The following is a 144,179-nucleotide window of genomic DNA, read 5'->3' as shown; positions in this document are numbered from 1 at the left end:
TACATAAATCCATAATTAATAAAATGAAAAAGTAGCTATGCAGTACAATAAAATAACACTACTCAAAACAAGCAATGCTTCTTACAACACATATAAACACTGCAACAAGAATTGCGATAGCACAACTCTGGAAAAATGACCAGACCCCAACGGAAGACTTAATTATAGATAAGATATATACATGCGTGGAGATGGACGAACTCACTAACTCAATCAAGGGAAACAAAATCATGGAATCAAAACGAACATGGCAAAAATGGCATGAATGGGTTCAAAAGAGAATATAGAAATAATATAATATGAAGCAATAGTACAATTGAAACAATCTACAGCTACCTTGTAAAAAGTTTTATTTACCAGTTAGTGAACGTAATAAATATTAGAATATAAAAGTATGAAACATAATGTATATAATGGAATGTAACAGGCAAAAATCTACTATGAATGTTAATAGAGATGGTTTATAATCTGTAAAACAGAATAATGTGTGATTTGAATTATATGTGAAAACTTAATAAAGAAAATATTTTTTAAAAATAATAATAATAAAAAAAACAATGTAGAAAACAAGGGCCTTCTGCCACGTGAGCCCCCAGTCTGGTCCCACAGAGTCAGCCTTCTCCAGGTCATCAACTGGACAGTGTCGCTTGGAGGGGCCAAGGGGAAGAGCCTTCTATGTGGGGGCCCCGGCCCACTGGAATCAGATCCCCCCGGAGATTTGTACTGCCCCCACCCTCTTTGCCTTTCATAATTTGAATTTGAAGACAAACCTGTGCCGATAGACTTGGGGACACTAATATTTACAGCCTCTGCCTATATATGCCTATGAATGGAAAGTATGCTGGTGGACTGAATATGACTGTTTTTTAGATTAAATTGGGGTTTTAGACTGTTTGTTTTAGTTTTATTGGATTTCAGAGCTGTATTTTTTCATGCTGTAAGCTGCTCTGAGTCCTCGGAAAGAGGCGGGATAAAAATCCAATAAATAAATAAATAAATAAATAAATAAATAATGCTGTTTCAGAACTACAGGAGGATAAAGAATCAAATACTCTTAAAGCAGAAACAGTTAGAAAATAAAATAAAAGAAGACCTGTTAGAGTTTTTGGAGAAGGGCAGCATACAAATCTAATCAATCAATCAATCCATCCATCCATCCATCCATCCATCCATCCATACATACATACATACATACATACATACATACATACATACATACATGCACTTCTTTCAGGTTCTAAAGGAAGGAATTAATGTACAGTGATTGGTTGAGACCAACAGGGGGAAGAAAAAAGTCCAAATTGACAGATTTTTTTCATGCATTCTTGAAAATAAATAATAAATAATAAAAAGAAAGAAGAAAGTATAATAATCAAAAAAATGCTAGACTGTGCAGAGATGGATAGGATGTCAAAAAAAATAGAGGGAAAAGAAGACTCAGATTACTATAACATATGGGGAAATTGGTTAAAGAAAAGAACAGTGGAGAGATTAATTAAAATTCAAGCAAAGCAACTTGTCAAATAAAAGAATATTCAATGACAAGTGAAAATTCTCTGATTGAACATTCAAAAAAGAAGTGGGGAAACTTTTGTTTCCCAAATGTTGTATTTATATGTTTTTTTATTACTATATGTGATACTTATTGTATTGTTTCCCATTTTTGTTGTTGTTGTTGTTGTTTGTTTCCTTGTCTACTTGTTATTTGGTTTATTTATGTTAAAATATAATAATAATAAAAAAGAAAATAAATAATAAAAAAAATTTAAAAACTGGTTGCAATTGCTATCTTTAATTTTGTACCTGCTGCCAAAGGATCCCAGCTATGGATAATTTTGCATTTGTAGCTTGCCATGCTGCTTGGATGGTCCATTTATATTTGTTTATGGCCAAGCGATTGTAAATCTCATAGCCGTAGGACATTTGGTCTTGGAGCGGATTTATCCTTGAAATAGGCTTACAACCATTTCCTAAACTTGGTGCTCACAGCTAAAAATATTAAGATACTTAACCATGGTTTAATTATGTCACTTTATTGGTTTACAAATCTATCAGAACTGGGTAGCTAATATACATTTAAATAAATAAATTCAAATAGTTAAGAATCACTAGATCAAACTCGTACAGTTAGAGTGCCACCTACTGGATCTTTAAGTGAAACGAACTGCTGCTTTGAATCCATATTCAGTTGCACGAGCTGTCTTTCTGGATATGCTTTCTGGTGAAGCTGCTTTATTGCACCCATGGTCTCTAAGCTCTTTAAATCATCTTGTCACCACATTCAGTGCCCCAAAAAGGTTGGCTGGACAATACTCTTCTTAGCTTAAAACTAAGCTTAATATCTTAAAACAATGGGGCAGGATGATTGACAAGGATTCAGGATGAAGAGGAGAAGAAAAAGGAGATGAGAAGAGACGGAGGGGAGGGGAGGGAGGGGGGGAGGGGAGGGGCGGCTGTGCTCATTGTACAGGTATATGAAATGATTCTGCTTAGCTTCACCTGCTGCTTCCTGTTTGTTAGGAAGCTTATGATCCCCTTACAAATGTACTGTGTTCAGTTCTGGAGACCTCACCTACAAAAGGATATTGACAAAATTGAACGGGTCCAAAGACGGGCTACAAGAATGGTGGAAGGTCTTAAGCATAAAACGTATCAGGAAAGACTTAATGAACTCAATCTGTATAGTCTGGAGGACAGAAGGAAAAGGGGGGACATGATCGAAACATTTAAATATGTTAGAGGGTTAAATAAGGTTCAGGAGGGAAGTGTTTTTAATAGGAAAGTGAACACAAGAACAAGGGGGCACAATCTGAAGTTAGTTGGGGAAAAGATCAAAAGCAACGTGAGAAAATATTATTTCACTGAAAGAGTAGTAGATCCTTGGAACAAACTTCCAGCAGACGTGGTTGATAAATCCACAGTAACTGAATTTAAACATGCCTGGGATAAACACATATCCCTTGTAAGATAAAATACAGGAAACAGTATAAGGGCAGACTAGATGGACCATGAGGTCTTTTTCTGCCGTCGGTCTTCTATGTTTCTATGATCAGAAAAGACTTTAATGAACTCAATCTGTATAGTCTGGAGGACAGAAGGAAAAGGGGGGACATGATCGAAACATTTAAATATATTAAAGGGTTAAATAAGGTTCAGGAGGGAAGTGTTTTGAATAGGAAACTGAACCCAAGAACAAGGGGCTACCATTTGAGGTTAGTTGGGGGAAAGATCAGAAGCAACCTGAGAAAATAGTATTTGACTGAAAGAGTAGTAGATGCTTGGAACAAACTTCCAGCACACATGGTTGGTCAATCCACAGGAAATGAGTTTTAAACATGCCTGGGATAAACATAGATCCATCCTAAGATAAAATACAGGAAATAGTATAAGGGCAGACTAGATGGACCAGGAGGTCTTTTTCTGCCGTCAATCTTCTATGTTTCTATGAATCCATTCAGGTACTGCTAGCTGCTTCAGCTTAGTTAGAAGAGTGTCTGGAACGATGGTATTGAATGCTGAATTTAAGTCTACAAAGAGTTTAGTTCAGCATTGAATCTCCTTGTGTAGATCTTTGCAGAGTCAAAATGTTGTAGGATGTAGCGCAGAGCCATATTAATAGCATCATTTGCTGATCTGTTTGCTCGGTATGCAAATTTCAGGGGATCTAATAGTGGATATGTGATGGTTTTCGTTTTAAAATGTTTTTTAATTTACATTTTTGCATAATGACGGTAAAAAAGGTAAAACAAACATAAAATATAAAAAGGGGGTTCAATATATCCCCTCTCTTTGTCAGAAGTTGTTTTCAGAACTTTAAATCCTATATCCTATACATTTACAATATTTCCAAGACATTCTTTGCATACGATACTTATCTATTATTTGTATTATTCACTTTATTGCTTCAATTTACTTTATTGCTTCAATTTTAGATTATTCTTTCTATTTGCATATAATTTAGTTTCATATATTATTTCTTTTTTTCTAACCAGTTGTAGAATTTGTCCCATATTATGTCATACTCTGATTCTTCCTGTCCTTTTAACCTTCTTGTCATCATGTCTATCTCTGAACATTCAATAAATTTTCCAATTAGCACTTCTTCTTTGGGAATTACTTCACTGTGCAAAGGTTATTCTCACTGCCTTTAATATATGTATGATGTCCCGTTTTAATTTCTGCACTTCCAACATTGTGGTTATACATTTGGGTACATTTTTGATAATCCATGTGGCGATAGGTGCCAACGATAAAACATTTTAAATTGGTTTTCCTTATATGTCACTGCTTAGGTAATCTGCCAATTGTAGGTCCAAATTTTCTCCAAATTTAGGATGCCCAAAATTTTTCACTCAACTAAACTATCTCTTCTTCTTTTCTGTATTTTAATAGAAATTTTCAGAGTAGCTTCATTTATTGCTCTGATCTTCCTTGTAGTACGTTTCTGGCCTGATTGTACAGCATTTTATTACCTTGTCTATAGGCTTCCTATAGGAATGACATAGCTAATTAAGTTTAGCTGTGAACTAAAGTTTGTTGTTGCTGTATATTCTTAAGTTCCTGGTTGGTACACATAGGTCTTCACAGAAGCTGACACATGATGTTACAATATCTGAGAGTTCATCCAGGTCTGCAGAGGTATTTTCAAAAATATTCCAATCAAGTGCAGTCAAAGCAAGCCCATAGCTTTAACTTTGACTCCTCAGTCTACGTCTTCACTGATTTAATTGTTAGTTTAGTAGTTTTAAGTCTTTGCCTGTAAGCAGGTACAAGGTGAACCATGCGATTATCAGAATGTTCCAGAGCTGTTCGTGGTAAAGACTGATAAGCATCTTTTAGTGTTGTGTAGCAATGGTCTAAACTTAAAGTATTCTTGCCTCTAGTGGGGCAATTAACATGCTGAAAGTATTTTGGTAGCTCTTTCCTTAAGTTTGCCTCGCATAAAACTCCCAAAATAATGGCCAGTGAATCAGGATATTTAGCTTCACACTCCATAATCTGATCAGCTAGAGTTCTTAATGCCTTGTTTACACAGGATTACGGTTGAATATACACTGCAATTAGTAAAAAATTAAGTAAACTCTCAAGAAGAATAAAAGGGTTTGCAGTAGATAAGTAAGATTGACGGCAGAAAAAGACCTCATGATCCATCTAGTCTGCTCTTATACTATTTCCTGTATTTTATCTTAGGATGGATATATGTTTATCCCAGGCATGTTTCATTCAGTTACTGTGGATTTACCAACCACGTCTTCGGGAAGTTTGTTCCAAGCATCTACTACTCTTTCAGTAAAATAATATTTTCTCATGTTGCTTCTGATCTTTCTCCCAACTAGGCACCATTGGCCGTCTTCAGGCCAGCGGCGTTTGCAGTCGTGGCGGGAGCACAGAGGATGCTGGCAGCAGTTGCCTTGGGAGGGGGATGTAGGCGCATGCGCACAATGCACAATGCCCCCTCCCCAGAATGCCCCGTGCTCATCGCGGGGCATAACGTATCTGGACCAGAATATCTCTGAGACCGCCTTCTGCCGCACGAATCCCAGCGACCGATTAGGTCCCACAGAGTGGGCCTTCTCCGGGTCCCGTCAACTAAACAATGTCAGTTGGCGGGCCCCAGGGGAAGAGCCTTCTCTGTGGCGGCCCCGACCCTCTGGAACCAACTCCCCCCGGAGATTAGAACTGCCCCTACTCTCCCTGCCTTCCGTAAACTCCTTAAAACCCACCTTTGTCGTCAGGCATGGGGGAACTGAAACACCTCCCCCGGGCATGTACAATTTATGTATGGTATGTTTGAGTGTGTGTCTGTTAGCAAAATGGGGTTCTTTTAAATATTTTAAATTATATTTAGATTCGTTATAAATTGTTGTGCTATGCTGTGAGCCGCCCCGAGTCTGCGGAGAGGGGCGGCATACAAATCTAAGTAATAAATAAATAAATAAATAATAAAATCTCCGCAAGGTGACTGGCAACCCCCAGTACAAAAGGGGACGGAGCGCTGCAGGCTCACAGGCCGGCGGAGAGCAAAGCGGAGCCCATGTGGCTGGGCTTCATGGCTTGGATCACCGGCCTGGCTCGTAGGCCAGCGAGGATGTAAGCAGAGCCCATGCGACCAGTGCATTGGCCGGCAAGGATGGAGGCGGAGACATACGGCCGGACTCCGTGCCTGCCCGACACCCCATGGTGGCTTCCCCCCTTTGGGGGGGTTGGAGGTTGGAGCGGAGCCCACATGGAGGGGCTCCACTACCCGGCGACCGCCTTTTCAGCCGAGACGGAGCAACGGGGCGAGACTCCCCTTTCCCTGCAGCAATTTTTTGGGCTCATAGGGGGAGGAGATCCCACTGGGCCGAGGCCCCATGGCATGGGTGGATGGGCGGCTCTCCCCTCCCACAGCAGTTACGGCTGGGCTCCACAGCCTGGGGGTCCTGGATGGCGTGTTTCCCCATGGGGGCCGGTTTTCCCCATACCGGGGAAATCAGTGATCATGTCACATAGATAGAGGGCAGCAGGTAGGACCATAAAGAATAGGAGATAGAGCTTTTATCCAGACATGAATCTGATTTTGGACCAACGGAGTAACATGTGTAAGCATCTCAATCAGTACCTCCTTAATTCATGAAAGGAAAAAGGGTGGGAAGCCCATTCAGACTTGTAAGATCCGGTTAATTCTGGTGCCTTGGCACGTATCATTCATTTGCCCGGGGTGTACGAGAGCTACCAAAAAGAATAGTACCAAAAGTTTCCCCGTAAGGAATATCGTAGTAAGTCATTTAGGCAATTGACACTAACAGGTTTTAGCATTGTGTACCAAACAATAAGTACCAGGATGAGCTTTTCTTTCAAACTACATGGAGTATCTCTTGGAGTGTACTTTGGGACGTTGAGTAGCGAGTTGTATAGGTTGCTAGGCAGAAACTTTATGTATCCATAACTCTTGAGTTAGAAATCTGGAAGTAGGATTTAAATCTTGACAAATGTATATTTTATTTTATGTACGTTGAGAGCATATGCACCAAGACAAATTCCTTGTGTGTCCAATCACACTTGGCCAATAAAAATTCTATTCTATTCCATTCTATTCTAAATTGAAGGAACAACTTTAGCTTTCAAGGCTTTAACATATTTTTCTATCCAACACCAGTAGAGGTCACTCCTTGAGCAACTGTGAGCCAACAGGAGACCCAAGTTCTGATATTACTACATTTCAAGAGTTTCTCTAAACAGGAGTACAACGATGTGATATGCCCAGTTTGAACAGTCAATTTAATGAATAATGTCTCTGAAACATTTTGCATGATTTTCCTTATGGACTCTTAGAATAGAATAGGATCATTACATTATAGAGAGTATGTCCTCCCTTATAAATTGGTGGGAAAAAAGAAAGAAACCAAGGACACAAATCTCTAAGGACTTTTCTTGAACTGATAGAAAACTATGCTAGCAGAGTCATCTCATTTTGGATTCCTAAAAGTCTTCTTTTATAATTCCTTATGAGTAGTGGTATTCTGCAACATCAGGGTAGGGAGCCTTTCCCCTTTGAACATCACCAGTAAGTGGGAAAGCCTCCATCAGACATTACGATGAAATCGGAAACTTTGAGCTTCTGCGCCTTTTCTATTGATAAATAAAGAATAAATACTTCTACCTACATACACGCTGGAAGAGCCCTCCCCCCTCCCCTCCAACAGAATACCCTATGCAACTAGACTTACAATCTGTTGTGGTTAGCTCTGGTCCAGCTCCTGCCCCAAGGACTGTGGATGTGGGGGAGACATCCACATGCTGCAGGCCTGTTTTGCCCCCCTGGTGGAATCTGATGATGAAGGCTCCTCTGACCAAGAAGACATGAGTGACAGGGAGGAGGAGAGTGTGGCAGACAGCTCAGAAGGAGATCAATTCTCTAGCTCCTCCTTGGATTCAGAACAAGAGTTAATGATACAGCCACGCATGCGGAGAGCCATGCATAGGCAACAACAACTGAGAGATTATTATCAAAGAAAATGAGGCCACCTGTGGTTGGGTGGGGCTGTGATAATTAGTGAGGCTGCTATAAATAGCATAGCTTGTGGGTTTGGCCATTGTGAAAGATTATCTGATCATTGTGTTTCGTGACTGCTTTACTGACTTTGACCTTTGTGTGCTGATTTTTCCCCGCTTTGAAACTAAACCAGAGCAAAGTGTGTTTCACTTTGTGAAAGAAGAAGGACTCTGAATTGCCTCACAGATGCAAGCTAAGTATCACAGAACTGATAAGGGACTTGTACAAATTACCAGTTTGTTTGGAGACAAAGTGCTCTTTGCTATACCAAAAGAGGGCTTGGTTTAAGTAAATTTTCATTATAAAGAACATTGTTTTGAATTTTCAAACGTGTGTGTGTGTCTGAAATTTGTACCTGTGAATTTTTGGAAGAAGTCTACCAGAGAGCCCGACAGAACACAATCCTAGGTTTAGAAAGCTTAGAACTACATCGTCTTAAACACAACCTAAGCACAGCCCATAAAATCATCTGCTACAACGTCCTTCCTGTCAATGACTCCTTCATCTTCAACCACAGCAACAGACAAGCACACAACAGATACATACTTAAAGTAAACCACTCTAAACCTGACTGCAGGAAATATGACAAGTAACCGAGTAGTTGATGCATGGAACTCACTACCAGACTCTGTAGTATCATCACCTAACCCCTAAAACTTTACCCTTAGATTATCCACTGTTGACCTCTCCCGATTCCTAAGTCAACACCTGGAATGCTCTACCCGACCCTGTTGTTATGTCTTCAAACCCTCACAGCTTCAACTTTAAACAGTCACCCATTCCTAAGAGGTCCATAAAGGGGGCATGCATAAGCACACCAACGTGCCTACCATCGCTGTCCTATTGTCCTCGTTTATTTGTGTTCATTTCCTTTGTTCAAATCCATGTTCATATTCACACCTGATATCTTGTACATGTTTGACAAACTAATAAATAAAAATAAAATTAAAAAATAGAATAAAATGGTGTTGGAGGAAGAGAGTGAGAATGTTCTTGGCAACTTAATATGGCCAGTAAGTTCATCATCTGATTTCATCACCAGTGGAATGGGAAGCAAAGTAGATCAAATACATACAGTGGAACCCCGACATAAGAGCTGCTCTACTTAAGAGCAACTCGAGATAAGAGCTGGGAGGGGAGAGATATTTTTGTTCTACTTACAAGCCCAAATTCGAGATACAAGCGCCAAGGAGCTGTCTCCTGAAGCCAAACGCTAACTTCCGCGTTCGGCTTCAGGAGACAGCTGCGAAGCGGCGCGCGTGTTTTAAAAGGTTGCAGCCGGCCTGGGGGGCTCAGGGGGGTGCTTGCAGCTTTCTTTCTTGCTCTTTTTCTTTCTCTCTTTTACCTTCCCTTCCTCTATTTCTTCTTTTCTTTCTCCTTCCCACCTTCTTCCCTCCCTCCATCCCTTCACTCATTCCTCTCTTACTCTCCCCTTTCATAAGTTTCCTTGCTTCCTTCCTCTGTTCCTGTCCCTTCCCCCTTTCTTTCTTTCTTTCTTTCTTTCTTGCTCTTTTTCTTTCTCTCTTTTACCTTCCCTTCCTCTATTTCTTCTTTTCTTTCTCCTTCCCACCTTCTTCCCTCCCTCCCTCCCTTCACTCATTCCTCTCTTACTCTCCCCTTTCATAAGTTTCCTTGCTTCCTTCCTCTGTCCCTGTCCCTTCCCTCTTTCCTTCCTTCCTTCCCACCCTCCGTCCATTCATTCACCCATTCCTCTCTTGATCGCTTAAAGCCGGTCCCTGGTGCAAAAAGGGTTGGGGACCTCTGTCCTACAGGATTGGGTGGCAGAGAAGTTGAACATATGTAAATTTAAAAGTTTAAGAAAGTTTACAAGTTAAGTGAAAGAAACTTCATTATTCATTTATATGTACATGTACATTTCTTCATTAAAAACATGTCTTTCTGCATAATTTAGACTAACTTTGTGAGTTTTTTGAGGGCTGGAACCAATTAAAATTATTTACATTAATTCCTATGGGGAAAAGTCGTTCGAGATAAGAGCTGCTCGACTTAAGAGCCCAGGTCCGGAACGAATTAAACTCGTATCTCGAGGTACCACTGTATTACCATTTGTGAGGAAAGCAGAACTGTGGTTGCTTGTTAGAAGATATGAAGATGGGCATGTATAGAGAGAAAGGAAAGGAAAAATAGAAAGAAAAATTGGAGCCAGAAAAAAAACGGAACATTATAAATGTGAAGTCAATGGGATGGCGTAGGTGGACAACAAAAACAGAATGAGGAAAGGTGTGAAAACCATAAACTGTAACCAGCTTGTTGGAAATGGACGTAGTGAAGTACTGTGTGTATGATGGAAAGGAATTGTAGCAAATTATTGACTACAGTAATCTACCTTTGCTAATTATTGACAGAAGTTTTCTACTGATACAGTGAAGGACATCAATTGTTTGACACAGACTGTGAAGAAAGAGGTGAACAGGTCTAGGAAGGACATAATAAAATCCTGAAGTTATGGACTTCTGGTTATGACTTCTGGTCATGAAGAACATTATCTGTACCATTCAAAGAACTGAAGAGAGACATGAGGGGGGAATTTGGTTCTTGGGTTTCTGTAGGTGATTATTTCTTGGTGTATGGAAGACATTAAAGAAGGTACTTTTTTTAGTAGTGGCTGTGCAATTGGGTAAATTAAATTTTCTTTGCATCTTTTGCTGGTAGTTGCAGCAAAGAGCTGTGTGGCATCCCAAAAAAGTTTTATTTGTTGGATCTGGTCTGCTTATTTAAGTAGAACAGTGTTTTTCAACCGGGGTTCTGCGGAACCCAAGGTTTCTTCAAGGGTCATCCAGGGGTTCCACAACTTTTTTTCCCAGGTAAATTTATTATTATTTTAATAGGAAAGTGAACACAAGAACAAGGGGACACAATCTGAAGTTAGTTGCGGGAAGGATCAAAAGCAACATGAGAAAATATTATTTTTCTGAAAGAGTAGTAGATCCTTGGAACAAACTTCCAGCAGACATGGTAGATAAATCCACAGTAACTGAATTTAAACATGCCTGGGATAAACATATATCCATTCTGTTGTGATTCCGTCTGAGGCCCCTCAGGGAACAGCTGATCCTCTGCCGGCTTCCTGCTCAGAGGGGGAGGATGAGGAACAGGAGGTTCAGGCAGACGGGGAGGAGGAATCTCAGGCTGAGGGAGAGGGAGGACAGCCAGAGTCCCCCGAGAGGGAGCTCTCCCCAGCAAGCAGCCTGGATTCCTTAGATGAAAATGCACAAGCAATAATCGATCTCCGGCAGAGAAGAACAACACAACGAAGGGGACAATTAGCCAGGTACTTTCAGCACTAAAGAGGCAACAGCTGGGTTTGGGTGTGGTGCTCTCTGGAAAGGCTGAAAAGGCAGAACCACCCTTCCTGGCTTGTGGAGTATTATCTTTGGGAGTCCTGGGACCTGGCTGTGATCTTTGGCGTCTTGGAATTCTGGTTTGTGACTTTGAATACTGAAATCTTGGGGGGAAAAGGTGTGGGTCTTATTCTCTACAGTGGTGGGTGTGCCAGCAAGAAGTCTGCTGTATTGTCTGGCCATCAGGACTCTGCTGTGAAGTCTCATAGCCTGCCTGTTGGGAAGAACAGGTTTTTCTCTGTGTTTATTTTTCAAACTATAAAGTTGGGAAGAACAGGTTCTTCTCTGTGTTTATTTTTCAAACTATAAAGTGCTTTTGCTTTTACCAGCGTGTCTGGCTGCTTTTTCCAGTTGGTGTTGAAGTCTGGGGGCACCCAGACAGAATACATCCTAAGATAAAATAGAGAAAATAGTATAATGGCAGACTAGATGGACCATGAGGTCTTTTTCTGCCGTCAGACTTCTAAGTTTCTATGTTTTCTTTTCTAATCACGTGTACAGAAAAAAAGACAACATTAATTTTAAATTACATTACAATATATCGTTTTTGCAATTTTTGTATACATAGATTATATGATAAGAAATTTTTAAAAACCTGTTAACCAATATACATTTTAGGCTGTTACTATTATTAATCACATCAAATTAATTAGATCATAATGTTTCAATTTTCTCAATTTTCCTCCATATCAATTTTCATGTATGCCTTAAACCCTCTCCCATAATAAATGCCCTTTAAAATAAATGAGAAAAAGAAAAAGGACATTAAGGGAAAAGAAAAGGAGTAAAGATTTCCAATTACCTCCAACATAGTATTTAAATTAAAACTAACCATTGCTAAAAAAAAAAAAAAGTTAATATATATATAAAGGGGGCAGGAAAGGAGAACACACCAAACAGTATATCCCAAATACTGTATCACCAGATTAATAAAACAAATTAAAAAAGAACCTAATTAAAAATAATTCCATTTAATGAATAAAAATACAAAATAAAAATAGAGATTAAAGATGATTAAAAAATAGCAGGGGAAAAAATAAGAAAGAAGATAAGAAAGAAGATTTTAAAAGGGAAAATAAAAACAAAACTAAATGCACCATACATTCATCAAACCCTACTCTGATTACAAGGCTTTCAATCCGTAACACTTTCAATCCACTAGAGTCATCCTACCCTATTCTAAAAGAAAAAAAAGTCACTGTAGTTCCAGTGAAATCATCTTCCCTACTCTAATTATAACACTTTCAGACTATCATCACCTCGAGGTTCGACTACTGTAACGCTCTCTACATGGGGCTACCTTTGAAAAGTGTTCGGAAACTTCAGATCGTGCAGAATGCAACTGCGAGAGCAATCATGGGCTTCCCAAGGCATGCTCATGTTACACCAACACTCCGCAGTCTGCATTGGTTGCCGATCAATTTCCGGTCACAATTCAAAGTGTTGTTTATGACCTATAAAGCCCTTCATGGCATTAGGCCAGAATATCTCCGAGACCGCCTTCTGCCGCACGAATCCCAGTGACCGATTAGGTCCCACAGAGTGGGCCTTCTCCGGGTCCCGTCAACTAAACAATGTCAGTTGGCGGGACCCAGGGGAAGAGCCTTCTCTGTGTGGCCCCGACTCTCTGGAACCAGCTTCCCCCAGAGATTAGAACTGCCCCTACCCTCCTTGCCTTTCGTAAACTCCTTAAAACCCACCTTTGTCGTCAGGCATGGGGGAACTGAGATATCTCCCCCGGGCCTATACAATTTATGTATGGTATGCTTGTATGTATGTTTGCTTAATAATGGGTTTTTAAAAATATTTTAAATTGTAAATTATTAGATTTGTCATGAACTGTTTTTATTGTGTTGTGAGCCGCCCCGAGTCTACGGAAAGGGGCAGCATACAAATCTAATAAATAATAATAATAATAATAATAATCATACCTTATTCCTAAAAAATAAAAATAAAATCATTGTATACGCAGTAGAATCATCTTCCTTGCTCTAATTAAAACACCTTGAGGGGATGAGGGGAGCAATGACTCCCTGTCCAAATAGGGTCGCAACTGATGCACCAGGCAAACCTGGGCAAACGCCCCCCTCGCCAGAGCTGAAAGATGGTGCTCTAATATTAGCTGTGGATCGAGGAGGACACCCAAGTTGCGAACCCTCTCCGAGGGGGTCAATAACTCCCCCACCCCCAGGGTAATGGATGGAGAGATGGAATTGCTCTTGGGAGGCAGAACCCACAGCCACTCCATCTTGTCAGAGTTGAGTTTGAGCCTGTTGACACCCATCCAGACCCCAACAGCCTCCAGGCACTGACACATCACTTCTACCGCTTCAATGACTGGACTGGTGGAGATATACAACTGGGTATCATCAGGGTACTGATGATACCTCACCCCATGCCCTTGGATGATCTCCCCCAGCAGCTTCATGTAGATATTGAATAGCAGAGGGGGAGAGGACCGACCCCTGAGGCACTCCACAAGGGAGAGACCTAGAGGTCAACCTCTGACACCCCCCACTAACACCGACTGCATCCGACCGGAGAGGTAGGAGGAGAACCACTGGAGAACAGTGCCTCCCACTCCAAACCCCTCCAGTCAGTGCAGAAGGATACCATGGTTGATAGTATCGAAAGCCACTGAGAAGTCAAGAAGCACCAGGACAGAGGACAAGCCCCTGTCCTGGGCCCGCCAGAAATCATCCATCAGTGTGACTAAAGCAGTTTCCGTGCTGTAGCCGGGTCTGAATCCTGACTGTTGAGGGCCTAGATCAGTGTTTCCCAACCTTGGCAACTTGAAGGTATCTGGACTTCAACTCCCAGAATTCCCCAGCCAGCATTCGCTGGCTGGGGAATTCTGGGAGTTGAAGTCCAGATATCTCCAAGTTGCCAAGGTTGGGAAACACTGGCCTACATAATGGATGCCCTTGAAGAAATTCCAGAAATCCAAGATATAGTAGCCAAGGTTCCAAGCTTCAATTATATGTACAGTAATACCTCATGATACGAACATAATTGGTTCCAGGACGAAGTTCGTAAGGTGAAAAGTTCGTAAGATGAAACAATGTATCCCATAGGAATCAATGGGAAAGCGAATAATGCGTGCAAGCATTATGCGTGGAGAGGGGGAGAAGTTTTCGCTGACGGCAAAGGAGAATCCCGGTGCTTCAGCTTCAGACAAGGCTCCCTTGACTAGATGCTCCCTTCCTTATCGTCCTCTGGAGCCCGTGGGGACAGTCACATGCTCCCCTTTTTCTCCCCGGACAAGGAAGTGGCGCCCAATTGAAGTAACGATCCGGAGTCCTAATCCGGCTGCTGCTTCTCCTCCCTCTAATCCTGAGCAGCCCCGTCTAGGAGAAACCGCTCTGAGTCCTCTTCGCCCTTGGGGGGGAAGACGGGAATTTCACCTAGGCAGCTTCCGCTATCATTGCAAAGGAGAGGCAGCCCAGCTGTCGAAGATCAAACTGTTTCTATTCCGTTCTAAGGCAAGGCTCAGGATTCCTTAAAGGGGCAGCGCTGGCAACTTTTCTTTTTAGCACTGGGGAGAAGCAGAAGGGCCGCCTTGCCTCCCTCCCCAGTGCTTTGCTCAGGGAGACAGAAACAGCGAAGGGGCGGGGGGGGAGAGAGAGAGAACGGGAGGCTCAGGATTCCTTAAAGCGGCAGCGCTGGCGACTTTTCTTTTTAGCGCTGGGGAGAAGCAGAAGGACCTTTGCCTCCCTCCCCAGCGCTTCGCCCAGGGAGACAGGGACGGCAAAGGGGTGGGGGTGGGGGCGGTGCCCAGCGGAGTGCCATTTTGCGATCTCCGGTGGGTTCGTAAGGTGAAAGAAGTTCGTAAAAAGAGGCAAATTTTTTCTGAACCTCGGGTTCGTATCTCGAAGTGTTCGTATCATGAGGGGTTCGGATCATAAGGTACTACTGTATTCTTATTAGGAGCCATGGCTCAGCTTGGCTAAGCTACATTGGCTCTCAATAGTTTTTTGGATCAAATTCAAAGTCATTGTTATAATACATATTTCCATAATAGGCTATCAAGTTCTTTGGCATCTGGTAAAAAACGAAAGTACTTTTAAACCTAATGTTCATGGAGTTTCTGGCAAGATTTACTAAAAGTGATATTGCAACATTTGTGATAACTATAGTTCTTTTCTAACCTCTTAACTTAAAGAAAAAGGCTTTCTTCATTTTCTTTTGTTTTATTTTTATTTTTGTAAAAAGGTATACGGGCGGATCTCTTCACCAATAGCAAAGATAATTGTAAATAGTTATTTATACACCATCTTCTGAATCTTTCACTCTGTGAACTGACCATTGTAAACAAATATCTGTAGAACATATTAGCTGTAAAGTACATCTTTGAATATTTTTTTTCACATGTGCCACTTGAGATGAAAATTATCTAGAATACCAAGGCAAACTGTGGACACGTTTCATATTGTTTCAGGATGCTGCAATCGGAAATGCCCACTTTTGGCTGATCCATACACAGTGTGACTGTGCTTGGTAACCCAGTAGGTTTGGGTGGTGGAATTCTTCTTCATGCGTTATTTTGCAATGAAGTTACAAAATACTAATTGAGAAACACAAAATAAACAGTCTGTGGACAGCTTCTCTAATTACAAAGATTAGGGCTGGGCAAAGGCTTAGATCGAATAGATTATTTTAAGGGCTAGTGAAGAAAAGTAGACGTGCCTGCGAAATGATTTTGTGCTAACCCATTTGCTCTTTCAGGTTTCTGGTACTGAATATTTGAGTTTTTATTCAAAAATAATATATAAAGTGTTCGGAAACTTCAGATCGTGCAGAACGCGGCCGCGAGAGCCATCATGGGGCTTCCTAGATTCGCCCACGTTTCTGCAACACTCCGCGGCCTGCACTGGCTGCCGATCGGTTTCCGGTCACAATTCAAAGTGTTGGTAATGACCTTTAAAGCCCTACATGGCATTGGGCCAGAATACATCCGGAACCGCCTTCTACCGCACGAATCCCAGCGGCCGATAAGGTCCCACAGAGTTGGCCTTCTCCGGGTCCTGTTGACCAAACAATGTCGGTTGGCGGGCCCCAGGGGAAGAGCCTTCTCTGTGGCGGCCCCGGCCCTCTGGAACCAACTCCCCCCAGAGATTAGAACGGCCCCCACCCTCCTTGTCTTTCGCAAATTACTTAAGACCCACCTTTGTCGCCAGGCATGGGGGAGTTAAGTTATCCTTTCCCCCAGGCTTCTACAAATTATGCATGGTATGTTTGTGTGTATGTTTTTTTTTTAATAATAAGGGTTTTTTAGTTGTTTTTATTAATTGGATTGTTCATGTTGTTTTATCACTGTTGTTAGCCGCCCCGAGTCTGCGGAGAGGGACGGCATACAAATCCAATAAATAATAATAAATAATAATAATAAATACTGGACAAGACAAGGCAAAAAAACCTTCCAAATATAAACAAAAGAAATATTTAACTTGTATTCAATCTGGTTGTTGATTGAAATGAGCTTCAACTCAAATGGCAAGCAATTTTGATTCTATGTCATTGTCTTCTGAATGTATAATATTTTCTTGAGTCATTTCCTCATTAGCTACCTAAATATATTCCTTGATCATATAAGACACCAGGGTGGAAACCAAGACACATTGAGTTCTAGTCACGTTTAAGGCATGAAAAGCAGCTGGGTGAATATGGGCCAGGCACTCTTTCTCAACTCACCTTACGTTACAAAAATGTTATTGTGGCAGAAATTGGAAGAGGAATGAGTACAGTGGTACCTCTACTTAAGAACTTAATTTTGACCAGGTTCTTAAGTAGAAAAGTTTGTAAGTAGAAGCTATTTTCCCCATAGGAAGCCATGTAAAAGCAAATAATGCGTGCAAACCCATTAGGAAAGAAATAAAAGCTTGGAATTTGGGTGGGAGCAGGAGGAGGAAAAAGAGGAGGAGCACAATTACTGCCGAAGGAAGAAGGTGAGAGGAGGGGAATAAAAAAAATCCAAAACATTAAGGCTTAAAATAAAAGAGGGACTCTGAGGCTGCGAGGAGGAGCACATGCCTCCCATACACCCGGCGCAAGGCTGCCTTCCATACACTGCACGAGAGAAAGAAACCCAGGCAGGCGAGAGGGGAAGCACCACCAAAAGGCTCCATTGGCAGCCCAGAAAAGCCTGAGATGGCTGGGCCTTCGTGCCGCTCTCAAATTTCCTGGGAAATTTTTCCAGGCTCGGGTTCTTAAGTAGAAAATGGTTCCTGTAATTGTCTAATATAGATAAGCATGGTTCTCGGGAAGAAGGAAGAGGTGGACGCTCCTTTGATTGCCCAGGCAGCAAACTGGTGATTCTTCTGTAGGAGCTGATCGACCTTTCGGTCTTCTGCCTTTAGGAGTTCCTCTTCCTTTCCGGGAAGAAAATGGTTCTTAAGAAGAGGCAAAAAAAATCTTGAACACCCGGTTCTTATCTAGAAAAGTTCTTAAGTAGAGGCGTTCTTAAGTAGAAGCACCACTGTAATTAGGAAAATATGCTTCACGGGGTTCATAAGTAACAGACTGCCTTTAGGACAGAAAAAAGCTAGAACGGGACGAGGGGAGACATGATAGCAGTGTTCCAATATCTCAGGGGTTGCCACAAAGAAGAGGGAGTCAGGATATTCTCCAAAGCACCTGAGCAGGGGTCCCCAAACTTTTTACACAGGGGGCCAGTTCACTGTCCCTCAGACTGTTGGAGGGCCGGACTATAAAAAAAACCCCCTATGAACAAATCCCTATGCACACTGCACAAATTTTATTTAAAGTAAAAAACAGATCAGCTGTTGGGCGGCCGAAGGAACCTTCCCCGGTCTTCCCGCTGCCCAGGCAAAGGGGAAACCCCAAGATCGCTTGCCGCTTGCCCGTCACCCGCTCGCCCGGCCGCTCGCTTGCCGCTTGCCCGTTCGCCCGCCCGCCTGCTCGCTTGCTGCTTGCCCGTTCGCCCGCCCGCCTGCTCGCTTGCCGCTTGCCTGTTCGCCCGTTCACCCGCCCGCCTGCTCGCTTGCCCGTTCGCCCGCCCGCCTGCTCGCTTGCTGCTTGCCCGTTCGCCCGCCCGCCTGCTCGCTTGCCGCTTGCCACTTGCCCGTTCGCCCGCCCGCCTTGCCTTTCGTAAGCTCCTTACGAAAGGCCTCTGTCTTAATTAGATATTTAATGGGTTTCTTTCGGTTTCCTCACCTCAGATTTCATAAAGATGCTCCTTCTGTGGTTCCATCTGTCGTCAGGCACGGGGGAACTGAGATATTCTTTCCCCCTAGGCCTTTACAATTCATGTATGGTATGTTTATATGTATGGATGTTTGGTTTTACAATAAGGGTTTTTAGTTGTTTTAGTATTGGATTTACATGCTGTTTTTTGTTACTGTTGTTAGCCGCCCCGAGTCTACGGAGAGGGGCGGCATACAAATCCAATCAATCAATCAACCAATCAACCAATCAACCAATCAACCAATCAACCAATCAACCAATCAACCAATCAACCAATCAACCAATCAACCAATAAACAAATAAATAAATTAATTAATTAATTAATTAATTTCAGGCTTGATGTGTCTTTTATATTATAAAAATCAATAAAAATATTAAAAAAACAAAACAAAATCTTTCACCTTGCACATCTCCGCACCAGCAGTGGGTTGCACCTTGTTTGGACCAGCTCTTAGAACCGGTAGCACTGGCAACGGGACGCTCTGTCCATCTGCTCAGGACAATCCAGTGCATGCGCAAGCGAGTACATGCACCAGTGGCAAAATATTTTACAACCCACTACTGCTCAACACCTCTAAAAATCCTCGACACAGACCTTCTATACACAAAGTTTCCCATTCAAAACAACCTCACCACTTCAGTCTCACTGACTAAGAGATGTTCCACCCAGCCTCCATCCGCAAGAATGATTCCACTACTTACTCTGATCTTCAATCGGTATCCACAGTATTTGATGGAACCACAGAAGTAGCATCTTTATGAAATCTGAGGCGAGGAAACCGAAAGAAACCCATTAAATATCTAATTAAACATCTCAAAAACAAGGCGTTGCTCAAATATTTTCAAAGCCTAATAAGGAGAACAAAGATATGGAATCTTTTAACCGAAAGGAAATACATCAGCGTAAATCTTTTTGTCTCCTTTTGTCTAATAACCATAATCAGGAAAAAGATATGAAATCACAACAATGGAAGGAATGCTGCATGTATTGATGTAAATTACCGCTTCTTCTAGCCACAAGACAAGATATGTTGGTCCGATATGAGTAGATTTAAGGCTCCACCTTTTTTTCTGAGGGTGATGAAATTACAGAGCAATTAAGAGTTACTTCTAAAGCTGAAATAATCCAATTTAAATGTAGTACGAATTTAAACAGAATCCCAGGGCAAGGTTTGTTATCCAAAGTCAAACATCGAAATAAGCAGTTTGTACATAAGCTGATCGTTATCAGAATAAACAACCATTTCTACTTCAACACTCTGTACTAAGCAATTTCACACTTTCTCACAGATAATCTGAGATAATCCAAAACCAAGTAAGAATTCTCCCCCCCCTCTAGATTTCTGTTTTTTCTCAACATTTTATGATCCTAAGAGGTCAGTAAGGGGCGAGTACAAGTGCACTAGAGTGCCTTCCGTCCCCTGTCCTATTGCTTTCCTATATCTCCTATACTTTTCTTCTATTCCTATATCTCTTCTTCTATTCTTTCATTGACATATTCTATTCCTATATCTTCTTTTCTATTATTTCTTAGATATATTTTACTATGAGTATCTCCTCTATAACCTTCATCATGTATTTTAATATGTGTATATTGATATATACCCACTAAAACCCTCATTGTGTATTGGACAAAATAAATAAATAAATAAATAATTAAACAAACAAACAAATAAATAAATAATTCCGGGGCAGGAAATGGATTAAGTAAACTGATGGTGAACTGACAGCATAGAGACCTGTCCACTACCATAGAAGTCATTGGCTTTATTTTTATTTTATTTATTTATTTGTTTGTTTGTTTTGTCAAGTTCTTATTGGAGGTATGTAAAGATATAATAATATTCATATACATGATACTAGTAACAAGAAAAAAAATAAGAAGAAACATTAGATATAATATTCATACACATGATACTAGTAAAAAAAATCAAAGAAACATTAGGACAGGGGACGGAAGGCACTCTGGTGCACTTATGCACGCCCTTTACTGACCTCTTAGGAATTGGGAAAGGTCAACAGTGGATAGTCTAAGGATAACGTTTTGGGGGTTAGGAGATGATACTACAGAGTCTGGTAGTGAGTTCCATGCATCAACTACTCGGTTACTCAAATCGTATTTCCTGCAGTCGAGTTTGGAGCGGTTTACATTAAGCTTGTATGTCTTATGTGCTGGTGTATAGTTGTGGTTGAAGCTGAAGTAGTCATTGACAGGAAGGACGTTGTAGCATATGATTTTATGGGCTATTATTATTATTATTATTATTATTTATTTATTTATTAAATTTGTATGCTTAGATCGTGTTTAAGGCAACATAGTTCTAAACTTAAGATTAAACTCAAACTAGGTCACATCACCACAAGACAACAAGCTTCCACAATCAATGGGCTTTGTCCCACTCATTCGCAAACAGAAGAGACAATAGTAGGTGACTGGTTGGTTACTTTTCTGGTAAATCTTTACTTTCTACCATTTTAACTCTAGTTGGACCTTGTTCCTTCCTTCTTTAGCACTCTTCTTCACAGAGGATACTCTTGAATGTTTCACCAAGTATGCCATAAGTCCTAGTTAGTGATAACTTCTGATCAACATAAGATGATACAATTCCAATCCCAAAAGGACAAGGTGTCCTTTTAATCATTATGGCATCTCCAGCTGCCAGTCAATTTTTCCCATCGCTCAGCTTCTTCTCTCCCAAATCTTCTTGAGGTGTCCTCCTAAAAGTTTTAAGACTTCCCTCCTTGATGTTAACTCTGTCTTTATCCTTCCTTGTGGGGTGTATGGAGGTGTTCAGGGAGTGATAGCACCCCTGTTGTAGGGACATGTTGTGTTTTAGGGCAGCTCGTCCACTGTTGGTCCCCACCTGTCACTCAGTTCTCACCTGTGGCTCCTGGTAGCTGTAGCAGGCACAGTGGACACAAACCGGGCAACAGCTTTGATAGGCTGGCCAAACCAGGTTGATATTAGCTGATTGGGTCATTGTTCTTCGGTGAGAAAGGGATTTGTATATCCTGAGAATGTGAAGACAGATTCTAGTGAACTGAGCAGATGAAACCTACTAGAATAGATCTTGACTTTGTTTCCGATTGGTCAAACACCTGGCAACTTCAAATCTCAACTAGCAAATGCTCTGTTCTCCACATTGGCCAGGGGGTCTAAATCCAATTGCCCCAAGCCTGGCAACCTAAGTGAGTCTTAAGACTCTTGCGGAAGGCGAAAAATGGTGGGGGTAGTGCGAATCTCTGGGGAGAGCTGATTGCAGAGGGCCGGCCCCCCCACAGAGAAGGCTCTTCACCTTGGCCCCACCAAGCAACATTGTCTGGTTGATGTGACCTGGAGAAAGCCAACTCTGTGGCACCTTTATACGGCAGAAGGCGGTCCCGCAAGTAATCTGGCCCAATGCCATGTAGTTATTATTATTATTATCATTATTTATTATATTTGTATGCCGCCCATCTTCAACTCGGTTCATATTCAAGTAAAGGCAAACATTTTTTTTCTGCTTCTTCCAGGTTGAATCTAAGTGCTATTGCTAGTGCTAATTTAAATGTGAAATGTAATCAGCCAAATAGAGGGATGTTGAGAGTTGTAGTCCCCAATACCAAAAGTTAGCAATTCACTTTTACTACTTTGATTATATTAAATAAAAGTGAGAATAAGGAAGCAGTTTTGAGAGAAGAAAATTGTTTAGAGAAAATATTAAAAGAAAAGAGTAATGATTCAAAAGCACAGGCAAGTAATATATACAGAATGTTATTGCAAGCAGAAGAGGGAGTGATAAAAGGCCTGACAAGATGTTGGCAAAATGAATTACAAATTGATGAAAGAGAGATGAAAGATATAGTAGAAAGCATACAAAAAATAAAGAATACAAGAGTTAGAGAGATAAGAAGGAAAATCTTATATAAATGGTATTACACACCATCACAACTTGCACACTTCCAGAGGAAAGGGAAAGGGAAGGGAAAGGTAATTGTTGGCATTAAAAACACTTCCCTCCTGGACCTTATTTAACCCTTTAATATATTTAAATGTTTCGATCATGTCCCCCCTTTTCCTTCTGTCCTCCAGACTATACAGATTGAGTTCATTAAGTCTTTCCTGATACGTTTTATGCTTAAAACCTTCCACCATTCTTGTAGCCCGTCTTTGGACCCGTTCAATTTTGTCAATATCTTTTTGTAGGTGAGGTCTCCAGAACTGAACACAGTACTCCAAATGTGGTCTCACCAGCATTCTATATAGCGGGATCATAATCTCCCTCTTCCTGCTTGTTATACCTCTAGCTATGCAGCCAAGCATCCTACTTGCTTTCCCTACCGCCTTACTGCACTGTTCACCCATTTTTAGACTGTCAGAAATCACTACCCCTAAATCCTTTTCTTCTGAAGTATTTGCTAATACAGAACTGCCAATACAATACTCAGATTGAGGATTCCTTTTCCCCAAGTGCATTATTTTACATTTGGAAACATTAAACTACAGTTTCCATTGCTTTGACCATTTATCTAGTAAAGCTAAATCATTTACCATATTACAGACGCCTCCAGGAATATCAACCCTATTGCACACTTTAGAGTCATCGGCAAATAGGCAAACCTTCCCTACCAGACCTTCCCCTATGTCACTCACAAACATATTAAAAAGAATAGGACCCAGAACAGACCCTTGTGGCACACCGCTTATAACCTGACCCTGCTCAGAATACTCACCGTTAACAATAACTCTATGATGTCTACGCTTCAGCCAGCTGCAAATCCATTGAACTATCCAGGGATTAAGTCCAATCTTCACTAATTTATCTATCAGCTCTTTATGTGGAACCGTATCAAAGGCTTTGCTGAAGTCCAGGTAGGCAATATCCACGGCACCACCTTCATCCAACACCTTTGTGACATAGTCAAAGAAATCAATGAGATTAGTCTGACATGATTTGCCTTCAGTAAAGCCATGCTGATTTGGGTCCAATAAGTTATTGTTTTTTAGGTGCTGATTTATCCTCTTTTTGAGTAGAGTCTCCATCGTGTTGTATGTTGTTTGTATTGTGCTATGTATGTGCAAAAACCAATACATTTTTTTTTAAAAAAATCCCGTACTTTGGTTAACATTTAACATAAAACAAAATGTAAGACAATCAAGAGACAGAAAAAAGGGGGGGAAAGAAAGCTGTGCAATATATTATTTTATGTGAACAATGGCCTTCTCTTCCCCTTTGCATGTTTCCTGCTATTTTTAATGCTTAAGCTATCGTTTTCCTAAAGCACCTGAATGGGCATCAAAGGACAAAGGTATCACTCTGAAGGGCATTGTTGATTGCAGGGAAGTTTCTGTGGGATCTTTATTCTGTTGATTCAGTATCTTTTCAGATCAAATGAATGATAAGAGGTAAATCTGTCAGCAGTTTTGAAACTTCATCTTGATTACCCTTTGCCTCATGGCAAAACAATTAAGTCCAGTAGATTGTCTGTCTTTTGACCAATGAAATATTTTGCCCTCTCCTACTGGAGAAAAGCAGTTCGTGATGCTGCTTAAATCCACTGCAACCCAACAAGACCGACACAGACTTCAGACGATAATCAGAACTGCAGGAAAAAAAACCCACCAATTGCTGCCAACCTGCCTTCCATTGAGGACCTGTATACTGCACGAATCAAAAACAGGGCTATAAACTTCCTACTCTCAAAACATCGCTACAGAGTACTGTACTGCACACCAAGACAACTAGACACAAGAACAGGTTTTCCTTGAATGCCATCACTCTGCTAAACAAATAATTCCTTCAACACTGTCAAACTATTTACTAAGTCTGCACTACTATTACTACTGTTTTTCCCCCTCATCATTCCTATTACCCATTTCCCCACTTATGAGTGTATGACTGCAACTTGTTGCTTGTATCCTTAAGATTTTTTATTAATATTGATTGTTTCTTCATTGTTTACTTGATCCCTATGACAATCATTAAGTGTTGTACTTCACGATTCTTGACAAATGTATTTTTTTTTTAATGTACACTATGAGCATATGCACCAAAGACAAATTCCTCGTGTGTCCAACACTTGGCCAATAAAGAATTCTATTCTATTCTATTCTATTCTATTCTATTCCATTCCATTCCATTCAAAGTGGGCAGACTAAGGTTCAAGTTTATTCTCAGCTATAGAAATCTATATTCTATACATATAGAAATTTATACTCCAGGTCCCATTGCTAAAATAAAGACATCTTAGGGATGGACCAGATTACCTCCGGAACCGCCTGTTACCGCACGAATCCCAGCGACCGATAAGGTCCCACAGAGTTGGCCTTCTCCGGGTCCCGTCGACCAAACAATGTCGTTTGGCGGGCCCCAGGGGAAGAGCCTTCTCTGTGGCAGCCCCGGCCCTCTGGAATCAACTCCCCCCAGAGATTAGAACTGCCCCCACGCTCCTTGTCTTTTGTAAATTACTCAAGACCCATCTATACCGCCAGGCAAGGGGGAGTTGAGACACCTTTCCCCCAGGCTTTTTTTTTATATTTATGTTTGGGTATGTATATGTTATTTGCTTTTTTAAAATATGATAGGGTTTTATGTGCTTTTTTATATTAGATTTGTTTTCGCTGGAATATTGTTTTTATTATTGTTGTGAGCTGCCCCGAGTCTTCAGAGAGGGGCGGCATACAAATCTAATAAATTGAATTGAATTGAATTGATGTGCCTTTTCGTTAGCTGCCTTTTGGAGTAGCATCTGCCTATGAGATCCATGTTACCCCAACATTGCATTTAGGAAAGCCTAGGAAGGTGGGGGGGGGTTTCACCGGACCCCAGAGCAAGGTGATTTGTATTCCACAGCTATTGGAATATTATTTTAATATTTTTATGGTGCTTTCCATTTTCAATATGTTAACTGAATGCCTACAAGGTATATATAATTTTCATTTGCTGCTGATAGTGGTCTTTTCAATTTAGGTATCTAGTTTAAAGATCCCTGGGCAATTAACAATTGATAACCAGCTCAAATGGCACACCTGATATCTGTTTCTCTTAGAGGAAAATTCCTATATTGCCAGCATCTATGGTTTCTCTTTACAGTCTCAGATCCAGGGAAGACTAACTCTAAATCAAAAGCAGAGGCAGAAATATCAGCAACGGGAATGTGGAGCAGAAAAAAATCTGGATAATTTTTAAAAAGAAAAAAAATGTATTTTACTGTGGATATTTCAGTACTTGAATCCTCTTATAAAGACTTTGTTCTGTCGGGCTCTCTGGTAGACTCCTCCCGAAAATTCACAGGTACAAATTTCAGACATACACACGTTTGAAAATTCAAAACAATGTTCTTTATAATGAAAATTGAATTGAATTGAATGTAAAATGTAATGAAAATTCACTTAAACTAAGCCCTCTTTTGGTATAGCAAAGAGCACTCGTCTCCCAACAAACTGGTAATTTGTACAAGTCCCTTATCAGTTCTGTGATACTTAGCTTGCAGCTGTGAGGCAATTCATAGTCCCTTCTTCTTCCACAAAGTGAAACACACTTTGCCCTGGTTTAGTTTCAAAGCAGGGAAAAATCAGCACACAAAAGGTCAAAGTCAGTAAAGCAGTCACGAAAACACAACAATCAGATAATCCTCCACAATGGCCAAACTCACTAATTACCACAGCCCCCACCCAACCACAGGTGACCTCATTTTCTTTGATAATAATCTCTCAGTTGTTGTTGCCTATGCATCACTCTCCGCATGCGTGGCTGTATCATTAACTCTTGTTCTGAATCCAAGGAAGAGCTAGATAATTGATCTCCTTCTGAGCTGTCTGCCACATTCTCCTCCTCCCTGTCACTCATGTCTTCTTGGTCAGAGGAGCCTTCATCAGCAGATTCCGGGGGGGGGCAAAACAGGCCTGCAGCATGTGGATGTCTCCCCCACATCCACAGTCCTTGGGGCAGGAGCTGGGCCAGAGCTAACCACAACAGACTTTGGATTTCGATCACTTCTAAACAGTTCTTATAGTAATTATGCTTGAATTAGTTTTTAATTCTCTGAAAATGTTCACAGACCCCCTCACATCCTGGACATAAAATGTTTCAACTCCTACCCTTAAAATGATGCTATAGAGCAGTGGTTCTCAACCTTGGGGTCGGGACCCCTTTTGAGGTCGAATGACCATTTCACAGGGGTCGCCTAAGACTACGGGAAAAGACAAATTTCCAATGGTGTTAGCAATTAAAGCTTCTATTCTGGCATCTCGGAACATATTTTTACAATCCAACCAATCAGGCGTTTAAGGGGGGTGTCCCCTCTGACCTCTTGCCAATCAGTTTAAAGATCTGTTGGAAGAATTGGCGCTAAACTTATAGTTGGGGGTCACCACAAGATGAGGAACTGTATTAAGGGGTCGCGGCATTAGAAAGGTTGAGTACCACTGCTATAGAGGACTGCACACAAGAACAACTAGATACAAAAACAGTATTTTCCCGAATATCATCACTCTGCTAAACAAAATAATTCCCTCAATGCTGTCAAACTGTTTACTAAGTCAGCATTACTATTAATCTTCTAAATCATTACCATCACTCATCTCCTCCTACAAATGACTGCATGACTGTAACTTTGTTGTTTTATATCCTTACAATTTATATTGACAGGTTCCTAATACGATTTGATTGCTTATTTGTACCCAGACTATCATTAAGTGTTGTACCTTATGATTTTTGATGAACCTGTCTTTTCTTTTATGTACACTGAGAACATATGCACCAAGACAAATTCCTTGTGTGTCCAATCACACTTGGCCAACAAATTATATTCATTCATTCAATTCATTCATTCATTCATTCAAAAACGGTTGCAAGGAATAGGTATGCCTAGTTTAATGAAAAGAAGGACTGGGGAGACATGACAGCAGTATTCCTAGGAGAGGGGTACCTGTTGTGATTCAGCCTGAGGCTCCTCAGGGACCGGCTGGAGCTCTGCCGGATCCATGCCCAGAGGAGGAGGACAGTGACCAGGAGGGGGAGGACCAGGCAGACGGGGGAGAGGAACGTCAGGAGGAGGAGGAGGGAGAGCAGCCTGAGACCCCCGGGGGGGGGGGGGGCCTCTCCCCAGCTAGTAGCCTGGATTCATTGGATGACGACGCACAGGCTATAATAGACATGAGGCAGAGACGGGCAGCTCAAAGAAGGGGCCAATTAGAAAGGTATTTCCATCCCTGAATTGGCAACAGCTGGGGTTTGGGTGTGGTTCTCCTCAGCAGGGTTGAAAAGGCAGGCCCCGCCCTTACAATCTTGTGGAGAGGTTATCAACTGGGAGTCCTGTGACCTTGCCTTCGATTCTTGGCGTCTCTGATCTTGGCTTGTGGCCTAGAAGCCTGGAAGACTTGGGGGAGGCGTGGGTTTTTATTATCTCCAGAGTTGTTTTTGCCAGCAAGAATCCTGTTTTATTGCCTGGCCTTCGTGAAACCTCTGTGAAGCTTCATAGTGTTTCCTGTCTGTAAGAACAGTTTTTGTTACCTGTGTTTGCTTTCAAGTATATAAACTGCCTTTGCTTTTTACCAGTGTGTCTGCCTACTCTTTTTGGTTGGTGTTGGCGTCTGGGGGGACCCAGACAGAACAGGTACCATACAAATCTAATAAATAGAATAGAATAGAATTTTCAGGGGGTTCGAATAAAGAAGTGGAAGTTAAACTATTCTCCAAAGCACCTGAGGGTAGAACAAGAAAACAATGGGGGTAAACTAATCAAGGAGAGAAACAACTTAGAACTAATGAGAAATTTCCTGGCAGTTAGAACAATTAATCCGTGGAACAACTTGCCTCCAGAAGTTGTGAATGCTCCCACACTAGGACGTTTTTAAGAAGATGTTGGATAACCATTTGTCTGAAGTAATAAAGGGTTTCCTGCCTAAGCAAGGGGTTGGACTAGAAGACCTCCAAGGTCCCTTTCAACTGTTATTCTATTCTATCTGCTGTCGCCAGGCGGTTTGGGGTGGGAATGATTATTATGTTAGATTACATTACATTAATTTGATTATTTTTATTGGTTTTATAGTTTTAAATGGTATTATATACTGTAAGCCGACTTGAATCACCATGGGCGAATAGGTGGCAACATAAATTGAACAAACAAATAAATACCAGGCTCACTTATAGTTGTAGTTCATGAACTGTTGGTATATTTGTTTGAAGCTGGACACGCATTTGAAAATCTGGGCATATATTATTTAATAATTCATATATTACTAGCTGCAAGAATAGCATTCGCACAAAAATGGAAAGAAAAGGAAACTCCAAAAGACGAAGAGATTTTTAGGAAGATTATGGAATGTGCAGAATTGGATATGATGACGAGAAGGTTAAATAACCAAGTGGAATCTGAATTTTATAAAACTTGGGAAAAAGTGTATAAATTGGTGGAATTCAAAAAAAAATAAAAAACAAAGATTATTGAAGATAATAAAAATAAAGTATGGAATAGCAAATGTATAATGTTGAATATAACACATTTGATGAATAACTTCATTGTTATTAATTGAGTTTAATTATTCTAACCATAATTGTATAATTAATAGAAAATATTTGAAATAGCATATTTTTACATTAGTATTGAATACAAATAGATATTTTATTGATAAGTTAACTTTTCTGTATTGATATAAATAGAATTAGTTTCTTCATTTTTGTATTAAGAAGACTTTTATAATAAGAGGAGCCATGGTAGCTCCTATATATGTTAAACGTTGTTTGTTTTGTTTGTCTTATATTTTAAAAAATCAATTAAAAAAAATGAAAATCTGGGCAAGTCAGTTCTTAAAGGCTGCACATGTCCTAATCAATTAACTTTTAACATATATAAGTGATATCTACATGTCATAGATTTTTCTGAAGACAACTGTCAAAAGTGTAAATCACTTTATTTGGCAAAAATTTGCAGTATGAGCCGATCATTATGAGTAGTAGCGATATTTTATTATCGGAGTTTTTCCAGATCTTGCAGGGATAAAGATACAGTGCATTATACGGTCATATAATATTTTTTGTTTCTCTATATCAGTGTTTTTCAACCAGTGTGCCGTGGCACACTAGTGTGCCGCGAGACATGGTCAGGTGTGCCGCGAAGCTCAGCAAGAGAGAGAGAAAGAGAGAGAGAGAAAGAAAGCAAGACACGGAGAGAAAGAAAGCAAGAGAGAGAGAAAGAGAGAGAGAGAAAGAAAGCAAGAGAAAGAAAGTGAGAGAGAAAGAAAGCGAGAAAGAGAGAGAAAGAAAGAGAGAGAGAAAGAGAGGCAGGGAAGGAGGGAGAGATAGAAAGAGAGCAAAAAAGAGAGGAAGGAAGGAAGAAAGAAAGAGGGATGGACAGAGAAGGGAAGGAAGGAAGAGAGAGAAAGAGGGAGAGAAATAGAGCGAAAAGGGAGGAAGAGAGAGATAGTTTTTTTTGTCCAAACTTTTTTTAGCCCCCCCCCCCACTGCCCCCCCCCTCCCTGCTCAATGTGCCCCATAATTTTGTATATGTAAAAAAATGTGCCGCAGCTCAAAAAAGGTTGAAAATCACTGCTCTATATAAATGTCAGAAAAAGAAGATAAGGGAGGAAAGATTACATAGCCTAAAACCAAGTTTTTATTCTTCTTTGTAAAGAGGAATTAAATCCAATCAAGAATTTGTTTTCTTCACCTAAACACTTGAGCAACTTCATACTTTCCAAGTGAGGATCAGAGATTAACCACATGGTTTAGGACTGGAACATTCCCTCCCCACCAGGTACATTTAATCCATGATTAATACCCAAATTAGTGTTTGGCAACACTTACAAGAAGCACTGAAGCTGCAGAGAAGGACAACCAAATAAATTGAAAATTTGCTGAAATTGAAATCCAACCAACCAAATAAATAAATAAAATTAATAATCTATGCCTAAAGTTGCTCAATTTTGCTTTCAAATTCCCAATGATGACAGAGAAAGTACCTTACCTTATACAGTATTTTCTTTCTTTCATATATCCTCTCCTCTAAGTTCAGTTTTACCCTGATATATATTACTACATGTCTATTTTTCTTCCTATGTATTTGTGTATTGGACAAATGAATAAATAAATTTATAAAAAATAAAAAATAGATTAGCCACGAATTATACTCTATGCTGCACTTATTTACCTTTTACTTTTTTCAAAATATCCTACACAACAGCAGTGCTTATATACTGTTTATATGCTTTTTTAATGTATGTGTAATATAATCCTGTTTTTAGAATGACAATTTTTATTTGTCTACACTGAAGGTCGAGGCGAGCATGCGACCAGGCACTGGTAGCCGGCATTATCACAATGCACTTTATTCAAACATTTCTACCAAAGAAAATAAATAATAGAACTCATTGTTTCCACACTCCCTGGCCTTGCTATAACAATTGTCCCCTTTCTTCCTAAAGAGTTTTAGTTGCTCTATTATATTGGCCATTAATAAAGACATTATCCAGGTTTGACCAGATTATAAGCACCTTTGATATTAAATATATCATAGCCTTCTTGGCATACTTTGAATTTGAATTTTTGGCAAAATTAGAACCCTGCTAAAATAAAGTACAAGGAACTAATGCAGATACTCGAATGTACTTAATACGCCTCCGACCAATGAAATATTCACATTTTTAAAGTTGAATAATCAAGTAAACTGAGAAAGAGAGAAGAATTTGTAGCATGGGTGGAAAGGTTCTCCCCCTAGTTTGGCAAGAATTTCTACATAATAGAAATTTCTACATAATAAAGTTTTATTTCTTTCCAGACAGACACTACCACTACCACTACCTCTACAAATAATAATAATAATAATAATAATAATAATAATAATAATAATAATAAAATTATTTAGTTATTATTTATTCATTCATTCATTCATTCCTTCATTCATTTATTTATTTATTAGATTTGTATAGGCCCGGGGGAGATGTCTCAATTCCCCCATGCCTGATGGCAGAGGTGGGTTTTAAGGAGTTTACGAAAGGCAAGGAGAGTGGGGGCAGTTCTAATCTCAGGGGAGAGCTGGTTCCAGAGGGTCGGGGCCGCCACAGAGAAGGTTCTTCCCCTGGGACCCGCCAAATGACATTGTTTAGTCGACGGGACCCGGAGAAGGCCAACTCTGTGGGACCTAACTGGTCGCTGGGATTCATGCGGCAGAAGACGGTCCCGGAGATACTACATAATAATACATAATAATAATACCAATGTATTTAGATTTGTATAGCTATCAATGTCCTAATTTTGACTGTGAGGGCAACAAAAGCAAAAATTACGGTAGTAACCACCATCCCTACAGGAAAACATAGCATATACATGTGAAAAAAGAACTGAGTTCAAGTTCTGATTTTTCTATTTCAGCATTTCTATTCAAAGGTCTCTTATTCTGGAATGTTTTGTAATCGTATTGTTTTATCCCTAATGGAGATAAAATCTAAGATAGCATCATGTGTACCTCCTGGATCTTTAAAAGAGAAAATGGGGACATGTATACAATTCAATTCAGTCTTTGCAAATAGCAATGGCTCATGCCCCACATTCCCTAGTCATATTACAACTAATTGCAATGATCTGTTACATATCAGCTTTACAGAAGATAATGTTGAAAAGGCACTACACAACTTAAAACCATCTCTATCTATTGGCCCTGATGGATTTCCACTGCCATAGCAGAACCTCTAAGCATGAGATATCTTTCAGAACCAGCTCCTTACCCCATCTATGGTCATTAGCCATGGTCATCTTCAAAAAGGGAGAGCCTGGCCTTGCTGAAAATTATAGACCAATCTCACCATGTTGTGTCACCTGCAAATGGAATCAATCTTTTTTTTTTAAGCCTTAAAGTTTTGGATTTTTTGATTCCCTTCACCTCACCTTCTTTCTCAGCAGCGACTGTCCTCCTCTTCCTCCTCCTCTTCCTACTCCCAACCAAATTCTGAGCTTTTATTTCTTTCCTAATGGGTTTGCATGCATTATTTGCTTTTACATTGATTCCTATGGGAAAAATTGCTTCTACTTACAAACTTTTCTACTTAAGAACCTGGTCACGGAACAAATTAAGTTCTTAAGTAGAGGTACCACTGTATTTTGATGGTTCTGTCTTGAATGATTTGACTCTGTTAAAGCCAACATACCTGGAATTTGTTGAATTAACATTCAACAAATAAATGTTGCAAAATTACTTAGCTGTTTATGTATTACCTGAATTATAAAAACTGAAAAAATTCAAATTTTATGCCATGATTCTCAACTAGCTATGGCAGCTCAAAATAACTAAAACAAAGAAATGCAATAACCAACCAACTAAAAAACAAAATAAACAAACAAGACCAGAGGTCTTCAAACTTGGCAACTTTAAGATTTGTGGACTTTAACTTCAACATCCACAAGTCTTAAAGTTGCCAAGTTTGGGGACCCTTGCCTTAGATAATACTGGATAGCTTATTTATATACAGTGTTTCCTCACTTTTCGTGAGGGATGCGTTCCGAGACCACCCGCAAAAGTCGAATTTCCGCGAAGTACAGATGCGGAAGTAAATACACTATTTTTGGCTGTGAGCAGTGTCACAAGCCTCCCCTTAACACTTTAAACCCCTAAATTGCAATTTTTCATTCCCTTAGCAACCATTCAGATTATTACTCACCATGTTTATTTATTAAAGTTTATTTAAAAAAATATTTATTAAAGGCAGATGAAAGTTTGGCGATGACATATGACGTCATCGGGCGGGAAAAACCATGGTATAGGGGAAAAAACCCGTGAAGTATTTTTTAATTAATATATTTGAAAAACCGTGGTATAGACTTTTCGTGAAGTTCGAACCCGCGAAAATCGAGGGAACACTGTATTTTATTTATTTATTGTAGGAGTTGGAAGGGACCTTGCAGCTCAAGCAGGAATCACCACCACAGTCAGATGGCAGTTCAATCTCTTTTTGAATGGTTCAAGTGTTTGGGGCATTCACGACCTCCGCTGGCAAGACGTTCCGCTGGTTGATCGCTCTCACTGTCAGAAAGTTCTTCCTTATTTCTAGGTTGAATCTCTCCTTCGTTAGTGTTCTGTCTGGGTCACTCCAGAAGCCAATACCAACCCAAAAAGAGAAACCAGACACACTGGTAAAAGGCAAAGGCAGTTTATATAATTCAAGGAAAACACAGGTAACAGAAAATGTCCTTACAAACAGGAAAAACGCTGGAACTTCAAATATATACACAAAGGCAATAGTCCATGAAGCAATACCAGATTCTTGCTGCCAAGACGAAGATAGCAAACATACGCCTCCCATGAGTCTTCCAGACTGCTAGGCCACAAGCCAAGATCAAAGACGTGAGAATCAAAGCAGGTCACCGCAACTCCAATTGATAACACTCCACATGACTTCAAGGCCTTGCCTGCCTTTTAAACCCTGCTGATGAGGACCACGCCCAAACCCAGCTGTTTCTAATTCAATGGTGATAATATTTCTTTAACTGCTCCTTTCGTTGCTCTGAACGTCTCTGTCTCATGTCAATGACAGCTTGTGCGTCATCACCTAATGACTCCAAGCTACTGGCTGGGGAGAGCTCCCCCCGGGGGGCTCTCATGCTGTTCTCCTTCATCCCATTCCTGACTCTCCTCTCCCCCGTCCGACTGTTCAGCCCCCTCCTCTGCGCTTTCATCCTCCTCCGGGCATGGAGCCAGCAGAGACGCAGCCGGTCCCTGAGCAGCCTCAGGCTGAACCACAACAGTTAGATTACATCCATTGCTCCTGGTTTGGACCTCTGGAGCCCTTAGTTGTGATAAGTCTTCAGAGTCTCACGGAACCAGCACTTTGGGGAAGATAAACTATATTTCTTTAGATAAGTTTTTGGAATGAGTTTCCTTTTTTGTGGCAGAATTTGTGAAATTACTTTTGGGCTTACTTTATATTGGACTTAACTAAAATTACATTGTCCCTTTTGTTGTTTTCAACTATGTATTTTCCACTCACAATAATGCCTCTTTGGCTGCCCACTGAAAAAAGCCCATTAATAAAAGTTTCTTCATGAGGTTTTCTCTGGGGTTTTAATAGAAGATTGGGGAATCAGGGTAAGTGGACAAATAATTGTACAACAAAAGGTAAGACATTCACATTTATTTCTCTTTTTTTATAAATAATTTCTAAAAGAAATTATCTTTTATGACCTGGATAACTACTAAGAAAAAAAAGGAATATACAGGAAACTTTTTCAACATGCTACTAATCATTAAGTTTGTTCTTGCAATTAAAAAATGGTGTGAGTCAAAGTTTGAATGACATTTCTTGCTAACATGAATTCCAGCCATTTCATTCTAATTGCCCAATAAGCAGCATACAAGAGGAACATTAAGGGATTTCTAAATCAAAGGAAAAATGATTGATTAATGAAATAAAAAACACATCAAAGCTAAGTCAATAGTTTGTCAAGCAAAAGGAACATGCACAGGAAATCCAAATAGGTCAATATTAGAGGGAGCCAATCCAGTTACATACATACAACATCAGAAAAAATTATTCACAACAGAGCTATTAATGTGGTTTGCATCACTAAGGATTACAAACTGCTATTCCAGTTCCCATTCATCTGAGAACTGATCTGAATGAAGATTGTATGAAGTATAGCGCCAAATTACAATAGCCAAATTATTAATTATTACAATTATTCACACTTCCTTCAGGCTTAGCCAAGGAGTACAACCCAACCCAACCTAACCCAATTTCCTTAAGGACCAAATAATATGTGGCTTAGTTACAATATATCCATCCATATATCTCAATATTTTCAAAAGGACTTTGGTAGGAACTTTTTTCAAATACAGTGATACCTCATCTTACAAACGCCTCATCATACAAACTTTTCGAGATACAAACCCGGGGTTTAAGAATTTTTTGCCTCTTCTTACAAACTATTTTCACCTTACAAACCCACTGCCGCCACTGGGATGCCCCACCTCCGGACTTCCGTTGCCAGCGAAGCACCTATTTTTGCACTGCTGGGATTTCCCTGAGGCTCCCCTCCATGGGAAACCCCACCTCCGGACTTCTGTGTTTTTGTGATGTTACAGGGGAATCCCAGCAGCACAAAAACAGGCGCTTCACTGGCAATGGAAGTCCGGAGGAGGAGTTTCGAGGACTTCATTATTTTTGCGATGCTGCAATTTCACTGATGCTCCCTTCAGTGGGAAACCCCACCTCCAGACTTCCGTTACCAGCGAATCACTCGTTTTTGCAATGCTGGGATTCCCCTGCTGGGATTCCCCTGCAGCATTGCAAAAACACAGAAGTTGGAAGTTGGGTTTTCCCATGAAGGGGAGCCTCAGGGGAATCCCAGCAGTGCAAAAACGGGCGCTTCGGCTGGCAAAAGGGGTGAATTTTGGGCTTGCACACATTAATCGCTTTCCCATTGATTCCTATGGGAAACATTTTTTCGTCTTACAAACTTTTCACCTTAAGAACCTCGTCCCGGAACCAATTAAGTTTGCAAGACAAGGTATCACTGTATATACATTCTATTTATACTTCAAAAAGGCACCGATAATTACGAATGAAGAATTAACAAGATACCAAAAATGACAAGAATATCCCTTGTCACCATTACTACTTAGCGTTAAGTTCTTAAAATGCTTAAAATATTTACTTTAACACTAGAAATATCGAACAGAGATATAAGATTAGTTGGGGGAAAGATCAAAAGCAACATGAGAAAATATTATTTTACTGAAAGAGTAGTAGATCCTTGGAACAAACTTCCAGCAGACATGGTTGATAAATCCACAGTAACTGAATTTAAACATGCCTGGGATAAACATATATCTATCCTAAGATAAAATACAGAAAATAGTATAAGGGCAGACTAGATGGATCATGAGGTCTTTTTCTGCCGTCAGTCTTCTATGTTTCTATGATATCAAGGTGTAGCCCATCCCACTAAGTGAAATTTCAATATCTTCCATTATTTAGCAGTCAAGCTCAAAATCAGCAATTCAAATGAATCTAAAAGATCTCAAGAGCCCTATAAATGAGATAGAACACTGAAACCTGTTTACAAAAAATGAAATTAAAGGAGAGATTTCAGCAGGATGTTTTTAAAAAATGCTTCACAACTGATTGATAAGCTATTGAAACAATGTATAAATTTAACAATTAGCTTTCTTCACGAATTATGATTACTATTACTTAAATGACAAAGCACAATTGCACTAACGGTGACACGTAATAAAATAATTCTGTACTACAAGGTAACTCTCTGCTTCTGTCTTCAGGAACTCATTGCCCTGATTAATTGGATTTGGCTTGGTAGCTCATTAAATTCCCTCTGCAGTTTCACATTTCTATCGGGAGGTCACGTTCACAAATGAGAGATGCCCTCTAGATAAGCTTATAAAGGGCTTTGAATGTCAACAAAAGGACCTTATGTAGGATTCTGTTAAATGGAAACACACATTGAAGATAGCAGCATTTAGGTTTGTCCATAGTGACATGGCTATTAAGCAGATGTAGTAACTTTTGTTTATGATGTAGCGTTGTCCTGGACTTATTCTTAAACCGAGTTTTATTATGCATGCCCCATTGTGAGTTTATCCTAGGTTTGACTGAAACACTTTTACTTTGCATCAAAAATTACATGTAAGGGGATACCTAGGATCAGCTGAGTTTTGGTATCTATCCAAATTAGTAATGGCGAGGAAAACTTTACAGCTTGAAAGTTCCCTTCACGTGCATTTGATGCATACTTCCAAATATGTCACAGAATAATCTTTCCTGTATATTTATTAGAAATAACTAATTTAGGTTAGTTGGCTACTGTTAAAGGATGCTGAAAAGAGAATTAAATTTGGAAAATAATTAGAAGGGACAAAGGATATCTCTGCCCTTGATAAGTCTAAATTCTCCAAATGGATAGAATATTGGCCAAGTGTGATTGGACACACAAGGAATTTGTCTTGGTGCTTATGCTCTCAGTGTACATAAAAGAAAATATAGATTCGTCAAGAAACACGTGGTACAACACTTAATGATTGTCATAGGGGTCAAATAAGCAATGAAGAAACAATCAATATTAATAAAAATCTTAGGATACATAAATTCTCAAAATGTCCAGATATTATTTAAAAGCCTACGTTTGGACCTTAGAAAACATAAGAGAAAGCAAGGTAACCCATTTTTTTTGGTCATTTATTTCCTGCACTGAAAATGAAGATGGGGAAAAGGAATCCTCAATCTGAGTATTGCACTGGCAGTTCTGTGTTAGCAAAAACTTCAGAAGAGAAGGATTTAGGGGTCGTGATTTCTGACAGTCTCAAAATGGGTGAGCAGTGTGGTCGGGCGGTAGGAAAGGCAAGTAGGATGCTTGGCTGCATAGCTAGAGGTATAACAAGCAGGAAGAGGGAGATTATGATCCCCTTATATAGAGCGCTGGTGAGACCACATTTGGAGTACTGTGTTCAGTTCTGGAGACCTCACCTACAAAAAGATATTGACAAAATTGAACGGGTCCAAAGACGGGCTACAAGAATGGTGGAAGGTCTTAAGTATAAAACGTATCAGAAAAGACTTAATGAACTCAATCTGTATAGTCTGGAGGACAGAAGGAAAAGGGGGGACATGATCGAAACATTTAAATATATTAAAGGGTTAAATAAGGTCCAGGAGGGAAGTGTTTTTAATAGGAAAGTGAACACAAGAACAAGGGGGCACAATCAAGTTAGTTGGGGGAAAGATCAAAGGCAACATGAGAAAATATTATTTTACTGAAAGAGTAGTAGATGCTTGGAACAAACTTCCAGCAGACGTGGTTGGTAAATCCACAGTAACCGAATGTAAACATGCCTGGGATAAACATATATCCATCCTAAGATAAAATACAGAAAACAGTATAAGGGCAGACTAGATGGACCATGAGGTCTTTTTCTGCCGTCAGTCTTCTGTGTTTCTATGTTTCTAAGCATACTTTGCAGAGTATTTTTGTTTTTAGAGAACAAATAGCTACATCTTTAAGGGAATTTGGACTACCTAGGAAATTGATGCCCTTGCCTGTTCTCCAGTTACTTTCCTATTTGATTTGCCTTCAACCTTTCTGTAACAATAGACAAGTGTATGGAAATATCCGGCTCTTAGTAATAGAAATTGTAAATATTCTTTATTTAGATCAATTTATCAGAATATTTACATTAAAACAGGATTTTCGTTGTTATACTAGTTTCATATTCTGATAAATGACTGAAGTACAATAATAACTTTAGCTTTTGAAAACCACACCTTCTCAAATCACACATTATGCCACTCCTACTTTTCAGCTTTATTTATTTTATTTATTTATTCTTTAGATTTGTATGCCGCCCCTCTCCGAAGACTCGGGGCGGCTCACAACAAGATATAACAAATCATAAATAATCCAAATAACTTTAAAATATTTAAAGATTTAAAAGAACCCCATATACTAACAGACACACACACAAGCATACCATGTATAAAATTGAACAAGCCCGGGGGAGGTGTTTCAATTCCCCCATGCCTGATGGCAAAGGTGGGTTTTAAGGAGTTTACGGAAGGCAGGAAGAGTAGGGGCAGTTCTAATCTCTGGGGGGAGTTGGTTCCAGAGAGCCGGTGCCGCCACAGAGAAGGCTCTTCCCCTGGGGCCCGCCAACCGACATTGTTTAGTTGACGGGACCCGGAGAAGGCCCACTCTGTGGGACCTAATCGGTCGCTGGGATTCGTGCGGCAGGAGGCGGTCCCGGAGATATTCTGGCCCAGTGCCATGAAGGGCTTTAAAGTTCATAACCAACACCTTTAAGCTTTAAGCCATATTTCATATCTTGTGCAAAGCTGTTACATGTCTCCACTTTTTCTCCATTAACAAATGATGGGCTTAATTTTCATCACTTTATCCCCTTCAACTATTTTTGTTAAGTCTGTAAAAAGAAATTCTGTAAAATACTGTCTCTGTAAATTTTAAAATTTATTTATTGGATGTATATGCCCCAAGTCACGAATTATTGAAAAGGCAAATTATGAGTTCACTAGAAGTAATATTATAGTCTGGCATATAGTCTAGGCATTTATTTTATGGGGTAAATATGTGGCCCTGTATATTTATCCCTGTAAAGCAAATACCTGTGGATGAGAGAAACCAAGAACCCTGAACTGGAACAATTCGTATAAGCAAAAATATTTGACCCTCCCTGTAAGAGAGCAATGATTCAAATCCCCCAGCTTCCTTTTATTTATTTTATTTATTTATTTATTATTTAGATTTGTATGCCGCCCCTCTCCGCAGACTTTTAAATGAGTAAAGGACACTTCAGTGATTTCATCAGCTTTACCTTTACAAAGAGCCAAACTTTTACTGTAGATTTACAAGCTAGTGAAGTACAGTACACTGAAATAATTCATTTTAACTTTGGTTTTATAGAGTTTGCATAATTGTTTGTTTGAGAAAGAGAAGGTTGAAGGATCATTTATAGCCAGTACATCCTTTCATTTAATTAAGTATGAGTACTGTGTTGCTAGGGAAACTAAACTGTTCGTGGCTGTATAAAAGAACATTTTGAATATTCTGAAATTTTGGAAGATAATGTATGGGTAGCTAGAAATGTTTTAATCTTAAAGCTGTATGTGAAAGGAATAAAAATGAAGCTTCGTTTTTGAGTCCGGAAGAAGACTTCTGCCTCATGTATGCCAGTGGCCAGTTAGGTCCCACAGAGCTGGCCTTCTCCAGTTCCCGTCGACGAGACAATGTCGACTGGCGGGGCCTAGGGGAAGAGTCTTTTTTGTGGCGGCCCCGGCCCTCTGGAACGAATTCCTTCCAAAGATACGTACCACCCCCTCCCTCCTGGTCTTTCGTAAAGTTTTAAAAACCTACCTTTGCCGGCGGGCATGGGAGCCGTGAGTGATAAGATTGTCTTTTAAAATGTTTTTGTAAATTTTCATATTTTATAGTTATTAGATTTCTTATGTATATTGTTATATTTAATGTTGTACGCCGCCCTGAATCGCCTCAAGAAGGGCGGCATAGAAATCTAATAAAGAAAGAAAGAAAGAAAGAAAGAAAGAAAGAAAGAAAGAAAGAAAGTAAGTAAGTAAGTAAGTAAGTAAGTAAGTAAGTAAGTAAAGTATTTTTGGATATAACATGGGTATAGTAGGTTAGAATGCTCCTTTGAATGTCTTAAATACACCTCTAATCAATATGCTTTGAAACAAAAGCCGCTTCCCAACTGTCCCCTGAAGCCGAACGCCAAAGCCGAACTTCCGCGTTCGGCTTCAGGAGACAGCTGGGAAGCGGCGCGGCTGTTTTAAAAGGTCGCAGCCGGCCTGGGGGGCTTTCCAGCACCCCCCGAACCCCAAACCCGGGTTCGGGGGGGTGCTGGGAAGCCCCCCATGCCGGCTGCGACCTTTTAAAACAGCCGCGCCGCTTCCCAGCTGTCTCCTGAAGCCGAACGCCAAAGCCGAACTTCCGCGTTCGGCTTCGGGAGACAGCTGGGAAGCAGCACGGCTGTTTTAAAAGGTGACAGCCGGGCTGGGGGGCTTCCCAGCAACCTCCCGAACCGAACCCGGGGTTCAGAAAAATTTTGCCTCTTCTTACGAACTTTGTTCGAGTTACGAACCGGCGTTCGGGAGGCTTCTGGGAAGCCCCGCCGCCCGGCTGTCACCTTTTAAAACAGCCGCGCGGCTTCCCAGCAGTCTGCGAATGCCGGTTCGTAACTCGAAAAAAGTTCGTAAGAAGAGGCAAAATTTTTCTGAACCCCGGGTTCGTATCATGAGTTGTTCGTAAGAAGAGGGGTTCGTATCTTGAGGTACCACTGTACCATCAAATATAACTACTTTTTCAAACCTGTCTTATAACCACTGAGCTCCTGAAATTTCTTTTAATTTACAGATATTATCTTGAAGGAAAGGACGAAGAGAAATACAAAGTTTAGCCCATTTTTTTTATAGCAGTTTTTTTCAATATCCAGGATTGGAAGTAGGAATACTCCTGAAATACAATGATGGCTTTTTTTTTAACTCTTTGTGATATGAAATGCTTAAACAAAAGGCTGTGTTATAACAAAATGGTCATTTGACCAAATTCTGCTTTGTGGTGCATCAATGCTTCTTTGTTAGGGTGACATCTCTAAAATATGCCTTTGTCCTGAATGGAATGTTTCTAGAGGCGTTCTACATAAGTAGCTTGGTAGGCAGTTGGTAATCTCGGGATGAAGTATGCAATCAAATAATTTAAAATCTAATTTTAAAACTGTATACAGTATTTTCTATATCACATCCAGGTTTTTTTTAACCTTACTGAAACTTAATCTTGAAAAAGTACAGGCTAAACTCTCTAGATCCAAAATATTTTATTCATAACGTATTGTATCGCAAAGAATGAAATAAAAGAGTATCTTTCCTTTTTTAGTATAACTAGTTGTTTGTTCAGTTCCTTTTGGACTTTGTTTAGACTGATGTCCCTGTTCACATATTAAAGTATTGTGAGAAATATACCTAGGAACTAAATATGGAATCATGTAAGATTTGTCTTGTCCTTTGATGAAATTGGGCAACTGCTTTCTCCAACAGATATTTGAAGAATATTGAAATACAATAAATTGTTATATATAGAAACATGGAAACATAGAAGACTGACGGCAGAAAAAGACCTCATGCCCTTATACTATTTTCTGTATTTTATCTTACAATGGATATATGTTTATCCCAGGCATGTTTAAATTCAGTTACTGTGGATTTACCAACCACGTCTGCTGGAAGTTTGTTCCAAGGATCTACTACTCTTTCAGTAAAATAATATTTTCTCATGTTGCCTTTGATCTTTCCCCCAACTAACTTCAGATTATGTCCCCTTGTTCTTGTGTTCACTTTCCTATTAAAAACACTTCCCTCCTGAACCTTATTTAACCCTTTAACATATTTAAATGTTGCGATCATGTCCCCCCTTTTCCTTCTGTCCTCCAGACTATACAGATTGAGTTCATTAAGTCTTTCCTGATACGTTTTATGCTTAAGACCTTCCACCATTCTTGTAGCCCGTCTTTGGACCCGTTCAATTTTGTCAATATCCTTTTGTAGGTGAGGTCTCCAGAACTGAACACAGTATTCCAAATGTGGTCTCACCAGCGCTCTATATAAGGGGATCACAATCTCCCTCTTCCTGCTTGTTATATGGCTTTATATATATTATTTAATCATAGCAATAGGAGAGAGGGATAATTTGGCTCAGATACCAAAATATGTTTAGTAAATTGCTACTTAACTATTACACTTTAAGATATATGAAGAATTAATCACCGATATTTCATATGTCCCACTCTCCACATGTGACCAGATGATAGAATGGAAAAAGAACCAGATCTGCCAATAACCTTGAGGCAATAGCAGATCTCTGCAATTGATAGATGAAAATTATCTCATATCTCACTGCATATTGAAAGCATATCCACTAGCCTCATAACATGGAACAATTAGGGCTATTTTGCTATATGTTGTTGTGGTTGGCTCTGGCCCAGCTCCTGCCCCAGGGAATGGGGAGGTGGATGCAGGGGAAACTTCAACATGTCACAGGCCTGTGTTATTGCCGACAGAGTCAGTTCAGAGTTTGGTTTCCTCGGACGAAGAAGAAGGTGGGAGTGACTCTGCAGAGGAGGGCTTGGCACACAGCCAAGGCAGTCAATCTCCCTTATCTTCCATTGATTCAGATGATGATGTTTTGGACCCACGCAAGCACAGAATTATGCAAGCGTAGAATTATGCATAGAAGAGACCAAGTAAGAACATATTACAGGAAATAAGGGAGGCCACCTGTGTTTGGGTGGGGTTCCAGTAATTAGGACTGCTGCTATAAATAGCAGCATGTGGGTTTGGCCATTGTGGAAGAATATCTGATCGGAGTTCGTCAGGAATCTTGTGTTGCTGGACTTCGTTGCTTTTTCACACCTTTGAAACCAAAGCAGAGCAACGTGTGTGTGTGTGTCTCACTTCGTTGGAAGAAGAAGGGGTGTGAAGTTTCTTCACAGCTGCTAGCTAAGTACTTAAAGACTGATTAAGGGAAATTGTACAGACTATCCGGTTGTTTTGGGACGAGTGCTCTTTGCAATACAAAAAGAGTGCTTTAGTTTACCCATATTATAAATCATCCACAGGTGTTTTTTTTTTTAAAAAGGAACAGTTTAATATTGCTGCTCTTATTTTGAAGAAAATGCACTCGCATAGATCTTCAATATAGATTCACCAAACTGAAAAAAATCTTCCTACACATATTTTCCTAGATAGGGCCTGTTTTAAATGAATTGAGAATTTACTGAAATTGGAATAGAAAATAAGTTTAGAAATGATCTAAACTGGTTTCTGGGTTATAATCACAATGACCCAAAATTCATTTTTTTCCTTTGAGAAATTCTAAAGCAAAACGCCCTTCGCTAAATTGAAGGAGAATCCTGACGAAAAACTGTGCCTGACATCATTATTAACACTGACATGTGTACAGAGATAACAATCATAGAATGTACACCGTTGTTGGTTGTCCAAAATAAATAGGAAAGTCTCACTTATTTTGTACATGTCATGCAGGGGAATTCACTGGAGAAAGCAATTATGACTAGAAGTCATAATTGCTGCAACAATATAGCCAAGAAGGCTTCAAGAGTTGTAAACCTAATCCTACATAGCTTCTGCTCTGGCAATCTCACACTACTTACCAGAGCTTACAAAACTTTTGCCAGACCCATCCTCGAATACAGCTCATCTGTTTGGAACCCATATCGCATCTCAGACATTAACACCCTTGAAAATGTCCAAAGATATTTCACCAGAAGAGCCCTTCACTCCTCCACTCGAAACAGAACACCCTACGAGACTAGACTTTCAATCCTGGGCCTAGAAAGTTTAGAACTAAGACGCCTTAAATAAGATCTAAGTATTGCCCACAAGACCATATGCTGCAACGTCCTGCCTGTCGGCGACTACAGTGATCCCCCGAGTTTCGCGATCTCGATCTTTGCGAAATGCTATATCGTGATTTTTTCACCCGATGACGTCACTCCCTTCCTTTCTCACCTTTCTTTCTCTCTCTCTTTCTCTATCTTGCTTCTTCCTCTCTCACACTCTCTTCCTTCCTCTCTCATCTCTTTCTTTCCTTCTCTCTCTTTCTCTATCTCTCCCCCTCTTGCTCTCGAGTGGCGGGCGGCACCCAGGGAAGGTTCCTTCGGCCGCCCAGCAGCTGATCTGCTCGGCAGCGCAGTAGCAGCGAGGAGCCGAAGATGGGGTTTCCCCTTTGCGTGGGCAACGGGGAAACCCCATCTTCGGCTCCTCGCTGCTACTGCGCTGCCGAGCAGATCAGCTGCTGGGCGGCCGAAGGAACCTTCCCTGGGTCTTCAACTCCCAGAGCGGCGGAAAAGCGGCGGGCGGACAAGAAAAGCGGCGGGCGGACAAGCGGAAAAGCGGCGGACAAGCGGACAAGCGGCGGACAAGCTGAAAAGCGGCGGACAAGCGGGCAGGCAGGCGGCTCCTCAGCTGCTGGGTCTTCCCAGGTGCGGAAGTAAAAACACCATCTGCGCATGCGCGGCCATGGAAAAAGGGGCGCGCATGAGCAGATGGTGTTTTTACTTCCGCACCACTACATCCCGAAAAATCGATTATTGCGAGGGGTCTTGGAACGGAACCCTCGCGATAATTGGGGGATCATTGTACTTCAGCTTCAACCACAACAACACAAGAGCACACAACAGATTTAAACTTAATATTAACCGCTCCAAACTTGACTGTAAAAAATATGACTTCAGTAACCGAGTTGTCAAAGCGTGGAACTCATTACTGGACTCCATAGTGTCATCCCCAAACCCCCCAACACTTTACCCTTAGATTATCTACGGTTGACCTATCCAGATTCCTAAGAGGTCAGTAAGGGGCGAGTACAAGTGCACTAGAGGGCCTTCCGTCCCCTGTCCTATTGCTCTCCTATATCTCCTATACCTTTCTCCTATTCCTATATCTCTTCTTCTATTCTTTCATTGATATGTTCTATTACTATACCTTCTTTTCTATTCTTTCTTAGATATATTTTACTATGAGTATCTCCTCTATTACCTTCATCATGTATTTTACGATGTGTATATAGATATATACCCACTAAAACCCTCATTGTGTATTGCAGTGATTTTCAACCATTTTTTACATTTACGAAACCCTGGGGCACATTGAGCGGGGGGGAGGGGGCTAAAAAAAGTTTCGACAAAAAAATTATCTCTCTCTCTTCCTCCCCTTTGCTCTATTTCTTTCTCCCTCCCTCTTTCTCTCTCACCCTCTTTCTTTCTCTTTTTCCCTTCCTCTCTTTTTTGCTCTTTCTCTCTCCCTCCCTACCTCCCTCTATGTCTTTTTCTCTCTCCTTCCTTCCCTCTCTTTCTTTCTCTTGTTATCTTTCTCTCTCTCTCTTGCTTTCTTTCTCTCTCTCTTGTTCTCTTTCTTGCTCACTCTTTCTCTCTTTTGCTTTCTCTCTCTCTCTCTCTCTTTCTTGCTTTCTTACTCTCTTGCTTTCTTTCTTTCTGAGCTTCGCGGCACACCTGACCATGTTTCGCGGCACACTAGTGTGCCACGGCACACTGGTTGAAAAACACTGGTGTATTGGACAAAATAAATAAATAAAAATAAATAAGTGTTGGCAGTAAAAGGAAACCAGGCGGTTAAAGAACAAGGTAGCTGGACACTATCAAAGCTGATACCAGCCAGAGCATAGAAAAACTCAAAGAAGGAGTGCAAGATCAAAGATGTGGAAAAACCTGGTCCATAGAATCATCAAGAATTGGACTTGACCGAACCGATAACATCACCATCCCTAATTGAACACAAAAACACCAGCATGCATGTTAATCATGGTGTGAATAAACTACATAAAGTCAGACTGATTGCTGATTAAGTAGGAACCCAACTAATTGATTGGCAACTGGGATCCTCTGGGTACATTATGCAAACTTTCAAGCAGGCAGCTACATCTTAGCTATATTTTTTTCTAAGGTTACTGGCTATTTCTTCAGGTCTATGGCAAAAGAAATAATGTGATCAACTTCCTCACCATTGCTGTAATATTGTAGTGGACAACAAATAGTCCCAGTTGTTTATTTATTTATTTTATTAGTTTGTCAAACATATACAAAATAGCAGGTATAAATATGACCGTGGACATGAATGAAGGAAATGAATACTTTATTTATTTGTTATTTATTTATTAAATTTGTATGCTGCCCCTCTCCGAGGACTCGGAGCGGCTCCCAACAAAAAATACAGTCTAAAAATCCAATTTTAAGAAGCAGAACAATTAAGAAACCCTTATTAAGAAGAATCACACAACTCAACATGCCATACACAAAGCGGGGCAGTTGAGGGAATCAGTTTCCCTATGCCTGGCGATATAGGTGGGTTTTCAGTGTTTACGGAAGGCAAGGAGGGTGGGGGCAGTCCTAATCTCTGGGGGGGAGTTGGTTCCAGAAGGCCGGGGCCACCACAGAGAAGGCTCTTCCCCTGGGTCCCTCCAAACGACATTGTTTTGTCGACGGAACCCAGAGAAAGCCAACTCTGTGGGACCTAATTGGTCACTGGGATTTGTGCGGCAGAAGGCGGTCTTGAAGGTATTCTGGTCCGATGCCATGTAGGGCTTTATAGGTGATAACCAGCCCTTTGAAAAGTGACTGGAAACTGATCGGCAGCCAGTGCAAGTTGCGGGGTGTTGACGTAATATGGGCATATCGGGGGGGTGCCCATAATTGCTCTTGCAGCCGCATTTTGTATGATCTGGAGTTTCCAAACACTTTTCAAAGGTAGCCCCATGTAGAGAGCGTTACAGTAGTCGAACCTCAAGGTGCATGAGTGACTGTGCATGAGTGACTGTGAACAGTGACTCCCGGTCCAAATAGGGCCACAACTGGTGCACCAGGTGAACCTGGGCGAATGCCCCCCTCGCCACAGCCAAAAGGTGGTGTTCTAATGTCAGCTGTGGATCGAGGAAGACACCCAAGTTACAAACCCTCTCCGAGGGGGTTAATAATTCCCCCCTACCAGGGTAATGGGACTTTTTAAAATGGGGACTTTTAAACTTAAATATTTAAAATTTGCAGGATCTTATTTTCTTTGGAAAAATAAACAAGTGGACTTGTGATAAGGCAAAGAAATATTGGGTAAAATTCACATTTTAATAAAGAAGATCTTAAAATGAATGTAAAAATTAAACCAGAGACCTTTTTTAGGCTTAATGAACAGACTTTATTTTTAAAAGAAATCTGGAATCTTGGTGTTACATACAGTGTTCCCTCGATTTTTGCGGGGGATGCGTTCTGAGACCGCCCACGAAAGTCGAATTTCCGCAAAGTAGAGATGCGGAAGTAAATACACCATTTTTGGCTATGAATGGTATCACAAGCCATCCCTTAACACTCTAAACCCCTAAAGTGCAATTTCCCATTCCCTTAAGAACCATTTACTCATCATTATTACTGATACTCACCGTTGAATAAGACACTTATTGATCCTGATATTTATAAACATAATTATTTATTAACAATAATTATTTTTTTTGTTATTTATTTGCAAAAATAATTAGTTTGGCGATGACGTATGATGTCATCAGGCAGGAAAAAACCGTGGTATATAAAAAAACCCGCGAAGTATTTTTTAATTAATATTTTTTGAAAAACCGTAGTATAGGCTATTCGCAAAGTTCGAACCCGCTAAAATCGAGGGAACACTGTACCTTATTTTTGGACTATAAAAATGCACTGGACTATAAGACGCACATACATTTACAGAAGGAAAACAAGAAAAGTTGTTTTTTGCTTCTCTGTCCCCTAGAAGCACTCTGCGGTGCTCTGCACGGCCCATTTTAGCCAAAAGTGGGCCTGTTTTCACCAAAAACGTTCCTGTTTTTGGCCTGCAGAGTGCTTCTGGGGACTTGGGAAGGTAAAAACTCGATACGCAGAGCCCCAAAACAGGCTCATTTTGGAGTCCCAAAACAGGCCCCTTTTGGAGCTCAAAAACAGGCCCATTTTGGAGCCACAAAACAGGCCCATTTCTGGAAAAAATGAGCTGTGCAGAGAAGTGCAGGGGCCTGGCAGGACAAAAATACAACACAAAGAGGGCTTGGGAGCACAATGGGCCTATTTTTGCCAAAAACAGGACATGCAGAGCAATGCAAAGTGCTTCTGGCGACCGGGGAGGGCAAAAACATGACACCCAGGGAGTTCGGAAGACCAAAACCATCCATATTCGGTCTATAAGATGCACCTAAATTTTAACCCACTTTTTTTGGGGGTGTGGGGTGTGGTAAGATGCGTCTCATACTCCGCAAATTACAAGTAATGTAGATTGTAAGCAGCAAGAATGTTTTAATGCACAATAATGGAAAGATACTGTACTTTGATTCCCACAATATAGAAATGGCTGGAAAAAGTGATAGAACTATCCAGAGACAGCTAAATTAACAGCTTCAGTTGAAAAAAAGAACACATCCAACCAGTGTTCCCTCTAATTTTTTGGGGGGGTGGGCGGAAAAGTATAGTGTCTGAGCGGCAGTCCCTTCGGGACTGGGCGGCACAGAAAAAACAAATAAACAAACAAACAAACAAACAACCCTGTTTTGCCTCAGAGAATTTCAAAATAAAATACTGTGCTGTGTGTCTATAACAGTGAGCTCATAATAGGGCAACTCTATCAATATCAAAATGCCACTTAAATAGTTGAGCTAGTTTCAAACTAGATTTTGATTTTCTTTCTCTCTTCCTTACTCCCATTCTTTTTCTTTTTCTTTTCCTTCCTCTCTTTTTTCTATCTGTTTCTCTCTCTTCCTCTCTCTCTCCTTCCCTCTCACTCTTTCCCTATCGGCTTCTGGGCAGGTTTGGAAAACTCTGAGTTGATGATGATTTTTAAGTGAGCGATTGCTCACTGCTCAGCTTAGAGGGAACTATGCATCCAACTTGTTTCTACTTGGGAACCACTCCTAGATTTTGTGAGAGAGATGGAGGAAAGATGGAGGAAAGAAATGAAATATTGACTTTGTGTTTTGCTGATTAGATATGTTTGTTGTTATAGAAGTGGCTAGTACTTGTTAAGTATGTAAAAGGACAGAGTTGAGGCTGTAATGTTATAATGTTATTTTCTTGCTCAAAAAAAAGAGTCATGAGGTAATGATTTCTTTTCTTTTCTCCTTTACTGTACGCTTCTTCCTTTCCCCCTTTTCCTCCCTCATTTTTTTCACTATTATCATTTTCATTGCTATTTTCTTTGACAGGTTTAATAAAAACAATCTTAAAAAATAAAAAAAAATTATGTCAGAGAACATAGAAACATAGAAACATAGAAGATTGACGGCAGAAAAAGACCTCATGGTCCATCTAGTGTGCCCTTATACTATTTCCTGTATTTTTATCTTAGGATGGATATATGTTTATCCCAGGCATGTTTTAATTCAGTTACTGTGGATTAACCAACGACGTCTGCTGGAAGTTTGTTCCAAGGATCTACTACTCTTTCAGTAAAATAATATTTTCTCATGTTGCTTTTGATCTTTCCCCCAACTAACTTCAGATTGTGTCCCCTTGTTCTTGTGTTCACTTTCACGTTCACAGAAACAGTCTTGGAATTTTTGTTTCTCTTTTTAAATGTAAATATTTTACTAAATTATAATTGATTATAATAAGATCATTTAGCAATTTCAATTTAAGGAAACTACTACAAACTAAAAGATAGAATTGGCTAAAAAACAAATAGAAAAATATGAATACTGTATAGTAAAGAGATAAAAAAGAAGAAATATGTTTTAAAAGCTACTTCTGCCTTCATCAGCAGTATAAACAATTTAGTAACTTATCGGCTTCTCTTAAAATATAATTAAGGAGCTCTTTTTTCTATATCTCTCTTATCTATAAATCAATCTTTAAAGCCTTGGTATTCAGCCCTGAGAGCAAAAGCCCATTAAGAGTTGGGCTTTTAGCATCTATTTGAACTTTAGGCAAGTAAATTAATTTTAATTATTTTCCTTTCCTTTTAACATCTTAATTTTTAATCCCTTCAAATAATGTCTTGAAACTTGTTTTTATCCCGCTCACTCTTTTGTTTTGCAACTTGTATATCCTCTTTAATGATTATTAGTTGGGGGAAAGATCAAAAGCAACATGAGAAAATATTATTTTACTGAAAGAGTAGTAGATCCTTGGAACAAACTTCCAGCAGACGTGGTAGGTAAATCCACAGTAACTGAATTTAAACATGCTTGGGATAAACATATATCTATCCTAAGATAAAATACAGAAAATAGTATAAGGGCAGACTAGATGGACCATGAGGTCTTTTTCTGCCGTCAGACTTCTCTGTTTCTATTATGATATCACTTGGCTTTTTCTATATCATTCTTGTTGCCCATCATTTTAAATCCATCTACAACGGATTTAAAAAACAAACAAGCGTCCTCCTCGATCCACAGGTAACATTAGAGAACCATCTTTCGGCTGTGGCGAGGGGGGCGTTTGCCCAGGTTCGCCTGGTGCACCAGTTGCGGCCCTATCTGGACCGGGTGTCACTGCTCACAGTCACTCATGCCCTCATTACCTCGAGGTTCGACTACTGCAATGCTCTCTACATGGGGCTACCTTTGAAGAGTGTTCGGAAACTTCAGATCATGCAGAATGCAGCTGCGAGAGCAATCATGGGCTTTCCCAGATATGCCCATGTCACACCAACACTCCACAGTCTGCCTTGGTTGCCAGTTTCCGGTCACAATTCAAAGTGTTGGCTATGACCTATAAAGCCCTTCATGGCATCGGACCAGAATATCTCTGAGACCGCCTTCTGCCGCGCGAATCCCAGCGACTGATTAGATCCCACAGAGTTGGCCTTTTCCGGGTCCCGTCGATGAAACAATGTCATCTGGCGGGGCCCAGGGGAAGACCCTTCTCTGTGGCGGCCCCGACCCTCTGGAACCAACTTCCTCCGGAGATCAGAACTGCCCCCACCCTCCTTGCCTTTCGCAAACTCCTAAAAACCCACCTCTGCAGTCAGGCTTGGGGAAATTGATTCCCCCGGGCCGTTTCATGTATGGTTTGTTTGGGATGCATGACTGTTTTTTATAATAAGGGTGGGTTTTTTTGTTTTTGTTTAAAATATACTTTATTAATTTATACAAAAAGGAATAAAACAGGGGGAAAGGGGGATGGGAGTACAGAAAAGAAAAGTGAGAGGGGAGTGGGGTAAACAATATCGTTATATCAACAGCTTATATATATTATTGTATATACATTTCGGGTAGTTGTCCATATATAAATATTTCGTATTCAGAGTTCTTATTTAAATATCTTATAGCTGTAATATTTGATAATCCAACAGTAATGTGGGAAAAGAAACGATAGAAAGGGAGAAAAGGGAGAAAAAAGAGAGAGAAAAGAGAAAGAAGAGAGAGATAGCAAGATGAGAGGTAGTACCTGCAAGCAAGCAGGCGTTTGGGTTGTGACGACTTAGATGGATTATATTTATTGTTTTTCTTGGTAAAATTTAATCATAGGTTGTAATATTAGTAGATTTCTAAGAGTTATCAAATGGATTGAACTCAGACAGGGATTGAGTTATTTTTGATCCGATGTTTGGTTATACATATCTTTATTTTGGTTCATATTAAGCAATTTTGGTTATTTTTCGCTTTGTCATCTTTAGAGTTGGATAGCCATCTGAACCATTTCTCCCAGGCCTTGTAATTTATAATAAGGGTTTTAAACTGTCCTTTTAACAATTAGATTTGTATTATGCATTGTTGTTGTAATCTGCTCCGAGTCTCCGGAGAGGGGCAGCATACAAATCTAATAAATAAATAAATGAATGAATGAATGAATGAATGAATGAATGAATAAATACATACATAAATACATACATAAATACACAAATAAATAAATAAATAAAGTCTTCCAGATGGACATATGAAACTGTTGCATATCACAGCCCAACAAATTTCACCATAATATCTCAAACCAGATGACTCATATGAAACCAACTTCTTGAGCCTTTGATTACTAGGAATGTACTCTTTGTTGTATTATTAGTGTCATTCTTAGAATGAAAAAGAGCTTGCCACCTTGTGCCCGTGTGTTTACAGTCACCTTATCTTACCTCATTATTTTCCCTGCCCTACTTTTAAAAAAAGGAAGTTAGCAGTTAGCAAATTGAAACAGCGTCTTTAGCATCACTGTTTACCAGAATAACTTTATAGAAAGTTCATTTCTAGAAAATGGACATTTGTAATCTTCAATTTTGTTTAGAAATTTGTCTAGCTACCTGAAAAAAATAAATAAAAGAGTTTGTTGGGGTTTGAGAGATTAGAAGATAGGGATTAGAAGATACGGTAGGCATTTCTCTAATAAATATGCATTGTATTTATTAAGCACCATTTTTATGATGCCTAACTGATATATGTTGTTGCGAGCCGCCCCGAGTCCGCGGGGAGGGGCGGCATACAAATCTAAATAATAAATAAATAAATAAATATATGAAGACTCTCTGTGGCATATATCAATAATCAGCCACAATTAAAAATACCCAACTCTGTCTCTCCACCCTGCAGCAGCAATAGACACAATAAAACAAACCCCTCTGTTCCAACCCAAGGTCACCAAACCTGCTGACTAAACCATGTCTTCAGGGCATTTCAGAAAAAATTAACGTGAGAACCAATCTTATACCTTAGTGAATTATGTTTTTCAGGGAAGGAGCCACTACGGAGAAGGTCCTCTGTAAGAATTGGTGTGACCATTCTCTCTCTCAAGAAAGAATTAATCATTAATTAAAGCCCTGTATGGCAGTGGACCAGAATACCTCTGGAACCGCCTTCTACCACACGAATCCCAGCGGCCGATAAGATCCCACAGAGTCGGCCTCCTCCGGGTCCCTTCGACCAAACAATGTCGCTTGGCGGGCCCCAGGGAAAGAGGCTTCTCTGTGGCGGCCCTGGCCCTCTGGAATCAACTCCCCCCGGAGATTAGAACAGCCCCCACCCTCCTTGTCTTTAGCAAATTACTCAAGACCCACCTATATCGCCAGGCATGGGGGAACTAAGTCATCTCCCCCAGGCTTTTATATTTTATGTATGGTATGTATGTATTGTATGGTTTTAATTGTTGGGGTTTTATATATTTTTTCTTTTAATATTAGATTTGTTCCACTGTTTTATTGCTTTTATTATTGTTGTGAGCCGCCCCGAGTCTTCAGAGAGGGGCGGCATACAAATAACAATAATAATAATAATAATAATAATAATAATAATAATAATAATTTATTAGATTTGTATGCCGCCCCTCTCCGAAAACTTGGGACAGCTCACAACAATGATAAAAACAATATTATAATGGCACAAATCTAATATTAAAAAACTAAAAACCCTATCATAATTTAAAAACAAACAGCACATACATACCAAACATAAATTATAATAAGCCTGGGGGAAAGATGTCTCAAATCCCCCATGCCTGGCGGTATAGGTGGGTCTTAAGTAGTTTACAGAAGACAAGGAGGGTGGGAGCAGTTCTAATCTCCGGGGGGAGTTGATTCCAGACGGCCGGGGCCGCCACAGAGAAGGCTCTTCTCCTGGGGCCCGCCAGACGACATTGTTTAGTCGACGGGACCCGGAGAAGGCCAATTCTGTGGGACCTTATCGGCCGCTGGGATTTGTTATTATTATTGCTCACACATCCTTTTCCCCCTCCCATGAGGCTTCAATCAGCCAAGAAGGGCAAGAATAAAACAGACACTTGGCCAAACTAGCAGCTCACTTAAGTTCCAGTGTGCACTATGGGGAACTCTGGGAATCATGGGGAAGATTGGGCACAGAGAGGCCACTCAGACATGATCCAATTTAAAGCTGTTGCCAGTTACTATTCCATGCAGCAACCAAGGCTTCAACCAGAGTTGAAGTAGGCTTTTCAGAATAACGTCAAGTTCCCTCTGGAACTACAGTAATCAGACCCATTAATTGCTTGGGCAGACTGGTCCAATCTGCCTGCAGAGAGGCGTGGCATTCGAAAAATTGAGGCTCACTAGTTACCAGTCTGTCCATTGCAGGGGAGAAATCTAAATCTTCCCTAATTCCAGGACAGTCTGCTTTTGTTCCAACAGAAAAAAAGAGCACAAGTTTGTTTGTTTGTTTGTTTGTTTATTTATTAGATTTCTTTGCCACCCCTCTCTGTAGACTCGGGGCGGCTAACAACTATAATAAAAACAACATATAACAAATCTAATATTTAAAATAACTAAAAAAAAACCTTATTAAAAACCAAACATGCACACAAACATACCATGCATAAATTGTATAGGCCTGGGGGGAAAGGAATATCTCAATTCCCCCGTGCCTGATGACAGAGGTGGGTTTTAAGAAGCTTACGAAAGGCGAGGAGGGTGGGGGCAATTCTGATCTCTGGGGGGAGCTGGTTCCAGAGAGGGTCGGGGCTGCCACAGAGAAGGCTCTTCCCCTGGATCCCGCCAGACGACATTGTTTAGTTGACGGGGCCCGGAGAAGGCCGACTCTGTGGGACCTAACTGGTCGCTAGGATTCGTGCGGCAGAAGGCGGTCCCGGAGGACCGCCTTCTATTGCTACCATGAGTTGATCCCTGAATGTCTTTAGCTATATAAATAAGACATTTCAGTCTTTTCCTCAAAGGGGAGTTGTATTCTTCTCTGAGGTACATACAGTAGAGGCAGTAATGGGCAGCCAATTTTTTTACCACCACACTGTGGGTGTGGCTTAATGGTCATGTGACTGTGTAGGAGTGGCTTGCCGGCCACGCGACCAGATGGGAGTGGCTTGAACGATAATCATACATCATACTGTTAAGTCCTCAACTTACAACCTTACCAGTGTCGCTTGCTGGGGTGACAATTTGCTTCGCGTTTCCCGCGCTCTCCTTCCTGGGTCGCTCTCCTGCCTCAGGCTGGGTAGCTAGGCTAACGGGTGCTGCCAGAAGCATAAATGCTGCCAGCGCTGCTTCCACCCACACCTTCTGCTTGCACCTCAGGCGGGAGGTGACCGCGCGAGGCTGGAGGGGAGCCGGGCAGGAGAGAGGGAAGCTCGTCCAAGGCCAGGAAGAAGGAAAGAGGAAAAAAGCAAGGACCGCAGATGCAACAGCAGGGGGGAAAAAGGAGAGCCGAGCTGAGACCAGTAATTCAGGAAGTGACAGCCGCCAATCAGTTGGAGCTGCGCATGCATCTTCATTTCTGCTGGTGGAACTGTGTTCCACCCCATCCTGCCTGCTGCCCACCCCTGAGTATAGGTATGAATATCTGCTGTTCATAACATCCACTGCATATTCTGTAAATTCTCATTATTTGTTTATTTAACTAGGAAGAAAATAGGTAGATTAATGGCTTTTATTATTATTATTATTATTATTATTATTATTATTATTATTATTATTTATTGGATTTGTATGCTGCCCCTCTCCGCAGACTCGGGGAGGCTAACAACAATGATAAAAAACAACATGTAACAATCCAATTTAATAAAACAACTAAAAACCCTTATTATAAAAACCAAACATACACACAAACATACCAGACAAAACTTGTAATGGCCTAGGGGAAGGGATATCCTAACTCCCCCATGCCTGGCGACAAAGGTGGGTCTTGAGTAATTTGCGAAAGACAAGGAGGGTGGGGGCCGTTCTAATCTCTGGGGGGAGTTGATTCCAGAGGGCCAGGGCCGCCACAGAGAAGGCTCTTCCCCTGGGGCTCGCCAAACGACATTTTACCACTACAATAAGCAGGAATTTCTACGGTTTTCTTTCTTCTAGTGTCAATGGTATCTCAGCGATGGCGCTTGTATAGGTTATATAATTTCGAAAAAGACTATACCTTTTAAGAGCATTTGCCAACAGCTTAAACAGTTTTATTAAGAATAGTTGTATTTGATTCTGCGTGTTGCTTTGGACTTTTCCTTTACAATACAGCATTATTGTTGACACAGGTGGGTTTCACTTAGAGTTCTGATAAGCTGTCAGAAACAATCCCTAATTGTAAACCTTAACAGCTTCTGACCTTATTTTAAAAAAACAGGTTGAGTGACGTTAGAAAATCTTGAGTTTACTTAGGCTACTCCCTGGGACTTGGAGACTGAGAAGTTTTACTAATAAGTTCAGTAAAAGGCTCAGGCATTTGCTGTACTAAGAGCATTTAGTCTTCCTGCTTTGTTAAGTCTAAAACATAATACAGATAATCCCCAAATTTCTGTTGCTAAGAGAGACATTTGTTAAATGAGCTTTGCCCCATTTTACGACTGGCTTGCCACAGTTGTTAAGTGAATCATTGCAGTTGTCCAGTTAGTTGTCCAGTTAGATCCTCCATGTGGAGATGATCCCCATTAGAAATGCCACCTTGTAGGTAAGGCGGCAAAGTGAAGTAGTCCTCAAGGGCTCGTAGGGGGCACCCGTCAGCGATAGAGCAACTTTTCAGAGGTCTCATGTTGGGTACCGATGGATGATGGAAGGATACAAATTTATAGTCCTTTTCAAGAAGCTGTGCAATAGGGAATAGTGAGATAAGGACTCCAGAGAACCACATGACAAAACAGAAGAGAGTGGCACCACGAAATGACACGAAAATTTATTTATTTATTTATTTATTTATTTATTTATTTATTATTCAGATTTGTATGCCGCCCCTCTCCGCAAACTCGGGGCGGCTCACAACATGGCATAAACAATCATAACAAATCCAAATAGTTTAAATATTTAAAAAGAAAAAGTTTAAAAGAACCCCAATATACTAACAGACACACACACAAACATACCATACATAAATTGTACATGCCCGGGGGGAGATGTTTCAGTTCCCCCATGCCTGACGGCAAAGGTGGGTTTTAAGAGCTTACGGAAGGCAGGGAGGGTAGGGGCAGTTCTAATCTCCGGGGGGGAGTTGATTCCAGAGAGTCAGGGCCACCACAGAGAAGGCTCTTCCCCTGGGGCCCGCCAACCGACATTGTTTAGTTGACGGGACCCGGAGAAGGCCCACTCTGTGGGACCTAATCAAACCAACCAAAATGTTGATAAGATGATTGGAATTAAAACTGTATATAAAAAATTAACAACAGCAGCTAAGATGACTCATGCTAGTTATAATATTTACTCTTCACTACCTCAGACCTAGTTTTGGGATAGGTGTTTGCATACTTCCTAGCACCTTTTACAACCACCATGTGAAAGGCTGAGGTTGTCCTTCTCAGGATGAAATATTGGATTAATGTGGCACAAACATTGTATATTTAGGTGGAGTTATGCCTTTTGACCCAGTGCAGCTCAGTTGTGAAAAAGCTGGAACAGCTTTAGCAGATTCTCACAAAGAATAATCGCTTGGGTTTTTATGTGTGGCTTTGATTCTTCCCTTTAGACTACAAGTAAACCCCCTCTGTGAAGAAAAAGTAATAAAGCACAAACCATCCCACTCTCCTGCTCCTCACTATTTGTCATAACTTTCTGATCATGTTTTTTTCCTCTCTTTTTTGGCTGTTATGGATCAAAACAGATTCCAGATCCTATCAGTTATAGGTAGAAGGCTGTCTAGCTCAAGAGTCTTTCAATCAAAAATAGGAGGCAATGAACTGTTCACCATGAAAACCATAATAATGATAATAATAATAACAACAACAACAACAACAACAACAACAACAGAGAGATAACCATATGAAAAAAGTCCAGAATGTTTCCTATTAGGGATTATACGTCAATAACTTAACCAATATCATATTTATTTGATTATTCACATCACTACCGCAGCAAGATTAGCTTTTGCTCAAATGTGGAAAAAAGCAGAAATCCCTCAAGACGAATTGGCATTAGAAAAAACCAAAAATTTCTAAATCCTACACGGGAAGAAACTCGAATATACCAAGACCGTCATACCTGTACCCGTGAAAATCTATATCCCTGATGAAAACAAAAAGAGCAAGTAAGATAATGTTATGATTTACCAAATGAGCTAAATGTTTAAAAAAATCAAACTGTCTTTTTTTTTTCTTTTTCGATAAAAACTGTTACTGAATCTAAAGAAAGTTTACATAGTTTCGGAAGAATATAGATACTGATCCTATACACGCCTTTATTTTAATATGTAGGTTTCTTCTTTCGTTTTTTTTCTGTTTTGTTTTTTGTTTTCTGTGTTTCTTATTTCTCTTACTGGATGTAATGTAATGTAATGTTTTATGTATTCTATGTACCATGTGTTCGGAAACTTCAGATCGTGCAGAATGCAGCTGCGAGAGCAGTCATGGGCTTACCTAGGTATGCCCATGTTTCACCAACACTCCGCAGTTTGCATTGGCTGCCGATCAGTTTCCGGTCACAATTCAAAGTGTTGGTTATGACCTTTAAAGCCCTTCATGGCACTGGACCAGAATATCTCCAAGACCGCCTTCTGCCGCACGAATCCCAGCGACCGATTAGGTCCCACAGAGTGGGCCTTCTCTGGGTCCCGTCAACTAAACAATGTCAGTTGGCGGGCCCCAGGGGAAGAGCCTTCTCTGTGGCAGCCCCGACTCTCTGGAACCAACTCCCGCCAGAGATTAGAACTGCCCCTACTCTCCTTGCCTTTTGTAAGCTCCTTAAAACCCACCTTTGTCGTCAGGCATGGGGGAACTGAGACATCTCCCCCGGGCATGGTATGTTTGTATGTATGTTTGTTTAGTAAATGGGTTTTTTTAAATCAAACCGGGGTTCTTTAAATATCTTAAATTATATTTGGATTTGTTATAAATTGTTTTATTCTGTTGTGAGTCGCCCTGAGTCTGCGGAGAGGGGTGGCATACAAATCTAAATAATAAATAAATAAATAAAATGTATTATATTTGGAAAAAAAAATTCCAAAAAAAAATAATAATAACAACAACAACAATAATAATCCCCACTGACGGATACGCCTTGTTGTGGCGGTGGGGCTTACATGCTTCAATGAAGCTGAGAGCAAACTACTGGTAGGTCTAACCTTGCCGGAGTGGTCAAAGCAGAGAAGCCAGACTAAATGTACCTAACCCATTTAAACTAATGGAGAGACAAAACAAAAAGAAGTCATCGCCCAGGATAAAAAGGACCGCGGTGGCTGCTGAGGAACCTGGGCAGTTATCGACAAATGAGCTAGAGCAGGGGTGCCCAACCGCCGGTCCGCGGACCAGTATCAGGCCGCAAGGCATGTTGTACCGGTCCGTGGAGTCAGCAGCTGCTGTGGAGCCGGCGAGTGCCAAGCTGTTTCCTGTCTCTTTCCCCTCGCGTTCACTCAGGACCGCCGTTTCCCTCGGGCTGAGAAAACCTTTACTTGCTTGCTTGCTTTCTTCCTTTCCTGTCTTTCTTCTCTTGTTGAAAGTGGTCTATTTCCTCCTTGCGAAGCCCTCGGAAAGCCCTTGCTCTGCCTGCAGCTCAAACGGAAAGGCTTTGGCATTGTGCAGCTCTTTTTTTGCTAGGCTCCCCCACCCTATTCCCAGGGTCCTGGGTGGGAGCGAAGCCAGTGGTGTGCGTGTGACCATGAAACCCCCACCACCAGCTCCAGTAATTTTCTTTTGGAAGGATTCCTTGCTGCAAGAAAATTACCGGATCTGGTGGTGGGCACTCCAAGCAGGCAGCGATCACAAAAAAAGGTGACTGTGTCCATGGAGGCACCTCCCCCTCCTCTGGGATTCCTTGCTGGAATCCCAGCCGGAGCGGGCGGTGGCGGGGGGTGTCCTCTGAATCTGCTTAAAGGCAAACGGCGGTCCCGAGTGAATGTGAGGGGAAAGAGACAGGAAACCGCCCCTTCCTACACTTCCTCCCTCTGTCACCTCGGTTCCCCCGCAAAATTAAAAAGGGGAGGAGGGAAGAGAGACAATGGAATGATAAGCTATACCCTCATGCTTAATCCCGCCCAAAACCACACCCCTTTCCGCCCCCACCGGGCCATAGAAAAATTGTCTTGCTGAAACTGGTCCCTGGTGGAAAAAAGGTTGGGGACCACTGAGCTAGAGGAACAAAACAAGCAAAACTTACAAATCAAAAAGCGGCAGAAATTCTCAATGTCAGAGAATCGCACAATCATGAAGTGTTACTACAGCTCGGAGTCTTTAAAAAATGGATATCAAAGATGCATGTACCAATTATGGAAACAAGAACGTGCAAACTCAAAAATAACGGAACTTCGACTGGACAATCAGCGACGATTCATAATCAGGAACCAAATGTAAAGTCGAATGAGAAGAAATACGGAAAACTTGCAAAATAGAAACACCAAAGTATGATCTGGCACCAGTAGAAGCTCCAATAAGATTTGGAGTCATTGCACAGCTGGAACCTGATGAAAATTTGGAAAGACAGTAAGAAGCTGCAGATGAAACACCTGGCACTATAACTCAAAGGCAGCAAGAACTGAAGGACCAAATACTTGCTCGTGCAGGGTCCAATGTAGAGCGAGAGAGACCACCAGCCTTAAAAACTATAAGGAAGAAACGACTTGTCCCACTGATGGAAGATATTAATTCTGCACTTGCAACAGTCAATGTAACATCAATTGAAGAATTGAATCAGCTTGCCTACAGTACATCTGTGATAGTAAATGAAGAACCAGGATTACTGCAACAGAAGCCAATCAGAAAACCAACTGGAAAACCAAAATGGAAAATCTGACTAGAATTGAAAATCAAAAGCTTGAGATAATAAGACATCCTTCCTTGGTAATCTAGAAATTCTCTGATATTTCTAAACTGATTTATGCTTGTTTATCCACGGTATACAAGTAGCCCTCTTGAAAACTATAATTCAGAGGAATCAAATTTTCTTTTGTCAGCTTTTTGTTGTCTAGCTTTAACAACTGTAGTTGCTTAAAGAGAAAACAATAGCTTTTACAATTACTGTATTTATTTATTTATTTATTTATTTTATTTTGTCCAGTACACAATGAGGTTTTTAGTGGGTATATATCTTAGTAAAATATATGATGAAGAAAGGCACTCTAGTGCACTTGTACTCACCCCTTATTGACCTCTTAGGAATCTGGATAGGTCAACCGTAGATAACCTAAGGGTAAAGTATACTCTTGATATTTGCATTTTTCAAAGAATATAAATTAAATAATGTGACCATATACAAACTTAGTTCATTTTGTTTCCACCGTTAACTATTTTGTAGCCACATAACTTTGTTTTCAATTTCCAGCAGATCAGAGGTGGGGGATTGATGCAGCCTTGATTTTAACAGCTATCATTATTTGTTGTAGTCACATAATTAAACGTTTTAGTGGAATAGCATTATCAATAGCACTTAGACTTTTACAGTGCTTTACAGTCCTCTCTAAGTGGTTTACAGAGTCAGCATATTTCTCCCAGCAATTTGACTCCTCGTTTTACCCACCTCGGAAAGATGGAAGGCTAAGTCAACCTTGAGGCTGGTGAGATTTGAACTGCCAAATTGCAGGCAGCTGGCAGGCAGCAGAAGTAGCCTGCAGTATTGTGCTCTAACCACTGCGCCACCATAAAGCTAAAATTTATTTATTTATTTATTGGATTTGTATGCCGCCCCTCTCCGGAGACTCGGGGCGGCTAACAGCAATAATAAAACAGCATATACTAACAATCCAATACTAAAAACAGTTAAAAACCCATTATTATAAAAAACCAAACATACATACAGACATGCCATGCATAAAATTGTAGAGGCCTAGGGGGAAAGAGTATCTCAATTCCCCCATGCCTGGCGGCAGAGGTGGGTTTTAAGCAGCTTACGAAAGGCAAGGAGGGTGGGGGCAATTCTAATATCTGCGGGGAGTTGGTTCCAGAGGGTCGGGGCTGCCACAGAGAAGGTTCTTCCCCTGGGTCCCACCAAGCGCCAATGTAGCGTTTTTCATTATCCATCTCATCTGACTCCATCTACCAGTTCTTATTCTGTGTATGGTTAAGATGTTGCTTGCAAAATTGTGTACTATTTTACTAGCATAGGACTTAAGTGCAACTCTTAGTAGTTTAAGGTGTCTTTAGAATGTATCCCATTCCCCTTATTCTGCATTAGAACATACTGTACATTATTATCCGTTGCTATCCCTCGGCTATTACTGCATTTTCTGTATCTGCTCACCAACCTCAAATATAACTTTAACTCATGACCTCAATTTCTTTAGGCTTCAGGGATATGGTAATTGAAAAGAAAGTAAGGAGAGTTCACTAGGCTATTTTTAAAATAAATAAATAAAAGATCTTAATCTTTAACTTGACTTTCTTCTTCAGACAACTCATTACCAGGTGCAGCCTGGTAGTAAACCTGACAATTCAACCATAAGCTACAAATATTTTTGAGAGTTGAGACTTTCATTTCATGCAATCCTGTTGAATCAAATTCCTCCTCAGGGCAGGAGCACCTCCCTGGATCTCTGAGAATGAATTTCAGTTAATATATAAACATAAATGAGCTTATTTTGTAAATAGTTTGCACTTCCTAATCAAGGTCCGTGCATTTGGGATTGAATCATAGCTGTTTCCTTCCATTCCAGTATTTAAAGGTTGATCCCCAACTCACAATTCTTTGGCAACCTAACACTGTTTTAAAAAATGAAGTTTCTATCTGGTAGAAAGAAAAGAAATTGCATTTATTTATTTTTATTTATTTATTTTGTCCAATACACAATGAGGGTTTTAGTGGGTATATATCTATATACACATAGTAAAATACATGATGAAGGTTATAGAGGAGATACTCAGAGTAAAATATATCTAAGAAATAATAGAAAAGAAGGTATAGTAATAGAACATATCAATGAAAGAATAGAAGAAGAGATATAGGAATAGAAGAAAGGTACAGGAGATATAGGAGAGCAATAGGACAGGGGGCGGAAGGCACTCTAGTGCACTTGTACTCGCCCCTTACTGACCTCTTAGGAATCTGGATAGGTCAACCATAGATACTGTAATCTAAGGGTAAAGTGTTGGGGGTTTGGGGATGACACTAGAGAGTCCGGTAATGAGTTCCACGCTTCAACAACTCGGTTACTGAAGTCATATTTTTTGCAGTCAAGTTTGGGGCGGTTAATATTAAGTTTAAATCTGTTGTGTGCTCTTGTGTTGTTGTGGTTTAAGCTGAAGTAGTCGCCGACAGGCAGGGCGTTGCAGCATATGATCTTGTGGGCAATACTTAGATATTGTTTAAGGCGTCTTAGTTCTAAACTTTCTAGGCCCAGGATTGAAAGTCTAGTCTCGTAGGGTATTCTATTTCGAGTGGAGGAGTGAAGGGCTCTTCTGTTAATATCATTTTTAAAAAAGGAAGAACACCCTGTTCTTTTTTCTCCTGGTTGGGTAGCCTTTAAAGATCTTTTAAAAGCTAAAGAATTATATTTATACAAAATATTCCAAATCTCAAAATCAGCCAGCAACATATGAACAAAATATTTGTAAAATGTTTTGCAGATGGCACCTATCTCTGCAAAGGTTGGCAAAAATATCCCCAAATATACCAGCAAACTATTGAAAGTGTAAACATGACCAAGGGATGTTCTACCACATGTCGTAGACATGCAAAGAGGCAAAGAAATATTGAAAAAAAATTAAAAGATGATTGGAGGAAATCATAGGGGGGAAAAATTAGACATAAAACTAGAGTTATTTTTTGCTGGGAATAATAAGAGGAAATATAAATAAAAATAATATATCATACTCCATATAACAGCACAGCTAGGGTCATCTTTGCCCAAAATTGGAAATTAGAAACAGTTCCTTCAAGCACAATGATAATTTAAAAAGTGTTAGAATGTACAGAGATGGACAAAGTAACAATGGAATTATATGAGAGAGAGGATATAGATTACTATAAGATATAGAACAAAAGGTATAATTGGTTTGAATATAAAAGTAAAATTAATGCATTCATAAAATATGTTAAATGTGGATTAGAACTTGTGTTGTGTGTGTGTATCTCTCTCGCTCTATCTATCTATATCTATATCGAAGTGTTGATATTTCTTTATAGCTATACAGTGTTCCCTCGATTTTCGCGGGTTTGAACTTCGTGAAAAGTCTATACCACGGTTTTTCAAAAATATTAATTAAAAAATACTTTGTGGGTCTTTTCCCTATACCATGGTTTTTCCCACCCAATGACGTCATATGTCATCACCAAACTTTCGTCTGCCTTTAATAAATATTTTTTTTAATAAACTTTAATAAATAAGCATGGTGAGTAATAATCTGAATGGTTGCTAAAGGAATGGAAAATTGCAATTTAGGGGTTTAAAGTGTTAAGGGAAGGCTTGTGATACTGTTCATAGCCAAAAATAGTGTATTTACTTCCGCATCTCTACTTCGCGGAAATTCGACTTTCGCGGGCGGCCTCAGAATGCATCCCCCGCGAAAAGCAAGGGAACACTGTATTGATCTCTATAGATGCAATAGTTGAAGGTATATTTGGATAGATGTTGATAGGTAAAAGTAAGCAAAATGATAAATTGTATGAAAATCATAGCTTAAATCTAGAAAAATGAAATAAGGATTGACTCCAATAATGGACCTGATCCCTTCTAGCTAATTCTCTGCCTTACAAGGCAGAGGCTACCAGATCGAATCCCAGTAAGGAAGGGTGTGGCTAGCTGATGAGGCCAGAACAAGGCCGAAATGGGACCATCCTAGTCTCCCTTAATTTTAAAATTCCAGCTAAAAAACATTTGATACATACAGAATATAGTTGTCGGCTATAAATAAACTAACTGCCTTGAAATGGTCCTGGGTTGGGCCTAGAGGCAAAAAGGAGTTGTGACGTTTCTTCAATATACCAGGGTGATCCGACATAAAAAAACATATATATATATATATACACCCACTAAAACTCTCATTGCATATTGGACTAACTAACTAACTAACTAACTAACTAACTAACTAACTAACTAACTAACTAAATGTGGGTTGCCTTGCTATGAGTTTTTATCAGGATTTTAGAATTTTATTTTCTTTCTTGACTTCTTTTTATTGCTATTTGTAATTTTATAATTGTATACTGTTGTAAGCCACCCCGAGTCCCTCGGGATTGGGCGGTATAGAAGTATAAACAAACAAACAAACAAACAAAATAAGAAAGAAAGAAAGAAAGAAAGAAAGAAAGAAAGAAAGAAAGAAAGACAGACAGCAAGGTATCAGACTGCCATTCCACATACTGGAATTCTGAAAATAGTTTCATATAGAAATCTTAAACTACAGTAGTACCTCTACTTACGAACTTAATTTGTTCCGTGACCAGGTTCTTAAGTAGAAAAGTTTGTAAGAAGAAACAGGTTTCTCCCTGCCTTTTCCGGTTACAGTTTTGGAGTCTCGGGTTTGTAAGTGGAAAATGGTTCCTGAGAAGAGGCAAAAAAAAAAATCTTGAACACCTGGTTCTTATCTAGAAAAGTTTGTAAGCAGAGTTGTTTTTAGGTAGAGGTACCACTGTAATTGTACCCACAACTGATCCTGGTTAGAAACGAATACATTAGAATAGAATAAAAGAGTTGGAAGGGATCTTAGAAACATAGAAACATAGAAGACTGATGGCAGAAAAAGACCTCATGGTCCATCTAGTCTGCCCTTATACTATTTCCTGTATTTTATCTTACAGTGGATATATGTTTATCCCAGGCATGTTTAAATTCAGTTACTGTGGATTTACCAACCATATCCAAGCATCTACTACTCTTTCATTAAAATAATATTTTCTCATGTTCCTTTTGATCTTTCCCCCAACTAACTTCAGATTGTGTCCCCTTGTTCTTGTGTTCACTTTCCTATTAAAAACACTTCCCTCCTGAACCTTATTTAACCCTTTAACATATTTAAATGTTACGATCATGTCCCCCCTTTTCCTTCTGTCCTCCAGACTATACAGATTGTCCAGATCTTGGAGATCTTTTGTTGTTTATGATAAATTTGTTTCTTTAAAACTCTTTTTCAGTTAGCTAGTACAGTATCAGAATCAATTATGTTTCCACTACTATTATCTCAGACTTAATGCTTAGTCACACACACAAAACAAAATACAAGCCTCTGAAATAGGGAAGTTAGAATAAATGAGGGACATTAGAATTCATGAAAGCTGTGAGATGGAGATATCTTGTGCTGTGCTTTATTTCCCTGGTAATCAATACAAAAGTGTAGGCATTTGCATACCTAAGTATGCATGACAGATAAATTTACTGATTTGTCAAAATTATACAGCCACCCATGTCATGTAGGGTGACCACTCTACAGACCCCTAATTGTTTGCTTTAAGGCAACACGGTGCACCACAGTCAACGTGCTGGAGTGTTTGCGTGGTTTCTATGCTCAGCCGCTGTTGGTAGGATGTCGGGGTCTGCTCCAGCGCGAGGATGAAAGAGCTCACCGTGTCTGCCGGGACTCCTCCGGTTCCTGCTTTCCTCATGATTCATCAGGAAAGCAGGAACCGGAGGAGTCCCGGCAGACACGGTGAGCTCTTTCATCCTCGCACTGGAGCAGACCCCGACCTCCGCAGACCGGTCACAGATAGCGGTCGGGCCAGTCATACGCAGTGGGCGGGCTGCATGCGGCCCACGGGCTGCACTTTTCCCAGGTCTGCTTTAGAAGATGCATATATCACCTGCCTCACATGTATTCCATCCTCCTGTCATCAGAACTGATGAAGCTTATTAGATGAGAAGCAAAACGTTTTCTTCTTCTTAAGAAAAAAGTCCAGTTGTCTTTTGAAGAAGGAAAGATGCACCTTTGAGAACTTGATAAAGCTGTTTTAAGAGGTTCCAGATGCGTACTTCAAGTATAAAGTGTTTTGTTCAAATTAAATCCAAATTCTGACAGCTCTCATAGTATACAAGTCTGTAGGACAATGGTTCTCAACCTGGGGGTTGGGACTCCTTTGGGAGTAGAAAGACTGTCTCCCAGGGGTTGCCTAAGACCAGGGGAAAAGACAAATTTCCCAAGGTGTTAGGAACTATAGCTTCTCTTCTGGTGCCTTGGAACATATTTTTACAATCCAACCAATCAGGCGTTGGATCTGATCTTCCTGCCAATTAGCTTAAAACTCTGTTGGGAGAATTGGCACTGAACTTATGGTTGGGGGTCACCACAACATGAGGAACGGTATTAAGAGGTCACAGCATTAGAAAGGTTGAGAACCACTGCTGTATGATATCAATTAAAGACATTCTAGATTCCTTGCCAGGAAAGAAAGCATAGCAAGCATAAAAGCAATGTGAACATGCATGATATAGGAGTGTTAAGTATCCAAAATACAAAAATATGATCCCTTGTTTACTTGCCAAGTAAACCCTACAAAGTTCAATTGCGACAGATTTAATTATTAAAAATTGATTCATAACAAGTGTGTAAACCGCCTGAGTATTTGCCTGCTTTGAGTACAGGTTTCAAATTTCACAGGTTACCCAGATTGCCTAACAGTGCTTCTGACAAATTAATCCTGGTACTTACTATGCATATTACCCATTCTTATGAGAAGAGCCATAAATTTGTTTTAGATTACCCAAACAGAAATACAGTACGCATATCGGAAATAGGAAAAGAAGCTTGGCAAAATACACAAACCAAGTTGAATACCAAGTATAATAGTTTCTTTCTTTCTTTCTTTCTTTCTTTCTTTCTTTCTATCTATCTATCTATCTATCTATCTATCTATCTATCTATCTATCTATCTATCTATCTATCTATCTATTAGATTTGTATGCCGCCCCTCTCCGTAGACTCGGGGTGGCTCACAGCAATAATAAACAACATATAACAAATCTAATAATTTAAGAGAAACACTAAAAAACCCATTATTAAAAACAAACATATACACAAACGTACCATACATAAACTGTATAGGCCCAGGGGAGATGTTTCAATTCCCCCATGCCTGACGGCAGAAATGGGTTTTAAGGAGTTTACAAAAGGCGAGGAGGGTGGGGGCAGTTCTAATCTCTGGGGGGAGCTGGTTCCAGAGGGTCGGGGCCACCACAGAGAAGGCTCTTCCCCTGGGTCCCGCCAAATGGCATTGTTTAGTTGACGGGACCTGGAGAAGGCCAACTCTGTGGGACCTAATCAGTCGCTGTGATTCGTGCAGCAGAAGGCGGTCCGGGAGATATTCTGGCCCGATGACATGAAGGGCTTTATAGGTCATAACCAATACTTTGAATTGTGACCGGAAACTGATTGGCAACCAATGCAGACTGCGGAGTGTTGGTGTAACATGGGCATACCTAGGGAAGCCCATGATTGCTCTCGCAGCTGCATTCTATGCTAATAGATTCTAAGCCAAGTTGGGAAAGTGGAATTAAAAGCAAACATAAATAAAGTGGTTATTATAGAAAGATATACAAAAATGACCAGAATGGGTGATGTTATTTTACATGATAATGAAACAACAAAATCAGTATTGAAGATAATATCAAGTCCCTAAATGAATTAAGAATTTTATTTTTTTCCCCTCTTGAGATTGCTTACCTGATTTTATTTTCACTTTGATCCAAATTGATTCTATATTCTTATTGTCACTCTCCATATATATTTCCTATATTTTTATTCAATTCAATTCAATTTATTACATTTGTATGCCGCCCCTCTCCAAAGACTCGGGGCAGCTCACAACAGTAAACTGCCCTCATTATTCTGGCTGATTCCAGCAGTGTCAAGACCAAGCCATGATGACATCAAAATAAATGCATATCTTGTGTTTATCTCACAACAGCATGTTTAACATAAACCAAGCATATATAGGGCAGAAGGCCAAGCCTTGAGGGTAAATAGTATAGTACATTAGCACATCACTCCAACCATAATTGAAGTGGAGCTTCAAGAAGAAGATATAGCCTTGGTGTTAAAGAATAAATTGTCATTACATATATATTATTTGCATATCATAGATGTCTAATTGGTGCCACCTACGGTTGTTCGTAATTCATAAAAACATCGGTTGAATATTAACAGTGACCCTAAAATTCCAGAACGCTGTTCCATAAGATTCTAATTAAAAATAGCATTAAAATTATAAATAATAATTAATTATATGTGATGCTGGACATCAGATTCAGCAAGGCGAAAGCAATTTATAAAGCTAATATAAAAGAAAGTTTCTTGACTGAGCAATCCTGCAATAAGAAAAACAGTAATTACAAACCAGGTCTAGGAAATATAGTCTTGATAACATAAAAATCTGTCTGAAATCTATACTGCTCAAAAAAAAATAAAGGGGACACTTAAACAACACAATATAACTACAAGTAAATCAAACTTCTGTGAAATCAAACTGTCCACTTAGGAAGCAACACTGAGTGGCAATAAATTTCACCTGCTGTCAGCACATTCAACTTTGTACAGAACAAAGTATTCAATGAGAATATTTCATTCATTCAGATCCAGGATGTGTTCTTTGAATGCTCCCTTTATTTTTTTTGAGCAGTGTATACGAGGGTTGCTTGCCTCTGGCTCTGGGAGTGGATATTTTGTCTCAAAGATGCTTTCTCAAGAGGCAGCTAAACCTTCCGGTTTACTTTGAAGAATATAACCAGAGGTCCAGTCTCATCTCTCATCTCATCCTGCCTCTATCCCACTATGTTTCTAGTATAATTCTTAAAATTCCCCAGTTGGGGAAACAACAGCTGCCCTAGTTTAGGGAAGGCAAATCAATGGTGAATTGGTGGTGGGAGAGACTGCTGGTCTCCAAGACAGGCTTCTACTAAGCTTTTAAAGGGAAGATAAAGACCAACTTGTATACTTCAAACATCTGTCTGGAACCCACACCACATTTCAGACATCAACACTATCGAAAACATCCAAAGATATTTCACCAGAAGAGCCCTTCACTCCTCCACTCGAAACTGAATACCTTACGAAAACAGACTAACTATCCTAGGTCTTGAAAGCTTAGAATTGCAGCGCCTAAAACACGATTTAAGTATTGCCCACAAGATCATATGCTGCAATGTCCTTCCAGTCAACGACTACTTCACCTTCAACCGCAACAACACAAGAGCATGCAACAGATTCAAACTTAATATTAACCGCTCCAAACTTGACTGTAAAAAATGTGACTTTAACAATCGAGTCGTCGACGTGTGGAACTCATTACCGGACTCTATAGTGTCTACTCCCAACCCCCAACATTTCTCCCTTAGACTCTCCACGATTGACCTCTCCAGGTTCCTAAGAGGCCAGTAAGGGGCGTACATAAGTGCACTGATGTGCCTAACGTCCCCTGTCCAATTACCTTTCCTTTTCTCATATATCCTATATATTCTCTCCCTCTCATCCATTCCTCTTGTTTTTTACTTACTATCCCTATATATACTACTTAATGCCTATTTCATTCCATATGTATTGTATATTGGACAAAGAATAAATAAATAAAAATAAATAAAATTGATGTTTAAAAGGAGCTCCACAAATGACGATGAATGGAAGAACCAACAGGACTCAGTCCGTGATAAAGAACCAGCTTCCCAAAAGTTCATACCTCAGCTTATAATCAGTGAGGGACAGACACCGTTAACTTCATCTCAGGCTGGCCAGGTAGGGTTGGGTTACAGAAAGTGAGCATCCATTAACTGTGAGATAGCTTGGGACAGGGCGGAGCTGGGAGGAGATCAATGACAGTGCATACAGCTGGAAGAATGTCACACTTGCAGGCAGTGTTCCCTCTAGTTTTTTTGGGGGGGGGGGCGGAAAAGTATAGTGTCTGAGTGGCAGTCCCTTCGGGACTGGGCGGCACAGAAATAATAAATAAATAAACAAACAAAAAAACAAAACAAAACAAAACCCCACCCTGTTGTGCCCCAGAGAATTTAAAAATAAAATACTGTACTGTGTGTCTCTAACAGGGAGCTCATAATAGGGCAACTCTATCAATATCAAAATGCCACTTAAATAGTTGAGCTAGTTTCAAACTAGATTTTGATTTTCTTTCTCTCTTCCTTACTCCCATTCTTTTTCTTTCTCTTTTCCTTCCTCTCTTTTTTCTATCTGTTTCTCTCTCTTCCTCTCTCTCTCCTTCCCTCTCACTCTTTCCCTCTCGGCTTCTGGGCAGGTTTGGAAAACTCTGAGTTGATGATGATTTTTAAGTGAGCGATTGCTCACTGCTCAGCTTAGAAGGAACTATGACTGCAGGCCCCTTTCACCAGAGAAACCTCAAAGACCTAATCATGACCAAACTACAAGAGTGGCAGCGAACTGTATATTTATATTTCCACCCCCACAAAGGGTACAGCCTTCATCAATAATATGACAAAAGCATCCCAGACCCATACATGAAGAAAAGGAGGGTTGCTTGAAGCAAAATTTGTTTAACAATTCTTCCTTTACTGCACTCCAAGTATTGAGGAATGCATAACAAATATTTTCCAACTTAATGTTCTGTTGATAAGTTGATCTTCACCATCTGTAGCCAAGAAAGAAAGAAGACAAACTTCTAGATGTGGCAGGCAGTTTTCTAAAGTCCAGAAAAGGGGATCTGACTGAAAAAGCATAAATTTAATAAACCCCTTTGGAATTGTCTAATGGCTTCCATCCATTCCCAGGAACATCAGAGAATAAAAACTTTAGGATCATGGAGCATGAAGTTCAAGATCTGGACAAGATGTTGGGGAAATGCTACATTAATTAATTTCTGTATTTTGCATACTTGCATTTTGATCTCATAATTTGAAAGTAACTTATTGTTTCCTCTTATCAGAAATGTTTATAGAGAAAGGTTATACAAGGATGTCACATCAGTTTTATGTGGGTGGTTCAAAATGACTTTGTTTTCATTGTCATTAACCCTTGTGTAATTAATCCTTTCTCTCTCATATACAGTGATACCTCATCTTACAAACGCCTCATCATACAAACTTTTTGAGATACAAACCAGGGGTTTAAGATTTTTTTGCCTCTTCTTACAAACTATTTTTACCTTACAAACCCAACGCCGCTGCTGGGTTGCCCCACCTCTGGACTTCCGTTGCCACTGAAGCACCCGTTTTTCCACTGCTGGGATTTCCCTGAGGCTCCCCTCCATGGTAAACCCCACCTCTGGACGTGTTTTTGTGATGCTGCAGGGGAATCCCAGCAGTGGAGTCCCAGCAGTGCAAAAACAGGCACTTTGCTGGCAACGGAAGTCCGGAGGTGGGGTTTCCCAGCGAGGGGTGCCTCAGGGAAATCGCAGCATCACAAAAACACAGCGGTCTGGAGCTGGGGTTTCGAGGACTTTGGTGTTTTTGCGATGCTGTGATTTCACTGATGTTCCCCTCGCTGGGAAACCCCACCTCCAGACTTCCGTTGCCAGCGAAGCGCTCATTTTTGCGATGCTGGGATTTCCCTGCTGGGATTCCCCTGCAGCATCGCAAAAACACAGAAGTCCAGAGGTGGGATATCCCATGGAGGGGAGCCTCAGGAGAATCCCAGCAGTGCAAAAACAGACGCTTTGGCTGGCAAAAGGGGTGGATTTTGGGCTTGCACGCATTAATCGCTTTTCCATTGATTCCTATGGGAAACATTGTTTCGTCTTACAAACTTTTCACCTTAAGAACCTCGTCCCGGAACCCCCCCCATGGAACAATGTTTATAAATGGATAGATAAGAAAAAATAAGATATACACATTTATTTCTAGTTAACTTTTTGTATTTGTTTTTAGCTAGGTGATAACAATATTAATACTAGTTTAAATGCATTTTTTGATGATTATGACATAGTAGTTTATGTATAAGTATAAGTATAAGCAACATATTAAGAACTTTGGTCTATATATGTATAATAGTTGAAATTAGTTTAAATGTTTTGTTTGATGAATATGGTATTTTACTATAGTAATTAAGATTACATTAAAGGTTGTTTTTTTTTGATGACTATGTTATACTAATTTTACCTAATATTCATATTGTATTCAAGATTTGTAAAACTTTAACTCAAATTTACTAAACCTTTTAACATTTAACATATATTCAATTATGTATTCTTTTTCTGTACTTGAATGTACACTTTCAAAAGAAGCGGGGGAAATACACCCCCACTTTATGTTTAGTGTTTGTATGTGTGTTTGTTTATTTTATGAAAAATTAATAAAAAAATTGGAAGAAAAAAAAAGAACCTCGTCCCGGAACCAATTAAGTTTGTAAGACAAGGTATCACTGTAGTTTATTATGTACATTTGAGTAAATATATATGGACACACACAAGATGGTTACCCTCCTGAAACTGAGCATTGCTCAGCATATGCTGTTCCCAACCAGAATTAGCAGCCATTTATTAACATAACACTATATTTTGTCTGGTCTGTTTTGATACAGAACATAAATCATATAACTTCAGTGAAACTTTTTGTGAGCAAACATTCTTTGCTTCCCAGTATGTGGAGAGAGTCTATAATATGAGCTCAAAGAAGACTTACTCAGCCCAGAGGGTGCAATTAAGAATGATTGCCAAGGAGGGTTCCCTTCTTTTGATCTTTAATTGCACATCCAAAGTCTTTTATGCTGTTTTGTAATACAGTAGTCCCTCGCTATATCACGCTTCACCTACCGCGGCTTCACGTCATCGCGGGTTTTGAAGTCAGCGTTGGCACAGATACGGCGCTTAGAAGTTTGGAAGGGCAGGACAAGCGCTCAGCTCATGCTCAGAGAGAAGCTTCATTTGAATCATTACACCACACAAACAAGCACTAGAATAATTCCAGCGGGACTCCCGAATGATGAGCGGGGCAGGGACTGAGCTCCGGCGGAGGCCCGTCCCCTCGTTCAACCCGCCTCGCCAGTGCCGAGAAGGCAGTCTTTGGAGGCGCGCTTAGTGGTTGGCGGCGGTGGTGGTGTGCTTGGGGGTTGTAGAAAGAGCTCCTGGCAGCGCGCGAACGAGCGAGCGCAAGCAAAGAACGGAACGCGACGCGGTGGGGATTTCCAGACTGGGCTCGAGGGCGGAAGAGAAAGTGCTAGGCGGGTGGAGGGGGGGGAAAAAAGAAAAGAGAGAGAGAGAAAAAAAGAACCAGCCGGGGCAGCTCACCAGGGACTTTCCAGCCGGGGCAAGGCAAAAAAGACAACGTTTGGCCGAACTGCTGCAAAGAACAGCAGTGGGTCGGGAACACTCGGGGGCCGTGATTCTTTTGCCCCCCTCCCCTTCTTTTCCTCAGGCGGAGAGTAAGTAGTAGTGAGGGGGAAAGGTTAGCCGTTGCTCGCCTCCAGGCATCTGGAGCTGGTGGGAAGGAGGATAAATTCCCCATCGCGGATTTCACCTATCGCGGCCGGGTCTGGAACGTAACACCCGCGATAGGTGAGGTCTTACTGTAGATATAAACCCCAAATATCTCCAAAATCCAAGTATTCCTTTGACAGGTATATTTTGGTACATTTCTGGGCATCTTCCAAAATGTATTCAATTTGATCTAGAATATTCACAGTCTTATAAGATAAATAAATAGCTGAAGTACTGATAAAGGATATCCAATAGGACTAAAGATGGATCCTAGACTGGTGTGATAAAAAAAATAGATTGTATTTTACGGTGTTACCAAATTCCTGCCATGATATACAGAGAGAGCCATTTAGATGACTTGAGAGCTGAAGGCTTTATGGCTTCCTCCATCATCAGTTTTCTAGGAAAACATGAGACTAGAGAGGTTTGCTGGCTGGGGAATTCTGGGAGTTGAAGTCCACCAGGCTTAAAGTTGCCAAGGTTGCAGAACCCTGTACTACACTACAGTACAGTAGTCCCTCACTATACCGTGCTTCACCTACTGCGGCTTCACTTCATCGTGGGTTTCTGAGGAAGTCGATGGGCAGATTTAAACAGCCCGCCGAACTCGATCGGCAGGTTTTTTTTTTAAAAAAAATATATCTAAAATTGTAAATACTGTATTTAAATACTGTATCTAAAATAAATACTGTGTGGGAAGGGTTTATAAACACTTAAAACAATGAAAACTTACCAAACAATTACAATATAAATACTTAAATAAGTACTATCAGTCGATAAATTCCCCATCGCGGATTTCACCTATCGCGGCCAGGTCTGGAACGTAACACCAGCGATAGGTGAGGGACTACTGTATATGGAGATATACTACAGTATGTACTTCTCAAGCCTGAAATAAGACATGTACATTCATGTAGGGTCTCCTGCTTGAGTAATACTAGAAGACCTCAAGGGTTCCTTCCAGTTCTATTCTGATTGATTGACAGTAGAATGAAGTCAAATTTGACATGGTCAAAGTATGAACTAGCATGCTTTTTCAGACCGATAACAGTTTGCCAAAAGTCTCATGTAGGCTCTTCTTATAATCAGAGAAAATCGGGGATTGAAATTGGCAACTCGCTCCATTGATGTCCGCCAGAGAATGCTAAAGGGACTTACTGGTTTGAATAAGGAAGTGGATAACAGCTCTTTGCTCAGTCGCCTCTTGAAAAAGCATTCTCAATCATCTGGGTCATGGTTGTCCCAAGGATCTCCATAGACATTAGAAACATAGAAGACTGACGGCAGAAAAAGACCTAATGGTCCATCTAGTCTGCCCTTATACTATTTCCTGTATTTTATCTTACAATGGATATGTTTATCCCAGGCATGTTTAAATTCAGTTACTGTGGATTTACCAACCACGTCTGCTGGAAGTTTGTTCCAAGGATCTACTACTCTTTCAGTAAAATAATATTTTCTCACATTGCTTTTGATCTTTCCCCCAACTAACTTCAGATTGTGCTCCCTTGTTCTTGTGTTCACTTTCCTATTAAAAACACTTCACTCCTGAACCTTATTTAACCCTTTAACACATTTAAATGTTTCGATCATGTCCCCTCTTTCCCTTCTGTCCTCCAGACTATACAGATTGAGTTCATTAAGTCTTTCCTGATACGTTTTATGCTTAAGACCTTCCACCATTCTTGTAGCCCGTCTTTAGACCCGTTCAATTTTGTCAATATCTTTTTGTAGGTGAGCTCTCCAGAACTGAACACAAGATACATTAAGTAGACATTTTCTTATAAAATCAGGGATTTTCATAGAAAGTACCAAAAGTGCCAACTGAATAATTGCCTATATGAATGAAAACTATTGATGCGGGATAGAAAGCAATCTTGCAATCAAACGTATTTGTTCAATTGATTTTCCAGATATCTCAGGCTTTACTGAACTATTAGTGTGGTACATAGTTTGTATGAACAGGAGCTTGACTTTGGACACTAGAGAGGAAAGTGGCAGCAATTTTTTGCTTGGATGGCCGGTGTTCAGGAATGTTATAGAAACGACAATCAGTTTCACAAAGTACCAGAGCCAACCCGCCGCCATCATCTTCCCCTTCTTTTGCTCTTCAAGGTACTATACTGGTAAATCTCCTCTCCGTTGTCATGGTGTTGGGAGTCCTGGACGCCATCCAGGGCGCGCCCCCCGCCCATTGGCAGCCACGTGCCGTTTTCGGTTAACCTTTTTCGTTTTCTTTTTCCTCCCTTCCCCCTGAAGGCCGCTTGTGTGTCACAGTCGCAACTCGCCTCTCAGATGACCCCTCCCTCCCCCCCCCCCTCGCCTGAGAGAATCTCTCTAAGTGGCCAAACGGCTTGAAGGGAGGGAGGCTCAGTCCCGCCTGCCGGGAGGTGGAGATGGGGATCGCCCCACGGAATGATCTAGGCAGCCCGGCCAGCGCTATCGGTCAGAAGGCGTCCGGGGGGGCTTCTGGGAACGGCTTTCGGCCCGGGAGGTTGGAAGGAAAACGGTTTTTCTCCGCCGCCTGATCTCCTCAGCTCTCGCTCTCTCTGAGGGGACTTTTGCTATCGCGGCGGCGGCAGCGCGCGAGCTGAGGCGAACATCTCCACAACTCTCAATGTCATAGCGGTCCAACGGGCGGCAGAGCCGATATGCCAAGAAGCCGATTCTGAAGCCAAGCGGACGGCGTCAGGGAGAAAAAAGAGAGAGAAGAAGTCCCGAAAAGTTGAAAGAACCCACCTACCCCCCTCATTATTTGCAGAACCCCCTCATTTGACCTCGAAGGCGCTTGGGGAAAAAAATTCTCATAGCAGGTGCAGCGGCTAAAAGAGAAGATCTCCCCTCCACGCGCAGCTCCCGCCGCCGCAGCGGACTCGAAAGATACAAACGGGAACGCGCGCCGAGCTCACCCGCTTCGTTTTTTTTAAAAAAAAGGACGAGAAAAATCCCCCTCATCCCCGCGGGAACAGAAGAAAATAATAGCAATAATAATATAATAATACTCCTAGCTGCAGAAAAGCACACCCAGACGCTCGGAAAGCAAAATTGGACCCTAGGTAAGCCAGCGCAGCCCAATAGAGAAAGCGGAGAGCAATAGTAGTAGTCTACCTTTGGCTCTGAGGTGAATGCGCGCGAGAAAGAGAGGAGGAGTGGGGGTGGGGGTCGCTGAAGGTGAAGTTGGCGCCCAAAGCGAGGATGGGCGGGGGAGGTGGGGCGAGCGAGAAAGTTGGGAGAGGGTGCGCGCGCCTGTGCGAGAGGTGCGAAAAGAAAAAAACGGGGGGGGGGAGGTGGTTGGAGCTACGCGCGCGCCGGGGGGGGCGAGGAGGGTCCATTTATTAAGAAAAGGCGGCTGGGCAGAAACTTGACTTTGTGGGTGCGCCAACCTTATAGGGCGAAGGTGGGAATTGGCTTGATAGGCGCGGGGAGTGGCGAATGGGAGAGAAGGGGGGGTGGAATGTGTGGTGCGAAGGATGCCGGAGGTTCTCAATGGGGAGGGTTGGATAGAGAGTTGTTGTTACGGAGGGGCTCGGGTCCGCGCGAGCGCATCTGCTCGCTCCTTTCCTTAAATTGCAGACCGGACGGACCTGGCCCGTCGCTGCGGCTCGGCCTCCGCCGCTGGAGCCAGAAGTGCTCTGAATTGAGCCTCGGGGCGCGGCCTCTTTCTCCCTCACAACCTTCCTCCCGGAGCTGCGTCCCCAATTTACCTGCCTTCGCCGAGTCCCGAGCGCCCGGTCCTTTTCGCGGCCTTTTGCTGCCTGTAGGGGGCAGCATCGTTTCCTTCGAGGGGTGAGGAAGGCTGCAGCCGAGCGCTGAGGGGACTGAGGGCTGACAACCTGAGGGGCGGGTGAGGGGCTTCTGGTCAGGAAAAACGGGCGGGGAGTGGAGAAAATCCTGTTCTGGGGTTGAGTACTGAGGCGAAACTTAGCTTCTTCGGGGGGTGGGCAGGAAAAAATGGATGGGGATGCTGGAGGACAAGGTTATTCAGGGTAATAGAATAGAATTATTTTATTGGCCAAGCGTGATTGGACTCACGAGGGATTTGTCTTGGTGCAGATGCTCTCAGCGTACATAAAAGAAAATATACATTTGTCAAGAATCATGAGGGACAACATTTAATGATTGCCATGGGGGTCAAATAATCAATGAAGGAACAATCAGTATTAATAAAAATCTTAGGATACAAGCAACAAGGTACCGTCATAAGTGGGAGGAAATGGGTGATAGGAACGATGAGAAAAAAATAGTAGTGATAGTAGTGCAGACTTAGTAAATACCGTGTTTCCCCGAAAGTAAGACAGTGTCTTACTTTCTTTTTATCCCCAAAAGCCCCACTATGTCTTACTTTCGGGGTATGTCTTATATTGTTAAAGAGGCACTGACAGCTAAAAAAACTGTGTAAAATGTGTTTTTTTTAGTGTATATGCATTTTACCTTCTGTGATGGGCGGGGGTGGGAGGTTTCTTTGGAGTAGGGACGTGCCTGAGTAAATTTGCAGAGGCGGCAGTGACAAGTGCAGGGGAAGGCTCGGCGACGTATGGAGAGGGGGACGGTGCGGACGTGGGTAGGAGGCGGCGCGCAGCTAGATGAGAGGGAGGCGGCAATACCCCCCCGTGTTTCCCCGAAAGTAAGACATATGTCTTACTTTCGGGGTACGGCTTATATTAGCCGACCCCCCTGAAACCCCCAATACGTCTTACAATCGGGGGTGTCTTACTATCGGGGAAACAGGGTAGTTTGACAGTGTTGAGGGAATTATTTGTTTAGTAGAAACCTGTTCTTGTGTCTAGTTGTCTTGGTGTGCAATGCTTTGAAGGTAGGAGTTGAAACAGGATGCGAGAGGTCAGTAAATATTTTCACTGCCCTCTTTTTGACTCCTGCAGTATACAGGTCCTCAATGGAAGGCTAAGTTGGCAGCAATTGTTTTTTCTGCAGTTCTGCAGTAAATAGTATAATAACACACCGGCCTGTTTGAAAGTGGGGGGTGGCTTCAGAAAGAGGGTACAGTATTGTGCTTTGGCGTTTCAAGCGCAGGTTGGAGGTTATTTCAGCAAGAAATGAAACCCCATCTTTGAACTTCAGGGAAGTAAGGACCGGAAAATTGGCGATTCTTCAAAAGTCTAAAGTAAACCAAGGTCGCTAAAGGAAAAATGAGAAGAGGTGCCCAGCTGTGTAACAGTGGATCAGATGGGGAGCTGAAAGAAAAATAGTTTTAGGCAGGGAGCACCCAAAGTTTTGGTTTTTTAAAAGCCAGGTAAAAATCTGAAAATCTTGTGTGAAATTTACAAGGGCTTGAAAGATCATTAGAAACATAGAAGTCTGACGGCAGAAAAAGACCTCATGGTCCATCTAGTCTGCCCTTATACTATTTTCTGTATTTTATCTTAGGATGGATATATGTTTATCCCAGGCATGTTTAAATTCAGTTACTGTGGATTTACCAACCACGTCTGCTGGAAGTTTGTTCCAAGGATCTACTACTCTTTCAGTAAAATAATATTTTCTCATGTTGCTTTTGATCTTTCCCCCAACTAACTTCAGATTGTGTCCCCTCATATTGAGAGGTATTGGTTTTTCCCTCTGAAGCAGCAGAAAAGGCAACGGAATATGAAAGGTATTATGGCCAGAAGGCTAAACATAAGTGAAAAATAGGGGCTGTCTTTGGTGCTTGTTAATGCAGGATTTGGTTCTGGTCCTTGGACAAAATGATAATGGAAGGGCATATATTTGTGTACGTACTGAAATGGATCAGGCACTATAACCAAGGCCTGGTGATTTTAGGAAGATGAAATGTCATGTGCAATTTGATTTTGCTGACATTCTTCAACTGCAGTAATCACCTCCTTGCTATCTGTTTCCTCTTATTGCTTTTGAGTCTTACCATCATTTGTGCTTCTCAGAATACTTGTCATGTAAGGCAGTGATTTTCAACCTTTTTTGAGCCGCGGCACATTTTTTACATTTACAAAACCATGGGGCACATGGGGGGGGGGTTGGCTAAAAAAATATTGGACAAAAAAATTCTCTCTCTTCCTCCCTTTCGCTCTATTTCTCTCTCCCTCTTTCTCTCCCTTCCTTTTTTTCTCTCTCTCCATCCCTCTTTCTTTCTCTCTTCCTTCTTTCCTCTTTTTTGCTCTCTTTCTCTCTCCCTCCCTACCTCCCTCTATGTCTTTCTCTCTCCCACATTCGCTCCCTCTCTTTCTCTCTCTCTCTTGCTTTCTTCCTCTCTTGTTCTCTTGCTCTCTCTCTCTCTTTCTTTCTTTCTCTCTCTCTTTCTTTCTTTCTCTCTTGCTTGCTTTCTCTTTCTCTCTCTTTCTTTCTTTCTCTCTCTCTTGTTTTCTTTCTCTGAGCTTCGCGGCACACCTGACCATGTCTCGCAGCACACTGGTTGAACAGCACTGATGTAAGGTATTTATTATTTCCTAATAGATTTTCAGGCTAAGATAACCAATGGTAACTCTGCCTTGCCTTTTTAATCACAGTTTTAAACAAGTTGTATGGAGAGAGATTAGCGACAATTACTAACATTAAAAGTGAAGTGCGAATATCTAGTACGTGCTAATTGCTAAGTAGTGCTTCATATACAATACATCAGATAACAAAACAAACATAAGTGAATTGTATGTACATAGTCTGCTTAGGCAAACATTTGGGCGTGTTAAAACATTTTCCTGTAACAAAGTTGTCATTTCAAATTTAGTTTAAAGAGGCTGAAATGATTCATGAGCACACATGAAATATTGAGAACATGGTATCAAAATGTTCATAAAAGGCAGCCATGGAAAATGTTACCAATTCACAAAATAGTTTACCAGAAATAACACAATATTTGCCTTATGTCATCATATTATTCACTTTGCTTTGAAATATGTGCATCAAACAGTCCCTAGAAATAAATGAATCCTCGCTATGGCCAGTATTGCCAATTGAACATTAGCCTATATACATTCAGGCTAATATTCAATTGGCAATAGTCACAATGTTGCAATTGTTTTGTATGTGAATTATGTTTATTTCCAAGTTTTCTTCACTTTCCATTTTCATAAATGATTTAGCTGAGAAAAAACCTGCAATCTGTACTTAATACATGCTTAGCAGATACAATCTCTGCTCCTAATTCTGAAATACTGTACTAAAATATTATAGAGTTTGGTTGACCAAAGCAAGGAAGTCTGGTGAAAGAGAGGAATTTGGTTTAAATAACAAATAGGAAGCATAACAAATAGGATTAAAGCTAGCTGTGCAGTGGAGGAGCAACATGGTGTACAGTACTGTCATTTATTTATTTATTGGATTTGTATGCCGCCCCTCTCCGGAGACTCAGGGCGGCTAACAGCGATAATAAGACAGTGTACAGTAATAATCCAATACTAAAAATGATTAAAAACCCATTAATATAAAAAACCAAACATACATACATACATACCATGCATAAAATAGTAAAGGCCTAGGGGGAAAGAGCATCTCAATTCCCCCATGCCTGGCGGCAGAGGTGGGTTTTAAGTAGCTTACGAAAGGCAAGGAGGGTGGGGGCAATTGTACTGTAATCTCTGGGGGGAGTTGGTTCCAGAGGGCTGGGGCCGCCACAGAGAAGGCCCTTCCCCTGGGTCCCACTAAGCGGCATTGTTTAGTTGACGGGACCCGGAGAAGACCCACTCTGTGGGACCTAACTGGTCGCTGGGATTCGTGGTCTTGTTGGGTTAAGAAAAATGTCCCTTAGTAGGGGGGAAATAGTTGCCCGTACCTGTTCTGTCGGGTTCTTTGGTAGAATCCTCCCAAAAATTCACAGGGACAAATTTCAGACACACACACACGTTTGAAAATTCAAAACAATGTTCTTTATAATGAAAATTCCCTTAAACTAAGCCCTCTTTTGGTATAGCAAAGAGCACTCGTCTCCAAACAAACTGGTAATTTATACAAGTCCCTTATCAGTTCTGTGATACTTAGCTTGCAGCTGTGAGGTAATTCACAGTCCTTCTTCCACAAAGTGAAACACACTTTGCTCTGGTTTAGTTTCAAAGCAGGGAAAAATCAGCACACAAAAAGTCAAAGTCAGTAAAGCAGTCACGAAACACAACAAACGATCAGATAATCCTCCACAATGGCCAAACCCACAGGCTGCTATTTATAGCAGCCTCACTAATTACCACAGTCCCACCCAACCACAGGTGGCCTCATTTTCTTTGATAATAATCTCTCAGTTGTTGTTGCCTATGCATCGCTCTCCGCATGCATGGCTGTATCATTAACTCTTGTTCTGAATCCAAGGAGGAGCTAGATAATTGATCTCCTTCTGAGTTGTCTGCCACACTCTCCTCCTCCCTGTCACTCGTGTCTTCTTGGTCAGAGGAGCCTTCATCAGCAGATTCCACCGGGGGCAAAACAGGCCTGCAGCATGTGGATGCCTCCCCCACATCCACAGTCCTTGGGGCAGGAGCTGGGCCAGAGCTAACCACAACACATTCCTTAAAGAGGTGTTGGATCGTATCCTCTTTAAGGAGTCCTGTGTAGACTTGGATATCTTAAATAAGTGTCTAATACCTACCTTTCTCTTCTTAGCAAAGATTATTGGAATAGTGGTTTACTATTATCTCAACCCTCAGAACTGGGTATGAGACAAAGATGGTGTCAGTTGATTGATGATGTAAATCAAGACCATTGCAGAGCTAGGGTGCCTGTCTTGATCTCTTTGGATCTATCAGCAGTCTTCACTACACCAAACATGGAATTTTTCTGCATTGACTGATGATTTTGGAACTTACTTTATTTATTTATTTATTTATTGAGGGTTTTAGTGGTATATATCTATAAACACATAGTAAAATACATGATGAAGGTTATAGAGGAGATACTCATAGTAAAATATATCTAAGAAAGAATAGAAAAGAAGGTATAGTAATAGAACATATCAATGAAAGAATAGAAGAAGAGATATAGCAATGGAAGAAAGGTATAGGAGATTTAGGAGGGCAATAGGACAGGGGATGGAAGGCACTCTAGTGCACTTGTACTCGCCCCTTACTGACCTCTTAGGAATCTGGATAGGTCAACCATAGATAATCTAAGGGTAAAGTGTTGGGGGTTTGGGGATGACACTATGGAGTCCGGTAATGAGTTCCACGCTTCGACAACTCGGTTACTGAAGTCATATTTTTTTACAGTCAAGTTTGGAGCGGTTAATATTAAGTTTAAATCTGTGGTGTGCTCTTGTGTTGTTGTGGTTGAAGCTGAAGTATTCGCCGGCAGGCAGGACGTTGCAGGATATGATCTTGTGGGCAATACTTAGATCTTGTTTAAGGCGTCTTAGTTCTAAACTTTCTAGGCCCAGGATTGAAAGATTGTTTTATAGTAGTCCTTCCTCACAGGCTGGTTCAAGTCAGTGGTGATTTGGTGTAGGGTTTGGTCCAGCGGTTGCTCTAATTGTTGGATGCCAGCAGGATCTGTCCCACATTCTGCCCAGTTATTGAACATTCACATGAAGCCACCACTATGGGAGCTCATCTTTCAATATGAGATTATTATTATTATTATTATTTATTTATTTATTATTAAATTTGTATGCCGCCCCTCTCTGAAGATTCGGAGATTGGTATCATATTATTTATTTGTTTGTTTGTTTGTTTATCTATCTATCTATCTATCTATCTAGTTATTTATTTATTCATTGATTCATTCGATTTGATTTGATTTGATTTGATTTGATTTGATTGGGAATGCCGCCCCTCTCCGCAGACTTGGGGTGGCTAACAACAGCAATAAAACATTAAATAACAAAATCCAATACTAAAAACAGTTAAAAACCCATTATATAAAAACCAATCATACATACAGACATACCATGCATAAAATTGTAAAGGCCTAGGGGGAAGTGTATCTCAGTTCCCCCATGCCTGGCGGCAGAGGTGGGTTTTAAGCAGCTTTCGAAAGGCAAGGAGGGTGGGGGCAATTCTAATCTCTGGAGGGAGCTGATTCCAGAGGGCCGGGGCCGCCACAGAGCAGACTCTTCCTCTGGGTCCCGCCAAGCGACATTGTTTGGTTGAAGGGACCTGGAGAAGACCCACTCTGTGGGACCTAACTGGTCGCTGGGATTCGTGCAGCAGAATTGTGACCGGTTGTACATTGGAAATGTTATTAAAAGTCTTTTTTCCAATGTCTGGAGATTAAGAAGATCTGGATGGGAGAGAACAGGGTAAATTGTATCCTAGCAAAGCGGAGCTATTTTTTTGTACGTGAATTCCTTTATGTTCCCTGTTTTGTCTTAGATGGGATTGTACACAAAAGCATATCTCTGATGTAGGGATTGTCTTGGACTCCAGGGTGAGGGCTTTGCCCAGTTTTGGTTGGTATAGTAGGATCTGACTATTTACGTCTTGTCTATCTAATTGGAGTTCTGGATCATACTATACCTGCCTGGGAATTTTAATTGGTAAAGAAATATTTACTCTGGGCACATATTATGTCTGCCTTGTGGCCTTTGTACTGACTTTCTATCAGCATCCAGGTGCAATTTAAAGTGCTAGTTTTAACCTATAAAGCCTTTGATGGCTATGTGCTGGGTTTTCTGCACAACCACATTTTCCCAAAAGAATTGTCTTACCACTTTAATCATGCCAAGAAAAACAGTTAGTTAACTTTTTATTTTGGGGAGATTAGGATAAAGCCCAGGTTTTCTTTTTTTCTTTTTAGATTTTTTAATCCCATTTTTTTTTTATTATTTTACAACACTTATAAATAACTTAAGGTGACAATAATACCTAATACTCCTTCCTCCTCCTATTTTCTCCATAACAACAAGCCTGTGAGGTGAGTTGGGCTGAAAATGAGTGCCCCAAACAGGATTACATCTCAAATCTCCTTGTTTATATCTTAGTGCTTTACCCACTACACTAAATTTTTACAACCATTTGCACTTTTTACAAACTTCAAACTTGTCCCTTTTAAGACTTGTGGACTTCTTCTATTCCCAGAATTCCTCCTTCAGTCATGCTAGCTCAGGAATGGGAGTTGAAGTCCACAAGTCTTAAACTTGCCAGGTTTGAATACCCTTGCACCCCTAATTCAGGGATCTTGACAGCTTTAAGACTAGTGGACTTCAATTGCCAGAATTTCTCCTCCAATCATGCTAGATGAGGTAATTAGAAGGCAAAAACAGACCAGGGTTTTTTTTTGCAAAAAAAGGGCCATTTTATTGCCAATTTTTTCGCAACAATTGGATGGGCAAAGAGTCTGGGAAGCCTGCAGGGAGCTCCTGGGTGCTGGGGGATAGCAAAAATGTCTCAATTTCTGTGAAAAAATGGGCGAAGATTTTGCCAGGACCCAGGAGCTTCCTGCAGGTTTCCCAGACCCTCCATCCAAAAATGGGATGCAGCTTTAAGACTAGTGTCGGGCTTCGGGACAGCAAAAATGGCTGTATTCGTTGTATAAGATGCACCAACATTTCCACCTTCTTTTTGGAGGGTGGGTACGTCTTATTTTCCAAAAAATATGGTAGTTGGAAAAGCTGCCAAACTTTTTAAAAATTCTTTAGCCATCATAGACTAACATAGCTGTCCCCCTACTTTGTCTAAGAAGCAAATGTTTCCTTATCAGCATTTGGTTTGGAAATATAATTGCTTATATTGTTTATGATCACCCTGACACCCTGTTTTTGTCTCTGCCCTTACATGCTAATGCAGTGGTTTTAAAAATTGCAAAATCTCTTTGTCCCAGAGACAAAGAGTAGGGCAAATAAGTGCTTGTTTCTGCATTAATGAGACATAGGTTGCTGATTAGGACAGAGAAGGACTGATTTTGAACAAGGTCACAGTTTTAGTCTTTGGCGTCTTCAATTGAAATAATCTCTTGTATCAGGACTAGAAAGACCTCTGCTGGAGTCCTTGGATAATATATAACCACCAATTCAATACATATGATACGCTATGCTGAATTCCTCTAAAGGGGTATTTAGCCAAGGTATTTAACCAATAAATTCTAGCAGATGCTTCTTATTTTTTATTTTTTATTTATTTATTTTATTCATTTGTCCAATACACAAATACATAGGAAGAAAAATAGACATGTGATAATATAAATGAGGGTGAAAGTGAACTTAGAGGGGAGAATATATGAAAGGCAGAGAATATATAAGATAGGTGAAAGAAAGGAAAGACAATTGGACAGGGGACGAAGGGCCCACCAGTGCACTTATGTACGCCCCTTACTGGCCTCTTAGGAACCTGGAGAGGTCAATCGTGGAGAGCATAGTTCCCTCTAAGCTGAGCAGTGAGCAATCACTCACTTAAAAATCATCATCAACTCAGAGTTTTCCAAACCTGCCCAGAAGCCGAGAGGGAAAGAGTGAGAGGGAAGGAGAGAGAGAGGAAGGGAGGAAGAGAGAGAAACAGATAGAAAAAAGAGAGGAAGGAAAAGAGAAAGAAAAAGAATGGGAGTAAGGAAGAAAGAAAATCAAAATCTAGTTTGAAACTAGCTCAACTATTTAAGTGGCATTTTGATATTGATAGAGTTGCCCTATTATGAGCTCACTGTTATAGACACACAGTACAGTATTTTATTTTGAAATTCTCTGAGGCAAAACAGGGTGGGTTTCTTGTTTGTTTGTTTGTTTGTTTATTATTTCTGTGCCGCCCAGTCCTGAAGGGACTGCCGCTCAGACACTATACTTTTCCACCCACCCACCCAAAAAATTAGAGGGAACACTGGTGGAGAGTCTAAGGGAGAAGTGTTGGGGGTTAGGGGTTGACACAATTGAGTCCGGTAATGAATTCCACGCTTCGATAACTCAATTGTTGAAATCATATTTTTTACAGTCAAGTTTGGAGCGGTTCAATTAAGTTTGAATCTGTTGCGTGCTCTTGTGTTGTTGCGGTTGAAGCTGAAGTAGTCATTGACCGGTAGGACGTTGCAGCATATGATCTTGTGGGCAATACTCAAATCGTGTTTTAGGCGCCGTAGTTCTAGGCTTTCTAGGCCCAGGATTGTTAGTCTTATTCAGTGTGTTATTAACTATGTAGCGTTTTTAAAATTGATAATAATTCTCCATGTGAGATTATATTTTTAATTCTATGGCACTTTGGCAGAAGTATATGTTTATGCAAAGTTGGTGTCAGAATATACAGCACTAGGGAAATTCAAATTCATGTCCACCTCAGGCATAGAAGCTCATTGGTTATTTTTTTGTCCTGTGATTCATGTCAATTGCTATCTGCCAGGATTGTTGCTGGGAAAAAATTGAGATAAAATGATTGCATGCCCTCTGAAGCTGCAAAGGAAATAGGAGATATAAAATAAAGATTACATGAAAATAAAGATTAAGCTGATTGACTACATTGATTGATTGTCTGGACTATCAAAATTGATTCTTAGCAACTACACAGATTTTCTCCAAGATTGCTTGTCTCCATAATCTGGTCCTTCAATTTTCCAACAATGAACTCATCACTGTTTTCACTGACCAATTTATTTTGTGGCTGATCATTCTCTTCCCTTTCTTTTTACCTGTTCCAACATCATAAACTTCTCCAGACAGTTAGGTCTTTGCATAATCTGTCCCAGGTGTGATAATTTGAACCTGAATATTTATGTGAGAACTTTGTTGAATTATCCAGAGATCCATTGTTTTCTTGGCCAGGAGTCAACATCAAAGTGTCAGCATTTTTATCATGCTGAGGTCCAAATATCTTCAAGTTGCCAAGGTTGGGAAACACTGTACTAGAACACTCCAAAGGCAATTAAACTAGATCATTGTACCTTTATATCAGGTATGTCGAACTCATGGCCCATAGGCTGCATACCTCCCTGGATAGTTATAGTAATACTGTATGGGCCTACAAGATTGTAAATTTTTGACATTATTATATCGTTTATATAATTATATTCCTCTTCACTCAGTGTGATCTTAGTATGCCTTGTAACCTTTGGTTGAACTACAAGTAGTCCTCAAATTATGACCATAATTGAGCCCAAAATTTTTGTTAGATGAAGTCCAGACATCTTCAAATTGCCAGGTTTGGGAAACACTGCAAAGTTAGCTCTTCTATGACTTGTGGACTTCAACTCCCAGAATTCCTGAGTCAATCATACTGTTGTGGTTAGCTCTGGCCCTGTTCCTGCCCCCAAGGACTGTGGATGTGGGGGAGACATCCACATGCTGCAGGCCTGTTTTGCCCCCGGTTGAATCTGATGATGAAGGCTCCTCTGACCAAGAAGACATGAGTGACAGGGAGGAGGAGAGTGGGGCAGACAGCTCAGAAGGAGATCAATTATCTAGCTCCTCCTTGGATTCAGAACAAGAGTTAATGATACAGCCACGCATGCGGAGAGCGATGCATAGGCAACAACAACTGAGAGATTATTATCAAAGAAAATGAGGCCACCTGTGGTTGGGTGGGGCTGTGGTAATTAGTGAGGCTGCTATAAATAGCAGCCTGTGGGTTTGGCCATTGTGGAGGATTATCTGATCGTTGTGTTTCGTGACTGCTTTACTGACTTTGACCTTTTGTGTGCTTATTTTTCCCCGCTTTGAAACTAAACCAGAGCAAAGTATGTTTCACTTTGTGAAAGAGGAAGGACTGTGAATTGCCTCACAGCTGCAAGCTAAGTATCACAGAACTGATAAGGGACTTGTACAAATTACCAGTTTGTTTGGAGACAAGTGGGCTTGGTTTAAGTGAATTTTCATTATAAAGAACATTGTTTTGAATTTTCAAACGTGTGTGTCTGAAATTTGTACCTGTGAATTTTTGGGAGGATTCTACCAGAGAGCCCAACATAACACATACTAGCTAAGGAATTCTGGGAGGTGAAGTCCAGATGTCATAGGAGAACCAACTTTGCCTACCCCTGCTCTGAACCAATAATCAAAATCAAGATTTGGTCTACCTTTCACTAATAATAGTAACCTACAGGTAGTCCTCAACTTTTAACAATTCATTTAGTGACTGTTTGGCAACTGACTCATATTTATCGGGTTTGCAATGTCCTGGGATCATCATGTGATCCTCTTTTGTGATCTTTTGACAAGCAAAGTCATTGGGGAAGCCAGATTTACTTAATAACCGTGTTATTAACTTAACAAGCTGCATTGATTCATTTCACAACTGTGGCAAGAATGGTCATAAAATGGGGCAAAATTCATCTAACAAAAATTTTGGGCTCAATTATGGTCATAATTTGAGGACTACTTGTAGTTCAAGCAAAGGTTACAAGGCATACTAAGATCACACTGAGTGAAGAGGAATATAATTATATAAACGATATAATAATGTCAAAAAATTACAATCTTGTAGGCCCATATTACTATAACTATCCAGGGAGGTATGCAGCCTATGGGCCATGAGTTGGACATACCTGATATAAAGGTACAATGATCTAGTTTAATTGCCTTTGGAGTGTTCTAGTACAGTGTTTCCCAACCTTGGCAACTTGAAGATATTTGGACCTCAACGCCCAGAATTCCCCAGCCAGCATTTGCTGGCTGGGGAATTCTGGGAGTTGAAGTCCAAATATCTTCAAGTTGCCAAGGTTGGGAAACACTGCTCTAGTAAACATAAGTACAGTACAGTGATCCCTCGATTTTCGCGATCTCGAGCTTCGCGAAACGCTATATCGCGATTTTTCCCACCCGATGACGTCACTCTCTTCCTTCCTTTCTCATCTTTCTTTCTCTCTCTCTTTCTCTATCTCTTTCTCTATCTTGCTTCTTCCTCTCTCACACTCTCTTCCTCCCTCTCTCATCTCTTTCTTTCCTTCTCTCTCTTTCTCTATCTCTCCCCCTCTTGCTGGCGGGCGGCGGGCGGGCGGGTGGGCGGGCGGGCGAGCGGGGGCATCAACGAGGAGCCGGGGTTTCCCCTTTGCGAGCAGATCAGCTGCTGGGCGGCCGCAGCAGCAGCAGCGAGCAGACTAAGATCGGGGTTTCCCCGCCGCCCACGCAAAGGGGAAAGCCCGATTCGGCTCCTCGCTGCAGCCGCGCTGCCGAGCAGATCAGCTGCTGGGCGGCCGAAGGAACCTTCCCTGGGTCTTCCCCTTTGCGTGGGCGGCGGGGAAGACCCAGGGAAGGTTCCTTCGGCCGCCCAGCAGCTGATCTGCTCGGCAGCGCGGCAGCAGCGAGGAGCCGAATCGGGCTTTCCCCTTTGCGTGGGCGGCGGGGAAACCCCGATCTTCGTCTGCTCGCTGCTGCTGCGCTGCCGAGCAGATCAGCTGCTGGGCGGCCGCAGCAGCAGCGAGCAGACGAAGATCGGGGTTTCCCCGCCGCCCATGCAAACTCCACCATCTGCGCATGCGCGGCCATGGAAAAAGGGCGCACATGCGCAGATGGTGTTTTTACTTCCGCAACCCTACATCGCGAAAAATCGATTATCGCGAGGGGTCTTGGAACGGAACCCTTGCAATAATCGAGGGATCACTGTACATTAAAACTAAAGTGTGAACTTCAGTAGTCACACACATCATTTATAGGGGGAGGACAAAAATCCCTAATGGGATTACTTAATCTACCCAACCACTTCTCCCAACCATTTAATTTTTTCTGGAGGGACTGTTGGAAAAATGGGCTTGTTATTCAATGCAATTTTCAATTCAATTTATTAGATTTGTATGCTGCCCCTCTCCGAAGACTCGGGGTGGCTCACAACAATAATAAAAACAATATTCCAGCGAAAACAAATCTAATATTAAAAAGCACATAAAACCCTATCATATTTTTAAAAAGCAAACAACATATACATACCCAAACATAAATATAAAAAAGCCTGGGGGAAAGGTATCTCAACTCCCCCATGCCTGGCGGTATAGATGGGTCTTGAGTAATTTACGAAAGACAAGGAGTGTGGGGGCAGTTGTAATCTCTGGGGGGGAGTTGGTTCCAGAGGGCCGGGGCTGCCACAGAGAAGGCTCTTCCCCTGGGGCCTGCCAAACAACATTGTTTGGTCAACTGGACCCGGAGAAGGCCAACTCTCTGGGACCTTATCGGTCGCTGGGATTCGTGCGGTAGCAGGCGGTTCCGGAGGTACTCTGGTCCAATGCCATGCATTGCTTTAAAGGTCATAACCAACACTTTGAATTGTGACCAGAAACTGATCGTCAGCCAATGCAGGCCACGGAATGTTGCAGAAATGTGGGCGAATTTCGGAAGCCCAACGATGGCTCTTGCGGCCGCATTCTGCACGATCTGAAGTTATTAACCTCTCAAGGTTGTGCTAACTTCAATTTCATTTTTTCTGTTTAAATAAAAACAACATTATGCATTTTAACTCCAAAAAACCCCTTTAATGCTCTTTTAATTTTTCAATAACTTTCCAAAATCAAAATTTATAAAGCTGGGAAGAAATTGGCACAAGAGTTTATCCAGGACATAGATTCAGTACTTGTTCAGCCAAAAAATTGTTGGGGGGGGAAATCAGATAGACCATTAGTCAATGTAGGCTCAATCGAACATTGCTCTATTGTTTGTTCTCTTTTTTTAAAAAAAACTTGTGCCATGTTGAGGGACACACAAAATCCAACAAGCTTCTCTTCATAGCCTTTTAAAGTCTAAAAGGATCTTCCAGTGTTTGGCTATTGAACTGTATATTGTATTAGTTCCAGCTGCTATGAAAAGACCCCACTCCTTCCACAGCATCCTATTCACATACAAAAGACTAAAAGTATGCTGAAAATCAGTATAAACATTCAAAGGCAAAATATGGAAGTTGTAATATGAGGGCTGAGGTTCGGTATGTGTATTTAATGGTTAAGTTTTGCAATCCTTTTTTAAAAAAAATATTTTTCAAAAACAAGACAAAACATTAACCTACATACATAGAAAAAAACAACAGAACATACAACAGCAAAAAAGGAGCTCTAGTTGCTCCGCTCTTAGTAGAAGTCTCTAAAGAAAATTCTTTGTTAATCAGATCATACTAAAAGGAAAAAAGAGAATATGCTTATATTTTTCTATTATTTACAAATATTCCTATTATTTACAATTTTATAGTAGTACGCTATGTAGTCTTAAATCTTTTAGGTATTTCTTCTGTTCAACCAATTATAGACTGTCAGGAAATTCTTCCTTAGTTCTAAGTTACTTCTCTCCTTATTTAGTTTTCATCCATTGCTTCTTGTTCTACCCTCAGGTGCTTTGGAGAATAGGTTGACTCCTTCTTCTTTGTGGCAACCCTGAGATATTTTGAGAGGGGCGGCATAGAAATATTTTTGCTGAAACCCACATAATCCATTGCTGAAAGATAACGTTTTAGCCTTTTTCTGTGTTTTCAATTTATTATCAAAAGTGTTTTCAATTTATTATCAAAAAAACCAAAGCTTGAAGGGTGGAAACAGAAATTGTTTTGCCCACCCTCTTCTTTTTCCTGCCTTTCCGGTTTAAAATCATTTACAGCCATTTGCTATCAACGGGGATTTCTCTCTCTCCTCTCTTCCCTTCAAAATATGTTTGCTGGCTTTCCTTGTCATTGTTTCTCTTTTAAGATTTCTTTTTTCTAAATTCTGCCTCTAACATCAGGAATTCAGCCCCATAAATAGCAACCTAATAATTTTTTTAATTATTGTCCTTCCTTTGCATTCTACATAACATTTTCTTTAGGAATATGAAATATTTATCACAGTCATTACAATTAGGTTGGCAAGTTTTAAAAGTGAAGAAAAATTAAATTGTCCTACCTAAGACATCTATACCAGAAGGGGCACCTGTCTTAAAAGTGCATACCCAAATACTCTGCTATGCTGATGCCAAAGGAGAGGAAGCGAGAAGGCACTATTATCCAATTGTTTGCCCCATTGTGCACATTCAACTTTGTACAGAACAAAGTATTCAGTGAGAATATTTCATTCATTCAGATCTAGGATGTGTTCTTTGAGTGTTCCCTTTATTTTCTTGAGCAGTGTATATAAGATAAGTGGAAAAAGAATAAGACTTTTATCTGTAAGTAAAAGGTTACCCATGACCAAGCTCCAGAAGTGAAGCCCCTTTTATATAATTTTGAAAAAGTGTGCATTGCCGTGAACCAGTCATAGGAACATACGTCACTCTAAATCAATAATGAAAATCAAAATCTAGCCTACGTTTCAGTAGTCATAGTAACATAGCTCAACCAAAAGTTACAAGGCGTGCCAAGACCTTTATCTTATCAATAGCATTCCTACACTGAAAGCATTATTAAGTAACCTGGTACTGGGATCTTGTCTATCACCTTAATGGACAGACATTCTGGAATAGATAATCTGGCCTCCATCTTATTCCCAGCATAAGGAAGCAGGCCAAACAGTGAATAACCATACCAACAGATGCAAAGCGCCATCCCCTCAAACTATTACTATATGCTAAACAATAATTAAAATATATGTTAAAATAGGCCGTCCTGACACTAATCTTTGCTTTCAATCAGGAATGACAGCAGTAAAGTTCATTTAAAAATATTCATTTAGATTATTCTAACGAAAATATAATTGAGAAAATTTTCTTAATGTTTCTATTGTTTGCATTGCATTCTTACTGAAATAGTTTTGTCTTCTTTCCTATAAATTATTAGTTAAGTCTTGGATAAACTTGAACATGGCTTCTGTAAAGCCCTCGGCCTTGTATGCATTTTGAGAAATGTATTACAAATAATAATAATATGAAGAATGATCGCAGGAAGTGGGTATGTCTAGCTTAATGAAAAGAAGGACCAGAGGAGATATGATAGCAGTTTTTCCAATATTTATTATTATTAATTGGATTTCTATGCCGCCCCTCTCCAAATATCTCAGGGGTTGCCACAAAGAAGAAGGAGTCAACCTATTCTCCAAAGCACCTGAGGGTAGAACAAGAAGCAATGGATGGAAACTAAATAAGGAAAGAAGTAACTTGGAACTAAGGAAGAATTTCCTGACAGTCAGAACAATTAACCTGTGGAACAGCTTGCCCCCAGAAGTGTGAATACTCCAACATTAGACGTTTTTAAGAAGATGTTGGATAACCATTTGTCTGAAAGTAGTGTAGGGTTTCCTGCCTACGCAGGGGTTGGACTAGATTTACAGGGGTAGGCAAAGTTGGCTCTTCTATGACTTGTGGACTTCAACTCCCAGAATTCCTGAGCCAATCATACTAGCACAGGAATTCTGGGAGTTGAAGTCCACATGTCATAGAAGAGCCAACTTTGCCTACCCTTGGACTAGAAGACCTCCAAGGTCCCTTTCAACTCTGTTGTTGTTGTTGTTGTTGTTGTTGTTGTTGTTGTTGTTGTTGTTGTTGTTGTTGTTTGATAAAGCATTGTAATACAGTACAGACAAGCAGACTCTTTTACTTTGAATTAAAATTTGGGCCATCTGTCCTCCTGCCCTCCAGAGGGAGACAAAACCTGTTTGATTTTTTTGAGCCTTTTTTTCTCCTTCCAATATGGCCTCTTGATGCTCTCTTCTAGATGAAGGTTTCATATTTAAGGCCTTCTGGTAGTCTTGATCTCTGCAGTAACAATATCCTTATTTATACCTTTGATCTTCTCGAAACCCCAGCTCAAGTAGATGATTAGGTTTCGTTTCTCTCATAATTTTGCCGGAATGATTGCTGATAGTCTCTAGTTAGATGATTCCACTGCCTGCTTCTTCCCTATACCAATTTTTTCTTTTGGAGGGATTTCATATTAGGAAGTACTTCCATTTTGTTATTGCTGCATTATTAATAGCACACTACAGGCCTCAGCAGGTAAAAATATGGTTATGCTCTTATGTGCTTTTTTCTTCTTCTTATATTGTAATATTTCCTTTGCTCTTAACAAACGATGGTAATGAACTAAATAGTTTATTTAGAAGAAATGGCAATGTAACCCTGTTTTGGATGGGGATGATTGTGATTAAGAGGAAGGTTTGACAGTGGCTGGCTCTGTAATTTTTTTGAAATCATGTATATAAAATACTGTTACGCTGAGTTCTGATATCATAGAATCATAGAGTTGGAAGAGCCCAGTCAGGCCCTCAAGTCAAGCCAGTGCAGAATTTATTTCATATTTCTACTTTGCAAAAGAAGTATTTTAAAAATATATTTCTCTCTTCATACACACACCGCCCCTCTGAAATTTGTGAAACAGATTAATGGATATATTGTGGAATAAGTTGTAATAATGAACAGCTATTTAATGAAGGTGATAGATAGGTGTATGTAATTTTGCTGTACAATTCTCTTTCTCTTCTTTGGAGAAATATGTAAAGATTTGTCTTTTGAACTAATGAAATGGCTTTTCATAATTTTAACTTATTGTGGTTTTATGCAATTGATTTTTGCACTAAGCTCCGTTTGCTTATCTACCCTTTGTTGAATAAACTAGAGTTGGCTGAGTTCATATATCATTATAAGTCAAAATTACATTTTCATTTAACATGATATGGGAACCTGTCATTAATTATTCAATATTTTTATACTCTGTTATTTCTAATAGTTAAATATATATTGCTTATATTTTATTTTGTAATCCGTGACTAGCAATACAGTACTTGTTCTATATGGAATGATATAAATGGAAAAGGCACTTTAATCTCAATTTATGTTATCAAACAACTTAACCATTGTGAATATTTATTAATATAATGAACATGAAAATTAAATTAAATTTAAATTTAAATTAAAAATCCATCAATTTGGCTCTCAATTTTCTGTCTTTTTCATACACAATATAACAAGCACAGACAGGTTTCTTTTACCAGAATCTTAACTATTATTTAATTGTCCTATACAATATATTTAAATTGTCCTATACAATATATTTAAAATGGTGCTTCCTATTATAGGAGAATGTCTATTTCAAAAAATTAAATAGATTCAGTCTTTTCATTGCCCTAAGATTTCTTGTCAAGCAAAAGTTTGCTAAACATAATTCTTTCAGGAAGTTTCTCAAATTTCTATTTAGCGATTGGAGGAAGGCATAATGGTGCAGCTATCCTAGACATAAGCATTTAGATATGATTTTTTTTAAAAATTAATTCCACCTTTATTATTTTTATAAAAAACTCCTGTTTTTCCTGAAACAACAAACATGTGATTTGGGCTGAGAAAGACTGACTAAACCACTCAGCTTTCCTGCACGAGGCTGGGTTATATTTCACCATCTCCTGGTTTCTAATCTGGCGCCTTAACCATTAGTGTGAAGTGGTTCCCTAGTCAAAAATCAGAATCTGTCAAGATTTTGAAATAATTTAAGATGTTCAGTCAAGATTTTAATCAAGGATTAAAACCATACATAAAAACCAGCTATTTATTTCTTTTCTTAGGGTCCTAGATGAACTATAATAACTACTGTATTTTTTGGAGTATAAAACGCACTGGAGTATGACAGTATGACACATCTTAGTTTTGGGGCGCAAGAAAACAAGGAAAAAAGACCTCTGCCTCCCATCAATTTGTCAAACACCAAATAGCACAGATGATATACACTGTTTCCTGTGTATTTCTGTTCATATGTGCCTGACCCATAGATATAGCAAAGGATTGGAGAAATGTACACTATGGCAGTATATTAATCCCAGAAAGTTTTCTTAAATGTAATCAAACTTAGCTGCCTTATCTTAATACTAAAACAGGACATTGTTACATTTCAGATTATATTTTTTACAGATCTTTAAAATTGATGTGGCTTTCTGGAAGTATTCTCTGCTATTTAAAAGAAGATTCAATAGCACTGGGCCTCTTCAGATCAAGCATTTATTTTAAAAAGCTTCTTCATTTCGTTGAGTTGTCTAGAATAATAAAAAAGCAGTCTTTAAAAAATAATAATAATTTGAACATTCTATAGACATTTATAGTTATTGACTTACCTCCTTGCAGGAAAAAAAAAGAAGCAAGCAGTCAGTTTCAGCATAATCTGATCCCTCCAGCAATTTGCCCATGTGTAGCTTTAATTTCACTTTCATTGTAGCACCTGGGCTTGCAGGCAACTTCAATCAATCAGCTGAGTGTCAAGAGGCTAATAATCAGTGACTTGTGCAAAGCAGGCTCTGCTGCTGTTTGCTGCAAGGAGGTAAATTGCTGGCAGGCAGAAAGCAAAGAGTGCGGGTGATTGGATTGCCTACATTCAGTGTGTAAGACACACCCAAGTTTTCACCCACTTTTGGGGGGTAAAAAGATGCATCTTATATTCTGAAAAATACAGTAATTCTAATATATACATGCGTGTGTGTGTATACACACACACACACACACACACAATGCCTATATAATTTATTTTTTATTTTGTCCACATATTTATCTTCAGACTGAACCTAAAATATAAATGTCACCAACATAAGTGTCACCTTTTTTGGAAGATTGTTCTGTTCTCCATTCCTAAATAAAGAATTCGGAAGAAGTTTTCCTAATAAAACATTTTTATTTGTTTGAAATTAATAAAAGTATATATTAATTGTAGAATTTGAATTTGGGATTACAATATGTGAAAATAGGAACATGCCCTGTGCTGAGTCGGATTATTGCTGAGTTGTGTCTGTTTTGTCTACCTCCTTAACTGATGATACATATACAGTGATACCTTGTCTTACAAACTTAATTGGTTCCGGGACGAGGTTCTTAAGGTGAAAAGTTTGTAAGATGAAACAATGTTTCCCATAGGAATCAATGGAAAAGCGATTAATGCGTGCAAGCCCAAAATTCATCCCTTTTGCCAGCCGAAGCGCCTGTTTTTGCGCTGCTGGGATTCCCCTGAGGCTCCCATCCATGGGAAACCCCACCTCCGGACTTCTGTGTTTTTACAATGCTGCAGGGAAATCCCAGCATCGCAAAAACGAGTGCTTCGCTGGCAACGGAAGTTCGGAGGTGGGGTTTCCCATGGAGGGGAGCCTCAGGGAAATCCCAGCAGCGCAAAAACGGGTGCTTCGCTGACAACGGAAGTCCGGAGGCGGGGCATCCCAGCGGCGGTGGTGGGTTTGTAAGGTGAAAATAGTTTGTAAGAAGAGGCAAAAAAATCTTAAACCCCGTGTTTGTATCTCGAAAAGTTTGTATGACGAGGCGTTTGTAAGATGAGGTATCACTGTATCTGAGTTGGGATTCAAAAAATAATGAGGGTAAGAGGCATTTAATATAATCTTTTAGTCAGATCTTAAAAATTAACACCAAATTATTAATAAATATCTGAATACCTGTAAATGTATTTAGGTTTCTTCTTGAAGAAGTGGGGGTCCCCCTGCCCGCCAATAACAATGATGCCAGGTGTTTTGATAGGTCCTACCGGTCACTCTATGAAAGTTGATATTTATTTATGGTAGTGAGAAGCGATCTGTGACATTCTTTGCTTCACGATTAATATATGAATTCTTAAATTATTCTTAAATTGTGAACTTTTTTCCTTACCCAAACTTAGGGTGAGCTAGTTTTGTGTAGTGGTTAAAGTGCCAGGCTAGAAACTGCCTTAATCCTAGTCCATCTTTAGGCGGTGACCTTTGACTAGTCATTCATTCTCAACCCTTGAAAGGAGGCAATGGGAAACCATTTTTAAAATCTTGCCAAGAAAACTGCATATACTTGTCCAAGAAGTTGAGGTATTGTCCAAAAATCTACACCAACTCAAAGGTGCATGTATAAACACACATACACACACACATCCAAACGTTCATAATACAATGCTTTTACAAAGGGTACTTGTATTCCAAAATGTATTGTCCTACTTATTTATTTAAATGATTTCAGCGGCTTTTTATATTACAGTAATAACTCTGGGCAACATTTATTTATTTATTTATTTATTGATTGATTGATTGATTGGATTTGTATGTCGCCCCTCTCTGGAGACTCGGGGCGGCTAACAGCAATAATAAGACAGCGTACAATAATAATCCAATAATAATCCAATAATAAAAACGATTAAAAACCCATTAATATAAAAACCATACATACATACATACCATGCATAGAATTGTAAAGGCCTAGGGGGAAAGAGTATCTCAATTCCCCCATGTCTGGCGGCAGAGGTGGGTTTTAAGTAGCTTACGAAAGGCAAGGAGGGTGGAGGCAATTCTAATCTCTGGGGGGAGTTGGTTCCAGAGGGCCGGGGCCGCCACAGAGAAGGCTCTTCCCCTGGGTCCCGCCAAGCGGCATTGTTTAGTTGACGGGACCTGGAGAAGACCCACTCTGTGCGACCTAACTGGTCGCTGGGATTCGTGCAGCAGAAGGCAGTCCCTGAGATAATCTGGTCCGGGGTCATGAAGGGCTTTATAGGTCATAACCAACATACAGAGTTAAAACAGCAACAATCTCACAATACAAATCCACGTTGTCTAAGATTCAAATAAAAGACCTGTTTCTTTAAAAAAAAAAAAAAACAGCTAGTCCAATTGGCTGAACCAAGTGTTTGGAGGAATCTTCAATTTGTTTACAAAAGATTAACAGATTTGGGACTATCTGGACGATGAGATGCTGTTGTACAGAGATGGCACTGCCTGATTCCTCCTGAGTTCAAAAAGATGTCACTGCTTGATGGAAAGGTCCAGAATCCTGTTGTCCCTACTTGATCAGTTGGGATGAGCAGACCCTCTTGAAGGCAAGGCAGTTGTGGCGCAACCATATATTTCATTAGCTATATTTGAAATTCTTTCCTGAGATCATAAAGACTCTTGAGCATCATAGGTGACATATTTGCCCTAATAATCTTCCCTGCCTCTGACCTAATTGAACAAGAGAAGCCTATTGGCTGGAACTCTTCAGACATCTTTTTTCTGATTTCAAACTACCGCATTCTAACTGAAACTCCACCATATACATAAAGGAATAGCCTGCTAACTGAAGGGACCTGGATAAGCGGAAGGAAAGTAAAAGGAGACTAAGAGAAAATAAATTTATTGTTGTGTCACAGGGATAGGCAGAATAGTTTCTATAATTTTGCAGGTCCTATCTCTGACAAACTAGATTTCTTAGGAAATTATATTTCAACTGTACAATCTTAATTTATTACGATACAGAGTCACTAGACTTAAGTGCTCATTAAGTGCTCATTAGTAAATGAATATATGGTTTCAGGAGTGTTAGGTAAACACGGTGCTGCGATTTCTGCCCTGTTTTATTATCTCTTAATAGTGTTAACAACTAAGCAATTTAAAACCTCCTGGTAACATGAGCAGTACAAACTGAAGCTGCAAAGATTGCTCAACAGGTGACCCTGTAATGCTGTTCACTAGCTAGAAAGGCATATCTGTAGCCATGGATATCTTCTTGATGGAGATTTAGGGTGATCAGAAAGAGTGCAGTGAACTGAACAAAGAAATGGGAAGATGTGAGGTAACATCAGTCTATTTACTTCGTTTTCAATTATCTATGAGAAATAACTGCCATCTTTCCCTTTTCCAATTTAATACGTGTCTTGAACATATATAGTGGTAGGGATGATCACAAGTGTATATCTGGGTGTGTTTATAGAGAAATATATTTCAGAGGGAAGCTTATGGCCAATGAAGTGTGCAAATAGTTAACTTCGTTAGTCCAATTCTAAGTAGTCCACACGATCTACCAAGTATTTGGCTAACTAAATTTGTACCAAATCCTGCACAGTCCAGAAACAGTGGGTGAAGAATTATTTTGGAAGTCTTGTATTTGGCCTGTAAATAATGTAGGACTAATATTAATTTATCCTTTCTTCCTCCAACATGTTAACCGTTTTCCCTTGCTTCATCTCTATTTAGATTAGATTAGTTCCTAGATTAGATATATTGGATTTATATGCCGCCCCTCTCCGCAAATTCGGGCGGCTCACAACAATAGTAAAAACAGTAAATAGTAACAAATCCAATGCCCACCAATCTAATTACAATTTAAGTTAAGAAATTCATAAGACAGTCCCAATATATATAAAAAACAGGCACACAGTCAATCAATCAAATGGCATAACAACATGGGCAAGGGGGACATGTTTTAGTTCTCCCATGCCTGACAGCAGAGGTGGGTTTTCAGGAGTTTACGAAAGGCAGGGAGGGTGGGGGCAATCCTAATCTCAGGGGGGAGCTGGTTCCAGAGGGTCGGAGCCACCACAGAAAAGGCTCTTCCCCTGGGTCCCGCCAGACGACATTGTTTTATTTAGGCTGTTCTGCAGAAATCTCTTTTTACAATAAATCTTGGACTCAAAAGTTATAGAAATTATTGATACCGATCCTCTCTAGTTAGAATGTTTTTTTAAAAAGTATTTTTGATGTAATTTTGGGGGAAATGTTTATACTTATGTTAAGGATACTGCAAGTTCCAAATATTCCAAAGAGAAAGTTAGGAAATAATGTGATAGTAGCACTGCTTCTAGGATACGAAAAACGTTGAAAGGGCGTAAAACTGTGTCTTATGCAATTTGATTAATAATGCTTGGATTTGTTTTAAAAAAACTTTCATTCAAAACAACATCCATTCTAATTTTATTTAAAAATGGAATTATTCAAATCAATATTAAACTTACTACTAAAAGCAAATGGGCAGAGTTTAGGACACTTCTCTTTTACTGAATAATGGAGTTAGTTGCAGTAGCTACAGGGTTGTATGTATTTTCTTCATTACAAATAGATCATAGTTGTACAGTTGTCAATAAGATATGATTTATATAGCCACTCCATTGAATTAATTTAACCATTTATTTAGTCAATAGTCAGCACTAAACTGGCTCTAGACAAAAATAAATAGAATTAAAAGGGGTGGGGATGGAATTTCTTGTGCCAATATAACAAATCCAGGCAGATTCCTCTCTTGGTTTTGCCCCCAGACTCTGCCTCTTCTTTCCCTACAACAAAGATGTTAATTTTAAAAGGGCAAAACTTTAAAATTTTGGTTTTGAGACCTATTTACCTACTTACATGCCTTCAAACATAATTAAGTATTTGATAAAGAAAAAATAGAAAGGCATTAAACAAACATATATTATGTATCCCTATAATTTTCTGTCTTAATCATCTTTGCTTGCCTCTATCATATCTGTACAGCTCAATATGTTGCCTTTTAAAAAAAACTTCCTTCTCTCTCATTGAGGGTTGTGTCAAATCAATTCATATCAAAGTTTCCCTAGGATTTTTCTTCCTTTCAATCTTTTCATATATTTGCTTGGATATTTAATCCATATAATTATCTCAATGACCAAAGTACTTTTTCATTGGTCACTTTTGAATTTTACATTCATTCAGGACTTAGTATTTTTGATATTTATATCTTCTTCTTTTACCATGACATTTTAAAATCTTGCATCCAGTTTACCTTTATTTTTCCTGACATACCTAATTGTCGTTTCCAAATAATAAGGCATTTCACACATATTTTTTTTTGCTTTTTCTGACATGCTGTGATCTTTTTTGTTTTCCTGCAGATGTTTTAATTCAGGCTAGCTAACATCATCATTACAGGAGAAATTGATTTTTGCTGCTAATATATTGTACTCTGCTCAAAAAAATAAAGGGAATACTTAACACAATATAACTCCAAGGAAATCAAACTTCTGTGAAATCAAACTGTCCACTTAGGAAGCAACACTGATTGACAATCAATTTCACATGCTGTTGTGCACATTCAACTTTGTACAGAACAAAGCATTCAATGAGAATATTTCTTCCATTCAGATCTGGGATATGTTATTTGAGTGTTCCCTTTATTTTTTTTGAACAGTATATATATAATCTTGAATGCAGTGTCATTATAGAAATCGTGGCTGAATTTGTAAATGTGTTGTGAAATACAGAATTTTCATAATTTCCTTCTGATTGCCAGTTGATATCTATGGATATATTCAACAGTCTTGAGTCTGGCTTATGTAGTGACTGTTACAGTCCTTATGTTGGATATTGTGGGTGATCCCTGTTTTTCCTGTTGGTGAGTCTTTCAGTATGCTTAAGTTGTTTTGGAGAACTTTCACCACTTTTTGTGCTTCAATGATGCCAAGAGGTTGTAGTAGGCTGGGGTTGTCTCGGAGATACTCTTAACGTATAAGAAAGTTTAATTTATTTGATTTATTTAATTTAATTTAATTGATTTATAATCCACCCATCTCCTGATGGACTCAGTGCAGCATACAACAATAAAACAGTATACAATAGTTAAAAACCCCAGTATTAAAAGACATTCATCCATCTATCATTCATCACTTCTGGCCGGAGCGGAGTGCTGTTGCTCAGCGGCCCCAGGCCTGCCAGCAGAGCCATGTTTTTAAGGCCAGGAAAGTGGGGGAAATGTGACTCTCTGGGGGGAAGTTGGTTCCAGAGAGTTGGAGCCACCACAGAGAAGGCCCTTCCCGCGGTCCTGCCAGTCGGCATTGCTTGGCTGACGGGACCCAGAGGAGGCCAACTCTGTGGGCTCTAATCGGTCGCTGGGAAGTGTGAAATGCTATCCTTTTTGTAGGATGTGTTGGTTGTGATTGGGATAACGTCTATAACTGGGCACATTTTCATGATTATATGTGGGTGTGGGTGTGCTGGGCGGTGTTGTAAAGATAGCTTATCTCTCTTTTTGGAATTCTGGGATATGGCAGTGTGCTTTTTGCTTGTCTGAATAATGTTTTTGTGCAGTTCTTCTCGGACATTAGGTTGTTGCCTGGTATGTTTTCAATTTGCCATTCTTTTCTCTGCTGATATATAGGCAGGGTAACTTATTTTCTCTAGTACATCTTCCCTAAGAGTGTTGTCTGTGTCATGTTCATTCTGTAATTGTTCCTTTCTTGTAGAATTATATTATATAATTATATATTAATTCTATGGCATGGCAATTCTATGGCACATACCTATGGCATGTGTTACAGGTGACACACAGAGCCCTCTGCAGGCACGCGAGCTATCGCCCTAGCTGAGCTCCACCATGCTTGTGCCTCCCACTGGCCAGCTAGTTTTGGGTCTCTGCCGTTCATGCACAGGGGTGGGGCACATGCAGGAGAAACACACATATGCACAAGGGGATATACGCACATACGTGGGTTTGGGGGCACACATGGGGTTGTTTGCATGCCTGGGAGCATATAGATGTGTGAGTGGGGGATACCTGTATGTATGCCCAGGGGCAAGGCACGCAGGGGCCTTGCATGCACATGCCTAGGAGGGGTGGGGGTGGGTTCATGCATGCATGCGCTGCTGGCACCTGGTGAGGAAAAGGTTTGCCATCGCTGTATTAATTCATGCATAATGGATTAATGATTGGGATTTTGTGTGGGTGAAAACCATTGCTTCTCAGCTCCGAATAAGAGCCGGGGTGGCGCAGCAGGTAGAGTGCAGTACTGCAGGCCACCGAAGCTGACTGTAGATCTGTAGGTCAGCAGTTCAAATCTCATCACCGGCTCAAGGTTGACTCAGCCTTCCATCCTTCCGAGGTGGGTAAAATGAGGACCCGGATTGTGGGGGCAATAGGCTGGCTCTGTTAAAAAGTGCTATTGCTAACATGTTGTAAGCCACCCTGAGTCTAAGGAGAAGGGCAGCATAAAAATCTAATAAGTAAGTAAGTAAGTAAGTAAGTAAGTAAGTAAGTAAGTAAGTAAGTAAGTAAGTAAGTAAGTAAGATGGGTAATCTCAGAGTTGTTCCTCAGACTTGTTTGAACATTTATCTATAGAGTTAAAAATAAAAGTGAGACAAAGACGGTAAGTTCCATGGGTATGAGAAATTTAATTTTTGTATGTTCTGTTATCAAAAGAATGGAATATAGATTCATAGATGTGAAGAATGCTGTGAATCAAATGAATTTTGAACCATAAAACTAACAAAAGAATCCATTGCAGCAACATTATATAGGCAGTGTGTACCATACATATAAATCAGAGAAATACCCATTCTTTACTATTAAAAGAGTCATTCATTGCAGCATACTATCTACCACCTCCTAAAGGTTCCATACTCCGCTATTCACTTTATGTATCCCTTTCACTCTGAATTATTTCATGCATTTTCCAATGCCCTGTTTTGGCCCTTGTTTTATTTCCATTTATTCAAGAAAACAATAATCACAAGTCTCCAATTATCACACACTGGTGCAGTCTTGTTGACATGTTAAATGTCAACTATTCCATAAGAAACCATAACCATATTTTAACATTTGCTTAGATATCTATCTGTATCTGTATATATAATGTTTTATTATTTTTCAACATTACTGAGATTTTACCATTTTTCAAAATTCCCACAGTATTTATATTTGAGCTGTACAAAATGAAGACAGAATATAAATCAAGTAACAATAATATACAATTATTTAAATCCATTTTTTTTCTTGAATAGTAACTTGTTTAGCAATCATTTTAATTCTTAAAATATATAATTGTTCCTACACAAATTACAAAAATATTTCCAGCATTCTCTTATTTCATTTCCTCCAAAATAATTCATTACAGTACTTTTATTTTTAATTATGCTAACTCTACTAGAGTTAGCGCTGTATCATTTTATTCATTTACCTAAAACCAAGTGTAATTTTCCTCTATTCTTTAATCTTAACCTTTCTCAGTACATTCTTTGTTATTATATATTTCTCTACATGTACATTATTCAATATCTTTCTCTCACCCTATTTTTACAGCATTTTTTTCCTAAAGTGCAGCCTCTTCTTTCTAAGCTGCAGCCTCTGTTAGCATTTTACCAAGTGTCCTTTTTTCATGTTTCCTGTTAGTATATGTTTCTTGTTCGCTGAAAATCTCTGAAAGAAATAATCAGACAAAGAAGGCTTCGGAGTAAGGAAACAAGGTTTATTTGGGCGCAGCAATCTCTCTACTGCCCCAAGCGGTTGGCTAAGCGCGGTGTCACCCCTTTCGGGATGTACCCTATGCAGAAGCGAAATGCAGGTTTATACAGAATAGAATAGAATAGAATAGAATTTTATTGGCCAAGTGCAATTGGACACACAAGGAATTTGTCTTGGTGCATATGCTCTCAGCGTACATAAAATAAGATATACATTTGTCAAGAATCATGTGGTACGACACTTAATGATTGTCATAGGGGTCAAATAAGCAACGAAGAAGCAATATTAATAAAAATCTTAGGATATAAGCAACAAGTTACAGTCATACAGTCAACATGGGAGGAAATGGGTGATAGGAATGATGAGAAAAACTAGTAGAATAGAAGTGCAGATTTAGTAGAAAGTCTGACAGTGTTGAGGGAATTATTTGTTTAGTGGAGTGATGGCATTCGGAAAAAAACTGCCAGCAGAGCCATGTTTTTAAGGCCAGGAAAGTGGGGGAAGTGTGGCTCTCCGGGGGGAGTTGGTTCCAGAGAGTTGGAGCCACCACAGAGAAGGCCCTTCCAGAGGCCTCCCATTACCACCTACTAACCTGGTGGGTGGGTTACAAAACTAATCACATTTCCCAATGTGTGTCCTACTCTTTCCTACTCCTTCCTACCTACCCCTCCCTTATCTTACCTACTAGCTGCTTAACCACAAGTTTCAATAGAGGTCCAGTTTTCTTGTTACAAGGGTTGCTTAAAATTAGTGACAAAGTTATGGTGTAGCAATTCATGCTTTCTTAGCTTATATACAAAACTTTAATTTCAGAAATTTCTTCTTTCAATCCCCCATTTTCTTCTTCTATGGGATTTCCAAACATTATTATTTTAAGTTTTGTTACTCTGCTTTTGCCTTTCTGGGATTCCAGCTCAAATTCTCTTCTCCAGCATTACTTAGCAGCAGCATTATTTGTTCAGTCTTTGGTTTTGGGCGTCCTGACGATGACACTTTTCCGCTGTGAACTGAATAACACTTCAAACGAGAGGAAGAAGACAAGGTAGCATTAATAAACCTAACAGGATTATTTATTTATTTATTAATCAGATTTGTATGCCGCCCCTCTCTGTAGACTCGGGGCGGCTCACAGCAATAATAATACAATGTAAACAAATCTAATATTTAAGTTAATTTAAAACCCCAATTTAGAAACCAATCATACATACTAGCATACCATGCATAAATTTTATAAGCCTAGGGGGAGGGAAAGTATCAATTCCCCCAAGCCTGACGACAGAGGTGGGTTTTAAGGAGCGTACGAAAGGCTAGGAGGGTGGGAGCAACTCTGATATCTGGGGGGAGTTGGTTCCAAAGGGTCGGGGCTGCCACAGAGAAGGCTCTTCCCCTGGGTCCCGCCAAACAACATTGACGGGACCCGGAGCAGGCCAACTCTGTGGGACCTAACTGGTCGCTGGGATTTGTGCGGCAGAAGGCGGTCCCGGAGATATTCTGGTCCGGTGCCATGAAGGGCTTTATAGGTCATAACCAACACTTTGAATTGTGACCGGAAACTGATCGGCAACCAATGCAGACTGCGGAGTGTTGGTGTGACATGGGCGTATTTAGGAATGCCCATGATTGCTCTCGCAGCTGCATTCTGCACGATCTAATATACCAATCATGAAAGGCTGCCTGTTTCCAGTTTTTAAATATATCCCCCCAAATTTTTCCTCATCCAATAACCCAGTCCACCTTTGTACCGGTACATGTATGATTCTTTTCAAATCTACGGCTAAGTCAGCTATCACTTTCCCCACAGTATTTATCTGCAAACAACAGTTGGTCAAATTAAATTTTTCATATACACCTCTTTCAGTGGCTAACAGATAATCCAATGCAAGCACTGGTATGTTTTCAATTTGCCATTCTTTTCTCTGCTGATATATAGGAAGGGTAGCTTATTTTCTCTAGTATATCTTCCCTAAGAGTGTTGTCTGTGTCATGTTCATTCTGTAATTGTTCCTTTCTTGTAGAATTATATTAATTCTATATTAATTCTATGGCATGGCAATTCTATAAATACTGTCCGCAGTTTATCTTGCTCAGTTGCTATAGTATTCAAAGCTGCATCTATTCTGTTCTCTGCTATTTTCATTACCGCTTGTAACCTTAGATTATAAGCATTTGTTGAGCATATAGATTGGAGTCCAGTATCCCCAACTTCCATCCTCTGCCCAACTCGCAGGATCGTAATAGGCGATGATTTGTTCCGGGGGCCATTCATCCTTTGCCCATTGACCAACTTGTAACCCTCCGATTCCAGTACCAAGTCCAGTGTTGTCACTCCCTTTTACTTTGGTTCCTCTCCAATTCATCATAAACCAGTTTTTAAGAAGAGGCAAAAAAATCTTGAACACCTGGTTCTTATCTAGAAAAGTTCTTAAGTAGAGGTGTTCTTAAGTAGGGGTACCACTGTACAGTGGTCCCTCGAGTATCGCGAGGGTTCCGTTCCAAGACCCCTCGCGATAATCGATTTTTCACGATGTAGCGGTGCGGAAGTAACAACACCATCTGTGCATGCGCGCCCTTTTTTTTCATGGCCGCGCATGCGCAGATGGTGGAGTTTGCGTGGGCGGCTGGGAAACACCGATCTTCGGCTCCTCGCTGCTCCCGCGCTGCCGAGCAGATCAGCTGCTGGGCGGCCGAAGCAACCTTCCCTGGGTCTTCCCTGCTGCCCACGCAAAGGGGAAACCCCGATCTCCGGCTCCTCGCTGCTGCCGCTTGTCCGCCCGCCGCTTGTCCGCTCGCCGCTTGTCCGCTTGTCCGCTCGCCGCTTGTCCACCTGCCGCTTGTCCGCTCGCCGCTTGTCCGCCGCCGCTTGTCCGCCGCTTGTCCGCCCGCCGCTTGTCCACTCGCCGCTTGTCCGCTCGCCGCTTGTCCACCCGCCGCTTGTCCGCCCGCCGCTTGTCCGCCGCTTGTCCGCCCGCCGCTTGTCCGCCGCCTGCCTGCTCGCCCGCTCGCCGCTCGCCTGCCCGCCGCTCGGTGCACGAGAGAGGGAAAGTGAGAAAAAGAGAGAGAGCAAGAGGGGGAGAGATAGAGAAAGAGAGAGAAGGAAAGAAAGAAAGAGATGAGGAAGGAAGAGAGTGAGAGAGAGGAAGAAAGAGAGAGAGAGAAGAGTGGAGTATTTTTTAATTAATATTTTCTGAAAAATCGCGATATAGTGTTTCGCGAAGATCGAGATGGTATTATTTGTTGAAAAATCGCGATATAGCGTTTCGCGAAGATCGAGATCGCGAAAATCGAGGGATCGCTGTATATATATATATGTTTAATTAAACTTCTTTTTTATCTTAAAAATCTTCAAAAGGAATCAAATCAAATAGTAAAAGGTTTTATGAATTGGCTGCTCATTTACCCCCTTTCTCTCAAGCAGGAAAAAGGGGAAGTAAGGAGGAAAAAACTGTTAAAAGTAAGCAGGTACACTGAAAGGGGGAAGAAGGGGCTAACTCCCCCCTCACTCCTTCAAGGCAAAAGAAAAAAAAAGAGAACTACAGTACACAGAAACATACAAACCAATCTACAATTATTCCAGAGAGCTTTTTCACAAGCTAATTTTGCACACAAACACACAGACATCATTAATTTGCCAGCCGGCCAAACATCTCACAATCAATTCCATTCAATTCTACACATCATTATTATATTAAATCCCCTATAGGTCGGTCTCTTTTCTTACTTGGAGTAAACTCAGTATCTTGGGGAATCATTTTAGGAGACTTAGTCCATTCTCCTGAAATATGCATGGAGGTCAGAGGACTCTAAATTAATTTAATTAAGTTAATGACTGACTCACAGATTGCATTTGTTGATTCTTTGTTGATTCGAGGCATTTTCAAGATGTAACTTGCCCCTTTTGTTATTAGGGAACTCTTAACTTCTTTAACTCTGGGCTATCTGTCCCCCTTAACTCTTTTACTTCCTCAAATAAAAGTTTTAAAAACTCTCTTCTGGTTCAGAGTCTGATTCTTTCTCTAAATGTAAATGTCTTTATATTTGCAGGGCTAGTTATTCTTCTCAATTCTCCTAGGTTTTTTTTCCTTACTCTGCTTTGCATTAAGTCTTTTTCTCTCCTTATCTCTATATAAATTTGCTGTACTACTTTAATAATTCATCCAAACTTTTAACAACCCATTGTTGTTTCTGCAATTTGTGTGATATATCGTTAGTACTATTAATAACAAATTGCACCTTCAGAGTACAGTGGTACCTCTACTTAAGAACTTCATTCAGTCTGTGACCAGGTTCTTAAGTAGACAAGTTTGTAAGCAGAAGCAATTTTTCCCATAGGAATCAATGTAAAAGCAAATAATGCGTGCAAACCCATTAGGAAAGAAATAAAAGCTCATAATTTGGGTGGGAGGAGGAAGAGGAAGAAGAGGAGGAGGAGAGTAGCTGTGGAAGGAAGAAGGTGAGGTGAGGGGAATCAAAAATATCAAAAACTTTAAGGCTTTAAAAAAAAGAGGGACTCTGAGACAGTGAGGAGGAGCACGTAACTCCCACACACCCGGCGTGAGGCTGCCTCCCATAAAGTGGCTGCTGCTGCTGCTACCTGCTGCCTCTTCCTTCCCATGCTGAAGGGCTCCCCTCTCTTCTCGCTCGCTTGCTTTGTAGCTAGTGCCTTTCCTTTGCTGTGGTGACTCCTCGGCTGCCCAGAGCATAGAGCATTTCTTTTCTCTGGGCGCTGGCAGAGGTTTATTCCTTGTCCAAGTGCCCAGAGAAAGGAAAATGCTTTGTTTGCTATGGACTGCCAAATCCTCCTTAAGCGCCACTGAAAGGCTCCTCTGGTAGCCCAAGATGGCCGGGATTAAAGGGGGAATGGTAGGAAACTGGCCGGACCTTCAAATATCCTGGGAAATTTTTCCGGGCTCGGGTTCTTAAGTAGAAAATGGTTCTTAAGTAGAGGCAAAAAAATCTTGAACACCCGGTTCTTATCTAGAAAAGTTCTCAACTAGAGGCGTTCTTAAGTAGAGGTACCGCTGTATTAACATGGAGAAGGGCTTCTGGATTGAGTCCTCCATATTTTCAATAAGCTTCCTTTCTTCTAGTCAGGAGGTCAATTAGACTTTCAGTAGGTCCCTGCATCAGATGACTAACTTTTCTGCATCAGATGACTAACTCTTCCATAGGGACTGCTTGTTTCGTTCCTGCCATAAGAACATCTCTCATTCTTTTCATCTTTTGTACTGCTTGTTTCGTTCCTGCCATAAGAACATCTCTCATTCTTTTCATCTTTTGTACTGCTTGTTTCGTTCCTGCCATAAGAACATCTCTCATTCTTTTCATCTTTTGTACATCCCCGGCACATTATTTTCCCACGTGGGACAGATTTCAGGGACCACCTCACTAGGTGGCTCCTCCTTAGGATTGTTCTTTTCCTACTTCTGCAGGGTTACCTCCTTAATCCATTTCCTCCGCTAATTTCATCATAGCCTCATTCTGTTTCTTTGTTTCCTGCAGCCGGGCTGTTCAAACGTCTTCCGGGCCTCAGCTTCCCTATTCACCTAAACCTCTTGTGCTTGAAAGGGCATCTAGACTCAAGGCTTCCTAATTCATCTTCTGCAATTTAATGTATGTATCGGGGCTAGAATTTATCACAAACCAAACCTTTCTTCTCCTATTGGAAGCTATATTGTTTCCCCAGCCAGGGTCAGGCTTGGGAACCATTTCACCCCCCCTTCTCAGTTGTTGCTGGTGGTTATCCTTATACCATTTTTCTTGGGCTACTTTATAAATGATATTTTTTTCTTCATAAGTGAATAGGGTCTTAAAAATTACAGTAGTCCCTCACCTTTCACTGGTGTTACGTTCCAGACCCGGCCACGTTAGGTGAAATCCATGATGGGGAATTTATCGACTGATAGTACTTATTTAAGTATTTATATTGTAATTGTTTGGTAAATTTTCATTGTTTTAAGTGTTTATAAACCCTTCCCACACAGTATTTATTTTAGATACAGTATTTAAATACAGTATTTTCAATTTTAGATATATTTTTTTAAAAAAACCTGCCGATCGAGTTCGGCGGGCTGTTTAAATCTGCCGATCGACTTCCTCAGAAACCCGCGAACCAGCGAAGATCCGTGAATGATTTTTCTCATTAATATTTCTTGAAAACCCGCGATGAAGTGAAGCCGCAGTAGGTGAAGCGCGGCATAGCGAGGGACTACTGTACTCCTAATTCAGACCAGGTGTAGATTTTGTCTCCTAGCAGCAAATCTTGGGCTACCTTTGAAGAGTGTTCGGAAACTTCAAATTGTCCAAAATGCAGCCGCGTGAGCAGTGTTGGGCCTCTTGAGGCATGCCCATATCTCAACATCACTCTGTGGACCGATCGGTTTCTGGACACAATTCAAAGTGTTGGTTATGACCTATAAAGCCCTGCATGGCATAGGACCAGATTATCTCCGAGACCGCCTTCTGCCGCACGAATCCCAGCGTCCGGGGAGGTCCCGCGGCTGGCGGGGCCTAGGAGAAGCGCTTTCTCTGTTGGGGGCCCGCCCTTCTGGAACCAATTCCCCCCAGAGATCTGCCCCCACCCTCCTTGCTTTCCGAAAAAGTTTGAAAACGCATCTTTGCTGCCAGGCCTAAGACCACTAGATCTCCCTCCCCTGACCAACGAGTGTGTTTAGAGTGACCTATTGAGTGAATGATAAATTGTTTTTAAGTGTTTAGGATCTTTTTAAGTCTTTTAATCGTAATTAATTGGATCAAATTGTTTTACTATGTATTCTATGTTTGTTGTGAGCTGCCCCGAGTCCACGGAGAGGGGCAGCATACAAATCCAATTAATAAATAATAAATAAATAAATCTAATTCCACAGCACAAGCTGTAGGATCTTCCATGAAGGAAGGCGTTTCTTTCTTGAACATTCTTAACCCTTTCATGCTCAATGGGTCTTGGACCAGGGCTAATCGAATTTGCCCTGCATTGCCTAGTCTATTTGGAACTTCCCTTAAAGAAAGGCACTTGCTTCATCACTTTTTATTTCTGTTTCATTGTTATTTTCATCTAAAGCCAAATCGGATAATTTCCTTTGGGCTGCTAAAACTCCCTTTCTTTCTTCTTTGTCTCTCAATCTTTCTGACTTTCTTCTTAATTCAGTGTTTGGTGGTTGAAGGTATTTAGGTTCAGGTGTTAATTTAGGCATAGGCAGATAATTTATACGTTCATTTTGTCGCTTTTCTCCTTTAGAGAGTTCTTCTTTTATATCTTTGGGCAAGGGAGGAGCTGTTGGGGGTCTGCCTCCTGGTGTTATTAAGGAAGTATATTTGGATGGCCTTTGATTGATTTCTTCCTCGGATTCACTGTCACTATTTTCATGTCTGGCAACTATTATTTTCTCTCTCCCTTTTTGTCTCTTAGGATACTATTCATTGGGTGCACATGAAAGGGCATAGTCCAGTCTACTGGAGAGTTTTAAATGTCCAGTAGACTTCTCTTCTTCTCTATCTTGGGTTTTGTACATCTAAATAAATTGTCTTGGTCTGTTGGGTTGCATCTTGATTCCACAAATAGTTTATATTTAAAAAGTCGACTTTGTTCAGATTTCTTTCTTTTATAACTTGGTTATATGGATAGCTATTTCATCTACTTAGAATGGTCCCTCATGTACTGTCTTTTAAGATCTTATATTTGGGGGCGCTAGCCTTACCTCCTCCTTTGGATCCACTACTTCCCATTTCTCTTTCTCTTTGTTCCTCTCTACGATATCGCGTCTCTATCTTCCCGGTATGCTTATCCTTACTAATTCAATAGAAACATAGAAACATAGAAGTCTGACGGCAGAAAAAGACCTCATGGTCCATCTAGTCTGCCCTTATACTATTTTCTGTATTTTATCTTAGGATGGATATATGTTTATCCCAGGCATGTTTAAATTCAATTACTGTGGATTTATCTACCACGTCTGCTGGAAGTTTGTTCCAAGGATCTACTACTCTTTCAGTAAAATAATATTTTCTCATGTTGCTTTTGATCTTTCCCCCAACTAACTTCAGATTGTGTCCCCTTGTTCTTGTGTTCACTTTTCTATTAAAAACACTTCCCTCCTGGACCTTATTTAACCCTTTAATACAGGGGTCGGGAACCTATGGCTCGCGAGCCAGATATGGCTCTTTTGATGGCCGTATCTGGCTCGCAGACAGGGCTCCTACCTGTCTATGGCCCGGGCCCCGGCGCCCGCCAAAAACTCCCCAACCCCGAAGAGAGCCTGAATAATGGCGGGGGCGGCGCTTCTGCTGCTGAGCCCAGTCTTCTCCTGGTGGCTTTCGACTCCTCCCGCCGAGGAGCTGCAAGGCTGGCCTCGGCTCCCCTTCCCTAAACCCCCGCCAGCCCCCTCCTTCCCTTCCCACCCTGCCCTCCTTCCCCGAGGCGTCCCTTGCCCATCATCCCCTGCCGGCCAATGGGGCAGCGGGACTGCTAGATGGGCAGCTCTTCCGGCGAGGGTGGGCCTCCGCCCGCGCAGAAAGCATCCTCCCTCACACCCAGCGCCAGCCATGGGAGCTTCCGCCGCCGCCTTCCGCAAGGCCCCCAGAGGAGCCGCGTGGGTCTTCTCCTGGTGAGTCACCGCTCCCAGAGTGTAGGGGGGGGAGCTTTGCAACCTGCAGCCGAGGCGTCCCGGGGACTTGCAGCAGGTGAGAATCGCCGCCGGAATTTCCAGCAAGACAAAAGAGAAAAAAAAGTTTCGCTTCGGAAGCAGCCGGGAGTCTGTGCTTTTGACAGCCCCCCCACCCCCCGCTTCGTTTAGGGGCGTGGAGGAAATGCCGCCCGGGTGACAGGGGAGCCGATGGTAATCGCCCTTTTGATAGCTGGAGCAATTAAAAAGGGGAGGAGCTCCGGGCCAGGGAGGGGAAGGCGAGGGGGGGGTGCATGAAGGAATGCCTCCCTCCCTTCCTCCGGTATAAAAATCCAGGTGAGGCGTCGCGAGGGCTCCACGCGGGGTCTTCCGGCCCGGCCCACTCAGGAGCAAGAGAGGGACAGAGAGAAAGAAAGAGGGACAGAGAAAGAAAGAGAGGGACTGAGAGAAAGAGGGACAGAGAGAAAGAAAGAGAGGGACAGAGAGAAAGAAAGAGAAGAGAGAGAAAGAAAGAGAGAGGGGGGAGAGAAAGGGAAAGAGGGAGAGAGAAAGGAAGAAGAGAGATAGAAAGGGAGAGAGAGAGAGAAAGCAGGAGACAGAGAGAGGGAGAGAGAAAGGGAGAGATACAAAGAGTGAGTGAAAGAGAGAAGAGAGATAAAGAAAGAGAGAAAGAAAGAGAAAGAGAGGACAGAGAAAGAGAGAGAGAGAATTAGAAAGACAAGGACAGAGAGAAAGGGAGAGAGAGAAAGAGGAAGAATAAATATTAAATATTGTATTTGTTCCCATTTTGTTTTTTACTTTAAATAAGGTATGTGCAGTGTGCATAGAGATTTGTAAAATAATAAAATAGATAATTGACATAACTTACAATGCGTTGTGTGACATGTCCAACGTTCCATCTTCTTTCTTCTGCGAATGCCTCAAAGCTGGCATTCTCTCAACATCAGGTGGGAAGAATGCCAGCTTCCAGTCATGCGCAGGAAAAAGAAGAAGCCAGACTGCTGGACTGATGTCATGCATCGCAAGCTCACAATGTAAGTTATTTATTTAATTTTTTTACTGCTAATTACCATTGTTTCAGTCCAGTTGTGGCTTTATACAGCAGGGAGGAGCATTCCTTGCTGTACTAAGTGAACATTGGAGCGATTGATCTGTCAATGGCCCTTTAAACATATTGTACGGCTCTCGCGGAATTATATTTCAAAATATGTGGCGTTTACGGCTCTCTTAGCCAAAAAGGTTCCTGACCCCTGCTTTAATATATTTAAATGTTTCGATCATGTCCCCCCTTTCCCTTCTGTCCTCCAGACTATACAGATTGAGTTCATGAAGTCTTTCCTGATATGTTTTATGCTTAAGACCTTCCACCATTCTTGTAGCCCGTCTTTGGACCCGTTCAATTTTGTCAATATCTTTTTGTAGGTGAGGTCTCCAGAACTGAACACAGTATTCCAAATGTGGTCTCACCAGCGCTCTATACAGCGGGATCATAATCTCCCTCTTCCTGCTTGTTATACCTCTAGCTATGCAGCCAAGCATCCTACTTGCTTTTCCTACCGCCTGACTGCACTGTTCACCCATTTTGAGACTGTCAGAAATCACTACCCCTAAATCCGTGTGTACTACTGAGATTTCACACTTCACACTGTTTATTAAAATCGCTTCCCCTTCTCCTGGCCATGTCCCTTGCGGGATTTTGGAAACGCAAGATAAGGGTCCACACTCGTTTTCATCCTGCGGATCTAAGAGATCCCTCAAAAGGACATCTCACCACACATTCAGTCTCCACACAAAATTTTGCCTACCCAACTTTACCCCAAAACCGCCTTGGTTTTCTCTTAAGGTCCATTACCCAGATGTCCCGGACAATTCTGGGAATACGTTTATAAGTTATTTACCAAGGTTTGTGCACAAAAATTATCGGTTTCTCGAGGGAGTTTTCTCTCATTTCTTCCTGTTCTCCTTTCTCCTCCCGGTTTTAAGGAGTTTTTTATCTCCCTTCCTGTTTCCTTCTCCTACGTACCTTCAGCCAATTGTTTCTGGGAATACTGGTCCGTTGTCCTCCCCCGTCAAAGAGTCAGATCGCCGAAATTGGCAAGGTGCACCGTCGGTTACTGTCGGGAGTGGACAATCGAATCCAGATCCCACTTCTGACACCAGTTTGTTCGCTGAAAATCTCTGAAAGAAATAATCAACCAAAGAAGGCTTCGGAGTAAGGAAACAAGGTTTATTTGCGCGCAGCAATCTCTATAGTGCCCCAAGCGGTTGGCCAGGCGCGGTGTCACCCCTTTCGGGATGGACCCCATACAGAAGCAAAATGCAGGTTTATATATCTTATCCAGAGACCTCCCATTGCCACCTACTAACCTGGTGGGTGGGTTACAAAACTTATCACATTTCCTGATACGTGTCCTCTTTCCTACTCCTTCCTACCTACCCCTCCCTTATTTTACCTTCTAGATGCTTAACCACAAGTTTCAACAGAGGTACAGGTTTTCCTGTTACAAGGGTTGCTTACAATTATAGACAAAGTTACGGTTTACCAATTCATGCTTTCTTAACTTGTATTATTATTATTATTATTATTATTATTATTATTATTATTATTATTATTATTATTAATTAGATTTGTATGCCGCCCCTCTCCATAGACTCGGGGTGGCTTACAGCAATGATAAAAACAATACATAGTGACAAATCTAATAGTTAAACTCTAAAATAACAATAATACATTTAAAAAGTCTAAAAAACAAGAAACCCCAATATATAAAAAACATACATACAGTCATATCATACACAGAAAACTACATAGGCAGGGGGAGATGTTTCAGTTCCCCCACGCTTGACGACAGAGGTGGGTTTTAAGGAGTTTACGAGAGGCAAGGAGGGTGGGTGCAGTTCTAATCTCTGGAGGGAGCTGATTCCAGAGGGTCGGAGCCACCACAGAGAAGGCTCTTCCTCTAGGTCCCGCCAAACGACATTGTTCAGTTGACGGGACCCGGAGGAGACCAACTCTGTGGGACCTAACCAGTCACTGGGATTCATGCGGCAGAAGGCGGTCCCTGAGATAGTCTGGTCCGATGCCATGAAGGGCTTTATAGGTCATAACCAACACTTTGAATTGTGACCGGAAACTGATCGGCCAGAGGCAAGGAGGGTGGGGGCAGTTCTAATCTCTGGAGGGAGCTGATTCCAGAGGGTCGGAGCCGCCACAGAGAAGGCTTTTCCTCTGGGTCCCGCCAAACGACATTGTTTAGTTGACGGGACCTGGAGGAGACCAACTCTATGGGACCTAACCAGTCGCTGGGATTCATGCGGCAGAAGACAGTCTCATAGATACCCTGGTCCGGTGCCATGAAGGGCTTTATAGGTGATGACCAACAAAACTTTAATTTTAGAAATTTCTTTCATTCTCAATATACTGATTATACTTCAGATCAGTGAATGACCTCTCCCAGGGATCTCATTAAGATGTTAAAGAGCTAAAGTGAAAGAGCCAAGCTCTGTGACATCCCATATAGAAATAGCCACAGATGTGACAGCTCCTTATACTTCTTACCAAAACTGATTATCAAGATACAAGTGGAAATGGTTGATAGTGGCAAAGCCAGTTGAGAAATCTAAGAGAAACAAAAGGTACGTGCAGTTTACTGTTGCACTCAAGATATTGTTATGAAATAGCCAAAATAAAATACCGTACAGATAGTCCTTGCTGTACGACTATAATTGAGGCTGGAATTAGGTTGTAAATAGTTGTCAATAATAATAATAATAATAATAATAATAATAATAATAATAATAATAATAATTTATTAGATTTGTATACCGCCCCTCTCCGAACTTGGGGTGGCTCACAAAAATGATAAAAAAAATATTATAGTGATACAAATCTAATATTAAAAAAAATAACTAAAATCCTATCATATTTTTTTTTAGATAAATAGATTTTTATTGGCCAAGTGTGATTGGACACACAAGGAATTTGTCTTGGTGCATATGCTCTCAACGTACATAAAATAAAATATACATTTGTCAAGAATCATGTGGTACAACACTTAATGATTGTCATAGGGGTCAAATAAGCAATGAAGAGGCAATATTAATAAAAATCATAGGAATGTAAGGAACAAGTTACAGTCATACAGTCAACATGGGAGGAAATGGGTGATAGGAATGATGGGAAAAGTAGTAGAATAGAAGTGCAGATTTAGTAGAAAGGCTGACAGTGTTGAGGGAATTATTTGTTTAGTAGAGTGATGGCGTTCGGGAAAAAACTGTTCTTGTGTCTAGTTGTCTTGGTGTGCAGTGCTCTGCAGCGACATTTTGAGGGTAGGAGTTGAAACAGTTTGTGTCCGGGATGTGAGGGGTCAGTAAATATTTTACCCGCCCTCTTTTTGACTCGTGCAGTGTACAGGTCCTCAATGGAAGGCAGGTTGGCAGCAATTGTTTTTTCTGCAGTTCTGATTCTCCTCTGAAGTCTGTGTCGGTCCTGTTGGGTTGCAGCACCAAACCAGACAGTTATAAAGGTTTAAAAACCAGACAACACATACATACCAAACATAAATTATAAGGAGCCTGGGGGAAAGATGTCTCAAATCCCCCATGCCTGGATACTCCCATATGACTGCCTCACACAATGACCACAATTCAATTTCTTTATGTTGCTGCTATTAAATGACTTTACAAGGTGGGGGGGGGGAACTATTTGGGAGGTATAATGCCCACCAGTTGCAGGTTGCGAGGAGAGCTCAGCACACTATACCAACCAGCATATGTGCCATGTCTCTCCCACCTGCCAGTCCCGCGATGCCTAGGACTTCCGTTCATTGGGGCCACCAGGGTGGGGTTTCCTCCCTCTCTCTGGCTCTCCCATGAGGCTTTTGCTCTGTCTCACCACTTCTGGAAAGTCTCAACCAGCTAGGCCCACCGACATGTGAAAACTTGCTGTGGACTGGAAGGCCTGGGCTAACTAAGTACACCAAAAACTCAGATCTCCTTCTGCCCCCAGGCACTTCTGAGAGGCCTGGGCCTTCTCCTTTTCCATTTCTGTGTAGTGCTGATAGGTGCACCAGTGAGTGCGAGGCTCAGCAATCTTCTTCAAGGCTAGCCCGGAAGAGGATGTCATTCACCAGGATTTCTGCATTACTTATGGGCCAAATTATCCAAGGCATTTATCTGTCTGTCTGTGTGTCTGCCTATCTATCTATCTATCTATCTATCTATCTATCTATCTATCTATCTATCTATCTATCTATCTATCTATCCATCCATCCATCTCTATCTATCTATATCTATCTATCTCTATCTATCTATCTATCTATCTCTATCTATCTATCTATCTATCCATCTATCTATATCTATATCTATCTATCTATCTATCTATCTATCTATCTATCTATCTATCTATCTCTCTCTCTCTCTCTCTCTCTCTCTCTCTCTATCTATCTCTATCTATCTATCTATATCTATCTATCTCTATCTATCTCTATCTATCTATCTATCTATCTACCTACCTACCCACCCACCCACCCACCCACCCACCCATCCATCTATCCATCTAGCTAGCTACCTACCCATGGGTCATGGGAGGGCTTAATTTGGTCTTGGGAGGAAACTGCTGGGAAGCCTTGTGTGGCTAAGTAGAAGCAAGAAGATGGCAAAGGTCAGCTGGGGCAGTACAGTGCAGGGTGACATAAGAACAGAGAGAGGGGAGAGAGGGCAGGTAAGGATTGCCATCAATGTAGACAAGGGTGCCAACAATCTGAATTTTGATTGTGTGACCATTGTGTTCCAAAAGTGATAACTTTAATGAGGATCAGGTATAAATGCCAGGTGCTGTTGTAACTTGGAATGATTGCTGGACAATTTCTGTTTGTCTTGAGCTCTGTCCCATCTCTTCTTCATGGTCAATTATTTATTAGAGCCACTGTATGCAAATCTTCCAAAAGAAGTGCTTTGCAAAAAGGAGAAGTGCATATGAATCCCTTCTCTGAATAATTAAAACAGTGGCATCTTTTTCCAGGTTCATGTGACAGTTTCATAAGTTCGTCCTGGTTTTTCTCTGTGTGCATAATTTTGGGGGGAAATGTCAGTACTGTACTTTAATAACTGAAAGAGAAGTGTCTTGTATGCTATCCCCTACACTGGGTTACAGAATACCATTTTGGAAACTTTTATACATTGTTATGATTTACAGAATGAAGTAAAATCAACTGAGAAGGTGACTAGGGAAAAAATCGTCTGGTCACCCTATCTACCTTTAATGATGATTAAATATTAAGATATCAGCTGGAGAAGGTTACTATGACATGGAAATAAAATAGCATACCCTACTAGTTTCTGCAGATCTTGGTTAAAGATAAATATATTGTGAACTATTGAGCAAGTTTTATGGATGAAATTGTATTTGAAATGTGATTTGGAAAAAATAGATAGTGAAGTTACTATATATTTCTGGCATATGTCTATATCTTTCAATACTTACTTGTTTATTTATTTATTCATTCATTCATTCATTCATTCAATTTTTATGCTGCCCTTCTCCTTAGACTCAGGGCGGCTTACAACAAGTTAGCAATAGCACTTTTTAACAGAGCCAGCCTATTGCCCCCACAATCCGGGTCCTCATTTTACCCACCTCGGAAGGATGGAAGGCTGAGTCAACCTTGAGCCGGTGATGAGATTTGAACCGCTGACCTACAGATTTACAGTGAACTTCAGTGGCCTGCAGTACAGCACTCTACCTGCTGCGCCACCCCAGCTCTCTTTTTTTCTGTCTAATATAGCTTAGAGTCTTCCTAGCATAGGTTTTTTTTGATAATTTTGTTGCTAGGAAAACAATAAGGTGTTTTTTCCCATAAAAATCGCATCTAAAGCAATATTATAAAGCTCCCCCCCCCCCTTGATTGTGACATCAGTTTCAGTGACAATTTGTTAGGGTTCAAAATAATTTCCCCAAACTTGATGCCCTCCAGATATGTTGAAATACATCTCCAATAAAATAACTTGAATTATGAAAATTGTAACACGATTAAATGGTACTAGATTGGAAAAGACTAGCTTAAAATATCCAATTGTTACTAAGTAATGGCATTAAAAATATTTAAACGGCATTTCAGTCTTGTTGAATAAGATGGTTAGAGGAAATCCTTAAAATTAAAGTAATATTGAAACCTGAAGCATATTTACTAGGTATTATCGATCAAAAATTAGGAAAAGACAAATATTATTTGATAATACATGCCTAACTGCTGCTAGGATGTCTCTAGCACAATGTTGGAAACAACCTGAAATACCGAATGACTCACTCATCATTAAAAAAAATGTTAGAATGTGCAGAAGCGGATGCGTTAACATTAAAACTAAGAAACAAAGAAGACACCGATTACTATAAAATTTGGAAGGATTTTTATGATTGGTTAACCAAAAGAAAAGGAAATTAAATAATAAGATAGACAAGAATAAGATTATTGTTTCTTTTCTATCTAATATTTTCTATCTAATATTTCATTTGGAAAACTATAATGAATTTAAGTATACACACACACGTACTTTATGTATAGAAATAATAATTTTTAAGTTACTAATACTAAAGATAACCTCAACATAAGGCGGTGAACAAATAATAAACATATAGATAAATTCTTAATTAACCAAAAAGAATGAATTAACACCGATAATCCATTATTAGCCGAACGACAAATGAAATTTAGATTTGTATGAATTTAAATAAATTAAATATGAATGAATGAAGGCGGTTAAGAAAATAAAAATAATTTTAAAAATATGGACAACCTAAAAGAGAAAATAGTAGATACCGATGTTATGATATACTTCACCAGAAGATAATTTAAAACTATATGATGATTTATAACTTACCCCCTCAAGGGAATTTAAGTATAAATATTACATATTATGTTATATGTTTATTGTTATTGTCATTATTGTTTAGTGTACTTAAATAAGTAATTAATTATATTATTAGACTTATTCTATTTTTTGTTTGTTTGTCTGTTTGTTAGTATGTGTTAATTTGGCATAGTTTCAACTCATGATTTATACCATTTATTTTATTTGTGTAAATGTGTATATATGTAATAAAAAATTTATTAAAAAAAAAGACAAGAATAAGATTATTGTTTCTTTTCTATCTAATATTTTCTATTTAATATTTCATTTGGAAAACTACAATGAATTTAAGTATACACACACACGTACTTTATGTATAGAAATAATAATTTTTAAGTTACTAATACTAAAGATAACCTCAACATAAGGCGGTAAACAAATAATAAACATATAGATAAATTCTTAATTAACCAAAAAGAATGATGGAACACCGATAATCCATTATTAGCCGAACGACAAATGAAATTTAGACTTTTGTCTTTTGTTTCTTTAATTCCTTCTTACTACCCACAAAACATGAAATAAGTATACAGTAGTCCCTCACCTATCGCTGGTGTTACGTTCCAGACCTGGCCGCGATAGGTGAAATCCGCGATAGGGAATTTATCGACTAATAGTACTTATTTAAATATTTATATTGTAATTGTTTGGTAAGTTTTCATTGTTTTAAGTGTTTATAAACCCTTCCCACACAGTATTTATTTTAGATACAGTATTTAAATACAGTATTTACAATTTTAGATTTTTTTTTTTTAAAAAAAAACCTGCCGATCGAGTTCGGCAGGCTGTTTAAATCTGCCGATCGACTTCCTCAGAAACCCGCAATGAAGTGAAGCCGCAGTAGGTGAAGCGCGGTATAGCGAGGGACTACTGTATATTTATTTTTGTTTTTGTTCCTTTTTTTTCTTGTTTTGTTTTGTTTCATGTTGATTGTTGTAATTGTTGTTGTTTTTTATTATGGTTTCCTGATGGTATGTTATATGTTTTGTTTAATGGAAAAATTCAATAAAAATATTTTTTTTTAAAGAATAATATATATATATTTATCATTTCAGCTATGAAGTCTTACATCCCATTTTTCATTCTTCTGTGGAGTGCTGTGGAGGCTGCCAAAATAGTTATTGTGCCGCCAATCTTGTTTGAAAGCCATTTATATATTTTCAAAACCCTGGCTTCAGCCTTGTATGAACATGGCCACCAGACTGTCCTGCTTCTTTCTGAGGGCAGAGAAATCCCTCCATCCAGTCATTACAGACTACAGCGATACCCAGGGCTCTTTAATACCACCACCTCGGATGAATTTCTTCAATCCAAAATGAGGAATATCTTTTCTGGGAGGCAAACGGCATTGGAACTCTTTGATATTCTGGATCACTATTCCAAGAATTGTGACATGGTTGTGGGCAACAAAAAGCTCCTGCATGCCCTGAAACGGGAAAAATTTGACCTGCTACTAGTGGATCCCAATGAGATGTGTGGATTTGTCATTGCCCATCTTTTAGGGATTAAATATGCTGTTTTTTCCACTGGCCTTTGGTATCCAGCAGAAGTAGGTGCACCCGCACCATTAGCATATGTCCCCGAATTCAATTCACTTCTCACAGACCATATGAACTTCCTACAAAGATTGAAGAACACTGTTGTTTACCTGGTTTCAAGATTTGGAGTCAGTTTTTTGATTCTGCCAAAATATGACAGGATTATACAGAAGTATAGTATACAGTCAGCAAGGTCCATGTATGAATTGGTTCACGAATCCAGCCTGTGGATGCTATGTACTGATGTAGCCCTGGAGTTTCCAAGACCTACTCTACCAAATGTTGTTTACGTGGGAGGGATCCTGACCAAACCAGCCAGTCCTCTACCAGAAGTAAGGTTTGCTAAACTTTATTCTTATGAAAGCTTGCACAACTTGGATATTATATATGGATAGTTTGAATACTTACTTATTCTCAGGATTGGGTTGTTGGCATGCTACTTTATTTTGTATTTTACATGCTTCTTCTTTCCTCGGTGGTCCTCTTGTAAAAACATCTCCAGAGAGCTTGTGGGAATGCTTTTGATCTGCAGGGATATGACATGCAAGACATCGGGAAACTAATGAATGGAATTTTAAAGCTGTTCCACCACATTTACACATGAAGTCAAGAAACATCTAATTCCATGTGTAGTAATCAACACCGGATAGTTCACACTGTTTGATATTAATTAATTAATTAATTTTATTTATTTATTTATTTATTAGATTTGTATGCCGCCCCTCTCCGTAGACTCGGGGCGGTTAACAACAGTAAAAAGACAATATGAACAAATCTAATATTAAAAGTAATGTAAAAAACCCCAATTTAAGAAACCAATCATACAGACAGACATACCATGCATAAATTTTATAAGCCTAGGGGGAAGGGAATATCTCAGTTCCCCCATGTCTGACGACAGAGGTGTGTTTTAAGGAGCTTACGAAAGGCAAGGAAGGGTGGGGACAACTCTGATGTCTGGGGGGAGTTGGTTACAGAGGGGCGGGGCCGCCACAGAGAAGGCTCTTCCCCTGGGTCCTGCAAAACAACATTGTTTAGTCGACAGGACCCGGAGAAGGCCAACTCTGTGGGACCTAACTGGTCGCTGGGATTCGTGTGGCAGAAGACGGTCCCGGAGATATTCTGGTCCGATGCCATGAAGGGCTTTATAGGTCATAACCAACACTTTGAATTGTGACCGGAAACCGATCGGCAACCAGTACAGACTGCGGAGTGTTGGTGTGACATGATATTATAATAAATTTTATTTCAGTAATTTTAAAAAGTGGAAGTGCTTCAAGCCCAAGTTAGTAAAAATTTAATTGATTGGTTTGCATTAAATCTTTGGAAGAGAAGTTTAAGATTGTTTAAATATATGCTGTGTCTATTTGTCATTAAGATAAATAATTTGTCTTAAAATAATGCAGTAAGTTGTAATTTGAATGACATAAATGACAAGGATTTGTTTGCTTTCTTTGGAACCTGAGTGTTTTTGTGTGATTCAGTAAAGGATCCTACATTTTTAAAATGTTGTGTGAGTTACATAAAACATTGAAATATTGTTTGCAGTTGTATTAGTGTATACTTTTTAAATAGTAATTTTACTGTACTTTAAAAAGAATACTGTATAATTTTAGTCAAAGGGTGCAAACAAGCATCTTTCTTAATAATCTTTTAGAGGTAAATGATTACATGACATAAAATATAGTTTTTAATTAACTCCAGAAAATTCTGATGATTATATCAATGTAGTCCTGCTTTTTAGCAGTTATCTATCATATCTTTCTTGCCATTTTTAAAAACTCTACCTGTGTATTGACATTACTAAGAAGATGCAAACTCCATTGAATTGAGGTTTCACTAAAATTAGTACTTATTTAAACATTTTATATTTTCTAAATTTAGAAGTTAATTTTTTCAGCTTTTCATTTATATTTTTAAGATGTCTTTTTAAAAACTGATAGGATTATGAGAGAATGATAATGATTGCAAAAATGCACTCAAAATGTTCAAAATCCAGACTCTGCAAATTGAGCTAAGGGATTCATGTGGCTTGCATGTTCTACTGTACTGTTTACTAATTCTAAGCAACATTATTTTCAGTAAGATTGATGGACACTTTTAATAGTTAATTTATTTTACTAAGCTTGAGGTTTGACTACTGCAATGCACTACATGGGGCTACCCTTGAAGAGTGTTAGGAGACTGCAAATGTGCAAAATGCAGCCGCGCAAGCTATTATGGGTCCTCAAAGATCTGCCCACATTTCAACATCACTCTGCAAGCTGCATTGGTTGCCAATTGGTCTCCTGACACAATTCAAAGTGTTGGTTATGACCTATAAAGCCCTACATGACTTAGGACCAGATTACCTACGTGTTCTGCCTCATGTATCCCAGTGGCCAGTCAGGTCCCATAGGGTCGGCTTTCTCTAGGTCCCATCAGCCAGGCAATGTCGTCTGGCGGACCTAGGGGAAGAACTCCCTCTGGAGATATGTACTGCTCTCTCCCTCCTGGTCTTTCGCAAAGCCTTGAAGACCCATTTCTGCTGGTGGACATGTGGGGGCCGTGAGTGTTGAGAGCTAACTCTGGCTGATGTTATGAATGGCTAGACCCAGCTGGATGAATGTGGATGATTGTTTTTAGGATAAATGGGATTTTAGAATTTTTAGTTTTTAATATTATTTAGTTTTTAATATCTTATGCACTTTGTATTGTATTCATTATGTTGTACGCCACCATGAGTCAGTTGTGAAGGGCGGCATCGGACCAGAATATCTCCGAGACCGCCTTCTGCTGCACGAATCCCAGCGACCGATTAGGTCCCACAGAGTGGGCCTTCTCCGGGTCCCGTCAACTAAACAATGTCGTTTGGCGGGCCCCAGGGGAAGAGCTTTCTCTGTGGCGGCCCCGACTCTCTGGAACCAACTCCCCCCAGAGATTAGAACTGCCCCCACCCTCCTTGCCTTTCGTAAAATCCTCAAAACCCACCTTTGCCGTCAGGCATGGGGGAACTGAGATATCTCCCCCGGGCCTATACAATTTATGTATGGTATGTTTGTACGTATGTCTGCTTAATAATGGGGTTTTTAAAATATTTTAAATTGTAAATTATTAGATTTGTTATGAACTGTTTTATTTTGTTGTGAGCCGCCCCGAGTCTACGGAGAGGGACGGCATACAAATCTAATAAATAAATAAATAAATAAATCTAAACAAACAAACAAACAAACCTATGGAAGCAGGGGAAGCAGGACTTTGTCAAATTACATTTGTCAGAATAGTCTTTTGCTAACTTTTTGTGAGAATGAATTTTATGAGATGGTTCTTCCATATCCTGGTGAGGTCTGAATTTGGAAAAAGTCTAATATTAATTTCACATCTAGTACAAGGGGATATGCCATGAATTCATCTCTTTTTATCATGACAAGTTATTAATATGTATGAATATATAAAAACATTTTAGAAAACACTGAAAGACCAGCCCTGATTGAAGTGTGTGTGTGTTGGTTAAATGTTGTGTATGTTCTGTATGTATTGCTATCTCATAATAGAATAGATAGAATAGAATAGAATAGAATTTTTATTGGCCAAGTGTGATTGGACACACAAGGAATTTGTCTTGGTGCAGATGCTCTCAGCGTACATAAAATAAAATATACATTTGTCAAGAATCATGTGGTACAACACTTAATGATTGTCATAGGGGTCAAATAAGCAATGAAGAAGCAATATTAATAAAAATCTTAGGATATAAGCAACAAGTGACAGTCATACAGTCAACATGGGAGGAAATGGGTGATAGGAATGATGAGAAAAACTAGTAGAATAGAAGTGCAGATTTAGTAGAAAGTCTGACAGTGTTGAGGGAATTATTTGTTTAGCAGAGTGATGGCGTTCGGGAAAAAACTGTTCTTGTGTCTAGTTGTCTTGGTGTGCAGTGCTCTGTAGCGACGTTTTGAGGGTAGGAGTTGAAACAATTTGTGTCCAGGATGTGAGGGGTCAGTAAATATTTTCAGGGGTAATGTTCTTAGTCAAGGAAAGTGAAACACGAATGAGGTCTATAAACATGTAGAATATGCATACTCCAACATGTCTTAGAAATGCTTTCCCTCTCGGAGGGAACATGGTTATGATAGCCACTTCCTTCAGCAGTGAATCTGTTGGACAGTTCCAAAATATTGACACTTCAGTATGCAAAGGGATAGGGTACTTGAGAATTTTGCATCAATAGCACAGCAGGAGAATGAACAGAATTCTAGCAAATATAACAAATTTAATGAGTCAAGCAATAAAATATTGCAAAAGCTCTATATGCCTACCTGCAATGCTCCATCCCTGGAGGTTTTTAAGAGATTGGACAATCATTTGTCTGAAATTGAATGGGATTTCCCGCTTGAGCAAGACCTCAAAGGTCCATTCCAATTCTGTTGTTGTTCTTGCTAAAGTTTATTTATGAAGCATAGTTTATTTAGGACCTTGAGCAGGGTTATAAACTTTATTAGGAAAATAATGAAAGCATGCTGACATGTTTCTAGTATACTCCCAGTAGTCCCAAAAAATTGTTTTAATCTTGGAGGAAAAAAGAGAGGAATCACTTGGCCTCCTTACCTTACATTAGGGAGAGGGGTGGCATACAAATCTAATAAATAATAATAATAATAATAATAATAATAATAATTGTTGTGGTTGTTATTATTGTGGTTGTTATTATTTATTAAATTTGTTGTTGTTGTTATTATTATTTATTTATATTATTATTATTATTATTATTATTATTATTATTATTTTGCTTTGCCATCTGAGTGGTGTAGAATAAATGAGAAGATTGGATTGGGGAGGGGAGGGTGGGGTGAGATGAGATGAGATGATGAGAGATTGGGCTTGAAAAATGAATGGCAAATGTTTTGTTTGCAAGCCAATTCATTACATTTGTCTGTCTGTCTCTCTATGGTGTGTGTATTAACACACCATTTTGCTTCAATAATGGGAATAATAAGCATAGCGCTTCAGAATCAAAAATGATACCAAATAATACAAGTTTGAGAACCTATGTGGTCTCAACTATAAGTACCAGCATTCTTTGCTCTTAGCTTTCCTGGTTAAGAGTTATATTTCACTATATCCAAGTGTGAGATTTCCATGGAAACAGAAAATGAAAAATCCTTTTTTAATAATGCAGTCTTGTAGCAGAAACATCAATGATCCACGAGGATTTTCAGAGGATAGCAAATTGATATATAATTTGTCTAGGTGTGGAGATATGATAATGGATTTTAATAAATGTGTGATTTGATCTAAATTCTCAATTTGATTTTAGACTTTATTTTTTTATAATTTATGTATTTATATAAAGATTGAACCAGAATCACTGCATATAAAAATAGTACGGCCTCTACAAATGAATACTCAGGGATTCATTCATAAATGCTGAAAACCCTATAAAATCAAGCATATTTTAATTGTAGCCATTTGTACATTTTTAAAGGAGATAATATAAATATATAGTAGTGCTTTCAGTTTATTTTGTAAGTTACATATTAATTGCAATTATCTTTTTCTGTAGATGATTTGTCACAGAAATATTAGGAAATAGTCACTGATGCTTCTGCATCTTTGATTCCAAGAGCTGAACAGAGAACATTGATGCTCAGTTATGTTTGTATTTGTGTGCGTTGTTTATCTGAAACAAAGCTCAGTATTAGGCACCACTGGTTACTGCCAGCTGGGACCTCACACTATATAATCACAGCTGTGCATTTAGCATTTATGCCTGCAAAGAATAGCTAATTGCAAAAAACCCTAAGAAACAAAGAACACTCAGTAGCATAAGTACAATACCATATCTGTCTCGTAATCATGTATTTTAAAATACTAAAATGGTTAAAACTCCAAGCAGCATCTAATAGGAGAGACAACTTCGGTTAAACACGTTCACCCACTTGGTCCTTTTACTTCTAGAATATACTTTTATGTAACTTATGATTTCATTTCATTTTACTTATTTTTGGGAATACACAAACTGTTCTTCAGAACAGTTTTTAACAATCAGACTATTCATTTTAGTGGTAAATTGTAGCAGTATTTTACTTTTTTCAAAAAAGTATAGTGATGTTTACAGTCCTTTTAACATAGATTTTACTTTTTTTTAAAAACTATGAATTATGGGTGACACTTAGTTTTTCATAGTTCTTATATAAGTATCTTATATTTTAAGCTGTGTTTCTCAATCTGGATAACTTTAAAGATGGGTGGACTTCAACAGGCATTTTTGCAATTTATAATTTCATAATTTTGTTATATGAACCATATTATGTCACTTGTCATTTTCTGTTATTAATGTTCTGCATAGGGTTTAATAGAGTTTTTCAGATTGAAGATATTCAAATGTCTTTAATCACTAATAAATATGGCAGAACAAAGCTATCACATTTGTTATCTTTGTTATCTATCTGATCCTTTTTCCTTTTTGAATCCTTTATTATTTTTATAAATAATTAAGTCTATGGATATATTTAATATTTCTTTGTTCTATTGTTTTTCCACAACAATGATTCTGATGTAAGTTGCACCGAGAGAGAGTGACTTAGCCTATGTGATGCCTAAGGCAGGACTAGAATTCACCAACTCCTGTTTTCTAGCCTGATGCCTTAACCACTTCATCCAACTATTCATTCTCCATTTTATAAATTTAAGAGTCCCAGCTCATTATAACAAAGCAAATTATAAGACTTTCATGACTATTTGATACATTGATAAATATTTCTCTGGGAAGATATTCTGAGAGCCTCACATGTCCGTCCATTACCCTGGGGGGAGAATCATTGACCCCCTCAGAGAGGGTTCACAACTTGGGCGTCCTCCTCAATCCACAGCTCACATTAGAGAAACATCTTTCAGCTGTGGCGAGGGGGGCGTTCGCCCAGGTTCGCCTGGTGCACCAGTTGCGGCCCTATTTGGACCGGGAGTCACTGCTCACAGTCACTCATGCCCTCATCACCTCCAGGCTCGACTACAGGCTCTACATGGGGCTACCTTTGAAAAGTGTTCATAAACTTCAGATCGTGCAGAATGCAGCTGCGAGAGCAATCATGGGCTTTCCCAAATATGCCCATGTTACACCAACACTCCGCAGTCTGCATTGGTTGCCGATCAGTTTCCGGTCACAATTTAAAGTGTTGGTTATGAGCTATAAAGCCCTTCATGGCACCGGACCAGAATATCTCCGGGACTGCCTTCTGTCGCACGAATCCCAGCGACCGGTTAGGTCCCACAGAGTGGGTCTCCTCCGGGTCCCGTCAACTAAACAATGTCACTTGGCGGGACCCAGGGGAAGACCCTTCTTTGTGGCGGCCGCGGCCCTGTGGAACCAACTCCCCCCAGAAATTAGAATTGCCCCCACCCTCCTTGCCTTTCGTAAGCTATTTAAAACCCACCTCTGCCGCCAGGCATGGGGGAATTGAGATACTCTTTCCCCCTAGGCCTTTACAATTTTATGCATGGTATGTCTGTATGTATGTTTGGTTTTTATATTAATGGGTTTTTAATCGTTTTTAGTATTGGATTATTATTGTACACTGTCTTGTTATTGCTGTTAGCCGCATACAAATTCAATTAATTAATTAATTAATTAATGTCACTTTAGAGATCTCAGAAACCTCACCTAAAACTATTGGATAATTTTGTGGGTTTTTAAAATTTATTTATTCATTCATTCATTCATTCATTCATTCATTCATTCATTCATTCATTTGACTTTTATGCTGCCCTACTCCCAATGGGACATTACAATAATATATTGTTGTAATATTACTGAGCTCTGCTGAAACTAGTCCATGTCTCAACAGTTTCCAAGTCTATTTTATGCAGCGGCTTGGTAGGTCTTAATTTTGCCAAATCATTTGATGTATGATTCACCCGGATATAATAGTGTTTGAGGTCCATACACTTCAAAAATGGAAGGTCATATTCAAGGCTAGAAAATATCAGTTACAAGATTTCTTCCAGTTGTATCAACTGAGCAAACATATACAAATCCAGTGGAAAAACAATACTAATACCTGGAACTATTTACAATATTCAGGCTGCTAGTCAATGATTCAAACTGTAAAGTTTCTTTGATAGTTCTATAGTAGTGGCGTGCATAAACTAGCAGGACGGCATGAAATTGCCTCTTTATTCAACCTCTATCTGAGGCTGTGAGATTGGTGTGTGTGGCCTGACATCTCTTCCTTATGGCTAGTCATCTTATAGAGAAGGACAATGTGCTGACATATGTTCCTAATTGCATGAGTTAATTACAGTACAATTGGTTCCCAGCGAGTCAACAGGGGCTGGGAACCAATTAAATCCATTTCCATTATTTCCTATGGGATAAATTAATTTGGTACTCGACCAAATCGGTTCTCGACCACACTTCTGGAACGAATTGTGGTCGAGAACCGAGGTACCATTGTAATTGGTTCTTGATAGCCTCTTTTGTAAATGGGGGGTGGTGGTGGTTCAAGAAATAAATATTTTGCAATTCATGGCAACATTGTGTTCAATATTTCAGTGGATGGCGCCATGGTCTCAACTCATTTGCAAACACCAGTGTCTCTGTTATGTTGCAGCTATGTAACAGTATGTACTGTTTAGTCAGATCTTTTTGCAGGACCTGTTCTGGCCTCTCAAGCTTGTTGGAAGTGTAGGGGAGCGGATAGTTTTACTTACAGGTCTCTTTCCAGCAAAGTGCTCCTCGGTTTTAGGTTATTTTGCATTCTTCTCTGGTGGGAGAGATCCTGAGCTGGTCCCAGGGCACTTCTTTCTTTTCCCCGTGCCTTATTTAGTCCACAACAGCCAAAGCTTTGTCCGTCTCCAAGAAGTATTATTTAAGTAAAAGATATCCAGTGGGGCTACTAAAAATTGCTTTAAAAGTTGTTAAAATAATGTTGTATAGTTTAAAATAGAACCAAGAGGGACCGCTGCAAACACGCTCAATCCGGTATAGATTTTTAAAAGATGAAAAATGAGTTAAAAATATAAAATATTTTGTTACAATGTTAAAAAATTAAAATTAAAAACAAAAATATAAATGAGTTAAAAAGAAGGGCCTACTTACTTTCAATGGCCCCAAGCCTGCTGGCAGAAATAGGTCTTTAAAGCTTTACAGAAGGCAGGGAAAATGGGAGCAGTACGAATCTCAAGGGGGGAGCTCTTTTCATAGGGCTGGGGCAGCCGCAGAGAAGGCTCTACCCCTAGGCCCCACCAGATGAAATTGTCTGGCTGATGGGACCATGGAGAAGGCCGACTCTGTGGGATCTGACCAGCCGCTGGGATGTATGAGGCAGAAGACGGTGCCGTAAGTAATCTGGTCCCTTGCCATGTAGGGCTTTAATAAATAAATATTTGGTTTACTTTTTTAAAAAACTGTCCAAGTCAAGTCACTTTGAGCCACTTTGAGTCACTTTGAGCACAGGATAAGAGCATCTTAAATAGTAATTGGACAATTTATTGATTGGTGAAATTTCAATTAAATACTGTATTATTGTTATGACATCACACTTATGGTGTGACGTGTTTCCAGTAGTAAGTTTGTTGATAGCAAGCCTATTATTTCCACAGGATCTGCAAACATGGGTGAATGGTGCTACTGAAAATGGCTTTGTCCTTGTCTCATTTGGAGCTGGAGTGAAATACTTACATGAAGATATAGCAGCTAAACTGGCACACGCTCTGGCTAGACTTCCTCAAAGAGTAATTTGGAGGTAAGTTATATTAACGCCATGATTTACAGCTAATTTATAAATAAAGTAGAATTGATTAATGTTTTTGTTTTATGGAAACCTGTGGATCCTGGAATGAGGTGTCTATTCCTTTCCTTGTTTTTATATAAAAGTCTTTGTCTCATCCTTGAAAAACTTTTGCAACTTCAGATATTGTATTTTTTCAAAAGCAGTGGTATGAAATCTTGGGTGTGATGCAGTACTCGCCCATTCTACCAGGTTAGAGTCAGTAAGACTGCAGTCATATGCTGCAACGTCCTGCCTGTCGGCGACTACTTCAGCTTCAACCACAACAACACAAGAGCACACAACAGATTTAAACTTAATATTAACCGCTCCAAACTTGACTGTAAAAAATATGACTTCAGTAACCGAGTTGTCGAAGCGTGGAACTCATTACCGGACTCCGTAATATCATCCCCTAACCCCCAACACTTTACCCTTAGATTATCTACGGTTGACCTATCCAGATTCCTAAGAGGTCAGTAAGGGGCGAGTACAAGTGCACTAGAGTGCCTTCCGTCCCCTGTCCTATTGCTCTGCTATATCTCCTATACCTTTCTTCCTTTCCTATATGTCTTCTTCTATTCTTTCATTGATATGTTCTATTACTATATCTTCTTTTCTATTCTTTCTTAGATATATTTTACTATGAGTATCTCCTCTACAACCTTTATCATGTATTTTACTATGTGTATATAGATATATACCCACTAAAACCCTCATTGTGTATTGGACAAAATAAATAAAATAAAATAAAAAAATAAAAAAATAAATAAGAGGTAGGGGAGCTATTGGCTCATTTTGCTTCGTGAAGCAGTCTACACAAAAGATTATTTTGCTGGATCTTAGGAATGCCTAGTGCATTTACTGAGTTTCAGGGCATACGTGTTGTTAAATGTTCTTTACCAATGGAAAAACTCTAGAACAAAGCAATGTTGTAATCCAGGTCAGTCAATATGGAGAGTCGCAAATTGTACAGTTCATTTAATCTCGTAAGTAAATAGAAGTTGATACGATATAATTCAAGATTAAACAAAACGTATTTCTGAAAATGTAATGTGTGTGTATCGCTTAATTATATCTGTTAACATTCAGAATTAAAAGTCGGTAGATATAGAGCAGGCATTTGAAACGGGCTGCCTTTGCAGTTGATTCAGCACTATGTTTGTTTGGTGTAAAGTTATTAATCTTCTACTGGTGCCTTATCATTGTGGGGGTATTATTAGAAGTGATTAAGGAGTAGTGCCAGGACTGTGTCAGGTGTATAATTCATGTTTACCATGAACACTATCCCAGCGAGACGTCCACTCTTAGCCCTGTATTGTGGGGTTCTGCAGAGTTCCGTTATCCTCTTTAACACATTTACATGAAGTTGCTATGGGTGACTTCATCTGTTGTTTCTACTTACAAACCCAAGCCTCCAAAACTGTAACCGGAAAAGGCAGGGAGAAGCCTCCATGAGGCCTCTCTAGGAATCTCCCGGGAGGAAACAGGGCCGGAAAAGGCGGGGAGAAAGCTTCCATGGGGCCTCTCAAGGAATCTCCCGGGAGAAAACAGGGCCTCCCCCCTCCCTATGGTTTCCCCAATCACACGCATTATTTGCTTTTACATTGATTCCTATGGGAAAAATTGCTTCTTCTTACTTTTCTACTTAAGAACCTGGTCACGGAACGAATTAAGTTCATAAGTAGAGGTAGCATTGTAACCACTATTTTGCTTTATATTCTCTTCACTGCCCTGTAAATAAAATTAAACAAATTCTTCAATGCATTACACTAACTAGTTTTTAAGACCTACTCACTTTACCAAATGTTAGTATATTTATTGTATTTATAGGATTACAGTATGCATATATGTTGATATATCGATAAATATATATATTTAATATTTAATTTAATATTTATTTTTTTATTGATAAGTTGAACATTGAAAACTAACAATGCATTAATATAGTCTTTTTGGAATGTAGTTTTAAAGTTTCCCTTTCTTTTGTATTTTAGATTTTCAGGTAAAAATCCCAGGAATTTAGGTAACAATACAAAACTTATAGAATGGTTACCACAAAATGATTTATTAGGTAAGTATTGTTGGAAGTTATCATATAAAGTTAACCCCATGGACCTTAATTTGTTTTTAATTCTAGACCTACAGTCCTTGACGTATGACCACAATTAAACACCAAATTTATGTTGCTAAGCAAGACAGTTATTAAGTGAGTTTTGCCCATTTTATAACCTTTCCTGCCACGTGTGTTAAGTGAATCATTCCATTTGTCAAGTTGAATTAAGTGAATCTGCTTCCCCACTGACTTTGCCTCTCAGAAGATCACAAAAGATGATTACATGATCCCAGGACATTACAACCATTATAAATATCAACCAGTTGCAAAATATGGACAAGTAGTAGGACTTAAAATTAATAAAGACAAAACTAAATTGATTACAAAGAGGATGTATAAAGTGTCATGCTGACACTTTATACGTCCTGATAAATTAAAGCAAATCCTTTCTAAGTTTCTTTCTCTTCCTGTTATTCAGATGTGGACCCCCTGCCCCCCTTATCTGATCATTCCCTAGACAGCATCTCTTTTCCTCCTGAACAAAGCTGTTTTTCACACGTTATCACATCAGGGTGTCAAACTGGATTTCATTGAGGGCTGCATCAGGATTGTGTTTAACCTTGAGGGCCACAGTGGGCATGGTCAGGGTGGGCATGGCCAGCTCGATCTCACTCATGTCAGGGGCACCTGTGGAGGCCCGAGCACTTTGCCAGGCTCCAATATCCATTTTCAGCGGTTATGGTCTCCTGCAATCTTCTACCAGTGGAAATACCTTGGTAGGGCTAGTGAGGATGAAAAGTAACCTAATGGTGACTTTTCATGGTTGGTAAATCCACAGTAACTGAGTTTAAACATGCCTGGGATAAACACATATCCATTCTAAGATAAAATACAGGAAATAGTATAAGGGCAGACTGGATGTCCCATGAGCGCCTTTTCTGCCGTCAATCTTCTATGTTTCTAATGCAGTGTTTTTCAATCAGTGTGCCGCGGGACATGGTCAGGTGTGCCCCAAGCCCGGCCCGGCTGGAGCTTCCCTAGCGGTGATGGCAAGTGAGCTTTTGGGGCAAGAGAGAGAGAGAGAAAGAAACCAAGAGAGAAAGAGAAAGAGAGAAGGAAAGCAAGAGAGAGAGAAAGAGAGAGCGAGAGAGCAAGAGAGAGAGAGAGAAAGCAAGGTAGAGAGAAAGAGAGAGAAAGTGTGTGAGAGAGAAAGTAAGAGGGAATAAAAGAGAGATAGCAAGAGAGACAGAAAGAGAGAGAGAGAAAAAAAATGCAAGCGAGAGAGAGAAAGCAAGAAAGAGAGAAAGAGGGGGGGAAGGAGGGAGAGAGAAAGAGCAAAAGAGAGAGGAAGGAAGGAAGAAAGAAAGAATGAAAGAGGGATGGAGATAGGGAAAGAAAGAGGGAGGGAGAGAGAAATAGAGCGAAAGGGAGGAAGAGAGGGGTTTTTTGTCCAAACTTTTTTAGCCCCCCCCCCGCTCAATGTTCCCCAGGATTTTGTAAATGTGAATAATGTGCCGCGGCTCAAAAACGGTTGGGAAACACTGTTCTAATGAACCTCCATGGCTGAGGTGAAAAGAAACTTGGATCTTCCAAATCTTAGTCTAACAAATTAATTTTTGCCGAGCACTAGGTCTAATTTTTTATTGTTTATCTTTCTCCAGAAAGATTAACATAAAATCAATCTATCTGGAAAAATACCATTTAAGGATTCACATGTCTTCTTAAAGTTATTCTCAGGTTTAAATCAATAAAACATATGATTGTAAAAATATATTCCTTCAGTTTGCATGTAGTATTAATGTAAATTACTGGAATGAAAGACACCTCTTTTGGTTGCAGATAAGGTTAACAAGATAGCTAAATTCAGATTTACAGTATTAATGTTATTTATTAAGATAGTATCTTAAATAAAATGGGGGTTTTGTGGGTCATATATTTTTGTCATCTCTATAGTCATTAAGAAAGCGAAGCCATTTTTGTCAACTTGTTTTTCATCTCATTTGTAGTCTAACGTAATGACTACAGTTATTTCATTTTCTGTGTCCTATCTATGGTAACTGCGATGATAAATTCCACCTGTGCTTACCATCTCATCTGTAAGAAATCTGTTAAGAAAAAGAGTCAAAGGAATCTGAGTAGGGTTTTTTTATTGCAGTATTAAATTTAATGCACACGCAAGTTTTAGCTGCATGGATTTTGTTCTGAATTGTGATTAATCATTTTTCTTTCCTGTCCTTTACCTTTTGCTGCTGTAGGTCACTCCAATATTAAGGCTTTCCTTAGTCATGGTGGTTTGAATAGCATTTTTGAAACCATGTACCATGGTGTTCCTGTGGTGGGAATCCCTCTTTTCGGAGACCATTACGACACCATGACTCGGGTGCAGGCCAAGGGCATGGGCATACTATTGAACTGGAAGACACTTACGGAGGATGAGTTATATAATGCACTGGTGAAAGTTATTAATGATCCCAGGTAAGAATTGTTTTTTCTTCTCAAAAAAAAAAAAGTTTGCAAATTTTTTTGTGAAATAAAAGTTTATAAAGAACTTATGGTAATTATGCTGTCCTAACCATCTACCATAGAGGGAGTTCAGGGGTGGGCTCCTGCTGGTATGGCTGATTGCACACAGCTCAATTGTGCGCATGCGGGAAAGCAAAAAATCTCACCAAAATGTGCGCATTCATGCATTCCCATGTGAGATTTTGCTACCCGCACAGGTACAGGAAGCAAAAGTGTGTTCAATCCCTCACTCGCGCGCCAGAGCCACGGAGCTGCGCACAATTAGCCGTACCGGCAGGAGCCCACCACTGGTAGTTCCTGGCTTATAACAATTTGTTTAATGGAAGTTTGGGATTATGATGGTATTGGTTTGTAAAGTACTTCTAACAGTCACAAAATGTTGCATCGCAACTTCTGCAATCGAGCGATTTGCGATTTTGGAGCTAAGCCACCCGTTTGTCTTTATGACTGGTTACTAAGCACTTCACAAACATGTTCCATTTGCCATCTTCTCTACCCACTTTCCCAGAAAGTCAGTGGGGAAGCTGGCATGGAAGGTTGCAAGTTGGCATTGCCTGCTGAGTAAATTTTGGCAGGGGAAAATTTCAACTCCTGAATGGAGATGCAGAGTAATAAGTAAGGTGGTGCCATGGATATTGTGGCCTGGATATTGCCTATCTGGACTGATAGATAAGTTAGTGAAGATTGGACTTAATCCCTGGACTTAAGCCTATTTGACGATGACACTAAAGTGTGCAATAGGGTTGATATTCTTGAAGAAGTCTGTAATATGGTAAATGATTTAGCTTTACTAGATAAGAGGTCAAAGCAATGGAAACTGCAGTTTAATGTTTCCAAATGTAAAATAATGCACTTGGGGAAAAGGAATCCTCAGTCTCAGTATTGTATTGCCAGTTCTGTGTTAGCAAAAACTTCAGAAGAGAAGGATTGGGTGAACAGTGCGGTCAGGTGGTAGGGAAAGCAAGTAGAATGTATGGCTGCATAGCTAGAGGTATAACAAGCAGGAAGAGGGAGATTGTGATCCCGCTGTATAGAGCACTGGTGAGACCACATTTGGAATACTGTGTTCAGTTCTGGAGACTTCACCTACAAAAAGATATTGATAAAATTGAACGGGTCCAAAGATGGGCTACAAAAATGGTGGAAGGTCTTAAGCATAAAACGTATCAAAAAAGACTTAATGAACTCATTCTGTATAGTCTGGAGGATAGAAGGGAAAGGGGGGACACGATCGGAACATTTAAATATGTTAAAGAGTTAAATAAGGTTCAGGAGGGAACTGTTTTTAATAGGAAAGTGAACACAAGAACAAGGGGGCATAATCTGTGGATAGTTGGGGGAAAGATCAGAAACAATGTGAGAAAATATTATTTTACTGAAAGAGTGGTAGATGCTTGGAACAAATTCCCAGCAGATATGGTTGGTAAATCCACAGTAACTGAATTTAAACATGCCTGAGATAAACATATATCCATCCTAAGATAAAATACAGGAAATAGTATAAGGGCAGACTAGATGGACCATGAGCTTTTTTTTCTGCCGCCAATCTTCTATGTTTCTATAAGGAAAGGAGTCTGGGGTGCCACAGGAGAGGTGTGGGAGATCCTTGGGTCCGGGGAGCTGTAGGCAACTTGAAAATGTTTCTCCACTCAGGAGCTCGAAATCCTCTTTGGATTTTTGGCTGGTAGGAATTTCAGCTCCTGAGCAGAGCCTCCCAGGATCTCTCCCTCCACTTTAGGTCCTCCTGTGCTCCTTATCTGAGGTTCTATCTTCTCAACGACTTGCGAGATTGCTTAAGGACAATGAAGAGTGCCGGGATTGTATTTGCTGAGCAAAGCAATTATCACGGTGTCCAGCAAACCTTGAAAATAGGGAAATCAGGGAATTATCATTATTATTATCATTAATGGACTCCATAGTGTCATCCCCAAACCCCCAACACTTTACCCTTAGATTATCTACGGTTGACCTCTCCAGATTCCTAAGAGGTCAGTAAGGGGCGAGTACAAGTGCACTAGAGTGCCTTCTGTCCCCTGTCCTATTGCTCTCCTATATCTCCTATACCTTTCTTCTATTCCTATAGCTCTTCTTCTATTCTTTCATTGATATGTTCTATTACTATACCTTCTTTTCTATTCTTTCTCAGATATATTTTACTATGAGTATCTCCTCTATAACCTTCATCATGTATTTTACTATGTGTATATAGATATATACCCACTAAAACCCTCATTGTGTATTGGACAAAATAAATAAATAAAATAATAAAAGAAAATAAAAATTATCAGGTAAATCAGCGGTTTGGGAAATATCAGGGGATTCATGGAAAAAATGGAATAAATCAGAGGGGAAAAAACAAATTGTATTAAAATGTTTAAAAGTCAGGGGAAAATCATGTAAAAAAAAACCCGGATTGTTTATCTGAGTCAAGCAAAAATGAACATAACTGTGGCAACAACTTGCTTGCTATATTTCTCCACGGCTGAGCCATTTGGTATGATGTCATCTATGACTGTGCCTTAACTAGATCACAAGTTACAAGGAATTGTCAGGGAGATATCAGGGAATTTCAAATGCTTTCCTTTTGGACACCCTGAATATTGAAATATCTTATAAATGACTACTTTGCTGAACAACCAAGACTCCAGTCCCAATTGTGATCATAAATTGAGTATTAGCTGTATAAGAAATTACGTTTAATTGTGATAAAACAGTGTGGGAATGTTAGAATTTGAAAATACAGTGATGTTCTTGTTATTATTATTTTTTTTTTTTTTAATTTCATAGCTACAGGCGACAGGCCCGGAAGCTGTCTGAAATCCATAAAGACCAACCAGCTCATCCTGTTAATCGAACAGTCTATTGGATTAATTACATCCTTCGTCACAATGGAGCACAGCATTTACGATCTGCAGTTTACACTGTCTCTTTATATCAGTATTTCTTATTGGATATTGCCTTTGTTGTGCTACTTTGTACTGCCTTACTCTGCTACATTTTGGCCAGGATAGCAAAATTTATTTGCAAGCAAAGCAAACATTTTTGGTTCACTGATGAACCTGTTACTCTCAATGGACATTACCAGAATGGGATACCAAACGGCAAGTATAGAAGAAATGGTCACATTAAACATGAAAAAAAGGTGAAATGAGCCAAATACTCAATGTACATTAGCAACAAATCAGTACTATAATTAAATTTTATAGCTGTAACATACTCTAACACCTACTTAAAGTAAAACAATAAACAGTTCTAATGCTCCCCCACAGTATGTAATCTTATGCAATTAAATTCTGCAGAACTAAGAAAAATCTTTAGAAAATGAAGCACAACCTAAAAATACAAAAAAAGTATTTTATTCTTAAAACTGATGGAGAAAGGTCATTCTGCCACAAGTTTTCTAGAATTCTCTGAAGTAATTCATTAGGTGTATTCATGTCTGCTCAATTTGTAAGTAATATGTGTGTCTTAGAAAAGGAATGGTTTCCTTTTATTTACAAAGATTCTTCCTTTTTTCATGCACATTTATATTTCAGCAAAGAAATCTTGGTCCTATTTATCTAAAGTTTAATTTGTTATCTGACAATGATGTTAATTAAAGTCATCTTTCATAGTGTTCAGTACATAGCAATAAACAAACCGTAGAATTATAATGCAGCCATAAAAAATCATATTCTTAAAAGGCATTGAAGAATATGATGATGATACACCATAGTTTTGATCTATTACATACTGTGACTTCCATTTTCTTCCATTTCTTTAAAGAAAAGGAAATTGCACAAGAGTACCATAAGGTGTAATTTTATATTTATGTAAATTTTAGTTCTGTTCCTTACCTTTCCCTAATTCATCACTTATGCCATAGTAAGGTTGTTCTCTTTCAATAACTACAAGGGCTATGTGGATATAATAAATCGATATAAAAATAAATGAAGCAGAGAAAAAATATTCTGCACTGGTTCTTTGGGAAAGGATTATTCTTGTCCCTTGAGCAATGCAGAATCAAACCATTTTTGGTTTGTTATAAGTTGAATGTCTTAACTATTATATTACCACAATTAAGTTTTTATTTCCCCAAACCATAATGGTTCAGAGGTTCACTTAGTTCTGTCTATAGTTTTTACAGTAATCTGGTCCATGTAATCCATGTTATCTAGTTGCCAACATCATTTATTTGAATCTAAAGGAAGTTATCTTTTGGTCAGTTACACTGTTTTTGTAGAGGTTTGATATCATGCATGACATTAAACCTATAAGCTAGTTAAAACACGGTGCCTCTGCCTACATCCGTAGCATTATTTTTCTGCACAATGCTTTCTTCAATCACTGCAACCAATATAGGTATCTGTTTTTAAACAGAGAATGGGAATACAGGGCATTAAAAATATTAGGACTGTCCCGTTAAACCAGTGTTGGCAACTATATGTTTATTAAATTTCCTTGTCATCCTGTTTACTTGGAATTTGCACTGCACATGTTGTGGGTGTATACTTTATTTATTTGCAGTTTGAAATCCCATGTCTGACCGAGTTAGGAATAAAAACAAAAAAAAATCTAAACTGTGTATTCACTAACGTGGGAAAAGTTCTTAAAAACTGTAGATTAAAAATCACCTTCATACACAATGACATGATGCTTCATCATCATCCCATCAGGAGCCTCTATATTATAGCAATAAAGTAGAAACTGCAGATGCATTTCTGAAATTTAGTACAGGCGTTGTACTTTCCAGATACTTGAAGAGTGTGGTGTTATTAATATGCCTATAGCTTTATCTTTTTACAATCCTATCAATATGTAGCATCTGAGGGAACAAAGAGGCAATGAGCGGTGGGAGAATGATAGAGCCTAGAGTGTATGAGCGAGTTAGTTTTAATGTTTTTGTATTGAAGAAAGTACACAAACACTGACCGGATGATTAAGAATAATTTAATCTCCACTGTGATAAAACTTAAGCAATAAACATGGATTTAATACAGAAAAATGTTGTTGAAAGTATATCTTTATTCAAATATATTGTTCTATGTGTAATTAGAACTGCATGTACTGTCCGTCTGTATGAATAATAGATATTGTCCTAGATTTTTTTCTCAGAAAATGAGAGAAGGGGTGTACAGTGTTCCCTCGATTTTCGCGGGGGTTGCGTTCCGAGACTGCCCGCGAAAGTCGAATTTCCGCGAAGTAGAGATGCAGAAGTAAATACACTATTTTTGGCTATGAACAGTATCACAAGCCTTCCCTTTACACTTTAAACCCCTAAACTGCAATTTCTCATTCCCTTAGCAACCATTTAGATTATTACTCACTATGTTTATTTATTAAAGTTTATTTAAAAAAATATTTATTAAAGGTGGACAAAAGTTTGGTGATGACGTATGACGTCATCGAGCGGGAAAAACCGTGGTATAGGGGAAAAAACAGCAAAGTATTTTTTTAATTAATA

At 40.0% G+C, this 144,179-nt stretch overlaps 1 protein-coding gene across 3 annotated transcripts; it reads left to right on the top strand.

Moving 5' to 3' along the window:
* The first annotated feature begins 77,151 nt into the window (after nt 1–77,151).
* Nucleotides 77,152–143,720, top strand: UGT8 (UDP glycosyltransferase 8). 3 transcript variants are annotated; one of them, XM_070757847.1, is made up of 6 exons: nt 77,152–77,781; nt 123,926–124,740; nt 133,991–134,133; nt 136,155–136,231; nt 138,469–138,688; nt 141,524–143,720. In XM_070757847.1, the coding sequence occupies exons 2-6, from the start codon at nt 123,928–123,930 to the stop codon at nt 141,885–141,887; spliced, it is 1,617 nt and encodes a 538-aa protein (XP_070613948.1). In that variant the 5' UTR covers nt 77,152–77,781; nt 123,926–123,927; the 3' UTR covers nt 141,888–143,720. The 3 variants fall into 3 exon arrangements, with proteins under 3 accessions (XP_070613948.1, XP_070613950.1, XP_070613949.1); XM_070757849.1 differs by having other exon boundaries at nt 77,643–77,821; XM_070757848.1 differs by lacking the exon at nt 77,152–77,781 and adding an exon at nt 95,064–95,399.
* The last annotated feature ends 459 nt before the right edge of the window (nt 143,721–144,179 follow it).

Source organism: Erythrolamprus reginae, chromosome 7, assembly GCF_031021105.1.
Source record: "Erythrolamprus reginae isolate rEryReg1 chromosome 7, rEryReg1.hap1, whole genome shotgun sequence".
In the NCBI taxonomy this organism is placed as follows: domain Eukaryota; kingdom Metazoa; phylum Chordata; class Lepidosauria; order Squamata; family Dipsadidae; genus Erythrolamprus; species Erythrolamprus reginae.
The sequence above is the reverse complement of the archived record's forward strand: the minus strand, read 5'-3'. Positions and strand labels throughout refer to the sequence as shown.

What these genes read in the sequence shown, in the direction of transcription:
- UGT8 (XM_070757847.1), top strand. Translation starts at nt 123,928, where the DNA reads ATGAAGTCTTACATCCCATTTTTCATTCTTCTGTGGAGTGCTGTGGAG. An exon ending in CCTCAAAGAGTAATTTGGAG is followed by an intron (nt 134,134 to 136,154) that starts GTAAGTTATATT and finishes TTTGTATTTTAG; the next exon opens with ATTTTCAGGTAAAAATCCCA. An exon ending in ACCACAAAATGATTTATTAG is followed by an intron (nt 136,232 to 138,468) that starts GTAAGTATTGTT and finishes TTGCTGCTGTAG; the next exon opens with GTCACTCCAATATTAAGGCT.